The sequence below is a fragment of the Callorhinus ursinus genome, unplaced genomic scaffold, assembly GCF_003265705.2.
Source record: "Callorhinus ursinus isolate GAN/ISIS: 27379988/994484 unplaced genomic scaffold, GSC_fseal_2.0 scaffold10, whole genome shotgun sequence".
NCBI lineage: Eukaryota > Metazoa > Chordata > Mammalia > Carnivora > Otariidae > Callorhinus > Callorhinus ursinus.
The window spans coordinates 8,379,449-8,522,471 of record NW_027397072.1 but is presented as its reverse complement, the minus strand read 5'-3'; the positions used below and the strand labels follow the sequence as shown (position 1 = coordinate 8,522,471).

The window sequence follows — 143,023 nt, the reverse complement described above, 5'->3', positions numbered from 1 at the left end:
CTTTGATCTCAGTGAAGATTTGACTCCTCTTTTAAGAAGCTTACCTAATTAGGCCAGGCCCACCCAGGAGAATCGCCCTTAATTAACTCAAAGATACACTACTGCATTACTATTTACATTAGCATCACCCCACAAAGAAATAGTTAGGTATAAATCTGACAAAATTTAAACAAGTTCTGTATGAGGAAATCTACAAAACTCTGATGAACTAAATATATGGAAAGTTATCCCATGTTCATGGACAGGAAGATGCATTTTGTCAAGATGTCAGTTCTTCCCAACTTGATCTATAAACTCGGTGCAATCCCAATCATAATCCCAGCAAGCTGGTTTGTAGATATCGACAAACTCATTCTAAAGTTTATATGGAGAGACAAAAGGTTCACAATAGCCAACTCAATATTGAAGGAGAAGAACAAAATCAGAGGACTGACACCACCTGACTTTAAGACTTACTATAAAGCTACAGTAATCAAGATAGTGTGGCAGTAGAAAAAAAAATCCACAAATATATCAGTGGAATAGAGTAGACAGCCCAGCAATAGACCCACATAAGCACAGTCATCTATTCTTTGACCAAAGAGCAAAGACAATACAAAACAAAGATTAGTCTTTTCAACAAATAGTGCTGGAACAACTGGACATCCACATGTGACAAAAGGAATCTAGACTAGGCTTTACTCCCTTCACAAAAACTAACTCAAAATGGATCACAGACCTAACTGTAAAACACAAAACTATAAAACTCCTGGAAGATAATGTAATAGAAAATCTAGATGGCCTTGGGTATAGTGGTGCCTTCAAAAATATAACACCAAAGGCATGATCCAGGAAAGAAATAACCAATAAACTGGACTTAACTAAAACTAAAAACTTCTGCTTTGAGAAAGACAATGTCAAAAGAATTAGAAGATGATCCACAGACTGAGAGAAATATATTTGCAAAAAACACAGGTGATAAAGGACTGTTATCCAAAATATACCAAAAGCTCTTTAAAACTCAACCAGAAGAAAATGAATAACCTGATTTAAAAATGGGGTGAGATTCTCATTCTATAGAATGAGACTTCTATACTTTCCAATCAATTTTGCTACAAACACACAGCTGCCTTAAAAAAATAAGTTTATTACGTTTTAAGTAAGTAACGACTTTAAAACAAATCTATGTGAGTATGTATGTCCAAGTCCAGTGTCTTCACTGAGGATTAGCTGCCATGTAAGAAACCCCATCCCCAGATCAGCACAGGGGAAAGGGAACTTGAGACATAGAGACAGCCAGCACCTGTTGATACCCCACAGAATTCAGCAAAGGGCCTGCCACACATGTGGGCTCAGCCCCCGATGTTAATACACCTTCAGAGCCCCTCAGGGTCCCACCCTGGGAAGTGTTTGACAAATGCTTGTCTCTCGGTGCTCCCAGCTCCTCATCTGCTCCTGGCCAGACAATGGGAAGGGAGGGGGTGTCATGGGTCAGAGGAGGAGAGAAAGGGCATGGCGTGGAATGAGGAAAGCGGTGTAGGCTGAACCGGGAGCAGAGTGGGAGGTGGGATGGATAGAGGGAGGGAAGGTGGATAGGAATAAAGAGAGAAAATTCAGGACTGTCTTCTCATGTTTTGAAGAAAATGTCATGTCAGGCAGGACTTGATAATTACTGTCATTTGGGGGATGTTTCAGTGCAAGAGAACCAAATAATTACGATGTCATGAGCTCAGTGCCTTTCCTCCTAGTCAGTATCCAGTCATCAATATATATGGTGTCAGTGTCCTTGGGAGCCTCCTGTGCGTTAGTCACACCATGGGCTGCATAAGCCGAGCCCTGCGGGGGCAGAAGTTTCTTCCTCATATAGCTATAACAACCGAATAGGACTTCCCAGGTATACAGCCGGACCCTGGGAGATGCCAAGTTTCCAGAAAACTTGGTGCTCCAGAACCTCAGAACTGGAAGGAAACAGATCAGTTAGGTCAACTTTTCACCCACTGTATCCTTCCTAGCAGACACTCTGTCTCAACTTGAATGCCTCTAGAGATGGGGAGCTCATTCTATGAAGGGAGCAGGGAGAGGTACAACATGAAAACTCTTGAGAAGAAAAGAGGCCTTGTTCTACTTCCTGATGGCGAAGTTATTCCACACCCTGAGGCCATGAAGGTTGGATCTCTAGTCAAAAACTGAGCTTTGAGTCCCACCTCTGCCATGTACTAGCTGTGTGCCCTTAGACAGGTCACTTTGCCTCCTTGAGTCTCAGTCAGCTCTACAACATAGAGCTAATACTCACTAGACCCACATCAGATGGTTATTTTGAACAATAAAGGAAGCGCATTGTGAACTATGATGCGAAGAGTTGCTATCGTTGCAACGATTTTTTATAATATTGGCATTGAAATGAGACCTAAGTAATCAGATTTAAGCTTCTTTGCTTTCCAGGATAAGTGAGCTCTAATGTCCTTGTCTGTAAAAATATGCTAACAGTCAGATGGAAAAGGAAGCAGAAAGAGGTTGGGTATTGGGAAGATGCTCACACCCATATTTTGTTCCGGTGCGTTGTGAGTGCACTAACACAGCATTGCTCACTGTGTTCACCTCTCCGGCTTTCATTCCACTGCCCTGCAGTGTGTAGTAGCCTTGGAGTCTGGCTAGGATGACTCCCACCCCAGCTTCAAAGGGATCCTCATCACTCTGAGCCACTAACATCACCCCCTTGACATGTATATATCTCCCTTGCCCCCATGAATGTTCTAGGGAAAGGTGAGTGGCCCAGCCACAAATCTCTCACAGTGTTTCCCTGGCCATGGGGATGAGGAGTGGGCAGGATCTAAGTTGCTCCAATCAAAGCAGAACAAAAGATGTTTGTTGGATGGATGAGGCAAGAGGAGTTCCCTCTCCTTCTGGATCTGAATGTGCAAGCGTAGTTTTCCTGAAAGCTGGTGGCATTCATCTTGCAACCTTGAGAACAGCCAGCCTTCAGAGGAAGTGGACATGGTCAAAGACGGAATGGAGAGACAGACACCAATGTCCTTGTAGTGTTAAAACACCTAGATCAAACTGATCCTGAAGCTAGACTAGTCTTGATTTTTTAGTCCACAGGTTCTTTTTATTGCTTAAACCACTTTAGGTTGTAAATTTCAGCATCACCATTACCAAATTTTGTACAAGGAAATGTAATCATTACATGAGACTTAAGATCTGCAATTGGTTGAATGGAAGCTAGCAAGTAGACAGGATTTGAGGTTGATATGTTGGCATTCTTGGTTTGCACATGCAAAACAGGTGCCCAACAACAATCTGTGGTTCCCTGGGATACAGACCATATTTTACCAAGGCCCTAGCACTGGGGTAAGCTTAGAAGGGAATTGTTAGATGCTGAGGCGGCCGGTGGCTTCTTGCAGCCTTCCATGGTGCTCTTCAAGGAGACAAGCCTAGGGCTGAGGGGGACCCATCTGAAAGCAGAAAGCAAAAGAGAAAATGTAACTTTGCTAAGGGAAGACTTCTCTGCTGTTTTTAGCAAAACTAGACTGCTATCCTAAAGAAACAAAGGCCCAGGAATCTGGAGCTTTCCAGAGCTGGAGAGGTCAGATCCTCTTAAAAATTCTTCTTAACTGGGAGCAGAAACAGAGGCAGAAAGTATAGCAGAAGAGAGAATCCATTTGGGTCCTGTGCTTCTTTTTCTTGGACCCACTGGACAGGGATGGGGACGAAGGAAAGGTCATGGACACGGCCACTGGTGCGTCTTGGAGCTAGGCAGCCGTCCTAATTGTGCAGAGCTGATCTTGGAGCAGGTTTTGCTGGGTGGGATGTGATAGGAGGTGGGGAGGACTAGATGAAGTGAGCCTGAGCTGGGCGGAAAATAGAGAAAGCCCACTAGAAGGATGCAGAAGGACAAGAAAGACTTCAAAGAGTAAAATCCAGTGGCCAGGAAATAATCCTTGACCAATTTGCCTACAATCCAGCCTGGGGCTGCCAGTGGCCAAGAACACAGGTCTTGCTGATCAAGCTGAGAATTTGGGCTCGGGGTATTCACTGAGGGCTCCGAAGGCCAAAGCAGGATGGAATGCTCAGACCTGATGTGAGGGGTCAGCAGCGAGGTGCATGCTAACTGGGAGAGTAGGAGTGTGGCTGCAAGTGGGAGAAGCAAGCAAGCAGGTGGTGGCTGGCAGGTCAAGGGAAGGACAGCATGGGTGGCAGAAAGTGGGGCAGACAAGGGGTCTGAACAAAGACAACCCAGCAAGAGGACACAGTTGTCCCTTTGATGTGGACTTGGTGGGCAGGGGGGTGGCTAGAGGAATTTCTACCCATGCAAGGCCACTTCTCGCAGGCAACACGATCCTGGGGGCTGCAGTGCCCAGAACCCAAGACGTTGACCCCCAAGGGAGTGCAGTCGGGGAGAATAAGGGCAGAGTCCTTTCCCTCGGAGCCTCGCCCCATTAACTGCCCTGTCTGCCGGTCTCTCTCCCTGGCCCCCACCCAGTCAGGACCTTGACGAAAACCACTTTCAAGCAAAAAGCATACAGATCTAAAATCCACAAAAGCATTCATGCGTGTCTATAAATTACACCAAATATTTCCAGTCATGTATGCGAGGAAACGGCAGACAGAGCAGATGAAGAGAAGGCTCAAAAAAACCCTATCATACATATATATACACACACACATAAATATATATACTCCTATGGATGTGCCTACAAATAATCTGCATATTTCCACCCATGAAAAGCCTCCAGGCTTCATACAGCCATCAGACTCCCACCCCGCCCTCCCATGGAAACACGGTTTGGAGCAGCAGTGAGAAGGGACATGATTTTGGTTCAGGAAGAAAGAAAGGCTGAGACTCAGGTGGTGCTGTCCTCTGTGGAGAGGGCCCCCGTCATAGACACCACACGTCCAGAGTCAAATTCATCCTCCTTCTCTCTCCTGGGCCCCTACATCCCAGTCCCCCAGGCCAGGCAACTCTGGTTCATCCTCCACTTGCCAAAGTGATCTTTGAAAATTCAAGTCTTTGTGTGTGTGTGTGTGTGTGTGTGTGTGTTTTAATATTTTATTTATTTATTTGTGAGAGCGAGAGCGCAGAAGCAGGGGGAGTGGCGGGCAGAGGGAGAAGCAGGCTCCCTGCTAAGCAGAGCGCCTGATGTGGGACAGATCCCCAGGATCATGACCTGAGCCCAAGGCAGACAATTAACTGACTGAGCCACCCAGGCGTCCCAAAATTCAAGTCTTTGGTGGCAGCCCAACTCTGAAGCCTTCAGTGGCTCTCTGCTGCACCCTGAGTCAGGTTCAAGGCCCTCAGTATTGATCTCAAGGCCCCACTGAACCTTGGCTCCCAAACTGGGTGCAGTTCCTGGCCCCCTGGTCTTTGTTGCATATCCTTCCTGACTCCCTCTGCTAGACACCCAGCTGATTCCCCTTCAAACTGCAACCCTGAGCCCTATCTCCATGGACCTTTGTCTGATCCCCAAGACATATGGTGCCCCTTCCAGGTTCCCCACACCTCTTTGACCTGGGGCAATTGTTGATTACACATATGTCTGTCTCCTTCTCTAAACAGTGAGCTATTTGAGGACAGATGCCCTCCATTTTGTCTTTGTGTCCTCAGCACCCAGAATAGGATCTGGAGAATGTTTGAGGAGTGAAGGAAGGGATGGATGGTTGGATGGACGGACAGAGGGATGGATGGGTAGGTGGATGGATGGAGGATGGGTGGCTAGATGCCGAAGAGTCGGATTTTGAGGGACTATGCAGATAGGGCAAGTGGAAAGCACATGCAGAAGAGAATACTTCCCTGCATGGCGTGTGGAAAATGTTCCCCAGTGAAGAACAACACGAGGCTCCTCTCCACATTCTCTTGCCAGGGAATCACCAGGAGGGTAGCTTGGGAAATGAACAGGAGGGCAGTAGCCCGGGCAGGCAGAGACCTGGTTCTGAACATGACTCTCTCATTAAGCAGCCATGTCATCTCAGGCAAGTCGCCAAACCTCCCAGCAGCTAAGATTTCTCACTGGCATCGTTAGACTGGATGAACCAGCGTGGCCCTGGAACGTTGAATGTGAAGGGCTCCACACTGGCCTAGGTTATGTTTGGGTTCCCGGGTGAGAAAGAGCCGTCCTAGCCCCAGTTCCACTATTACCTGCTGTGTGACTGAGTGAATTGCCCATCCTCTCTGAGCTTCCTTTCCCTCATGTCTAGAAGGTAGATGTAACAAGCCCCCCTTGGAGCATTCTGCAGGGATGGGAGGCAATCACTCTGAAAGGACCATGTACATGTGTGGCCCTGCGGTTTACCGGTGGCCAAGGAAGGGCCCGGAGTGCTGGGTGGCCCATGGTCGCCACCTGGGGTGCTCTCTATCTGCCCCAACACTCTCCAAGGCCAAGTGTGTGCTAGCATTCTGAGCAAAGTCTGGAAGCAGGGCTGCTGTGTACCGGCTTGCATGTTGTGCCCAGAACCAAGGCTCCTGGCAGAGGAGCTGAGTGGGAGCAGAAACCCGGGGCAGGCGGGCTCCCCTGGCAAAGCCATGCTCCCTGGGCTGGCGCTGCCTCTGCCTGCGGGATGGGGTGCCATTTTCTTCACTTCCAGGCCATGTGCCTGCTGGGGTGGGTCCATCAGGGCGGTGCCTTCTCCTAATTAGCATAATGACTCTCTCTGGACTAGTGGCAGCCTCGTTCCTGAGTGCCTGAGAGGACTCTCAAAGTTCAAATTCATTGCTGCAGAGGGCCACCTAAGTCCCAGGTCCGGGACCCGAGGCCCTGCCTCCACAGCCTTCCTATTGCCCGCCCACCTACTGTTGTGCCTCCCCGGCCTGTGACAGCCCTATGCACAGGGATGCCCTGTCACCTCGGGCTGGACCTCCCTGCCGCCGACAGCACTGTGGACCGACGGTCACTTTGGACGGTATCGTGCCTGGCGGACAGCACCTCCTGCCCAGCCGGGGTCCCCGACCGAGCCTGCCTGCACCGCTATCATCACTAACTCACTCTTTCGACAAGGGCTGGCCAGGGTCATTGCCCCTTCCATGTCCAGCATGTCCCAGGACAGGGAAGAGGACCTGCGACAGCATGGTGCCCACTGGGTTCTCTGGAGGCAGCTGCCACGGGGGGCTCACTGTGCCAGTGGTCAGGTAGAGAGGGACCCCTGAGGACCCTAGAGTGAGGTGGAAGGAGAGGCCAAGCTGCCCAGCCCCATGGGGAGCCCCGGCGTGTATCGGCCGGCAGAATGGGGCAGGATGGCTGGACTCTGAAGCCCCTCCTTGATGAGTCGCTGAAAGTGGACAGTCCTGGGTAGGGGGCGCCCCGGGCTGAAGCCACTCTCTGTGGCTGCAGCGGGCCCGGGAGAGATGCAGCCACAGGTCTTGTTGGCAGGGGGCCAGAGTGGCACAGCTCCCGGTCCTCCATAGAGCTGAGGAATTGCCAGGTCCCTGATCTTTTTACAGAAGATCCACTTCACCCAGCTTTTGAGCCAAATAAGGGCAATGGCATCACGGCTCTCTCCTCTAGGGCTTTAAAACTACAGGTCCGTGCTTTGATCTCCAGGAAAGGCAAGCACGCACTTGGCAGAGAAGGTCTGTCCCATTTGACACTGGGTACAGGCGTCGGGGGGGCTTCAAAGACTGGGGGGCTTCCATTGCACCTGAGCCCTTATCGGGTGCTAAGCAGGGGGCATGGCGGGTCTGAGCCCCCACCTGGCAGCTCACATTTCCCATAACCCCTGGGATCGACTTCATACTTGCAAAATATCCACAGATTAATGACAGGGAGGTGTTAACCACCTGCAGAAGGCTTTCCAAAATAGTCAAGACATTTAGAGACTGAATCTGTCCAGATCCGTCCCTCCGGACTGGCCTAGCCTCCAGCTCTGGGCCATTTGTAGGGCTGTAGCCTGGGGTACCCACTTTGTCCAGCCTCGGCCACACCTCTCCCAGGAAGGCCACAGGCATGGCCTACACAGGGGGCTGGCCCTAGACCATACTGTCTGGACTTGTCCTCTACCCCAGTCACTGCCTGAGTCCACCGTGGCCACAGCCACACCAACCCGGTTCCTCCTACCACCTCTGGGCTCAGATGGAGCTAAGTTGTGGCATCCCCGGTGGTGGCCCTTAGAACTCAATGATATGACCCAGAACTGTGAAAGAGTTAAAAACCATGAGGGTTCATTTAACCCTGGGAGACAGGAGTGGATTGGCTGGCTGATGACTTCCTTGCCCTTTCTAGAAACCCCCCACCCGGATGGATTGTTCCGTGATGCCGTGGTTCACGTGGCTTCTTCAGAAATATCAAGTGACTTTGAAATCAGCTCCCTTTGGGGCCCTTGCTGGCCTGCTCTTGCATTGCTGCGTATTTGCCTCCCCACTTTCTTGTCTCACTTCCTTTCCCCTCACCCTTGCTTCCATGGAATTGCAATATCTCCTTTCCTCCCCAAAAAGTCTTGCCGCAGGCTCTGTTTTCTAGAGAATCTGGGCTAAAGCAGAGCTATTCCTAGACAGAGCTAAAGCTGGGTGTTCTACAATTTCGACTCCATTCGGACACGGGCAGCCTGGAGAGAGCATCCGATCCCACGGGGTAGGGGCTCCGCCCCAAAAGACAGCCAGCCACCGACCACGTCGGATGACAGCTGCAAATCTAGGGCATCACCTGTGCTTGTGACCGGCTGCCCACAGATTAGAGGTTCCCACCACCCCCTCCTTGTGTTCAGTCAATTTGCTAGAGTGGCACACAGAACGCCGAGAAACATTTTACTCGCTAGATTGCCAGATTATTATAAAAGGATATAACTCAGGAACAGCCAGGTGGAAGAGATGCACAGGGCCAAGTATGGGAAAGGGCGAGGAGCTCCCCTGCCATCTCCAGGTGTATGGCTCTTCTAGAGGTCCACATGTTCCTCGACCTGGAAGCACTCCAAACCCTCTCCTTCTGGGTTTTTATGGAGCTTCATTACATAGACACAGTGGATGAAATCATCGGCCATTGGTGATCGAACCCCATCACCAGCCCCTCTTCCCTCCCAGAGGAGTAAAAGTGCCAACGCTGTCATCACATGGTTGGTTTCCCTGGCAACAAACCCTCCTCCTTAGGTGTTTCCAAAAGTCGCTCCGTTAACATAACAAGACACCTTTATTGCTCTCATCATTTACAAAATTCTAAGGGTTTGGGGAGCTCTATGCCAAGAATGGGACAAAGACCAAAAATGTAAGTGACTCGTTCAAAGGAGGGTTTTGTAGATGTAATCAGTATAAGCTGAATTATGAATTATGCTGCACACTTACCCAGTATGACTGGTGTCCTTGTAAGGCTCGTGTCACCATTCCCACCGCACCCCTCAGTGCAGCAGGATAGGGGACTCCTCCCTGGGACAGCGCGTGCCTTCTAATACCCGTTCCTTCCCTTCTTCTGTCCAAGTGATCTAACCAGTCTGACCGGTATGCAAGTCTATAAACTGGACGTATCAGAATAGAAACTACATCGTAAGGATGTTGTGAGATACGCGGGAGATGACGAACGTGAAAATTCTCAAACACCAAAGGTGCCGGGACGCCTGGATGGCTCCGTCGGTTAAGCGTCTGACTCGTCCCTCTCTGTCTCTTAAAACAAAAAATGAAAAACAAAAAAACCGAAAAAGAACAAAAAGCCAAAGGTGCCACACAGCATTCTTCATCATGTCATCCTTCTGGCCACGTCAAGCTATCTGTGTAAGATCAACTCTGGCATTTCAAGGTTGGAACAATAACCTGGTGGTGTGTGCAACTGTGTCCCATATGACCATGACCTTCCCAGCAACTCATTGGCCACTGGGTGTTTAAATGGTTGCAGAGCTCCTGAAATAATTTGTAATCAACAGAACTTCTAAGGTTATCTTTTTGTCATTTTTTGTTGTACGAAATAACTATGGAGATAAAACGAACCATTCACAAATAACCCCTTTTGCCCACAGAAGGTTCTCTTGACTCAAGAGGAGCAAAGGAAAATGTCATGCCCAGGTTTGGCACTAATGTGTGCGGCTCTGGGTCCGTTACAGAAGCTTGTTCCATTCGGACACAGGCAGTCTGTGATAATTCCTCAGGGTCGGATGCATTTGGGAATGAGATCTTTTTTCAAAATTTAAAAAAGTGTAATGCAGCCTATATTCTATATGTTGCACGATATCACCAAGAGGTCTAGCCGTCTGGGCTGCACCCTGTAATCAAACACATCAATATTTCTGCAGAACCAGCTTCCGTGGCTCATCAGGTATCTGTCAGCCCGCATGCTGAAATCAAACATGTAAACTCAGAGACATTAGCCCAGATAAACACCACCTGCCTCTTCATTTTCTAAGACGGCTGTTTAATCCCTCCAAGTTGGAAGGAAATGTTCTTCCTAGACACTGAGCACTTCTTGAGGAATGGTTCTTGCATGGGAGTGGAATCCCCCTCCTGCCCTAGCCCCCTGCTTTGGCAGGTGTTAATTATACCCTTGATCAGAGAGAAACATCTGCATGCTTCAGCATGGAGGGAAGCAGCAATTTGCAGCTCAGCAGGCAGTGGATGGGAAATTGCTGGAGTCGTGCTGACCATGTGGGAACCATCACTGAGGTTCCCCATCTCTGTGGCTCCCACCCTCAGCAAACAGACAGGCTCCCCTTGTGTCTCTGGAGCACATAGGGGTACAGAGGGCAGCCTACAGGAGGAAGCCCCCAGAATCCCTAGCGTTCCTCCTCCTCATATGCGATTTTTTGTTCTCTTTCCACCAAAAGAGTCAGGTCTATGGAATTGTTACACTGCACAATCCTGGATTGGCCATCCCGAAAGTCTTTTCATAGGTTTGTGGCATTCTCATTTGGTGGCAGTACTAGCCCTGACTTGATGTGCGCTGTATCCCTCCCACTTGATGAGCATAATGCTTAGATTTTGCCAAAGAAATATTAATGTGTTTGAAAAAAGATCTCATTCCAAAATACATCCAACCCTGAGGAATTATCAACTTGTATTCAGGCGATATTGGAGACCTGCCTGACTCTGTCTACCCAGATTCAAGTGAACACTTACCAGACAGACAAGAGCACAACCTGAGAGTTTTCCTGATGTCCCTACACGTTGGCCATTTCTATCCACGTGTTGTTCCCTGAGGGTCAGGATAAGGTGGGCACAACAGGCCCCACCTCTCCCTTGTTGTGCCCACTTCCCCATCGGGGACTCAGTTTCCCCGTCAATTAAGTGAGGGCCTCCACTTCCTAACAGCTAGTCCTTGAGTGTTCTTGGGCTCTGAAACACCAACTGTGAATCCCTGTGTTATAGACTGAGTACACGTGTCCCCTCAAAATTTATGTTGATGTCTTAACCTCCCCTGCCTGTATTTGGAGATGGGGCCTCAAGGAAGTAATTCAGGTTAAATGGGGTCTTAAGAGTGATCAATAGGATTGGTATTGTAAGAAGAGACACCAGAGAACACCCTTTCTGTCTCCATGTGAGCACGCTTCACGAAGGCGACCGTCTATGAGCCAGGAAGAGGGTTCTCAGAGAGACAAAACCAGCAGCACCTTGATCTTGGATATCCAGCTTCCAGAACTGTGAGAACTCAATTTCTGCTGTCTAAGCTCCCCAGGATTTTGTTATGGCAGCCCAAGCAGACTAAGGCCAAGGATGGTTGCTCTAGATTCACAGATGAGAAGAATAAGTTCAGAAAGGGGACATCGAGTCTTAAAGGTTGAGTGAGAAATTTGTGAGCAGCGGGGGGAAAGGGAACACTCTTCGGCTAGAAGCCCAGGGGCAAGGAGGTATAGAGAGGCTGGCGTGCTGGGAGCACGAGGCAGTGCCCAGGGGACAGGACTCGGGGCGCCATCCTAAGGCAACCATATGCTTTGAAAAAAAATGGGGCATATGGTCTGGCATGAATCTATAAATGAGCCTCGGTCTGGGAAATCCAAGTTAGGAGGTGCAGCCTGCAGGCCAGGAGAGGGTGGCACAGTGCAAAAGCCTCAGTCCTGAGGATGTCCGTGGGCTCTACCTGGTCAGCAGTACCTGAGGTTCTTTTCACCTGAACACAGTGTTATGAAGACAACCAAAGGGGGGGGCCCGGGTGGCTCAGTCGGGCGCTGGTTGAACATCCGACTCTTGATTTCGGCTCAGGTCATGATCTCAGCAGGGAGTCTTCTTGAGATTCTCTTTCTCTCTCTCTCTCCCTCTAAAATAACTAAATCTTAAAAAAAAAAAAAAAAAAAGAAGACAACCAAAGGAATAGGGATAGTTGGGGAACACTGAACCCACAGCACAGAATGAGCAGAGCATACTAAGTCTTCAATGCAGTACCCCAAGGAGGGATCTCCTATTTACAGCTACTCTCTCTGCTGGTGACTGGGTATGCCATGTCTTTTTCCTCTTCCTTGCTACTGTTTTCCGCATTAACCACAAATCTACTTCTTAATCTCAGGAAGATCCACAAGGAACATCTCAGGGCCCTAAGCTGAAATATGCTATGAAAGAGTTCTCAGTATCTTCCTCTGGACCTATTTTCCATTTGTTGATTTTCTTGTTCCCCATGGCCCTGTCTTTTTCTGCCCTTGAATAAATGTCTGCAAGGAACCGCCCCCCCCCCCCCCCCGCCCCATACAAATGGGCATCTCTATTCTCTGGGCAGCCACTGTGAGAATCTTGATTGGGGGTTTAGAAGAAAAATGACATCTGGGCTGATTCTCCAAAAGTTCCCCCATTACAAGAAGTCCCTTAAATGAGAATTGTTGACTTTTTCCATTACCAACCACCCCCACCACCCCCCAGGCAGCTCGGCCTTAAAACCATCTGCTGACTGCCTCGCTGGGGTTGGTTCCTTAACTGTTCTGTCCTGGGGAACACCGTGCATGTGCATACATGCATGCACGCACACGCGCACATTTGCACACATACCCTAAAACTGCAGATATTCATCGGACACTGTGTGCAAGGCAGTGGGGGCCTGATAAGAGACAATACTTGCCCTCAAGCCAAGACAGTCCTCTTGGAAAGGGAGTGTGTAAATATGTGAAAAACGAATTTGCAAAGCAAGAGTTAAATAACACCAGCCCCCATGGAAGAGATAATCCCTCAGACAGATAGCTTAATCTTTAATGAAGCTATCACCCCACTAGCCCATTGGGCCCCACAACAGCTCCAAGAAACGCTCAAGGCTAAAAAGGCAAAGGCAACAGAGCAGTGAAGAAGGACGGGGGGTTAAACCAGGGGGTTCTGAGTGGTGAGAAGGCTGATTGGCCTCTGAAAGCTATCAGCAGGCCCAAATGTTTCATTCGTAGCCTTGGCAGCCGTCTGTACCAAATAAACAGCTCAACAAATAGACCTTGATTTTGAAGGTTTTTAAATGGGAGCGGTGTTGATTGACCCAGCGTCTGACTTGTGCAAAAATCAGCCGTTTGAGCTCTAGAGCACTCTGTTCCCCATCTCCTGGGGTACATGGGCTTCTTAAAGGAACTAGCCAAGCACCCAGATCTCTTTAGGCAGGACGAGGCTAAGAAGTGAGCTTCTCTGACTCAGCCGTGCCGGTCCCTGAAGGGGTTTCCGGACAATCCAAAGACAGTGGGTGCTGAGCCCTTTCTGACGCCAGCAGGCACAAGAAAGCCAATGGGGGTCAGACCCCGGCAAGAGCGGACTCAGGGCCTGGGAAGCTGTGGGGCAGGACAGCTTCTGATCCGGGAGTCTTCCACTGAAAGAGTCCTGGATCCATGAAAGCCAGTGCTCCACCCCACCGCCACCCATTTTCTTTCTTCCTCTTACCGTTGGCACATCAAAAGGGGAGAAGATTGAGCACTTAGATCTGTGGTCCAGCCTGTGGCAGTGGGGGCTCCTGGGGGGTAAAGGCTGCTAGCAGGACTCTCATAGGGAGGATAGCGATGTATCATATCGATGTGTATATTGATATTGATCCAGCCACCATCCATCCACAATGGCTCCACTGAACGTTTCCGAGCACCCCCACCATTCTCCTCGCCCTGTGCTAGGTGCTGTTGAGAAGGTGTAAATGAATCTGATGAGATGCCTGCCATCCAGGACCTCACACAAACACCCATAAGGACATAACTTACGTAACCCCCACAGTCTGCTTAAAACTGTGGTTGGGCCACTGGCTCCAAAGCACTGTGAAGTCGGACAGACCCAGGTTCAAAGCCCAGCTCTGCCACTCACCAGCTTTGTCTTTGTAAGCCTCAGATTTCTCACCAGCAAACTTCCACGTCAAGTAACTGAAACTGGAAATGATCATGTGTGTGAAATCGCTGAGCACACAGTAGCTCCTCGATAAATGCTCATTCTCATTCTCCTTCCCGTTAGATGATGACTATGAGCCTAATACAGGTCTACAGGATGGAAAGTGGAGACAGGGATATAACAAATCCTGACAGGATCAGGAAGGACCTCTTATGCCTTCCCTGAGAATTTCATTTTTCTGCCCAAAGCACTCCGCTTCCCTGCAGTGTCTTAGCCACGTATCCCCAGACGCACGGCGGGCGTCAATAAGGGTTTCATTAATGTTCTTTTGGTATTTCCCAAGCCAGTAGCAGCGTCTGCAACTTCTGGTGGCTCTATGGTTCTGTCCCTTTCTCAGCAATCTCCATGCATTTTTTAGGGTATGTGCGCACCTACTCCGAAGATCCAGCCACAGAGAGGGAAATGAGCTTCTATCATGTAGACAATCCAAGGAAGGTAGTGCTCTTTTATTAGTTTCCTCAAGGCCTGGTACTCATGGTCACCGGCAGTATCCACTTTAATCCTCTTAACAATGCTGGAAGAGGTGATGCTGTGGTTGAATGTTTTCGTCCCACCACCCCCCACCTCCGATTGATATGTTGAAGTCCTAACCTCCAGTGTTAGAAAGTAATTAAGGTTATGTTGAATCACAGATCTGTACTTCTGAAAGAAATAACGCAACATATTTTAAGAAAAAAGAAAAAGAAGAAGATAACAGGAGAGGAAGAAAAGGGGAGTATGTCAGAGGGGGAGACGAACCATGAGAGACGATGGACTCTGAAAAACAAACCGAGGGTTCTAGAGGGGAGGGGGGGAAGGGGATGGGTTATCCTGGTGATGGGTATTGAGGAGGGCACGTTCTGCATGGAGCACTGGGTGTTATGAACAAACAATGAATCATGGAACACTGCACCAAAAACTAATGATGTAATATATGGTGATTAACATAACAATAAAAAAATTAATAAAAAAATTAATAAAAAAAAAGAAAGTAATTAAGGTTAAATGAGTTCATAAGGGTGGGGTCCTGATCTGATAGAATTAGTGTTCTTATAAGACGAGACACCAAAGAGCTTGCTCTCTCTGCCCCTCAACCCCCTGCCCCCATGAGGACAGAGCGAGGAGGTGGCAGGCTGCAAGCCAGGGAGAGTGTGCTCAGCGGAAACCAACTCCGCAGCACCTTGATCTTGGACTTGGAGTCTCCGCAACTGTGAGAAAACTAACTCTGTTGTTCAAGCCCTCTCAGTCCATAGTATTTCGTTAGGGCAACCCAAGCAGACTAAGACAGAAAATAATTATTCTAGTTTTACAGGTAATAAAAACAAGTGCAGAAGGTGACATAACCTGCCCGAGACCACCCAGTCGCTACGTGGTAAAGCCAGGACTCAGGCCTGGGTGTGCTAGACCTCCCCAGGCCGGTGCTCCTTGTACATTTTCACAGCTGCCCCTTTTGATGGCCACAGACTGTGTGCAAATGTGGTTGGAATCCTGAGGATCTGATGTGTGGGGCAAATATTATCCAACAAGATCCTGAGAGCCCTAAGTCCATGGGATGTGCTATGGATCCAACTGCATCCCCCAAAGAAGGTATGTTGCCTACCAACACCTTGATCTGCTCGCCAGTCTTTTCTGTTGATGACAGTGGGGGAAAATTCAACTTTAACTTCACTTGATCACTTCTGATTTTACACTTTGACTCTTCTGGATATTTAGTCACATTCAGATTCTTCCCTTTCCCCTTCCCCTCTGTAGGAGGACATCTGTGTGTGAGGGCAGCTCAAGTCACATCTGGTGCCCAGCAAGAAGAAGGTGGACACCTGTTCTCAGGCATCATGACCTGGGACCCATGGGCTCCTCCTGCAGTCAGGCCACACACCACACAGCCTCCACATCACTGCCCACCCCCAGGCCTTCTCTGGTCTATGACCCTCACATCAGGTCTAAAAGAACTCAGTGATGCCCCCCAAGCGATGCTGAAGTCCATGCAAACTTGTGGCAAAAGACCTGAACAGACACTTCACCAAAGAAGATACACAGATGGCAAATAAACATAAGATTCTCAGCATCTTGTGTCATTAAAGAATTCTAAACTAAATAAAATAAAACCACAATGAGATACCACTACACCAATTAGAATGGCCAAAACCCAAAACACCAGCAACATCAAATGCTGGTAAGGATGCGGAGAAACAGGAATTGGTATTCATTGTGGCTGGGAATGCAAAATGACACAGTCACCTTGGAAGACAGTTTGGTAGTACAAATTAAACATATTCTTACCCTACGGTCCAGCAATTGTGCTCCTTGGTATTTACCCAAAGGAGTTGAAAACACATGTCCACATAAAACCTGCATGTGGATATTTATAGCATCTTTACTCATAATTGCCAAAAGTTGAAAGCAACCAAGATGTCCTTAAGTAGATGAGTGGATAAATAGACTGTGGTTCATCCAGACAATGGAATATTATTCAGCATTAAAAAGAAATGAGTTATCAAGCCATGAAAAGACATAGAGGGACCTTAAATATATATTGCCAAGCAAAAGAAGTCCATCTGAGAGGCTACACATTGTATCCTCCCAGCTGTATGACATTCTGGAAAAGGCAAACAACAGAGACACTGAAAAGAGCTGTGGTTGCCAGGGGTGAGGCAGGAGAGATGAACTGGCAGAAAAAAGAGGATTTTTAGGATGAAAATACTCTATATGATATAATGAGGGATATATGCTACTATACATTTGTCCAAACTCATAGGATGTACAACACCAAGAGGAAATCCTAATATAAACTATGAAACTTTAGGTAATTACAATATGTCAAGGTAGGTTCTTTCTTGGTGAAAAAAAAAAACCTATCCTGGTGAGCGGTGTTGATAATGGGGGAGGCTGAACACACGTGGGGACGGAAAGTATAAGGGAAATCTCTGTAACTTCTCTTCAATTTAGTTGTAAACCTGTAACTGCTCTTTAAAAAAAGTCTTAATGAGCTCCCCTCTACATGTTAAGTTGGGATGCTGCTCGATTCATGAATCACTTTATACAGCCAATTAGGGGACCTTCTAAAAACAGTAAAATAAAAAATAAATTAAAAATTTAAAAAGTTTTTTTTAAAGTTCGTGAAAATAAATAAATAAATCAGCAAACTAGGAATTGAAGAGATGTCTCAACCTGATAAAGGCATCTATAAAAGTCTATAGTTAACATCTTACTTAATGGTGAAAGATGGATCACATTCTCCCAAGGACTTAGAACAAGGTGAGGATGTTCACTGCTACTTATCACATTCAAGAAGACCAAGCCAATGCAATGAGGAGGAAAAATGAAGAAGAGGAGAAGGAGAAAAAAGACATACACATTGGAAAGAAAGTAAATTGCCTTTATTTAGAGATGATAAGATTGTCCATGTAGAAAACCACAAAGTCTACACCAAAAGCTACTAGCTTAGCAAGATCACAGGACACAAGATCAGTGTACAAAAGTCGACTATATTTTTATGTACCAGCAATGAGCAATCAGAAATAGGAATATATAAATATTCATCTGTAATATAAATAAATATTTTTATTTAGAATAGAATCAAAATCATGAAATATTTAGTGGTAAAGTTTTTAATATATGTAGTTTTCTATATGCTGAAAACCACAAAACACGAAGTGAAATCAGAACAGATCTAAATAAATGGAGAGATATGTCATGTTCATGGATCAGAAGACTCAATTTTATTAATATGTCAATACTCCTAAAATTGATCTATCTATAGGTCCTAGGTGATACAAATTCAAATCCCAACAGGCTCTTTTGTAGATAGCAACCAAAAATTTGTATGAAACTGCAAAGAAAAAAAATTAAAAGGGTCTGAGAATTTTTAAAAAGAAGAACAAAGTTGGAGGAGTCACACAATTTGAATTTCAAAATTTAATATAAAGCCACAGTAATCAAGACAGTGTGGTATTGGTGAAAGAAAAGCCATATAGATCAATGGAACAGAATAGAGAATCCAGAGACAGAACTGTACGTGTATGGTCCACTGATATTTCACTGAGGTAAAAAGAACACTTGTGGAGATTCATTTTCTCAACTGGTGTGAGAAAAATGGGTTATCCCTATGCAAAAAGAGAAAAAGAAGAAAGAAAAGAATCTCAACCCCTACCTCACACCATCTACAAAAATTAACTCGAAATACATCGTAGACCTAATGTAAAACCTAGAACAGTAAAACTCTACGAAAACATAAAAGGAAATCCTTCTGACCTGGGAATTAGGCAAAGGTTGTTTGTGTTTTATTTCACATAAGACACAAAAAGTATTCATCTAAACAGGAAAAAAATTGAACTTCATCAAAATTTAAAACTGCTCTTTGAAAGACACTTAAGAAAATGAAAAAAAAAATCCTAGACTGAAAAAAAATATTTTCAAAACACATATAATAAAACACAAGCCATATCCAAAATACTTCTAAAATCTCAACAAAAATTCAACAAAACAAGTCAATTTTAAAATCAGGCAAGATATTTGAACAGCCACTTACATGAAGAAGTAATACGGATGGTAAATAAGCACATGAAAAGATGTTCAATATCATTAGTCGTTATGGAAATACAAATTAAAACTACAATGAGATGCCACCACACACCTGCAAGAATGGCTGAAGTTAAATTTCTATATCTTGACAATATCAAGTACTCAGAAAGATGCAATCAGAACTCTCACATGCTGGTGGGTAGTCACTTTGTAAAACAGTTTGGCAAAGTCTTAAAAAGTTAAACATAACTCCCACCATACAATCCAGTTATTCCCCGTCTAGGTTATTTATCCAAAAGAAAGGAAAACTTGTCCATGGAAAGAGTTGTACATCATAATAACTCCAACTGGAAACAACCAACATCCTTCAATGGGTGAATGGATAAACAAATCGTGCTCGCATCCATACCACGGCCTCAGCAATAGAAAGGAAGGAACTCCTGACACATTCAACAACACGCATGAATCTTAAAAGCATTACGTGAAGAGACAGAAGTCAAACAGAAAGAGCTACTGTATGATTTCACGTGCATGGCTTTTAGAAAAAGGCAAAACTCTAAGGACAGAAGCCCAGTCTGAGGTTCCCTGGGGCTGGGGGAGGGAGGAGTGCCTGGCTTCAGAGGGGACACGGTCAACTTTGGGGATGTTGCAAACACTCTGTCCTGATTGAGATGCTATTTGCACAACTATATACATTTGGCAAATCTCACAAAACAGCACACCTCAGTTTTATGATATATCATTGACATCTCAATAAACCTGACTTAAAAGATGTCTTATTATTATTACCATATTCAGAGAATGTTTCCTATTTTTAGCAAAAGTTTGTCATTAAAAGAGAGAAAAGAAACATTTATGCTAATTTCTTCTGATTAATACATCACTAAATACATATTTTTGTATAAAAGAGCTATAAATAAAGATATATAACGCACTCACATGGTACGTTATGTACATCGCACCCGGAAAGGAACTTTTAGAATCACTGCTTCTATAATAGTCCCTGGCACAGAGTAACGACGCAGAAGGTGATAGTAGCCACAGCCCTGATGTAAGCAGGACTGGTGTAATTGCTTCCATTTTATAAATGCAAAGATGAAGTTAGAACGCGTGCCAAAGGTCACACAGCAGATCCGTGCAAACCCTGAACTTGAATCCATGTCTTTTTTACCCCAGATAAAACTGTAAATTTTCCTTCTTCTTCTCCCCAGAGGCCACAAAGCAAAAAGCATGCGTTGGGCACCATGTACGTCATCGCAAGCCCAGTTGAGAGGAAAATCAATAGGCAGGAAGAAAACTTGTTTATAGACCCTGTGGTTTATTTTGGGTGCTTTCCACAAATGAGCTCAGTAGGTGTGAAAACACCACCCACGTCTCAGCACCTGGAGCCTGAGGCCCTGAGGCGGCAGAGCCCAGGTGTGACAGGAGCGGCGACACACCAGATTGCTGCACTTCTGTGGTCCCCTTGCTCTGATGGGTTCTGAAGTGGAGACAGATGACCTGGACCCAAGTTCCCCTGCACCCCACATTTGCTGTGGTGTCCCAGCCTCAGGCCCCAGGACGGCTTGCCCCAGAGCCCCATCCTCCTCAGGGCAGGCCGGAAAGCCTTCTGTCAGTTGACACCTGGGGTGTGGTCCTGGAAAAGCTGACTCCTGTGTCCCCATCCTGTACACCTCCCCTTCCCCCCACCCCAGGGCCTCAGGGAGGAACCCCAACCCCCTTCCAGCCCCGGGGGGGGGGCGGGGTCTCCTCTGTGGTCACCTCAGCCCTTGGCTGGCTCCTCCATCTTGTCCATCCCAGGTAGCATTTCCCACAGTGAGCCGCTCTCCCCACCAGCTCTGAGGGATCATCGGGGAGCATTTTCAAAAGAATTCTGAGGAATAAAAATAAGTTCTTAGGAAATTCTGAGCTAAACAAAGTGTCATGGGGTGAGTTGTGTCCCCCCGCCAAAAGATATGTGGAAGTCCTAACCCCCAGTACCTCAGAATGTGACCTTATTTGGAAACAGGCTCACTGCAGATGTAATTAGTCAAGATGAGGTCACACTGGAGTAGGCTGGGTCCTTAATCCGATATGACTGGTGTCCTTATAAGAAGAGGAGGGAGACCCACAGAGGGGGAAGACGGCCATGTGATGACAGCCAGGAGGCAGAGACTGAGGGGCTGCAGCCTCAAGCCGAAGAACACCAAGGATCGCCAGCCACACCAGAAGCTGGAGAAGGCGAGGGAGGATTCTCCCCTGCGGGTGTCACGGGGAGCATGGCCCCGCTGACACCTTCGTTCAGGACCTCCAGCTTCCAGAACTAGGGGAGAACACATTTCGGTTTTAAACCACGTGGCTTGTGGTGGTTTGTTACGGCAGCCCCTGGAAACTCATACACAAAATTTAACATATTCTTTACTTCTCAGAGATTTTAATAAGCTAACCTGCAAGAATTCCCAAGGAAGGGGGAATAAGCCCCACTTTCTCAATTGATTTTACCACAGAATGTTTTTCCTCAAAAAAAAAAAAAAAATATTAGTGCTCCATGAAATGGTCTTTAGGAAATGGGGATTTTCAGGACTTATCTGTGGTATCTCAGGGAGATGACAGAGAATAAGGGACCAAGCAGGGTCCACAGAGCCTGGTGCCCTTCCAGGGAAGGTGCTCCCTCTCACAGGCCCGCCACCAGGTCCCACAGAGAACCCTGTTCCTCTTCAGTTTCAGAACAAATGCATGAATGAGGCCCCATGATTGGCAGTGATGTCAACTGACAGATGGCTGACCCTCCACCTTCAGGGGTTCACTGTCAAAGGGAGGCCCCACAGGACATTTGCTTGCCTCTCTCACATCTCCCACTGCTGCCTCACCCCATGCACACCCAGGGCTTTAGTTACCCCAGATTAAAATATCCATGTTCTCTCCCCCCTGGGCCTTTGCTCTTGCTATCTAGAATGATTCCCACACCCACCCTGTGTCCCCTTAGTGGATTACCACTCATTCTTTAATGTCTCTCCACCAGCATCTTATGGATGGCCCGATTACAGACCTTGTGCCTGGTCTCGAGCCAGGGTGGCCTGGCGGCAGTGGGACCCAGTTGGAGAAATGGGCCTCCACGTCCTCACACCTGGCTCAGTCTGACCTCCAGCAACTTTCTTTGTCTCTTCAAATTTGTTTTCTCACCCATAAACAATACTTATTTGCAAGAGTTTTAGGAAAATAAAGTAATGTATAAAAGGTGCCAGACATCTAATAGATATAAATATAATAGTGTTGTTAGGACTATTTTTATTATGGGATTTTTTTGGGGGGGCCTGTCGTGCCAGCTGGACTGTGAGCCCCTTTTGGTGGAGGGCAGCAGGTGTCCTTCCTCTCCAAGCTCCAGCCCCCCCTCCCCTACCCAGTGATTTCTGAAGCCAGCGTTTGCAAGCGCAATCAGGGAGCGACCCGCTAGGGCTCAGCAGGCTGCAGGGGGTGCTGTCAGCTCTTCTTCCTGGTCTCCCACCTTCCCGCACGACTTGGGTGCACCTGCCACATTAGGGCCCTGACGCTGCTCCGGCTCTGCCCCTTCCCCGCCCCCACAAGCAAGCCTGACAGCCGAGAAGCACTGGCGATTGTGAGCATGCCCACGGCTCCCCCGGGACTCCACTGACCATCCGTGCCCACCTGGGCACCCTTTCAGAGCAGGCAGCTCTTCCCACCTCCGAAAGTCCTTGTCATTTCCAGAAGCAAGCTGAAGCGATGCAGCAGAGCTCACCGGAAGGAAGTGCCTGGGGAGCAGGTGGGCCGAGAAGCCACACTAAGCAGCTCCAAGGTGTCTGGTCTGGGGGTGGCAGGGAGGGGTTCCCCCTCTGTGGGCATGTTGTGACCCTTTCCATTTTCTGGGTTTACTCATGCTGGATGTCCCGATAAACTGATAAAAGCCATATGCAAAAACATGCACTCATCAAACAAATGTCAACCACCTTCTATTTACCAAGCTCTGTGGAAAGAACGGGGACAAAATAAAAAAATTAAAACTTCCTACACTTAATTAGTTAAGGGGCACCTGGGTGGTTCAGTCAGTTAAGCATCAGCCTCTTGATCTCAGCTCAGGTCTTGATCTCAGGGTGGTGAGTTCGAGCCCCACACTGGGCTCCACCCTGGCCATGGAGCCTACTTTAAAAAAAAGAAATATATTACTTAAGGTACACGCTGAGTGTCTAGAACAAAGATTCCCCAAATACAATGGCCCAAACCATAAAGGAGTTTATTTTTCTCTTTTGCAACAGCCCACAGGAAAATTCTACTCCACAAGGTCATTCAGGGAACCAGGTTCTTTTTCTTTTTTTCCTCCTGTGGCATAACTTGTATATAATACATCTCAGAAATATTCAGAGTAGCTCGGTTACTTTTTATATATGTACACATCTGTGAAACTACCACCCAGATCAAGGTACAGAACATTCCTAGCACTCAAGGCCCTCCTGTCTTATTGCTTTGTCCTACCCTAAGGTGTTATCTTTGTGCCATAGTCTAAATTCACTCATATTGTCACCCTCACATTCCAGCCCACAGGAAAAGGGGATGGGGCGGGGGAGGGGAGCAGGCACACAATTTCCTAATTTAAAGAAATGTGATCTAGAAATGCACACATCACTTCTGTCCACACTTCATTGGCTAACTCTAAGTCATATGGTCACAGGGGCTGCAAGAGTAGCTGGGAAAAATTCTTTCCCCGGCAGCCACATCTGCCAAAACACTGATGCAGTTCTATTACCAAGAGGAAGAAGGGGAGCATGGATCCCAGGATGTCACATAGGCAGGATGAACAGCCAGACAGCCCTGGCCCACTGGAGCCTGTTTACTGAGGGGACTCATGGAGTGGCAGCAGGGGACATCAGAATCTGAGAGAGGGACAGACTCTGCCCTTGGGCTGTGAGGCTTTTTAGTTGCATGATTAGTGGTGTACAGGCTTCTCCCCTAACCTGATAAAAGGCTAGGATCCAACATCTGTATGGCATGGTGGGATTCTGGCTCCAACTCAGACCTACCATCTCAGCATCCATGGCTTGGAGAGCACCTCCTATGTATGCCGTTATCAAGCGCTGGAGTTGAAGTCCTCTCATTACCAGTTCAGGCCACCTCAGGAATCTTCTAGAACTGATTGCTTCAAGCTCTTGGGTTCACCTTGTCTCCACGGAGACAAGTGACAAGAGACCAACTCATAGGGAACTGGCCCTGGACAAATTCATCCTTACTCGTAAAGGGCACAGTCAGAAGTGAGGGTCACAATAGGCTCACACGCCACAGTGACATCCAAGTGCTAAAGCAAATTCAGTGTGCTCCAAGCTCTAATCGAAGTCCAGGAGGAGTGCTTTATGTGGAAGGCTACGGGTACGCAGAGAAAGCACTTTCACTGAGTCATCAGGAAAGAAGGAGCCTTCGGCTCAGGTCATGATCCCAGGGTCCTGGGATCGAGCCCTGCATCGGGCTCCCTGCTCCGCGGGAAGCCTGCTTCTCCCTCTCCCACCCCCCCCTGCTGGTGCTCCCTCTCTCGCTGTGTCTCTCTCTGTCAAATAAATAAAATCTTCAAAAAAAAAAAAAAGAGTGATATCTTCCATAAATGCTGTCTCCCGTATACTTGGTTTTAAAATTAAAAGGAATTCGAAATTATAAGCAAAATGGATAGCATATGTCTGCTATAAAATCTTGAAAAGCCTTAGCAATCTACGTTAGATTGGGGGTAGCAGTAAATGACATAAATCTACACAGAATCCGGCGTAGAACTGGATTACAGATAATTAGCTACCTAACCACACCCTCTGTGAGCTCACATATATATTCCTTAGGGTTTAGGTTAATCTGCTATGTCAGAGGCCCCCAAACACAGGGACTTAAAATAGGAATGTATTTGTCTTTCACATAACAGTCTGACTGTGGGCAATGGGCCAAGGCTGACAGGTGTCTCTGCTCGGTGAGGTCATTTAGGGATCCAAGTTTCTTCTGTCCTCGCTTTGCCAATCCTATGCTGTCATGGCTGTCCACACGGTAGACACTGGCTCTAGAGCCACCTCCACATCCCTGCTCCAGGAAAGACAGAGAGTCAGCAAAGACGCAACTGAGGTACTCTGACACATAATTTGGAAATGGTGTATATCAGTTCCTCCAACCCTCTTGGCCAAACTTGATCATACGGGCACAGTTAGCTGGAAGGGAGACCATGAAATGTGGTCTGTGGTGGCTGATTATGTGCTTGGCTAAAATTCAGAGGCCCCTGTTGCCAAAAGGAAGAAGGGCAGTTAGCAATCTTGCCCTAAACATCTAAACACAGGTCTTCCCATAGATAAACCAACTGAATGTCAAAAATAAATAAATAAAAATAAGGAGCTCACCAGTTCCAAGGCTTTATATTTCTTTTTTTTTTTTAAGATTTTATTTATTTATTTGACAGAGAGCGAGCATAGGCGGGGGAGCGGCAGAGGGAGCGGGAGAAGCAGGCTCCCAGCTGAGCCAGGAGGCAGACGTGGGACTCGATCCCAGCACCCTGGGATCATGAGCTGAGCCGAAGGCAGACGCTTAACTGACTGAGCCACCCAGGTGCCCCATTTATATTTATTTTAAAGAAAAAATCTCTTTGTTGCTGACTGCCAATTATTGGTAAAAAGAGTCATAGACCAATTCAGGAAGGCCTTCAATAAATTCTCCAGGCAACAGGTTATCAGATGTCTACTCCACGAAACCCCCCACCAAAATGAAGATCTACTAAAGCAGGTAGTCAAGGTGACAAACCTCTGCCCCCGTTCTAACTGCTGCCAAATCTGGGTGAGCTCTAAACCCAATCGGGCTGCCTCACGCCACCTAACCCAGCCCACGAGTTTTGCAGACTGTGCAGCCCTGCACACCTGACCCTGCACACGGGCAGGAGTCTGCCCATGTCCCCAACAAGTCCCCGGCACAGCTGGGACCGCAAGAGCCCCAGCCCTTGGCCCCAGCTATCATTTCACAGGCACACTGTCAACAGCCCCGGCATCTCCATTCCCCAGAATCTGTTTGTTATAAACGAAATTCTCTTCTCTACTGTGAGCAGAACCAGGAGTTTAAGGAGCGGCTCTGTGACTCATGGACACTCGGAGGGGCTGCCCAGAGGACACCAAAACAGGAGATGACCGAGAGGGAGTGCATAGCTGCAGGCTGAGCTGGCATTTGATGAGGTGCCAGGGACTTAGGGCAGGAATTCCAGTGCTCTCCCACCCGGAGCACCTCTCCGGGAGCGGAGGAGCCGTGGGGCCCAAGGGTGGCCCCTCCCGAAGACGTCTGCTGGGCAGTAGCAGGATGCCAGAGGCCCTGTCGGGTGGGCATGAACCCAAAACCGCAGACGGGAGCCTTCGTAATCTGGTTCATGTTGGCCTTCTCCCCAGAGACTCTAAGTTCCCTAAGAGCAGGGACCGTGCCCATCTTTCCCAGGGCTGTATCCCTAGTGCCTGGCACATAGTAAGTGCTCAGGGACTCTTCGTTGACTGGAATCCTCCCACCTCAGGCCTCACCTGGAGCCACAGTGCAAGAAGGCTTATTATCTGCCACCTGCCAAGAACCGAATCAGGTCTTTCCCCATATGGGATCCTGGTTCATTTGAAGAACCTTGAGGGTTAGGTATTATCATCCTCACTGGGAGCAAACAGAGCCCCTCCTTGTCACTCTGCTCTAGTCCCAAGATGACACACTTCCAAAATGGAGGAGCAGAAGCAGCCCCTAAAGATAGCTCCAACTCTTCCTCATTTAAAGCGCAAGACCCCGAGGGCCGGCATCTCATGACAGGGCCGAAAAGGAAGGCCCTGACCATCCCAGCTGGGGTTCCCGGTGCTTCCTTACACAGAGCCTGGGGGCTGGGACCCCCTTGTCCCACCTTACGGAAGCAGAAGTAGGCTGGGAGGGCTGAATACTTGCCCAAGTCCCTCAGCTACATGTGGCAGGGCAGGATTTGAACCCAGGTCAGCCTGACTGCTACACCCCAGCAACTTCTGTCCACTCCACACTTGAGCTTTGCTGGGGACCCACTTGTGTCCCCCAAAATTCACATGTCACAGCCCTCCCCGCACATGACGGTATTGGGATTGGGGCCTCCGAGGAGGTGATTAAGGTGAATGAGGTCATGAGGGTGGCACCCTGACATGATGGCACCAGCTCCCTCATAGGAAGAGAGGGAGAGGCCAGGCTGGGTGAGAACACAGCACGGAACACGCCATCCGAAAGCCAGGCGCCCGCACCAAAACCCGGCCACGGCGGCTCCTGAGCTCAGACTTCCATCTGGGAGAAAGTTCATCTCAGTTGCTTAGGCCACTCTGTCTATGTCTATGGTATTTTGTTACGGCCACCCGAGCAGACTAAAATAAGATTTTTCAGACGCCAAATAGTTCTTAAGGACCCCTTTCCCCATTGTTCCGTATCTTAGGGGGAAAATTGGTTTCGTTTCACCCTGGGGCCATCAGAGAGTTTGTAGAGGAACTGAGAATGGCCTGAGGGCAGGGCCTGCTGGCTTCATTTCCTCATAAAGACGTCTTGGTCAACAAAGACTCCCCCAGGAGCTTCCAGAATCCCCTAAAGCAATTCTTCCCAGCTGGAAGATCCCATCTTATAAATGCCTGGCTCTTCTCACCCACGGGGAGGGGGCAACTGCCCCTTCTCCCTAGAGGGCATCTGTTCTGCCAGGAATCCCTCATATCCACATCCACACTATGGGATCTGAGCCAGAACACTGAGGAAGGAGTGGCCACCGCCCCAATTTCCTGAGGAGGAGGCTGGGGTTCGGGGGGTCCCTGACTTGCTGATGACAGCGGTCCTTGAACTCCATCCCCGGTCTTCCAACACGAAACCCACGGTCCCCACGTCAATGCCACAGCCACCCTTTGCTAAATGTTCTCATTTGAGTACAAGGCAGAGAAGTACATTTGAATAAATTTTGTTAAGTGAATCAATTTATGGGCAAACAATTAAATGCAAGCTGACAACTAAATAATTAGAGCTCTTTGAATACCTTGCCAGCCAGAGAGAAATAACACAAAACTAAGGAAGGGGGGCGGAGGAGGGGTGGAAGAGGAGGGAATGGGAAGAGAAGTGCATTTTCCCTCTCTCCTGTTGACCTAGGCTCCTACAGACCACCACCCAAGTCCGTGGGTCTAGCTGTCACTGATGGAGGCCATGGGCCAGGCACAAGTAGGGGCTGAGTCTCAGGGACGGCTCGTGGAAGCCCCCTGGAGGGCACCTGCACTTTGTCTCATCTCCACAAAGTTGTGCCCAGCAAAGCAGCCCCTGGGAGTGGAAGGCATGGTTATGTCAGGCTCTGTCACCCTAAACAGGGGACATGATTTCCGGGTCCTCCAATGCTCTGATCACACCCTTCTTGGGACATGCCAGGTTTTGCTGGTAAACAAGTTCGAGCATTTTCAGGATGCTTCATCACTTACAAAGTGCTTCCCCGATGCTCATCTCATTTATGCCTTACAATACCCTTGAGAGGTAGGTATTATAACCAGCTCCATTTTACAGAAGAGGAAAATAAGCTTCAGAGAGGCTAATTAACTTGCCCAAGGTCAAGTAACCAGTAACAGACCAAGCCATGCTTTGAACTCAGATCTTCCTGGATCCATATCCAGTGCTCTTTACACCTTTCAAACTGCCTCCCCGTGCCACAGCTGACACCCCATTTATACACACATATGTCTAACTTGGCAGAGTACATACAAATTTGGAGCTGGGCACAAATTTGCCCGCATTCTGAGAGTGTGAGCTAAGTGTGCCCTTTGAAGGAAACTATTTGCACCTGTTTCTGAGAGGGATCTGAAACCAGGGAAGTGATGTCTGGGAATGAGCCCTATCAATCACTGAGCTCCACAAATGTGGGTCGACGCTAAGGTCAAGGTCGCTTGCTGTGTCCCCAGCAGGAAATAGGACAGGGAGCCCAAGTTCATACTGCACGAGTTCCTCGGGCTCTATCTGGACTGTGTGGCTGAGACTCCACCATCCAGGCCCTGCCACATCCTCACCATATCCAAAAGCCTCCACCTCTCCATCAACAAAAATATAACTTAAAATATGTCTGATGATTCACAGCAAAGAAGAATGGTGTCCCAGCATCTTAGCAGGTATGGGTTCTGCCAGGGCAAATCCCGATGGCTTTCAACAGCATCACACACTTCTTCAAAAGTGAAAAGTGATTCCAGCCTTCTCAATAGATGTTAAGCCAGAAATGGAGTTTCAGATCTACGTTTTGAAGTGCTTCGTAAAGCATTTCACTGGAAATAGAAATGCTTTTGCTTTTTACCAAAACTCACGAAATAGCTTGTTTCTGAGCTCTCTGAGTGATCCTATTTTTTTTCATGGATGTGGTACAAAGGGGGTAATATGTGAGATTTATATGTAATTCTCTTACAAATGTTTTCCCCCCAATATCTAATTATTCCATTCAAATCCAAGTACATTGTCTTCTAAATTTCTAGGTGGTTTAATAATAGAATTGCTTCATTAACTCTGATACATGCTTGGGAATCAAGCAAAAAAAATTAAAGGAGAGCTAGAAAAACAAGCAACTACAGATATGTGCATTCCTGAGTTCTAAACACTCGTGCTGTCTAATGCCCGCTCCTCCCAAGCCACCCACCACCCCCTTCCTTACAGAGATGCAGCCTTCCTGTCACCCTTATCTCCTGCTTTCTTCCTACTGTGAAGGAAAGGGCCACCACCCTCCTGAATAATGAAGGACCGGAGCCAGGGAGACCTTCCTCCTCCTGCCCCCAACATCCTGTTTGCAACCATGACCTGCTCAGATTCCTGCACAGGTGCATCACGCGTAGAGTACCCAAGAACTGCAGAGACCCAAGGGTGGTGGGTCCCCCTCTTTTTGCATTGAGAAAACAGGAATCCAAAGAGGAGGCATGACTTGACCAAGGTGACATCAACCAAGAGGCCAAACCAGGTCTAGGATCCATGTTTTCTAGCTCGGTGCCCACACCCCTTCCTCCCCCAGGCCACGGATGGGTCCTCCCTTTCCTCCAGGTGGCACCTGCTTGACTCCCTGGGAGCTGTCCCAGGGATGACCACTGCCTCCTCCCTGCCTCCCTCAACAACCCCCCATCCTACCACAGTCTCCACAGTAACATCTCTCTCCCAACTCCACCCCTCAGTGTCTTCCAAACAAGGTCCGGAAGCTTCCGCCTGGCATTGGAGGACATACTCACTCTACCCTTCCCACTACTTCCGACAAAAACCCCGCCAGCCCATCTGCTCTCTACCTCTGCCAGTCTCATTCCCTTCCAACTCAAACCGCCCACCAGCAACTCCCCACCCTCCGTGCGCTGTGGGAGTACAGTGCCAGGGCCCCTCTCTCAGCACCCATGGCCTTGAGCTACCTGGCAGAGCTCCGTGGGATGTACTCCCTCCGTGGGCCTGGGCACTCTGGGGATGGGGGGTGGGGAGGTGGGGAGCCATATATTAACTATTTTGGTGTAACTTTCCTTTTGGCCCCAATGCTTAGCACACACCAGACACTGAACAACCAGGTTCTCCATAAAGGTAGAATGGGTGAATGAAGTGACAGTCCTTTTTAAGAATGATCATTCTCTGCATATTAACTAAACTTCCTCCCAATTGTCACAGTGATCATTGTCTAGACTGTGAAGGATTTTCAGTGGAAAGAGTTTCCAAAATAAACCTACCTCCTAAAATGTTGAGTAAGGACAATACTTGTACATTAACTGTAAGTAGCCAAGGACCTTCTGCAGAGTCACCAAGGAGTCCCCCACAAATGGAGGTATGGATACCTCCCTACCAGGGATCGCTGAGTCAAGAGAACCCGCCCTACTCTCAGTGACATTCCCCCCCACCCCACAGCTTCTACCAGGTAAAGACTGGACTGGCGTGCGGGCGGTTATGGGACAAATGCCCAGCACCGGGGAGCTCACAGCCCACTACAACTGAGAGCTGCCTCAGGGCGGAAAGCCACACGTGCAGTCCAAGGGGAGCCAGCAAGATGTGACGAGATGGAGGGAGCCTGGCTTTGAGGAAGAGGTGGCCTCTCTGAGGTGGCCCCAAGGGCTTTCTAGCCTCCCACTTGGCCATCATCGGCAATGTCCTCCCTAGCTGCCACAAATAGGCTCTTTCACAAGCAAAGGGCCTCCAGTCCTAGAGGAGGGGCACTTCCTCCTGGGAATTTTTTTTCTTTGAGAGAAATAGCTTTCCCAGAATTACTTCCCAGGCTAGATGCACCCCACCTCCACTGGCCAAGACTGGGCCACATTTCACACTTAAATAATCACAGCAAGGGGAATAGAATTATCATCACAATGAATCAACCTTCACTCCCTAGAGCAAGGGAGCCCCAGGACGTAGAGCCCCTCACACGGGAACAAAATTGGGGTTTTGTTGACAAGGAAGAAAATGGGGGACAGTGGCAGTATCGATACTAAGGCAGAACCCCAGCCTGACGTACTCAACCTTCAGAGTGGACTTTTGGTCCAACACATCCTCTCCTGCGGTGTAACCAAATATCAGCCATGAGAGGCAATGTCAATGGCCTCAGAAAATCTGGATTTTCCATTCAGTTCTGATACTTGTGAGTCATCTGAGCCTGTTTTCTCATCTGAAAACTGGGGATTATAATCCTCCACTCAGCCACGGTAAAGATCAGATCAGGAACAGCTGTGTACGCTCCATGTAACCTTATCTATATAACCTCACTCCATGCAAAGGGGCCGCCTTGTCTTCTCAGAACCGTGCAAAACATGACTGGGATACAGGATGCAGTTCGCTGGCTGGCACCAATGGAGGCTATTTTGGGAGGAGTGGTTACTAAGAAACACGAGGCTCTGGTAACCTTGACAACCATAGGTAAGAGAACGATGGTGCACGGACTTTCTGTACTCCATTCCTATCTCCTCCCCACGAAGCTTGTATCTAGTGATTTATTTGTCAGAAGAGCGTCCTCCCAGGGCTGGGCAGAACCTGGTGCTGGTCTGCCCAAACTACTCCTAGACAAAATGGTCCAGACAGGCTCTTGAAGGACACAGATGACTCCCTCCTTCTGAGGTCACCATGGAAGGAGCAGGGTTCCCTCCTGGGAGCCCACTTTCTGCCTCCGTCTTTTTCGTGGTCCCTAGCAGCATCCCATCCTCACTCCGGCCGGCCAGAGTCCACAAGACACTGTGTGCAGGAGTCAGAGTTGTATATAGTACACCTGGTTAGCGATCACAAGCACGCAGAGCAGGTCTCCCGCGCAAGCAAGGCTCCCAAGGAGAAGGAACAATCATGCTCCCTGGAAACCCAAAGGGTTTGAACCAGGGTTTCTATTGGGTAGATGTAGAAGCTATTGGTAGATATAAATAGGTATAGAAGGATCTTTATAACCAGTGTGTAGGGTGCAAAGACCACCACTACCGCAGGTGCCCATATACCCACAACCCAGGTGAAGACCAGAGCATGGCGGCATCTTCATAGCCCAGTGCACCCTTCCCCACCCTCTCCCCACCACACCCCGGTACCGCTATCACGAATTGTGTGTCTATGTTTCCTTGCCGTGCTTCATAGTCTTACAATGTTTGCATCCCTGAAAAGGTATTAAGTTTTGCGTATTTTTGAACTTCACATAAATGAAATGATACAGACTCATTCTTCTACTCCTTTCCTTCTTCCTTTTTGCTCCACCATATATATATTCCTGATGCTCTTCCTTCTCAGTGAACATGTTGTAGCATTTGTTTGCATTGCTGTATAGCATTCCATTGTATAAACACACCAAAACCTTATTCATCCCTTCTCCCGCCAATGAACACTTTGGTTGTTTCTAGTTTGATGCCAGCAGGAACAGCAGAGCTCTGAGCATCCCTGGTAAGATTTTCACTAGAACAGACTCCTAGGAGTGCAGTGCTGCTGGGTCCCCGGGCACAGGTGCCCTCAGCTTTGCCAGGTAATGCCAAATATTTTTTCAAGTACTCGTGCCTATTTACATCCCCACCAGCAGTGAACAGATTCATGGATTCTCTTCATATCTCATTAGTGAACAAGAATTTTTAATTCTAATATTATCAAATTTCTCCATCTTTACGTTTACGACCTGTAGTCCTTCGTATCTTGTCCAAGAACTTCTTCCTTAACTTCAGGTCCTAAAGATAAATACAATATTATCTTCTTAAAGTTTTATAACTTTGACTTTTATAACCAGGTCTTTAAACTGCCTGGGATTGATCTTCGTAAATGGCATGAGGAAGGATCCTATTTAGTTTTTTTTTTTCTATGTGGTTATGTTTATCTAAGCAATATTAATGATAAGTACGTTTCCCCCACTAGCCTATACTGCTTTATTTTGTCACAAATCAAGTTTCTATATATGCCTGCTCTATTTCTGTCATTTTATTCCATTGGTTTATTTTTACGTCCCTGCCCCAGGGCCACAAAATCACTGTAACTTTTCACTAAGTACCATTATCTTTCAGGGCTAGTCCCCACCTTGTTCTTCTGGAGTATTTTAATTATACTTGGCAAATTGCTCTTCTCTCTACATTTTTGGGATCAATTTGTCAAATTCCACATACAAAAATGTTGGTGCTTAGAGTCACATAGAATTGAATGTCTGTGTTGGTTTAGAAAGAATTAATACCTATATGATTTTGGAAATTTTGTGTCCATGAACCTGACATATTTTGCCATTTATTTTTTAATGCTAAATGCTAAAAATTGTATCATTTTCTCAAACCTGGTATTACATACTTTTAAATTTATTTCTATGCATTTAATTTTATTGATGATATTATAAGGGTTGTTTATAATACTATTTTTAATCAGCTGTCTGAATATTAAAGTGCATTTGACTTTGTCCAGCCTTTCCTCTACCGACTACATCTCTGGATAACCCATGAGTTGATAAGGACATGATCATTTTTGCATCAATAGTCTAGTTTAAATGAAGGAATTGTAGAATTAGACTCACCATTGCACAATGCCTGATGGATTCATGGTTATCGTCAATGATCGTTAATACTTGTTGACATTCCCAAGAGATAAAGAACCAATTATTTCATTGCTCTTGATTAAAGAGCACACAGAATACCCTATGAAGCAGCCTCACCTGAAAAAACTCAATCTAAAACTGATCAAGATTTTAGATTGAATTAGTAATTTACAAGAAGAACAGGGAATAGAAGGACATGTTAAATGACACCTTGGACGCACAATGGGCAAAATCCACAACAAACAACCCAATTTCTTCAACAAATAAACTGCAAGGGAAAATAAAAATTTAAAAAGCATGGAGAGGAATCTATAGATTACAAGAGACAAAGAGACACGCCAATGAACCAGTGTATGATTCAAACAAACTGTATCTATGAGAATTGGAGAAATTTGAAGTCTGACTGCATATTAAGGATTCATAATATCTGTTTTTAGGTGTGAGAGTGGTATTATGATTCTGTTTTTAGAATGTCTCTATCTTTTTTTCTTTATTGGACAGAGAGAGAGAGAGAGAGAGAGTAAAAGCAGGGGGGAGTGGGAGAGGGAGAAGCAGGAATGTCTCTATCTTTTAAAGATACGTCCTGAAATACTTACAGGTAAAATTGTGTAATGTCTGGAATATGCTTAAAAAATAATCCAGGATAGAGGAGTGGGTGGGAGTGGATGAAACAGGAGTGCCCGTGAGCTGATAAATCATTTAAGCTGCTGATATGCACCTGGGCCTTTATTAGGCTATATCTCCACATCCATACATCTTAGAAATTTCCCACAGTATAAAGCCTTTTTTTTTTTAAAGACTAAAAGGAAAGGCTGTCATTCACTCATTAGATGTGATGTTCTATATATTGATATACATACTATCAAGGCTTAAAATGTTTCAAGTTTTCTTTATCCAAACTGAATTTTTTAATCTATTTTCCCTATCAATTAGTGAGAAAAGTATATTTAAATCTCCCAATTTGATGGGATTTGTCAATTTCCTCTTATAGTTCTTTTCTTAAACCAACTTTTGCTTTATGTATTTCAAGGCTGTATTACTAGGTAAATGCAAGTTTAGAATTATATCTTTCTGATAAATTGAGTCTTTTTATTATTAAGCAGACCTACTTTTTTTAAAAGATATTATTTATTTGAGAGGGAGAGACAGCATGAGAAGAGGCAGGGAGGGGGGTGAGCAGAGGGAGAGGGAAAAGCCAGACTCCTCGCTCAGCAGGGAGCCCCACAAAGGGCTCCATAACAGGACCCTGAGATCATGACCTGAGCCAAAGTCAGATGCTTAACTGACTGAGCCACCCAGGTGCCGCGTGTTTATAGCTACATCTACTTTTGATTAGTATTTGCCTCATACTTTTTCTATACTTTTACTTCTAACAATTCCGTATGCTTATGGTTTGTATGTTTTGTTTGATATTTGTGTTTACTTTTTATTACAGAATCCACACGTGCACAAGAGTAGATGGAATAGTATAATACATCTCATATACTCATTTTCCAGTCCCAGCAATGATCAATGTCCGAACTCGGGCTGCCCACACTGCCATCCATTTATCTACCCCTAAACAATCATCTACCTATTTTGAAGCAAATGCCACCCTTATGCTTTAGATGTATCTTATAAATAGCGGAAAGCTATCTTTGTTTTTCTGTCCATTCTAAATTTTATCTTTTAAATGGAATGTTAATCTATTTACATGTATTGTGATCACTGATATATTTGGATTTCTTTCTTTACCATATTTTGTCATACCATATCTTTAGCATATTTGCTTTTTATGCAAATTTTATTTTCCTTCTTCCTTGCTTTCATTTGTTTAATCTCACAAATTAGCAACTGTTATTATTCTTGTTGATGTTTCAGCATAATCAAAGGTTATTAGATTTATCTGTATGTTTACCAGCTTCATTACCCTTCCACTAGGTTGGTCCTTCTGTCTCTAGAACTTCCTTCAGTGAGGTTGTATTTGGGATAAACTCTGTTGTTTGTCTTAACATATCTTTATGTTACCCTTATTCTTGTAAAACAATTTTTTCTGCATGTAAAACTCTAGACTGTCAGTTATATTTTCCAGTACACTGAATGCACACTACCTTCTGACTTCCATTGTTGTTATAAAGAAGTTTGCTATATTGCCTTTTTACAAATAGTGCTGAAAGCAAATCATGAAACCCCCTACACCTCCCAAAACTGAGGTCAAAGCAAAGGCTTTGGAGGTCAAATAGGCAGTACAGAAAAGGTGTCCACAGCCACAAAGAGGAAGAAAGAGGCAGAGAACTTGTCTCATGTCACCCACGTTCCACATTCCCGCAGCCCAAGACACTGCAACTCTGAAAGCAACCCAAGTATCCTTAGAGGAATGCACCCAAGTCATCAACTTGACCCCTGTGCCACCATCACATTTCCCCTGACCACATTGTCAGCCATGAAGAGGAAGAAGAGCAGTGCACTGACGTTCAGGACGGATGTCAAGGCCAACAAACAGAAGATCAAATTAGCTATGAAGAAGCTCTTCAATACTGCTGTGGCCAAGACCATACCCTCATGTGGCCCACTGGAGAGAAGAAGGTACTGGAACTGTTCCCGGGGCTGTAGCTCTGGGTGTGGCCAACAAGATTTGGGGATCATCTTAACAGAGCACAGTTGGTGAGTTCTAAATAAACCATCTATAAAAGGAAGGAGGAGAAAAAGAAAGAAAAGGAGAAGAAATCTCTTAGTATAAATTGTCGTTCCTTTGACAGTAATCTGACTCTTCTCTTACTACGTTGAAAGTTCCCGGGTTTGGTGTTCTGCAGATTCAAGATGATGTGATATGACCTGTCTTTACAACACCCCATGAGGCAGACAAGACAGCTACTGTTCTGCCACTTGACCGATTTGAAAGCTAAGGCTCAGAGAGGCCAAGGATTATAAGGGAGAGAAGACTAGTTCTCAGCCGTGTAGACCCAGAAGCTCCAACTTGCTGATCACCCAGCAGCTGACACCCAAGCTCTTGAGAGGCTGATTGGGAGTATGAGAAAGGATTTCAGAGCATGAATTTGCAACTCAAAATAGAATGACCACAGGGATCAGGCAGTCAAGAGCTGTGGTCACCCAATTTTTCTAATGGGCCACTCATCGATAAATATGCATCCTCAGTAAATTTTTCTTTTATAAACTTTTTTCTTTTATAAATTTTATAAGTGGTAAATATGATTAAACTACCATATTATGTGCACCATAACAAGTAAACCAAAAATAGCATGTTAGAACAAGATGAAAAATAAATATAAATGGAAGTTCTAATAATTGTCCCCACTCCTCAGTGAATCATCTTGTGCACACCCACTTCAGAGGCTGTGAATTTGGCCCCCTGCAAACCTGTGTTACACTACAGGACGGCACTACACAAAAAGCCTAAGGAAAGGGGGTTGGATGGTGTGGGCAAACTCAGAGCCGAGGAAGGAGACGCAGCAGTGCTAGGGAGGTGGCAGCTTGGCCCACCGTCTCTTCCACAGGACAGGACTGTGGGGAGGAACCACTAGACCAGAGCTCCCTTCCTCAGGCCAGGCCTGCCTCCCCGCCACCACCTGCAGTTCTAGGCTTTTCTGCCAAGCTTCTCCTTTGGCTAGATACACATGGCTCTTCCCCACACTAACACCCAGCCTGCAGTCAGGCTGTGCCCTTCCTTCTGGGCTAAGGACACGTTCTCTCTTCTTAGGGACGTTGGCAGAAGCTGAGCTTATCCATACTCAGGTTCCACCATTTTTCATGAACAAATGCCCCTCCTTCTGTTTTGAAGGATCTGTTCATACACATTATGAGATAAACTCCATTAGGGAAGACATCCAAGTCCTCGGTGGTGTGGAGCTTGGTATAATATCCTTGACAATTTCAAAGTACACCCATTTCAATCAAGCCAACAATAATATCAAGCATCCTCCTGACAATCCTATGAGATACAAATATTTTCATTTAGGTCTGAGGAAATCAGGAACCAGGAAGGTCATGGCCTTGATCAACATCATACCTAATAAGTGACACAGCTGGGACTTGAATTTGGGTCTGTGTGGCTTCGGATCCTGAGTGTCATCTTTTTACCTGGTTGTCTTTTCCCTAGTGCCAGGGGCAACCAAGTGAAGACAGGAGCTTTAGCAGGGGTGGAGCTGCCAATGCTATTGTAGTCAATAATTATAAGCTGAAACAGCCCTGACTTCAATACCATATTTAATTTTTGTAAACACTTAACTTTTTTATTGTATATGAATAAAAAAGCCCATTACACTAACCAGATACCTAGCATTAGAAAATAAGAAATTTTTAAAACACTGAAACATCTATGGGTATATAATTATTCTCTGCCTACAGACTTTGTATTTTTAAAATAGTCACAAAAAGCAGGACTAATTAAGCTTGCATTATTACTCCATTATTAGATCACCATTGTGTTTTAACCACACGATTAACAAATTTCCCTCCTGACTGAAGCTGAAATGGCAGTCAAGATTAGTTGGATTTCAGGGTCAATCATGGGAAAATATAAAATGTAACTAGGAGTTTGGGTTAAACAAACCTAGATCCTGGCAGCAGACAGAAGCTGAAATGGGCATGCGGTCCTGGATAGTCAAAAGGGAACAGTGTGAGCTCCCTTCAAGGCAATTGGAAGGAAAGTCATGTTGAGTGGCAAATTGTCATTGCCTGATGCTTCCTCCCCTAAAATCAACCCGGAGAAATTATAGAACAAGAGAAACACAGATCAGAGGAATGAACAAGTACAATGAAATGAAAAAGATCTGGAAAAACCAAAGACTGGCTTAAGCGGTGCCCAGTGTCAAAAGCTGGCTCCCAAACATGTTTCACACAACCTGCTGAGAAAACTAAGCAGAGTTTATTGCTTCCCACAGTAAAGGGGAACATCACCTCCCAGATGTTTGGCAGTGTCTCAGAGAGGAGACGCCACTGTCAACATTTACTGAGAATTGGAAGTTTGATTTAAGGAAGTCTTTCCCCCCACCCGCCCCCGAATGGGGGAAGCTTCATCAGGATTGGGTGGGGCCATGACTGGACAGTCAGGGTTGGTGGAAACAGAAAGTAAGGATTCTGAACAATGAACTCAAATGGTCTCTTGATGCTTTCCATTGAAAAGCTGATGAGTCTTTATGGAAATTTCTATAACAATAATCAGGCTGCGCTGGAGACTCCTGGAAAAATGAAGTCATGTTAATGAAGAGAGAAGAATGGCCCAGTCATGTTAATGTAGATGGTAGGTGCAGTCCAGGCCCGAGTGGGAGTAGACTTCAGCTCTAATGGGTCAGAGTGAGACTGGCCTTGGGTGGTGGAAGACAGCAATGAGAGGGTGGGTAGGGCACTTGGAGTTCTGCTCTGGCTACCATCTTGAGCCTTAGAACAGTCACTGTTGGAGCATCAGGTTCCTGGTGTCTGCGGAACAGTCAGGGCACTGGGCACTGCATGATCCCTGCTGTGGGGAGGATTTGAGAAGAACCAGTGAGGGCAGACCACCCAACCTTCCTCATTGCCCCCAACAACTCACAGCATGGGGACCTAGCAAGTCTGGCTCTTTGCAAGATGCTGAGAGCCAGAGAAGCAGCCCTGACCAGAGTAGTTTCAGGGAGGGAGACCACAAACAGGAAGGATTCTCTGGGATCCAGGGCTCAAACACCCTGGGTCCTGTAGAGAAAGGAGTCTTCTTTTCCTTCTCCCCTCTTGGGTTCCCTGACTGGGCCTGTACGTCAGACTGACAAAAGGCAGGCTAACAAGAAGAAAAGCAACCGAAGTTTATAAGCTTGTGCATCACACATACCCAGAGATGAGTAACTCAAAGCAGGGATTAGAACTTGGGGTCTGTAGACCTAACTTCGGGGGGAAGGGACAGGGAGAAAGAAATTTCCTTTTTAGGGAAAGCACATGACTTTGGGGAAAGATAAATGGGTTCTTGGGAAAATAGATGGAGATATGACAAGTTTGTGACAATGTCTATCTGAGCATGGTCTTGACTCTGAGAGTTGATTGGAATTGCTCCCAGAAGGGGATTTATGACAGCTGAGTTCTTTGTGTGGACTGCTTTTAGGCAGATCAGGGATTTCAGGAACCCGAATGCCTTCAGCTCGAAATAATTTTTATGTCAAAGTGGCAAATTTGGGGTGGCATCTCCTGATCCCTTCTGTTCCATTCCCTTCCCCCCCCCCCGTTAGACTCTGGGATTGATTCCAGCCTGACCTTTGTTTGACATCATTATGGGGTCCTGAACTCACAGGCCAAAGTAACCAGATTCCCAAGGAAGACACCTGTTCCAAAATAAAGACAGCCAAATATTATCCACTGCTTAAAGCAGAGTTATTTGGAAGAAGAGGACTAAAATTGTAAAAGAGCATAATAATCAATAAACTTAAGATAAAGAAAGAATTGGCCAAAATTGGCAAAAATAAGAAAACATGTTTTTAAAAAGAAGAGGAAGGGCAAAGGATTTGTATAGACAGCTCTCTGAAGAAGGTGTACAAATGACCAATAGGCCCATGATGAGATGCTCAGCATCGTTAGTCATCAGAGAAATGCAAATCAAAGCCATAATGAGGCACCGCTTCACACTCATCAGGATGGCTATCAGAGGGAGGTGTGGGGGCCCAGAAAAGAGCAAGTGTGGAAAAGGATTTGGAGAAATTGGAACTCCTGTGCCTTGCTGATGGAAATGTGAAACAGTATAGCTGCTCAGCACAAGAGTATGGCGGTTCCTCAAAAAATTAATCATAGGATTACCATTTTAATCCAGCAAGTCCACTTTTGAGTACACACCCAGAAGAATGGAAAGCCAGGACCCAAACAGATACTGGGAAACCCATGTTCATAGCAGCATTATTCGTAATACCAAAAGGTGGAAGCAACCCAAGTGTCCATTGACAGATGACTGGATAAGAAAAATAGGGACTATTTCCAGACTTACAAAGGAAGGAAATTCTGGCACATGCTACAACATGGTGGCCAGAATGGGAAGGGAGATGGGGAGTTATCGTTCCAGTTTGGGATGATGAAACAGTTCTAGGGATGGATGGTGGTCATGATTGCATAATAATGTCAGTGTCCTTAAAGCCACTGAACTGTACACTTAAAAATGGTTATAACAGGGGCGCCTGGGTGGCTCAGTCGGTTAAGCATCCGACTCTTGATTTCAGCTCAGGTCATGATCTCAGGGTCGTGAGATCAAGCCCCACGTCGAGCTCCACATTGGGTTCCACGCTCAGCACAGAATACACCTGTCTGCTTGTACTTTCCCTCTGCTCCTCCCCCTGACCGGCTCTCTCTCTCAAATACATAAAATCTTTTCAGAAATGGTTGTAAGAGCAATTTTGTTATGTATATTTATATGTATGCTATGTATATGTATAAAAATTCCTCCATCCTGGGGCACCTGGGTGGCTCAGTTGGTTAAGCAACTGCCTTCAGCTCAGGTCATGATCCTGGAGTCGCGGGATCGAGTCTCGCATCAGGCTCCCTGCTTGGTGGGGGGTCTGCTTCTCCCTCTGTCCCTCCCCCCTCTCATGCTCTCTCTCTCAAATAAATAAAAATCTTTAAAAAGAAACTTCCTCCATCCTTCTATCCCCATTGAGAACAAGACCTTACTCTGCCTGTAGCCCCAGCCTCCCTAGGAAGACGCATGAGTCCCATGGAAGGTCTGCTCCAGGCCCTGGAACCATGGGGGAAGGGGCGGTTGGCGGGGAAGGGGCAGTTGGCTTGGAAGGGGCACAAGAGAACTCTGGAAAGCGATGAAATGTTAAATATCTGATTGTGGTGATGGTTACAGGAGTGTCTAAATTCTTGGAAAGGTACATTTTGGTACATTATTTGTATATAAATTATACCTCCATAAAGATATATTTTTTTACGGGGAATGGATGAAACAAACTGGCCCAGTGCTGTGAATGGTTGACATTGGTAATGAATACATGGAAATTTATTATTCTATTCCACTTACTTTCATTTGTATTTGAAAATTACCATAACAAAAAGTTTTAGAAAAATCAAAATATGCGTCATCCAACTTCCCTGACTCCACCACCCCAAAGACATGCCTCCACGGGACTAAAAAGTAAAGGCTTTGGCACTTTATTTACAAAATATGATTCATAAGCTTTAACTCGTATTATTCTCCCGAGAATCAGGGGCATCCATAAATTATCATCTCCCTCTCACGTGGGGACCCTAAGGAGCCCATGGGAAGTGACTTACTTACCAGCAGATCACACAGCTGGGGCAGCAAGGCTGGAGTCTGAGCTCGAGGTTCCTGACGGCACGCAGGTGTTTCTGCCAAAGCACCCGTGAGGTCCCAGGGCCACAGCCCCCCACTCCGTGGGACTTGTGCCTCTCACAGCTCCTTTCCAGGCTCTCCTGAAGATGTTCAAGGAGCTTCCGGCAGGGCAATTCTAACCTAGATTAGCAACTAGAGTTGGAGGTGATTGCCTGTGAGTTACCATGGTTATGTCCTACTCAGCTCCCCGTGAGCCCCAAAGAAGAAGAAGCTAATACAGTGGTAGGAAGACATCTCAGGCAGGGTCAGAAACGCTCCCTGGCTCTTTGCAGAACATGTCCATTTTCTCCAGTTTCTGAGAACAACTTTATGTAAAAATGGGTGCAAATGTGCAAAAGGAACACCATTTCCTGACTTCCTAAACCACAAGCCACGTGTGTGGAGGTGTCGCTGTTTAAGGAAGAAAACCAACAGCATGCTGGCCCTCCCTGGCCCCCACCTCATACAGTAGCTGCGAGGACTGAATGAGCCAACCCTTGTAATGTGCTTAAAACCATAGCTGGCTCACGGTGAACCTCCAGTATTTTAATTAATATTACTATTCCAAATATCTTCATGGAACCTATTAAAAGTGTTTAAATTTCTTGTTTAAAATAGAACTTACTAGCAGCTCTCTTATCTTGGTTCCAGAACTTACTCATCCAGAATACAGATAAGAACAATGCTAAGCAAAAGGTCGCAGAGCATCCCTGAGAGCTATCAGGAAGTCGCCATTAAATTTTGGTCTCTACATTTCCCTGGGAATGAGATCCATTGCTGTCGGCTGCATGACATGTGAGGCAAGTTAGTGCGCTCCTTGAAGCCTCAGCTGGTGCACATGAAGCGGTGAGCTGCACCCCAGCAGCACAACATTGTGTGTGATACACAGTGTGTCATGGGGTACAAAGATGGTTGGCCCGGATCAAGGGACTGGAGCTTGCTCAGTTTGGCAGAGATGCGCACACGCTCATAGATATAGCAGCGTCTTGGGCATCAGGAGGTACCGGCCTGAGAACCAGACAGAGCCAGCCTGGTCCCCCATCCAGAGAGCAGCTCCTGGGGGCACTGCACGCCAGGGCGCCAAGACCTTCCAGCACCAATAGGAGGCGCGCTGGGTGGGCCCAGGTGCCGGCCAGAGAAGGCTGTGTCATCCCTGGAGTCCCCTGGCAGGCTCTCATGCACTAGGAATGCAACAAGACCCCTCACCGTGGGGCTTACCTGGGCCCATTCACCATCTCTCCATTCTTAGGTGACTGCCTGGGACCAGCATCCAGGCTCCATCTCAGAGGGTCCATGTCAGAGTGTTCTGGCAAGCTCCCCTAACCACCAGACCTCTCAACCTTCCATATTCCTTGACGCCAGCCTACACCTCCTCCCCACGAAGAAATCTTGCTCTTTCACAGTAGCGCCTAGTGGTCCATAACGCCCAGAGCAATGGAAGAATTGGCTCCTCTTTCTTCCAGGACAGAGAGAGCTTAATCCCCTGCCTATGTTATAAAGCAGGGGATAATTACATCCCATCCTTCTAGTGCCTCAAAGAAAAGATTTTTTTTAAGTCGCATATTAAAACAGGCTGAACATTTATATTCTGCCATCATTTCAATTCATCACCTTATTTCCAAGTGCCTACCACAGGCCTGCTCCAGGCCCTCAGGCTGTAATAAGTGAGCTGTGTCTCCACCCTTTGGGTTCTGGTCAACCGGCCAGGTGCCAAGGAGTGTGCCCTCTGGTGAGGGAACGAGGGAGTGAGGGTGGCAGCAAGCTGTGCGAAAAGATGTCCCAAGCAGCAGCGGGGGGTCAGGATGCTACCATGACCTCGGGCCCTCATCTGAGTGTAGGCTTTGGGCTGGGCAGAGAGGGGACTGGAGAAAGACCAGGGTGTTCTACCAGCAAGACGGCAGAAGAGAGGACGTCAGCGTGGTGTGGAGCTAGCTTCAGGACCACTTCTGGGGAGCCCCGTTGGTGGGGCTGAGGGGCTGGCCTGGAAGACTTGGAAAGAGGCAGGATGCAAGGGCTGTAGCCGTCCCAGGGAACAGGCTTCCCAACAACTGAGGGGTCAGCCGGTGCTCTGTTGCAGCTTTGAGTTCCAACGCTGGCACCTGAGCCTGGGCCGGACCCAGGGTGGCCTAACCAGGAGTGGGAGAAGGCAAGGCGCCCTCCCAGGCAGCCGCCTGAGCCCCACTGACCGTGGAAGAGGGGTCTGTGATTCAGGGCACAGCACGGCTGACAGAGGACTGGTTGAACCCTCCCGTCTGCAGTGGGCAGCCCAAGGGACACTCCAGGAGTCTGCAGCCTGGACCCAGTCTCCGGCAGTCTGGGTCTGACGCACACTCACCTCAAAACTGGCCTTCCCTTTCAGTCGTCCTCTCAGAGGTCCAGCCGGAGTCCCCAGCCTGCCAAGCCTGGATGGAAATAAGATGTTTACGTGCTTGCTTGCTCGCATCTCTCCCCTGCCTCATTCCAAAAAGGATCTGAGATAACATTCCAGCATCCAAAAAAAGTGAAGAGTGGATAGATGTAAAAATCAGGACATTGGAAGACAGTTTGGCAGTTTCTTACAAACTAGACACATTCTTTTTATTACTATTGTTATTCAATTTTAAGTAGGCTCCACGCTCAATGTGAGGCTTGAACTCACAACCCTGAGATTAAGAGTAGCACTCTCCACCACTGGAGCCAGCCCAGTGCCCCCGGACATAGTCTTACTATGGGACCCAGTTGCGTTCTTTGGTATTTACCCAAATGAGTTGAAAACATGTCCACACAAAACCCGGCACACAGCTATTTACAGCAGCTTTATTCCTAATAGCCAAGGGTTGGAGGCAACCAAAACGTCCTCTGTCGGTAAATGAATGGACTGTGGTACATTCAGACAATGGAATATTATTCAGCACAAAAAGCAAATAAGCTATCAAGCCATTAACAGCTATGTGGGAAATTTAAATGCATATTACGAAAAGAAGCCAATCTGAACCGGCAACAGATTGCCTGATTCCCACTATGTGACATTCTGGAAAAGGCAAAATAATGGAGACAATATAAAGATCAGCGATTGCCAGGGGTTGGGGGAGGGAGGGATGAAGAGGCAGAGCACAGAGGATTTTTAGGGTAGTAAAGATTATCCTGTAGGATGCTATAATGTCAGAGACATGCTATTATACATTTGTTAAGAACCCATAGGATGTACACCACCAAGAGTTGACTGTAAACTATGGAGGTTGGATGATGATGATTATGTGTCAATGCAGGTTCTTCAAGTTTATCACATGTCCCCTCTGGTGGGGGATGTTGATAATGGGGGAGGGTGTGCATGTGTGGGTGCAGGGGGTATATGAAAAATCTCTGTATCATTTCTTCAACTTTGCTGTAAGCTTAAAACTGTTGTAAAAATGAAAATCTATCTTTCTTTGAAATCAGGGCAAAGGAAAATACAGGTAAAGAAGAAAGATAATGCCTGAGGGGAAGCTAATGCGTGCATACTCAGTTGTAAAATCAGGGCAGAGATCCCTAGGAGCAAAAAACAGAGAAACCTGATCAGCTAGCACGTTGACGACACCAGGTAAAATAAACCAAGTGCTCCTATATGCATCCGCATCCATAGATCTCAAGAACATGGAAGGTTGAGCAGAAAAGCAAGTTCCAAACATTGTCAACAAACTACATGTAAAATTTCTAAACACACTCCATAATACTGCATATTGCTTATGGAAGCAGCCAATATAAATTAGGAAATCACGGCATGGATGCATCCCAAACTCGTGACAGTGGTTTCCTCCAAGGAGAGATGAAGCGGAAAGGATTCAGTTTTATCTGCCTTGTTTTATTTCAGTACAGCAAGCAAACCAAAAGGTCTGAAGTAAACATGAAAACTTGTGAATATCTGTTCATTTGGGGTGTCAGGAACATGAGAGTTATATTATCCTTTGTACCTGTCCTGTTAAGTGTGCAAAAGAACAATTTCTAACTTCACAAATTACCACAATAAAAAAACATACTATATCCCAAACTGGAAAATCAAGCCGGCTGGGTCAGTTGGCTCTTACTGGGCCAAATGTCCCCGTGGGGCACTCAGAAACAGGGACCTCCATGACCAACACGCTTCACAATCTCAACAGCAAGTTCTGTTTCTTAGGGCGCCCCTCCAGACAAACCAAAGGTATAACCATAAAAATGAAGGGACAAGTGGGAAAGACCTGAGGCTTGACCCCACCCAAAGCCATTTCATATTATTTTATGTAACACTCCAGAGAGCCAGAGGGGCAGCTGTCATCCCTCTCCCGTCTCGCAGGTGGGACAGGCTCTGCAAGAACAGGGTCTACACCACCATAGAGCCCGCCAGCCTGCAGGGCTGGGTGGACTCCATCCCCTTGGTGCTCAGCCCACACCCAGGCTCGGAGGCTACATTCTGTGATCACGAGGGAAGAGAGGACTGAGGGTGACATTGCATCTCACCCTGCTTTGCCTGAAGGAAGACCTTGTCCCCTTCAAGTTGTTCTTGATTCCACAGCATCGCTAGGGCCGCCCTGGGCCGGGCGCAATGCCAGGAAACTACCTGTCTCGCTTCTGGGCCCCAGCAGCATATAATGTGCCAGGCTAGCCCACGCCTGCGTGTTTCACAGAGGCTGCTTCGAAGGTCAGAAACATCCTTCCACCCCTTCCACTAGGCTGACTCTTTCTCATATTGACAAAACACAACTCAGGTGTCACCTCCCCCAAGAAGTCTCTGCTGATTGCCCCATGCTGGGTTAGGTGCCCTTCTCCCTGGTTTCTTCTCTTTGGTTTGTTGCATTTCCTCCAAGGAACCTGTGTACTAAGTTATGGCCTGCACCCAACCATGGGACCTCAGAGGAAGAGACCAGATCTTACTCATCTCCTGAGCCTAGCCCACAGCAGCCCCTGGGTCCTTACCCACGGTAGGGAATTGCACAAAGACACACCTGAGACCAGCGTCTGCCTCCCAGCCCAGCTCCCCATCCATCTGTGGGGAGACAGGCATGAATAGAACAGGGAGCGTACATCAGGTAAGCGAAGTGCTCTCCCTGAGACATGCCAGGTGCTGGGAGGCAGCACTCGGAGCCTTGGCGATCACATGCCCACCCACATTTTCTGTGCATCCCTCAAAGCTGCTGGAAGGGAGCTATGGGTCAAATCAGCCGCCCCCATGTGGGAGGATCCACAGGGGGGAGGGAAGGAAGGCACAGCCAGTCTTGGCCTGGGAGAGCAGACAGTCCCACAGCAAATGCTGAAGTGACGTTTGATCTTAAAGGTGGCGAAGTACAGCTCACAGCTCATTTCCCCGGCTGGGACCTCACTCTTCCATTCCCCCTCAGGTTAACTCTGGATTCCAGGAGGTGACCCAGGCAAAGCACTTATCTGTTAGCGGACTAAATGCCTGTCGTGGACTACCTGGAAATTCAGAGGAAAAGACGGTAGTTTTTACCAATCTCCTGAGTACCTCTGAGGAGGAAATTGGCTGACAAACCCATGCAGACATTCTAGAACGCTGTGTTCCTGTATAAATTGGTCTTGCTTTCTAGAACACTTAGCCCTGTTGAGAACACGCTGTTGCTAGGATACAACCAATGAGTACACACGCTGACTTTCTATTATCAGTTCAAAGAATCCTAGCCTCTGTTTGAAACCGGCTCCGCTAAGGGCACTCGTCATCTCCTAACTGCTCTGTCTAATGGACACTTTTGAGTCCCTGCCTTGCCAGACCTGTTGCCTCCAGATTCGGGAGCTGATCACTTGGGCCTCCAGAACACTCCTTGTGCCCCATCCCTCCATCCATGTGCCTCTCCCCGCAGGCTGCCCCTTAAATACGGCTGAGCCCCTGGCTCCCCCACCAGGGCCTGCATAAGGTGAGGCAGGGAGGGACCCAGGCAGCAATAGTCAGGGAGGACTTACCTCTCAAGACCTACAGGTGCAGAGCCGGGGCCCAGAGGGAGGCCCTCCTGCAGCGCTGCATCCGGGCCCCTGGTTTGCTCTTCCTTCTGAGGCCCTCGGGCTGCCCCTCCCACCCTACTGGGGCTTCACCTAGAACTCCTCCCTGGCCTCGGGCCCATGCATCCAACTTCTGGACATTTCCACCTGGACACCCTCAGCTCCTCCGAAGCAACCTCCCTCCCCTGCATCCCCTAGCTACACAAGGTAGAGACTCAGCAGTCATCCCTGCACACATCTCTAGCACCTGGTTAAGAGGACTTTACCTCTTCATGTGTTTCTCCAAATCATCGCTTTCCGCCATCCCATGACTGCCTCACATGAGACCCTCATGTCTCTCTCCTGTGGTTGCAATAATCACCTGTTCACACTCCCTGCCTTCCATCGGACAACGCACCTCACCCAGTCACCAGGGACTCAACGCTTTCTCCCTGCAGTTCTATCCTCGGGTATAGGAATGGGTGCCCAGAATGAACGAACTCCCCTCCTGTGAGGGACAACTTGGCGATGTCTATCAAAATTATAAATGTACATATGCCCTCGGACTCAGTAGTTCCACTGTGGGCAATTCATTCTCCGCACACATTCCTCTGTGTGAGGATATTAATGGCAGCATGTTTATAACAGCTCAAAATCAGAAACAACCTCTGTGTCCATCCATAGGCAAAGGTTGAATGTAAAATGTTCAATCCATGGAACACTTTAAAGCCAACAAAAGATGAAAGCAGCTCTGTTTGTACTAAGACAGAATGACTTCCGTGGCTTATCGATAAAAAGCCAAGGGTAGAACAGGATCGTGTGCGACCACTGTGCTAAAGGGGAGATACGTACACATCTGCTCTTATGGTCACACTCCCTCTGGAACAAAGCACGCCGAGGCCAGGGGTTGCTTTTGACAAGAGGACTCAGGGAAAAGGGCGAGGGAGAGACTTACTCACCACAGTGTTCTTTCTTTACCGCCTGAGTTCTTTATGTTGCGCACGTTTTACCTTTGCAAATAAAATATGCCCCAGCCGTCCTGTGCTTCGCAGCCAGCGACCTCTCCAAAGTGCAGATGTGATGGCGTCACATCCTGCTTTCAACACTTCAAGGGCTCTCCACGACAGGGTGTCTGGGACAATCGTGGTTCACACTTGTTATAGAGCAATTAACACCTGTTCATTAATTTTAAGCACCTTTCCACTCTCAAACATGTCCTCAGGTGAACGATAAATTATATCCTCACTCTATCGGCGACCCCAAAGATATAGTCCACCCTCCCTAACATGGCTCATGAGCCCTCCTCATCCAGCCTGTCTTCCTAGCCCCACCCTACCCGGCCCCTCTTTAAACTGCCCAGCTCATTAAACTCCAGAAACACTGAACTACTTATAGCTCCCCTGCACACGAACGATCGGTAGCCCCCCGGCCTTTGCTCATGCTGTACCCTCTGCTGGGAATGCCCAGCATACCCACCCAGCCCCAGGCAGAGACAGTCTCATCCATCCTTCAAGACTCAGCCATGGCTGCCCGCCCCGGGCTGCCCCCAACCCCTCCGTCGCCTGGCTGCTCTGAGATGGATCCTGCACAGAGCCCAGGGCCTCAAGCGCACAATAAACCTTTTCTGTACCGTGGCCTGTGCTTGAGGTCCAGAACCCGTCCTGTTTGAAAAAGAAGACAAAAGTAATGCACTAAATTCGAGCCCGGCTCCAGGGTCAGGAGCACCTGGCATAACCTCGGGAGAAGGGGTGTGCATCCAGGGCTCCCCTGAGCACCCTCTTCCTGTAAGGTAAGGGATTGGGGCCTTGAAGTTTCCTTTTGTAGTGAAACAAAAACAAAAACAAAAATGATGATTGCTCCACCACCAAATATAGAAATGTCGGGGTTGGAGAATCCAAGGACTCCCTCTTTGTCTAGGCTAACTTCTCATCCAGGCATGTCATTCCTAGATGGAAAGTTCTTTAAAGTGGCAGGTGTTTCCCTTCTAACCCTGAGCCCTGAGGGCAAGGTTAGGCCAATAGTGATAAGAGGTGCAGACTCGCCCCAGAGGGCTGCCGGTGCCCTCTGTCTCCCAGATGCTCTCCCTGGGGGTTAGTTTCTGGGGCCCATGCAACAAAGTGCCGCAAACTGAGCGGTTTAAACAACAGATTGATTATCTCACAATTCTGGAGGCTGGATGTCTGAGATGGTGGTGTCAGCAGACTTGGCTCCTTCTGAGGGTCCCTTTTCCCAAGGACACCAGTCATATTGGATTAGGGGCCCACCTCCTCCAGTAGGACCTCATCTTCACTAATTATATCTGCAGTAAATGACCCTATTTCCAGATAAGGTCATATTCACAGACACCTAGGGGGTAGGACTTCAGCATGTGAATCTGAGGGGAAGGCAATTCAACCCATAACACCCTGCTTGTGAGTTTCTATTCTCAACCCCAAAATGTGCAGGCCCAACCTCCGGAGGCCCCCTCTGCTATCAATGAGGGGTACCTGAAGTCAGCCTCGCCTCCCTAGGGAAGCCAGGGCCAAAGAGGGACACCCTGCTCCCCTCATGAAGGAAAGTCTCCGGATTACTTATAAGACGGGGAGCTCCTGAGTCGCCTGGTGCAGACCCACCCATTCGCCGTGGGTCAGTGTGGTCAGCAACGCGCGCCTTGGAGTCCGATGGCTCCGGTATGGCATCGGCTTCACTCCCCTGCCAGCCCTGTGACCCTGGGCGTTCCTGAACATCTCGGTCCGCTCATGTCTACAATAAAAATAACCCTGCTCGGGTCACAGACTGCAGATGAGGCTTACATGAGATAATTCAGCATGGAAGTATTGGTACTTTCTTGTTGCCCCACGCCCGCCCCAGACACTCACAAACACGACTGCACCACGCACAAAGCGTGCGACTCTTGATCCCAGCATCCAGAGTTCAAGCCCCCTGCTGGGTATAGAGATTACTTAACTAAATAAACTTTAAAAAAAAAAAATGAGGAGCTCCCTCTCCAAACGCCAGATTTGTGGATGCTTCTTCTTTGATTCTGCCCTACCTCGGGGTAAACTTTAGACAAGGTAAGGTGGGAAGCCAGATTTGGTTGTTGCTGTCCCCACGGATGGCCAAACGCCCATTGTCCTTTAATGCAGAACTCTAAGAAGTTCCCTAAAATGGGAGGAGTCAGGCCCCGGGTTCAAGTGACCCATCTCCCTCCCCTGGCACCCGGGTGGGTGAATGGGATCATCTCAGGCAGGAGCAGCCTTGACGGTTTCCACGCTCGCTGCAGACATTGTCCCATGGCCCCATTTGACAGCGGAGCGAAGGTGAACCTCTGAGGTGGAGCCCGGCCAGTACTCCGCACCAGTTTCCTCCTGGGCCCAAGAGGTCGGCTTTTCATTGACGAAAACATTTTCTTGATTGCGCAGAGATGACTTTCAATGCATTTAGGAGCCCTGTTTCCTGTGCCCCCCTCCTTCCCAGCCTCCAAGGCCCCCCCGTGCCACCTCCCGCGCTCCCTGCAGCGACACCTGGAGGACATTTCGGGCATTGCTAGTAGCTTCCAGCAGCTGGAAGAGGCAAGGGGCTTCTAGAAGAAGGGGGCTGAGAAAGTGTGCTGTAAGAAATACACCCAAGAATGAGGCCAGACAGTGATATGTCAGGAAAAAAAAAAAACGGAGTCCCACCCATTCGCCGTGGGTCAGCGTGGTCAGCAACGCGCGCCTTGGAGTCCGATGGCTCCGGTATGGCATCGGCTTCACTCCCCTGCCAGCCCTGTGACCCTGGGCGTTCCTGAACATCTCGGTCCGCTCATGTCTACAATAAAAATAACCCTGCTCGGGTCACAGACTGCAGATGAGGTTTACATGAGATAATTCAGCATGGAAGTATTGGTAATTTCTTGTTGCCCCACGCCCACCCCAAACACTCACAAACATGCGCTCTCAAATTAGTTCTTTCAACAAACAAGTGCTGAATGTCCACTGTGTGCCAGACGCAAATGTCCAAAGAGAAGGGAAGAGGCACACACATCTAGAAGGTTCCAGAATATTCCCTTTCCACTGAGTCTGTTTCTCTCCAAAACACACTGCTGTGGGCAGCAGCCATGGCCCACATAGAAATAGAGCTTCCCTTTGATCCAGCTCAAGATCTCCACCTCTTTAATCTCTGCCCAGAAGTAAAGCCTGAATGGTGACCAAGTTGCCGCCTCCCTTTGAAATCAATGCAGCTGTCGGCACAGGAAAGATAAAAATTCATGGGGGAATTTTCTTCAGATCTGCACTTTGCTCACTGTATAAGCTGTTGGGATTTTGCAACAGTATTTAGAAAATTTGTAATGCCAGACTTACATCTTCTTCAGAAGTTTGGGGGTTGGGGAAGGGAGAGGAATTTATTTTAGAATTCCGTTTCCTTATGACATCAACAAATGATAAGGGAAATAGAGAGAAGCGGCAGTGAGGACCAGGAAAAGGAGAGAGTCTCTATAATGAGAGTCTGCAGCCTCTAATAACAGACTCTGGCTGCCGCTCTGGGACCCCGGGTCCCCTCAAGTTGTGCTTCAAGACACTTCGTAGCTTCTAGGCCTGGGGACCTGCTCTTAACCGTCCAACCTCGACTCCCGTATCCACTCATTTCATAAATATCACCGGCGAGGCTGCTGCATGCCAGGTGCTTTGCCTGGGGAATACACGTGGGCCTGAGCCCCCAACCCTGGGGAGTCCAATGTGTCATCAGTGCGAGAACAATGTGTCCCAATTCAAGGGACTTAAAAGGCCTGTACCAAGTATGCTGGCATTCGGGAAACTTCTGGGAAGGGGCTTCAGGAATGTTCTGAGCAGACTGTTGGCCTTGTTTACCCAGCCGAAGTCAAAAGGAATGAGTCCTCTGAGGACCACTCCCCTCATCTGTGCAGTTTCTTGCTCACCTGTAGGACTGACTGAGAACCCCAGTGGAGGAGGGGGGCGGTGCTTGCAAGCTCAGAGAAATAGCAGAGAAGGAGCCCCGAGAAGCTGCCTCCAGGCCATCCTGGTTTCAGGCATTCCAGAACGGGAGGCGGCGGTGGCAGCTGTGGCCAGCAGTAGACCCGAAGGAGGAGAGAGTAGATGGTAGTGGGGAGGGGACCCTGAATCTCAGGGCCTGCCCTCAGGTGGGAGTTAGTCTGGGCCAGATGGGGTCTGGAGGCCTCTTCTTCGGTGGTCTGACCACGGGGACGGGGCTGGGTGGGCTGCGGCCTCAGGTGTGATCAGAAGGCCATTTATCATACCTGAATCAGCACCTGGTGATGCATCCCACCCAGGCCATTGGAGAGGCCTGATGAGGATCTATCCCTGCCTTGTGTATATGCTGTCAGATAAAAACACAGAATCTACAGCTGGAAGTCGAGACACTATGCCAAAAGAGGCTTTCCATCGAGAAGGAGCTGGGTACCCTCTCTGCAGCATGACCATGCAGCGTATTCTTAGCAAGCTGAGTAGCTCTGCAGAGGTGGGAAAACCCAGTCCAGGGGCCCCCACAAGCCAAGGGGGTGCCATTTACATGGACTACAAGATAAGCAGGGCCCCTGGGAGCGGGCAAAGCTGTGGGCCTGGCCAGGGGAGGGGGCTGGGGGAAGGTTAAGTGGGCAGGGGCTGAGTGGCGACAGAGCCGATCAACGGGAAGGCTGTCTGTCCAGCTGCAAGTCTAATTCTCATCATCATCATTCTGTCGCAGTAAATTCATCTATGGCTGCAAATATCAAGCATGAAACTAAACCAAGCTGACTGTAAATACAAGGAATTTCAGAAAGAAAGACATCGGTGTGAGGGATGGTTTCTGCACGGACGTGAAGCATGGTGGCATTCCCTTCGCTTCCAGAAGGACCCCCGAGTTAAGGAGGGAAGGAGGACCCCACAACTCAGGGACAGCGAGAGGTTAGTGCCCCCGGAGGAAGGAGTCGCTACTGACTAGAAGAAATGGGGCCAAGAGCTCAGATCTGGGAGCAACAAGATATTTCCTGAAGAGCTGCTCCGAGTGGTTCACGCCCCCCCCCTCCCCGAGAAGACTACGCCAGCATACCTGCGTGCCTCTTCAACAACCAGCCAACGAAGGTAACGCTGGGTGGTGGACCTAGGTTCTAGTCTGTTCTGTGAAGGCAGACTTCCTGTGTGTCCAAGGGCACAGCCACGCCCTCTCTGGGGCCTCGTGCCTGCAGCAGGGGTGACCGACCAGAGGACCCGAAAGAGCGGTGCAGCTGAAATGTAGCCTCTGAGTTGAGGTTATATTCCGCATATTTGGACTAATCTTGGACTAATTTCTCCCTTTAGCTGAATTTAGATATCTTTTACAAAATTTCTTTTCTTCCATGGGCTAGATTTGGGATTTTAGAGTGAGCTCACGGATACTCCGAGAAAACAATCTAGAATAATCTTCAGTCTCTTGGCTCTCTGGGCCCTGCAGGAAGACGCGGATTACGACAGAACGGGGACTTAGCGCCACCTTGTGGTCCTTCTGATTACACTCTGGAGCCGTAACCACGAGCAGGCAGGAAAGAGTAAGAGGACTTTGGCCTTGGGCCGGAACTGTGTGGCCGTCTCGCAAGTTCACCAAGTTCCACCAGCTCAAACAAAATCATCTAGGCCAAAACAAACGGAGAACTGATATACATAGAGCCCTGTGGCGTTTCATTCACTTCTTACACGTCTTCGCTGGAACATTTCTCTTATTCATCCCTTTCCCCGGGTTCCTGCTAGAAGCTGGAGATGCAGCCGTGACCACGTCAGGGCCCTTGTCTTCGAGTTGCTCGTGGAGTCCTGGCAGGGACAGGGACAGGCACAGACGAACCGTGCTGCACGTTGTGGTAAGAAGTCAGCGGCACAGGACGCCGGCGGTCTGGAGGAGGCGGAGCCGTTCCTCGGCCTCCCCGGGGGCACGCGTGGGGACACTCTTAGAAGGGAAGATACACGGTCTTGGACATTAGAGGGTGAATGGGATCCAGTCAAGGGCAGGATGGCGGTCGGGCATTCTAGGCAAAGACAGCCAGAGAGCAAAGTCTTCCTGCAAGACCTGAGGCAGCCCAGCGGGGATGGCACCTGCAGGGTGGGGCAGGTGGCCGGGGGAAGGCATCTGGACTTCACAATGCAGCCACCTCAGCCACTGAAGCTTGATTTGTGCCAGGGCGGGTGGCCAGAAGGCCCAGCGTCTAATTCTCAAAGGAATCCACAGTCGGACTTTCAAGGTTGTCTTCAAATAAGAGTCAACATTCAAAGGACATACTGGCAGGATAAAAAAAAGGGGGGGGAGGGGGATATTCATGAAACTACTTTGGACCTGTGTCCTATCACCAGGTGACACCATTTGGAATATACTATATTAATTTTTTTTTAATTCTACCATTATCTTGGAACTAGCACAACTGGATAGCATTACATTTTTTACATTTAAAGCATTAATACTGGGCGCCTGGGTGGCTCAGTCAGTTAAACGTCTGCCTTCAGCTTAGGTCATGATTCCCGAGTTCGGGGATCGAGTCCCACATCGGGCTCCCTGCTCAGCTGGGAGTCTGCTTCTCCCTCTCCCTCTGCCCCTTCCCCTGCTTGTGTGCTCTCTCTCCATCTCAAATAAATAAATAAAATCTTTTAAAAAATAAAGCAGTAATACTGTGAAAAGCAAACACATACAGTGCATCATAACCTTGACATGTTGTTGGCTTTAGTATGTCAAAAAATAAACGAAGGAAGGGGCCCGGGCCTCGCTCAACCTCTGGAAAGCTCTAGAAAGTTCTGGGGATAGACGGAATGGAGGAGAACCAAAAGAAGGTGAAGCTGGAGGCTGTTGTGATAGTTGAGGCCTGAGCTGCAGAAACCCGGCTCGGTCAGGATCCGTGTGGAAAGAGAGGAGGAATATTACTGACTCTTCAAATTTGGCAGGATTTGCTGAAAAATTTGTTAATAATCCCTCATGCCTGCTAATGAGGGTAGATCCTGGTAACCACAGGATCTTTTGTTTGGAGAGCGGTAAGTCAACATCCTTGGTCTGCTGGTATTTGGCCAAATCACAGGCGGTATCAGGCACGGGAGGCCGGGCACTGAGAGCTTGCAGAAGTTCGACGGACCCAAACTGTTCAACCAGGAAGGGACAAGGGATGTGGAACGTTCCTGAGGCTGCAGGAGCCAGTGGTCCTAGGGGCCGCCAGGGATGTGTCTCCATCAGAGGGCTCTGGGTACTTGGTGGGCCCCAAGGGACCTGGGAGACAGAGCATAAGCCATGCCAAGACCATGCCAAGCCATGCCAAGTATTCTAAGATGAGCCCCGGACAAGTCATGGGAGGCAGGGCATAAAAACTGTCCGTAGCCTATAGTACAGCTCCAGCCAGAGACCAGCCACCAGGGCAGATTGGGAAAGGGGAGCCCTCATCTGTGCTCAGGAAGCTCTGCTCGCCGCCAGTCTCCTGAGACTTGCTACAAGAGTAACGTCTGCGGCGCCTAGGTGACTCAGTCAGTTAAGCGGCTGCCTTCAGTTCAGGTCATGATCCTAGAGTCCTGGGATCGAGTCCCGAGTTGGGCTCCCTGCTCAGCGGGGAGTCTGCTTCTCCCTCTGCCCCTTGCTCTATCTTGATATCTCGCGTGTGCGCGTGCGAAAGTAAATAAATAAAATCCTAAAAAAGAGGGAGAGAAGGGTCTAACAACGAAGACTCACGCCACATCTCATTTGAACAGTGGCCGTGAAGCCCTACAGCTCAAGGGGCAGGGCCCTGGCCTTGTAAAGCAGCTCTTTCTTTGGCGTTAGCTTTGCCTAGAAGCCTCATAAATTGTTTAGCTGGGTAAAGCCAGGCCAGAACATATAACCGAATGCCACTGGGTCAGCAGCTGAGCTGCCTGTTTGACTTGTTGGCATAGAGGGTGGAGACAGCGCCGGCCTATGAAATGCCTCTTTAGGAAGCCTTCCCCGAGAAGGAACACACACCCGGTTATCTGTGTTTGCTGAACGACACTAAAAAATCCTTTATTATTGCCCTCAGCTCAGGTTTTTAAACCACAGAAATACTTATGACCCTGCAGAGGGAAAAATCGCTCACATTTTCTGGCTGTTGGGTGAACATCGATTCAGATATTGCTGAATAAGGGGTGATACCCAATTGCACAGCCAGAGTGCCCCCCTCCCCGTTGGGGACCTGGCCTTCCCTGAGCCCTCTTCCTCTTCTCTCTATCCCTTCAACTTCTCAATTACATTCACTTGTCCAGCACTAATTTATTGGGGTACTTCCCTTGAAAGGGGCATTCTGTCTGGCCACAGGAGCAGTGACTATCGATTGACTAAATCTTGCCCTCTGCTTGCTTGCAGGGCAGCGGTAGAGACAGAGAGCAAGCAAGAGGATTTCAACTGAGAGGGATCGGGTGGGGGTGGGGCGTAAGGCAGATTTCTGCAGGCATGAAAAGGATGAGCAGTTCTTCAACAGCACCAAAGTGAGAAAAGAGCATTCCAATCTGTGAATCAACTTCCAACTCCTTAATAAAATAAATCCGTGAAGGCGCTTTTAACACATGGCCATAAAATTCTTTGATACTCTTCTCACGGAGAGAGGTGGTTCTCTGTCCCCTCTCCTTGAGTCTGGTTTCTATCACTGCTCAGCTAATGACAGTGTCAGTCTCTTCCTGAATTTTAGAGTGCTCACTCTTGAACACAGCTTCCAGAGCAGAAAGGAACCCCCCCCCCGCCGGCAACAAGCCCGTGTAAAGAGCCCACAGGGCAAAGTAGGTGTTTTAACCAACAACTCCAGCTGAGGTCCCAGCCAAGAGCCAGCATCAACTTCTGGACGTGAGTGAGCGAGCTTGCAGAAGCTACCCGGACTCTGGCCAGTGTCAGAAAGCCCCACGCTTGGAAATATATTCCTTTAAGAACCTTAGAAATGAATTGTAGCGGGCACTTTCAAAGGCTGCTGATAAAACTGTAAATTGACTTAGGATATCTAGGAGATAACTGGGAAATAGATATCAAGATCCCTAAAATGATCATGGGCAGGTGAATAGTTGTAATATACAGCAAATCAGTAAAACGTGATTGTAGAACTTGGGGGGTGGGTTTGTGAATGTTTACTGAAAAAAATCTTTCGCTATTTCTACATGTTTGACCTTCTTAATAATAACACATGGGGAGGTTGAAGGGCTTGTGAGTCACTAAGAGTGAAGCCTGAGGAAATAGTCAAGGATGCGATTTTTAAAAATTGATATTCCCTTGCACTGTTGGTGGGAATGCAAACTGGTGCAGCCACTGTGTAAACGAGTATGGAGGTTCCTCCAAAAGTTAAAAATAGAACTACCCTATGATCCAGTAATTGCACTATGAAGTTTTTACCCAAAAAATACAAAAAAGCACTAATGCAAAGGGATACATGCACCCCGATGTTGAGAGCAGCATTATCTACAATAGCCAAATTATGGACGCAACCCAAGTGTCCATGGACAGATGAATGGATAAAGAAGGTGTGAGAGGGCGCCTGGGTGGCTCGGTTGGTTGAGCGACTGCCTTCGGCTCAGGTCATGGTCCTGGAGTCCCAGGATCGGGTCCCGCGTCGGGCTCCCTGCTCAGCGGGGAGTCTGCTTCTCCCTCTGACCCTCCCCCCTCTCATGCTCTCTCTCTCTATCTCATTCTCTCTCTCAAATAAATAAAATCTAAAAAAAAAGAGAAGGTGTGAGATGTGTGTGTGTGTGTGTGTGTATACACATATATATATGCAATGGAATATTACTCAGCCATAAAAAAAGAATGAAATCTTACCATTTGCAACAACACGAGTAGAGCTGGAGAGTATTAAGCTAAGCAAAATACGTCAATCGGAGAAAGACAAATACCGTATGATTACACTCATACGTGGGACTGAAGAACCAAAACAAACAAGCAAAGGGAAAAAAGGAAAGAAACAAGCCAAGAAACAGACTCCTCACTGCTGAGAACAAAGAGATGCTTCCCAAAGGGGAGGTGGGGGGGTGGGGGAAAGAGGGTTGGGGATGAAGGAGGGCACTTGTTCTGATGAGCACTGGGGGATGTATGGAAGTGTTGAATTGTACTCCGGAAACTAATATAACACTGTATGCTAACTATATCGGAATAAAAATTAAAAATAACTAAATTTTTTAATAAAATAAAATAAATTGATATTCCAGGATGTCTGCAGTGGACACCAATGGCCTCTCCTCTTTGTCTGGATGCTGTCCTCCTCTCCGTCCCGGGCGGGGGGAGGGGGCGGTGCGGTGCTGGTCTCTTTAGTCATGCTTCTGCAATGCAGCTCCATCCCAAAGGCATCGGGGATGGGACTGGGCACATAACCTATACCTATCAGGATTCTGTCCCCGGGAGGTTGGGATTTGACTTATAAATCTGAGTGTATTTTCAGCTGGCCCCTTAAACGGAAAAATGTCAAAACTTAAGAGCTAGGCTGTGTCTGTTGTAGATGGAATCGTGTCCCCCAGAAAGATGCGTTGAAGTCCTAACCCCCAACTACCTCAGAACATGAACTTATTTGGGAATAGGGTCTTTGCAGGTATAATTAGCTGAGACCAAACTGGAGTACGGTCAGCCCTTCATCCAACACAACTGGAGTCCTTCGAAGAAAAGGAGATGCACAGACGTGGGGAGAAGGCCGTGTGAGTAGAGAGGCAGGCATGGGAGTGACGCACCTACGATGCAAGAGCGCCAGAAAACCACCAGAAGCCGGAAGAGGCAAGGGACGGTTCCCCTGCCGGTCCCAGAGGGAGCGCCATCCTCCAGGTCCTTGATTTCAGACCTCTGGCCCCCAGGACTGTGAGACGATGCATTTCTGCTGTCTTCTGTGTGGTAGCCCTAGCGACTACGCAGTGACCATCTTCCACCAGGAGAACCCAGCAGAAGGAAGAACAAGGCAGATGCACCAAGGGATCAAGGGTTAGCCATGGCTCCCTGCCTCCAGGCCATCCCTGAAGGCAGGCACATCCCCGCCCTCCGGCCAGTGAGGCAACTCCTGCCCTCACCCTACAGTGCCCTACTCCTTTTAAGTCAGATGTGACTTCTGGCCAGGTACTGCTACCGAGTACCACGGTCGGTGCAGCGCCACCTGTAGTAGCGAAAGTAAAAGGGAAGCCAACCAAATGGCCCGCCAAGAGGACTAGGTAAATAAGTGGTGGTACGTGCATAAGAGGGGTTAGTAAGCAGTCCATCCAAAATCACGGCATTGAAGCTTACCGACTCCTGTTATTTTCTACAAGTTTCGCCTAGAACAGAGGGCCATTGCGGATTTGACCCCTGTCACCTGCAGGGGGCGCCCTCATCTCCCTGCCCTCCAGGTCCAGGGGCACTGCGTCCCTCCTCCGCGCAGCACCTCTGGCCGTCACAGCCACCTGGTTGCAAGGACGTGGGACCCCAGCCTCTCCAGGCCCTGTGTTAGGACAGCAGTCCTGCCCAGGCGGCTCTTCTAAGACAGGTGGCCTTCCGCGACCCGTGTGCTCTCTGTCCCAATTTGCCTGATGCTCTCGGAGAAACAGAGGTGAGATCGGTACTCCCTGCTAAATACACCTGAGCACCGGCTGTTCTCCCGGGCTGCCCGATGCACTTGAGCTCCCCAGAGGGGCTCGCCACGTAGAACACGCTGTGCCTGTGGAAGCTCGCAGAAATGCGCCAGGTTGAAGATCACTCTCTTCTTTTTGCACTAAAATAAAACACATATTAGCAGCCTAATTATGTCAGGTACCTGCGGGCACCATCATTGACCTTGCAGGGCATTCAGCCAGCAGACAAGCAGAGAACAAAATAGTACATTATACTGATCCAGAAAACCGCCCCCCCCCCCCCACCCCGGAGAGCCGAGAGCCTGAAAGAACATCTTCTTCCTGTCTGTGATTATGCTGGTAACATTCACATGAAACAACATTTACAACTTTAACTATTTTTACATATACAATTCAGTGGCATTAAGTGCATTCACACTGTTGTGCAACCATAACCACCAGCCATGTCCAGAACTTTTTCATCTTTCCAAAGAAAAACTCTGTCCCCATTAAACAATTCCCTATCGCTCTGTCCCCCAGCCTCCAGAAACTTCTATTCTACTTTTTGTCTTTATGGATTGTCTACCTGGACAGGGATGGATTGTCTACCTAGATTGACTAATCTAGTTATTTCAGAGAAGTGGAAACATACAATATTTGTTCTTTTGTGTCTGAATGTATTTAATACCCATAACATACTGTATATATGTTAGCATATATGCTTCCAAGAGTCATCCATATTATAGCATGTATCAGGAATTCATTCCTTTGTAAGGCTGAATAATATTCCAATGCATGGATATACCACATTTTGTTTATGCTGCAAGGAACACTGATGTATCTGTGTAGGTCCCGGCTTCCAACTTTTTTATTTTAATTTATTTATTTATTTATTTATTTATTTATTTTGAGAGAGAGAGAGAGAGAGAGTGAGTGCAGGAGAGGGGCAGAGGGAGAGGGAGAGAGAGAGAGTCTCAAGCAGGCTCCATGCCCAGCATGGACCCTGACTCGGGGCTCGATCTCACGACCCTGAGATCATGACCTGAGCCCCAATCAAGAGTCAGACACTTCACTGACTGAGCCACCCTGGCACCCCCAGCTTTCAATCCTTTAGGGGGTATCTACTTAGGAATAGAATTGCCAGGTCATATGGTAACTCTGTTGAACAGTCTTTGGAACTGCCTAATGCTTCCACCAACAGTGCACAAGGGTTCCAGTTTCTCCCCATCCTTGCCAACTCTGGTTATTTTCCATTTTTTAAAATTGTAGCCATCCTAATGGGTGTGCAGTGAAGAATAATTTCTGAGCTGAGTTCCTCTGGAGGAATACGTAGAATAGTCAAGCAACAATATGGGGAGAAGGACACCCCCAGCAGAGCCAGCAGTGCCTACAATGTCAGGAAGGTGTGAGAGTTCTGGAATGCCAAGGACCGTGGAGGCCTGGGGAAGCCAGAGAGGAGGCCAAGGAGCCACAGAGAACCAGACGGGGTGGGCCATGGAGGCGGTTCCCCGGGCGACCAGACTCTCCTAGAGCAGGGGGTTCCCCAGGGGGGAGGCAGGGTAGCATGGCCTGGAGGCAGACAGGCCTGGGAAGGGGATCTCTACTCCTCTTCTCGCCTGTGTGTCCTCAAGGCAGGTCACTCAACCTTCCTGATTCAGGCCCACGACTGAGAACTGGGACCCGGCTGTTGTTCATCACAGGTTTGCTACCAGCTGCACTGAAAGGGTCCATGTGAACTCTCCACACAGCATCCGACCCAGGGCGGGCGTTCCCTGGTGGTAGCCATTATTGTCAAGGGGAGCTAATGACCATCCTAATAAAATAAGAACTTACACACATCTGAGGAACACGCCGAGCGCGACAAGGTGTCAGCCACCAACCAGGCAGCATGGAGGGTACAAAGAGGAAGGAGGCTAGCCTCTCTCTTCAGTGAGCGCATGATCTGTTGCAGGAGAGCCCTGAGGAAGGGCTCCTTGTTGGACTTTGGCATTGGAGAGGCTGGGTTAGAATCGGTGGTGGATTGGATATATTTTCTGCCAAATGTTCCACTCCCCACCCCCATGATGTTCTTCCACAAGAGGAAGCGACACATCGCTATTCACAACTAGTGTCCCCTTAAAAGTCACATGGTGAAGCCCTAACCTCCAGTGTGACTGAATTTGGATATAGGGCCTTTTTGGAGATAATTAAGGTTAAACAAGGTAGGTGGGGCCCTAATCCAATACAACTGGCATCCTCACAGGAGAGGGAAAGACATCAGTGATGCTCACGTAGACAAAAGCCCACGTGAGGACACACGAGAAGGTGGCCTACTACAAGTCAAAGAGAGGCCTCAGGAGAAAGCAACCCTGCCGGACCCGGGATCGTGGACTTCCAGCCTCCAGAACTGGGGGGCAATAAGTTTCTGTGGTTTAAGTAGCCCAGTCCACGGGATTTTGTTATGACAGCCCGAGCAGGCTAAGCCAGGCCCCACTAGTGGAACTCATGTGTTCTGGTTGGTTCAATACATGTGAGGGGAGGGGAGGTGTGCCACCTCCAAGCAGAAGACTCAAGAGCCTGTGTGTGGTCGTGCCAGGGGTCTTTTCCCCTCTGCCATGAAAACAGCCATGTTCCTATTGAGGCTGTCCCATTGCTTGGGTCCCTGAGTGATGCGCATGTGGCGCCGAGCAGTAGCCAGCCCATGAGAGACAGGTAGCGTGGGAGGATGAACCCTTCATTGTTGTGAGCGACGGAGGTGAGGCGGTCTGTGTTCCTGCGGGATAACCCCGTCCATCCTAACTACCACAGGTTCTAAGAGCCGAGGCTCTGCGAGCTTGGGTGAGTTTGTTCACCTCTCTGAGCCATGTCTTACATAGAGAAAAGTCATGGTAATACCTGTCTCGTAGGGTCCTTCATTCCTTCACTCACTCATTCACTAAGTGCCTTGGGGGTGTCACCACTGGATAATGGGCCCTGGAAGTTGTTTATGTCCCAACCCCTGGAACTGGGGAATATGCTACATTACATATCCAAGGGGAATCCGGTTTGCAGATGGAAGGAAGGGTCGCTGATCAAGTGACCTTAAAAGAGGGAGATTATCCTGAATTATCTGGATGGGCCCTTGTAATCACAAGGGTCCTTAAAAATGGAGGAGGGAAGCAGGAGAGAGAAAATAGAGAGATGGGACACAAAAAGGACCCAGCCAGACATAATCGGTGGCTTTGTAGATGGAGGAGGGGCCGCGAAGCAAGGAACGCAGGCAGCTCTAGGAGCTGGAAAGCCAAGGAAACAGATGCTCTCGGAGAGCCTCCAGGAAGGAGCCCAGCCCCTGCCAACCCCTGAGCGCAGCCCAGTGAGACCTGGGATGCGCTTCTAACCTACAGAACCATGAGATAATAAATTTACATCACTGAAGCCACTACGTTAGTGGTAACTTGTTAAAACGGCCAGGAGAAACTAACACCATTGCTGAGAAGGGGAAAAGCAAAGGGGCTGCAATAGAAATTCCGGGGGGCCAGGAGTGCAGTACCGATTTCTCCCTCCCTGACTGGTAAAATCCTCCACGGGTGTTAGGGGAGGCAGGGTCAGGTGATAATCTAGTTCCTTCCTCAGGGCTTTCATTTCATTCACTTCTGAGCAAATATAATGACCATGACAATATCCCCCCCAACATACTCATCCTAACCCAGCCCCATCTGCCTTTGTCTCCTCTCCTTTCTGGGTGGAAGGGGTGCTTCAGGAAGTCAGGGTAAGGGACAAGGGGAGACAAGCAGCAACCGCAGTAATCCAGGCGGGGGAGGGCGGAAATGATAGGGAAATAGAAGAAAAAGAAATTTCCAGTTTATTCATCAACGTCTCCACTCCCCACCCTGCTTTAAAAAGTCTGGGGAAGGACAGGCAAAGTTATCATATGTTATTTATTATTATTATTATTAATTATATGAAATGTGGTGGAAATCTGAGCTACTAATTCTGTTCATTGCCCGAGGGGACAAAAAGTCAAGGTCCTGGATTGTCCTGTCCACCTCCTTAAATCCTCTGGTTTATTCTTTTCTGCTTGGCGATCAAGACATTGAGGAGGAGCCTGCTGTACTTCAGAAAATATTATTGTTGCCCCTTCAGTCTTTTCCGGGAACCACGGCCTGGTGCTGGGGCTTAATTGGCTCAGCTTCCGGCCAAGGCCAATGGAACTTTCTGGAATTGTCTCAAATCTTGGTCACCCAACTCTGGAACACTCCGTTCTTATTTACCGAGCACCTAAAGAGCAATACTGAATATGCACCCAAAGTTCTAGAATTCAAGGAATCTAGTCGTGTAAAATGTTTTAATTTTTTGTTCTTAAAACCCAATGTTGCTAAAAGAAAAGTGACCTTCTGTGTTCACTGTCTCTGTGGCTTAGTGTAGCTTTTGAGACTGGTCTCAATGGCTCTGCTACTGACGGTTGCCTGAGATTCACCGCACACCGCGTGCTTTTCTACTTCTGTGCCTTTGTTCACAAGCCCGCCCTTGCCTGGAATACCCCCTCCAGCCTCCTGCCACCCCAGGAAGCCTCTTCAACAACAGACTCCCTGAAGCAGAGCAAACTGCTTGCTTTCTACGTGAGCCCATGGAACTTCCTGTATATTCCTTCACTGTAGCTTTTTACTGACCTGCCTCCTCCATTGGACTGTGAGCGTCTACGAGCCGGGAACATCTATTAATCATTGTAGTGACCCCGGAACCTAGCACCATGCCTGAAATAAATGGGCATTCGGTAAATACTCGTCAAGCAAATGAGTGAAGGACAGGATGAGTGAATGAGTGAACAGTGAACACATCTAAGCCTCTGCTTAAGAAGAGACAGAATATTCTAAATTATAGCAAAACATACTGATAAACCCATCTTCTGATGGCTGAATCTGTGTTCTCTATATTCTTCTGTTCTCCCCACGGCCTCCAGGACACACAAGGCCTTCAATGTATAGCTAGCTTGTTCTCACTTTGCTCTTCAGTCACTCAAATGCAGAAGAACCAACCAAGCACTCGAAGGAGGTTCTAGAACTGTGCTGCCCAATAGAGTAGCCACTAGCTAGATATGGTTATTGACCACTTGAAATGTGGCCAGTCTATGTGCTCTAAGTATAAAATGTACTCTGAGTTTCAAAGACTTGGCATGAAAAAAAAGCAAAATAGCTCATTAATCATTTTTATATGATTATATGTTGAAATGATAACATTGGGGATATTTTGGGTTGAACTCTGTTATTAAATTTAATCTTTTTTTTAATTTTTAATTTTAATTCCAGTATGGTTAACAGACAGTGTTATATTAGCTTCAGATGTTCTTTTTACTTTTTTCATGTGGCTACTAGAAATTTCTTTTCAAAGGTTTTATTAATTCATCAGAGAGAGAGAGCACAAGCAGAGGGAGCAGGCAGGCAGAGTGAGAAGCAGGTTCTCCACTGAGCAGGGAGCCCGCTCGGGACTTGATCCCAGGACTCTGGGATCATGACCTGAGCTGAAGGCAGACTCCTAACCAACTGAGCCACCCAGGCAACCTGGCTACTAGAAATTTTTTTTCATTTTATATGTGGCTGTGGCTGACATTGTATTTTCCTTAGGCAGTCCTGTTCTAGAACAGTGTATCTCGGTCTTTTTTTTTATCATTCCCCCTAAGGAGACTTTTTAGACTTTTTTTTTCCTAAATCCCTCTCTCCCATGAAATTTGAAAAACACAAATAGACTGTATATCTGTTTAGGTATTGTAGCCCTAGTAATATCTAAGATTTTTTTCACCAGCCTCTCCCAAGAACCAATTTTGCCCCCTTAAGGGTAATATCTCCCATGTTGAGAGCGCATGTTGTAGAAGATGGTGGCATGGTAAGATGGGAGAAGCCAGAATCCCTGAGTCACCACATGGTAAGCTGCTTTCCAGTGAGATCAAGAAACAAAGCATTATGGTATAAGCCACCCAGATTTTAGGGCCGTTTGCTTGAGAGGCCACCACTGATTGATTACCTTGATACACCAATCTTTGATTTTACAATGTTATCAGTAAACCCAGAGAGATCTTGGAGAATCAAAAATCAGGGATCCACAGGGCCCAGGTGCACGAAGGATCTGGATATCTCAAGATGCCACACAACCTCACCTCACCCTCCCACCCTCCCCTGCACCAGCCCCATTATCTGGCGTTTGCTGCCAGCTTCCTCTGCTTGGTGCCAGTTCACCCTGCTGGGCCTTCTTCACTCCCTTTAGCTTCCTGTGCCTGGATGACTTCCTCTGTTCCCCTGGCAAATCTTTCAGACTCAGCGCTAGTGCCACTTCCTCCAGGAAGCGCTACAGGCCCTCACCACTCCTGGACACCACTAAATGCTAAATGCTTTGGCCAGAATCCGAGCTGTCTTATGCATTAAGCACTACAGAGAAATAAACCAATACTAATACAAAACCAAAACGCTCAAGTCCACTCCAAACACAGGACGAGAAATGGGAGTGGAAGGATGCGGTATCTTAGCCTGCTACGCTAAGAATATTTTACTTTTGCAAGTTTTGCAAAACACATGACCTCTGATCGCATTGCTAAGGCCCCTCGCAGGGCAAGGAAGGAAACCCCGTACTGAGGAGCTCTGAAGCTGAAGCCCGACAGGCTTCCACAGAGAACCTGATCTATCAGTGAAAAGGTTTTGTAGTCAGGTGCCCTGGACTTGGGAACTTTTAAAGTAATTCAACAAAATAAATAACGTGTTCAATTATGGCACATACAGTACGTGCTTAGCAAGCGTTTAACTGAATACTCGTCCGGTAGACGAGAAAGATTAGAAAAGAAAAATTAATATGGCATTTAATAAGGTCCTAGATGTACTGAGGGCCTAAAAAAAAGTTACCCTCCCTGGAGACAAAGAGGGTTAAGGAGTGGGGAGCGGAGGAGGCAAGGGATGAGTGAAGCCTGGAAAGGGGCTCGTTAGAGGCCAGGGAGGGAAAGAGAGAATAAAGACCCTTAAAATAAGAAGAACCGAACACTGGACTCTACGGGAGGGAGAGGGCTGAACGCCAAGTTCGGGGTGGGGGGGATCTGAGCGCCACGGAGAAAGGAGAGGTTGGCCCGCCCCGCCCCCAGCAAGGCCCTCCTTCCGCCGCTCGCCCCGCCCCCAATAAAAAATCAAACCGGGAACCTCTACCCGGCCACCTCCCATTGGCTATGCGAATGAGCGAAGTCCTCCAGGACCAATGAGCCGCGGCCACGGCTTAGCGAGCGCCTTCCGGCGGGTCCCCGCCGCTCCGCCCGGCGCCTGCCTCACCGGCTGAGGGCGGGACGTGGGGCGGCGGGGGCGCGGCGCGCGGAGCTCAGGCGACGGAGGGACTACACGGTGGCCCGGGCGCTCGGCATGGCTCGCCTGGTGCTGGGTAGGCGCCGGCCTCCTCGTCTCGGGGGGCCGCCCGGGAGCTCCCGGCGGGGCGGGGCGGGCGTGCGGCCTTGGCCGGAGCTGGGGTGGGGGGGTGGGGGATGGCGGGCCCGGCCGGCGCGGGGGTGCGGGGCCCCGCCGGATTCGGGGCACGTGCGGAGGGGAGGCACGGCGGCGGGGCTCCCGCAGCCCACCCGGGGGAGCGTGGCGCGGCGGGGACGGGGAGCCTCGAGGCTGGGCGCGAACCCAGGGCGGAGGGGCGACGGCCGCGGGCCGAGCGGGGGCCAAGGCCGGGAGCTGCGAGGGAGCCGCGCGGAGTGCCTTGATTCCTGGCGGAGGTTGGGGCCGCGGGCGACCGGAGAGGGTCAGGGTCAGGGTCAGTGCTCCCTTGTTCTGGGCCCGCTGTCCTCACGCCGGCGTGCGTGCGGCACAGCCACGAGCTCGTCACCTGTTCTGTGGAATCCCCACTAATGAGAAGAACATCAAAAACCCAGCCCTGGAATCAGACCGAAGAGTTGCCTGAGATAGGGAACGGTGCCTTCCAAAAGCGCTTTAAATGTGTTTGAACTTTCAAAAACTAAATGGAACGCAGACTTCCATGAATTACGTAAATGTCTGTTTTAGAAACTACAGTCAGTGAGGTTGAGGATGGTCCCGTCTCTTTTCTGGCTCCCCTCGGTCCCACCCAGCCCGGGCGCTCTTACCGACGTTACTGGAACGCTCTGGGTCCAGACCAGAGCCCCAGCCCGCACCCGCATTTACTAGCTGTGTGAGCGGGAGCCAGTCACTTAACCACTCTGGGCTAGTACTCCCGCTCTGAGTTGTCGCCAGGATGCACGAGTCCATAGAGGTCTCAGGAGGGTAAGCGAGATATAAATATTTGCTGTACGACTGCAGAGAGTGAACATAGAGCAGGGGAAAAGATTGCAGTGTCTGTTTAGTTTGCTTCGGGTGAATTCAGACTCGGCTCTGAAAGTCTGTGATTCTGTCAATTAACTCATTATTTGAATACATGTAGTCAACCATTTTTTGGGAGCCTTCTTGGTTTCTAGAGGACTGCTTTGGGATCATGTACTCTTGCTAGCAGGTGTGGGACAGAGATGTTGCTGATGTGGATTTGTAACATCCTTAACTACTCTGGAAGAATAACGGGGAGCCACAGATGGCAAAACCATCTGCTCACATAGATTCTAGACACTCGGATGTTCCAATTTCCCATGGGTGCTCATTATCAGTGAGTGGAACTGCGATGTGAATTTCAGAAACAGGACATTATTGATGGAGATTGACCTACTTTATCATCTTAAATGGCCCCGGGTTTTTTTGTTTTCTTGAGGGTTTTCCTAGGGGGTAGTTACTGGCTCCTTTCGTTTATACATCTTTTAATCTGTTTTTCTGAGTATTTAATTTCTTTCTAGCCCTACTAGGTCATACTGCCTTTTAAGGAATTTAGGTCTCAAATCTTTATTATCAAGACATTTCCATTGCAGAGCCATTTATAAGAAAGGGGAGGCTCTTGTGAGAATTAGGCAAAATTTACAGACAAATAACTCCAACATTACTAGGAAAAGAAAAAGAAAAAAGCCCAAGTCCATGTTATTCTGATGTCATGACCATCTTTGTATGGAAAGGAAGCACATTCCTGAGGTAAAAAATCATGGTCCATCCCTTGGGCGACTCCAGCCTGCTTGTAACAGCCTGCTGTCCCTGATTGACAGGAGAAGGGAAAAAAAAACAATTCTGCCACAATCTACCTAATGACCCTCCTTGGGATTATATTAATGCAGTCTCCAGGCCTTTGGTTAAAAATTTGGATTGCATAACCATGTTCTATCTCTTTATAATGATGTGGCCTTAGGCAAGTTACCCTTTCTGTGGCTCCCATTTCCTGGTCTAAAAATGGGTATGATGATACATACCACATAGGGTTCTTAAAATGAGTTAATCTATCTTAGTTGTTTAGACAGTACCTGGTATGTAGTGTCATTTAAGCATTATTCATAGTTAATATGTCAGTTTCTGGAGAGTAGTTGGACAGATACATATATCAAAATATTAGCTATTCCCCCATCCTCCCTGTAAGATCATCTCTTAAGGAAATATTTATATTTATTTGAGGGGAAGGAAAGTATAACAATTTTTAGCATTAGTCTGTTAGTAGTGACAGATTGGAAATAAATTCTGTCAGGGGTGGATTGGCAACATGATAATGGCTATATAGGGGGTGAGGGTGCTAAGGAATCCATAATTATATAGAAAATGTCTGTAACTCATTCTGAGGGAAAAAAGGTTACAGAAAGGAATGTATATAGTAAGATCACATGCATATAAATATAATAAAGTTTTAGACCTCTGAATTGCATAGAGATATCAGTAAGAATATTCACCAAAATATTGCCCATTCTAGTGGAACTGTTGATGGGTTTTCTTTTGCATTTTCAAAAATTCCACAGTGAGCTCAATGTATTGAACAAGTATCAATTCATGTTGATTTTATAAAAAATGATAAAATTTAGAAAGTAGAACTCCATGGAGGATTTTCCAGGACCAGTCTTAAGTTCTAAGTGTGTTCTGAATTAGGACTCTGTCTTCTTGGGTTCTTAATTTACTTTATTAAATATGTCAAACTCCACTTAACCTTCCCTGCAGCAACAAAAAGATTATTGCGCAGCAAATTCCAGTAGAGATAAGAATGCAAACTTTATATCTAATTTTAAATATTCTAGTAGCCTCGTTTAAAAAGGTAAAAAGAAATAGGTGAAATTAATTTTAATATCTATTTCCCCAGTGTATATAAAATATCATTTTAGCATGTCATCAATGTCAGAAATACTAACAAGATGCTTTTCCCCCTACCAAGTCCTCGAACCTTCATGCGCTTTTTATACTGTTAGTACGTGTTGGGGCAGCCGCATGTGGTGAGAGGCTGCCACCTCGGACAGCAGCAGTCATTGGGAGAGCCCCATTCTGGATGCCTGATCGCCACCCGCATGCACCCTTTCTCACCTCTCGGGGTGGACAAGGAGGTCATACTGTCCCCGGCTCCCCCATCACTGACTCTGGTTCCCTCCCCTAACTCCAGGCATTCTGTTTCATTATTCCTCCACTTTAGCCTCTCCTGCTCCCCGTATTTTTTCCCTTCATGCTCAGATCACTCTCATCTTTAAAAAGAAACCTTCCTTCTACCCCACATTTGCTTCCCCTCTTGTGCTCTTTATAATAAGATTTGTTTTAAAGAGTTATCCGTTGTTTTCATCAACTTGTTCCCTCTTACTCTCTCCAGTCTTTTTTGCAGGTTGGCTGCTGCTTATTTTCACTACTCCACCACAACCGTCCTGGGCCCCAGGGATCGCTCATTAAATCCAGCAGTTAGTTTTCGGTCTCCTATTTGATCTCCCAAGAGCGTGTCTTACTGTTGCCCTTTCCATCTTTCCCTGGGTTTGGGTGACACCACTCTCCCACACTGAGAGCCAGAAAACTCTCTAGAAAGCAAATCTGGTCATACCCCCTGCATTATAAAATTTATGTCACCCTTAGGTCCACAGTTTGATTTTCCTAAGTTCCTACAACATTAGCCGTATCTATAATTCAGATGCCATGTTTTTTTTGTTTGTTTGTTTTTTAGTCTCCGTGCCCAGTGTGGGGCTTGAACTCACATCCCTGAGGTTGAAAGTTGCATGCTTTGCTCTGCTGACTGAGCCAGCCAGGCACCCCCTCAGATGCAGTGTTCTTGAACAATATAATGACATTGTTTATTCATGCCCGTGACCTACTGAACCATTTTATCCTGAGAACTAAAAAGACAACAGTGGTTTAATGGGAAAAACTTGGAAATAGAAGTCAGAGACCACAGATGGGCCACTGGATGTGCCTTTGTTTTCTTATTTACAAAAGAGGGCTTATTCCTGCTCTCTGGTTAGTAATGCTGTGGAAAACCAAGTGGTCTAATGTATTTGAGAGTGATCTCAAAATTGAAAGTGCTATGTAAGTAGAAGGTGGAAGATGTAGCAACAGAACAGTTAACATTGGTGTACATGCCTTCCAGAAGAAATTTACCAGTGGGTTATTCAAAGAAGCTCCATTTGGAATCTTCCAAATTCTATCTACAAGGCATATGAAAATATGACTAAGATGGCATATGCACACACTGCCTTAGAGGACGGGTCAGTTTCGCAGTTTGTTACATCAGTAGATGAAAGAAATTATATGATCATATTCATAGATGCTAAAAAGAAAGTAACAGGAATTTCTCTAATACCATAAAGTTTTATGTTGCAACCCAAAAGCCAGCAGGTGAGAAAATATTAAGGTCAAGAACAGTCCATTATTAAGTATTGTTCTAGAGGTATTAGATGCAATGTAACTGGAAAACAGAGAAGTCCTATATATATTTAAAAGGAGGAGGTGGAATTTTGATAGTACTACCAATTCAGAAAACAAAAACATTCATAAATCAGAACTTGTTTTCCTATATAATTGTTAAAAATTACATTTCAGTTCGTAGAGTAGCCAAGAAAAATGCACTTGGTCCACAGTGTGGTTAAACTGCTATTTTTTTTTAAAGATTTTATTTATTTATTTATTTATTTATTTATTTATTTATTTATTTGAGAGGGAGGGAGAGAGAGAAACAGCATGAGAGGGGAGAGGGTCAGAGGGAGAAGCAGGCTCCCCGCTGAGCCGGGAGCCTGATGCGGGACTCAATTCCAGGACTCCGGGATCATGACCTGAGCCGAAGGCAGTCGCTTAACCAACTGAGCCACCCAGGCGCCCCTAAACTGTGCTATTAATAATACGACAAGAGGGGGGCCTGGGTGGCTCAGTCGTTAAACGTCTGCCTTTGGCTCAGGTCATGGTGCCAGGGTCCTGGGATCAAGCCCTCCATCGGGCTCACTGCTCGGCGGGAAGCCTGCTTCTGCCTCTCCCACTCCCCCTGCTTGTGTTCCTGCTCTTGCTATCTCTCTGTAAATAAATAAATAAAAATCTTTTTAAAAAAAGAAAATAATACCACAGGACTCCATCCTCGCTTTATAACATGTACATGAAAATTCTTTGTAAGCTCATCCAACAGCATTGTAAGTGCCTACTGATTGCCATGAATAGTGTTAGCAGAAATGAAAGTATTTATAAAAGCAATTATTGCCCTTGACAGAGTCCCAGTTTAGTGGAGGAAACAAGTGATTTTTTTCCTTCAAAAGAAAGTAATAAAGGTAGTGTTCTAATATTGCAACTGCATAACACAAAAAATAAATGCTGTGTAGATTGCCCAGCGTCACAGGGTAGCCTGCCAACATTTCAGTGTCCTCACCCATTAAATGGCCGTAGTAGTAGTACCTCACAAGGTGATTGTAAAGAATGAAGATGTTCATGCATAAGCACAAAGCAAGAAATCTTTTCCCAGTTGCAGCTCAAGAGGTGAGAGTGTGGCCTCTGTGTCCTTGCTGTGCCCTGCACCAGGGGGAGTGAGATTCCAGGGGCTACAAGAGCAGCAAGTGGCCAGGGATTCAAAGGGCCCTGACCCGGGAGGACACTGGGCAATTGAAGAAGACTCCCGTTGCCAAGTTTGCTGCCAGAGCATGAACCCTTTTGCTCATGCTGTGCTTTGTGTCATTACTGCAGGTCTGATGAGCTGCACCTTCTTCCTGGCAGCGAATGGTCTCTATTCCTCCAGTGATGATGTGATTGAACTAACTCCATCAAATTTCAACCGAGAAGTTATTCAAAGTGCTAGCTTGTGGCTTGTAGAATTCTATGCTCCATGGTAAGTGTAAAGCCATATTGTGGGTTATTTATGGTACTTTATAAAATTAGAGAAAATATTATATGAAAGTATGATTTTATTCAGTCATCTAGTTTATCTAGTTTACTGCTTGTTTAAAAGAAGTAGAGAGGCAAGTGGGAGACTCCCCAAAGTGGTGTGAGTTAAAGGCCATAGAGATCAAGTCCACTGAAAAAGAATGGTTGGAGTAGCTGATTGCTGCAAAAAAGAAGAAAATCATTCTTAAAATTTTAAGAAGGTATATCTCAATGATGAGGTGAGTAGGATCTTGATGGAAGGGAAACTTATTTATGCTGAAAGAATATTGGGCACAGGAAAGGGAAGAACTAGTGATTGATTCCATTCTGTGTCTTGGAGAGAGTTGCTTCCAGAAGTATGTCATTAAAAACTGGTTTAATTTTAAAATTCTTCTCTTGCCTTACATGCATTGCTGGAAAAAAACAAACAAACAAACCCCCAAAACCCTTGTGGGGTAAAGATGCAATTATCATTGAAATTAATGGTGCACAATTAGAGTCAAAATACAATATTGCACTAATTGTTGATATAGTTAAGCATATAACACAAACAAAACAAAAACCCAACAAATAGAGAAGTGTAGAGACAGATGAATGGAAACTGCAAAATGTGCACAAGGCTGTTACCTCTGTAATCTAGCAGGCCAGGCCGAGGGTACCCTGAGGAGACCTGAGCCCCAGCCAGCTGTGTCCTGCAAATGACCTCAGGAAGTACTTTTAGATGTGAGCTGCACCCCCTACGCTCACGTAGGGGTAGTAAATGAAATTCTTACAGATTCTTTTACCTGAGTGGGTGCATTTTAGGATAGGCCTAATGAAAGGTTTTCCTGTATTGGTTTAATTTTTTCCTTTGCAAGACCATGAAACTGAATTTTGGAAACTCATTACCAGTCCTCATGGACTACGTCACTTAATGTTCAGTGTAGCAAATTAAGGTAAAACCCTCTACTTGTATGTTGCCACATTGTGAATACTATTCATCTGAGTGCCTTTATTATTATTTTTTTTAAAGCTTCTCTTTTTGTTAAATCCAAGTGAGCATTCTATATGGGTTAGTCCATTCGTATTAGTAAATGCACAAATAGTAATTGTGCAGATTGTTCTATTGTTGAATGCCTTTGTATGCAATTTTTACAAGTTAGACTTTTTTTTATCATTTATGGTAATTGACATTGTTTTGGGGAGCTACGATATAAAGAGAATATACCTCATTCCAAAACTAAACCGAAGAGCATCATTGAGAAGGCTGGATCCGGACCCTGTAGTTAACGGTTACTGTTCCATGGCAGTTTTGCTTCCTAATGTTCTGGAGAACAGGAGGTCTCATTAGAGCACGTGTTTTTCCCCTTTTCTTGTGTTTGGACTTGGCAGCTTGGTGAAGGCTTTGAATTCTTTCCAGAATAAAGATTTTCCTTTTCTCTGTGTAAAATAAAGCATATAGGGTTGCAGAGGGAACCTAAAATATCGAAATAACATTGTCAAAATACTAAAATAAATCTTGATGTGGTTATCTAGTACTTGTTCACTGGGACAGTAAATACCAAGATCTAGCAGCAGCCCTAACACCTAGACGCCATAATCGTGAAGTAGTGATGAGCATAAACGAGTTTGGAAGAGAAGTGTAGGAGCTGTGGTAGTGATCTAAGAGTAGCTGTGAGTTTTTGTTTGTGACAGTTGGTGTGTTGTGAATGTTCATCATTGAAGGAAAGCCTTCGTTTCCATTGCAAGTTAGCAAAATAGAGGTGTTCCTCTCCCCCCCCCCCGCCCTCAAAAGTTCCTGGAGCCCCTGGATTTTTATCCACTAACACCTTCAGGGTCTGTGGACCGCAGGTGAGGAACACTTGGGTTAGAGGTGTGCTATATTTAGATTTACGTGGCATTTTGATCTGTCTTTACTATGCTTCATGTAGAAATTGAAGGGAATATACACTCTGATAATTTCTGATTTGAGTCCTTTCATAGTATAAACCCAAATTAAAGAGGCACAAAGTCCTATAAAATTTTGACTCCTGGACTTCTAAGTAGGAGCATGTGGACAGCAAAAGATACTAGATAGAAGTATGTAGAAGCAGCATTCCGGGACATTTCCCAGAAGATCCTAACTTTTAAAATATCGGATTAAGCTTAGGCCCCTGTGGAAGGTGCTAATATATAGTGATTAAAAACATGGGACCTGGAGTCACAGACCTATCCAGCAGCTCTGTCACGGACGACTGTGTGATAGTGGAGAGGTTTCTTCTCCATCTCTGTCCCCTCATCCGTAAGGTGAAGATAACAAGGCCTGTCTTCAGTGTTGTGCCGATGAAATGAAATCCTGTACGAAGGGCCCCTCATGGTCCTGGCACATGGCATTTGCTCGTTAGGTCCTTAGAAGCCTAGTTAGGAGACTTTACTCTGTTTTTTAAAAAAACAAAAAAACAAACAAAAAAAACTAATCACCTATGGGTAAACTGGTTATGGTATCTTCATACAATGGATGTTATTCAACCATGAAAATGAACGGTATAACGTCTGCAACCTCGATAAGTGGTATAAACGTAACAGGTTTGTGTATATATAACTTTTTTTCTTTTTTTTAAAGATTTTATTTATTTGACAGAGCAAGCACAAGCAGGGGGAGCAGCAGGCAGAGGGGGAGAGAGAGGAGCAGGCTCCCCCTGAGCAGGGAGCCCGATGCGGGACTCGATCCCAAGACCCTGAGATCATGACTGAGCTGAAGGCAGACGCTAAACCAACTGAGCCACCCAGGTGCCCTGGTGGAGTATTTTTGAATTGGGGATCAAAGACATTAATTGTTGCCTTGTGTTTTCATCTCCTAAAAGGTGTGGCCACTGCCAGAGGTTGACACCAGAATGGAAGAAAGTAGCAACTGCATTAAAAGTAAGTTTCTAAGATGTCCACATTCACCTGTGAATGTATAAATAAGTGTGCAACTGGGCTTAATGTAGGATAGGAAGTTGATTTGCATATTAAGCTCAGAACGCTTGTTCTGGTGCCAGAATCATGTAGGGAGCAAAGGGATAATATACATTTAATTTTTACATTGTCTGTTTTTGTTAACTCAGTTTTCCGGATTAGTGACATAATTACTCTTCGTCATGGTAATTCTGGGAACTGCAGAGTTCCCTCTAAGGCTGACTTACAGTTCACCCATCATTCCGTGTAGTAATGATTTTCCAGGCAAGAGCCTTCATTAATTCTGTTTATTAACCTAACCCTGCCCTTTATTATCTTGTCCCTGAGTCTACAAGAATCAAATGATGGGTTTTTGTGGAGTCTGCTCCAGTTGAAAGAAAAATAGATAATACTTTTATGTTTTCACAGGATGTTGTAAAAGTTGGTGCAGTTGACGCAGATAAACATCAGTCTCTAGGAGGTCAATATGGCGTTCAGGGATTTCCTACCATTAAGATTTTTGGCTCCAACAAAAACAGACCAGAAGATTATCAGGGTAAGGACTTTTCCTAACTATTCCATTCCCCTGGTTGGAATTTTAATTTGAGCAGGTAGGTAAAAATTAGGAGGAAGGGCCCGTTTGTTTTTGTAAATAAAGTTTTTCAGAACACAGTCACACCTGTTTACATATTGTCTGTAGTTGCTCTCCCACTAAAATGGCAGCATCGAGTAGCTGCAACTGATAGAAAGGCCCGCCCAGCTGAAAATAATTGCTGTTTGGCGCTTCACAAAGAGTTCGCCAACTCTTGGTCTAGAGTGAGAAAACCCTCTCTTTCTTGCTAGTACATTTCTTAATCTGGTATATTTCCAGGTAGATTGGAGGAAGGGGCGCTGGTTCAGAGGGTGAAGGCATCTAGAGTTAGAGAAGGAACAGAAGGCCGTGTTATGTGCAGGGCTTCCCTTCTGTGTTAGGAAGCGTCGGCCAAGGCCGCAGAACGACACAATTCAAACATATTCTGCGTGTTGCTGTACTATATTTTCTTTCTAATGTCAGGTCCGAAAGGGTTCTCAGACGTTTTTCTCTCTTGACAGTTTGATAAACTATTTAAAAAAAAAAAAATATGAAATTTTCCAAAGAGACTTCATTAGAGTTTTGCCTTTAAACTCTGAAGATAGGGGCGCCTGGGTGGCTCAGTTGGTTAAGCGACTGCCTTCGGCTCAGGTCATGATCCTGGAGTCCCGGGATCGAGTCCCGCATCGGGCTCCCTGCTCACCAGGGAGTCTGCTTCTCCCTCTGACCCTCTTCCCTCTCGTGTTCTCTCTCTCATTCTCTCTCTCTCTCTCAAATAAATAAATAAAATCTTTAAAAAAAATAAATGAACTCTGAAGATAGCCTCATGGCCTGTATTATCTGCACACTTCCGAGTCAGTTAATAGCCCCCTGATTTTTTCTTGAGTATATAGTTTTTGGTTAAATTTCCAAAGGCTGTTGTCATTATTGAGTTTCAGTTACAGGGTTTATTACTTCTTAGATTAGGATTAAATTCAGCTAGAGAACCTAAAAAAAGCCCAAGATAACTGTGTTGTAAGCAAGGTAGAAAAAAGAGGCCTGGATTGCTTTCCAGTTACTTGGCTTCAGGCATTTCATATTCTACTTTGTCCACATTTTTTTTTCTCTCCATTATCATAGAAATAGTTCCTTCTATTTTTCTCAATTGGTTATTTGTATTTAGAAGTGTTCTCTGCTTTCTTAACCAAATAAGTTTCTTATTTATCTGTGTACATGTTGCATGTTCGGTAAATGTTTGTGAGTTACTCTCATTTGTAGATGGTATTAATAGGTGAGCAGGAGGATATTCTTGTTCACGCTAATAACCTAAAACTCAAGAAGGGGATTTGGTCTTCCCAGTGAAAAGTCTAGTGCAAAATGCATTGTAGGGAGAACTTGGCCCTGTGTTAAATACACGTGTGTACTGTTGGGTATGTTCAGACATCCGATAAAGCTGACAGATTTAGGAAGTGTCCTTCAGGCACACAGCTCACCGCCATCCGTCCATCTGATTGTCCTTTGTATTCCTCTAGGTGGCAGAACTGGTGAAGCCATCGTAGATGCTGCCCTCAGTGCCCTGCGCCAGCTCGTCAAGGACCGCCTTGGGGGAAAGGGTGGCGGATATAGTTCTGGAAAGCAAGTAAGGCTGTATAAAGTTCATTTTTAATGTGTGTGATGATTCTGATGCCAAAATGTGGACTACTTGTAGAGGATAGTTTGTTTTTTTAAGTCATTACTACTATTGTAGATAGTGAACTTTCAGTTAAAAAAATAATACAAGGTTAGATCAGCTGATGCCAGAGGGAGTCAGCCACCCATCCTGTTCATTTGGCCTCCTCAGAAGTCACTAGTCCCAGGGCAACTTGCCACAACTGTAGGCCAAGATCCAGGCCACAAATGGGCTTCCTCGGCCCAGTGCTAAAATGGAAGAGTTTGAGCTGTAAACAGAGAAAGAGCTCCAGGCCAGGGGAGCCGGGCTCTGGGATCCTCTGGCCTTTGTAGTTCTAAAGTGGAGAGAGAAAGAGACCAGAGGGGCTTTGGGCAAAGAGGGATAAAATTTGAATGATCTCTTGGCCTATATCTGGCAATCAGCCTGAAATCCTGGAAAATTCTATATAAATGGACAGGGAAGAAGAGAAAGAAGTTCTTGTTCCGTGGATTGGTATTTTTAGATGCTCATGTATGAGATGTGATGTTTAACCATGATGTACTTCCATTCTTGTGAAGAGGCATTAAATTCTTACAGACATAGATAAAATGGCCCTTGACTCTTAAAGAGACCAGTAAAACTAGCTTCCTTACACAGACTGAGAACTTACCCAGAGATTCCACGCTCTTGCCTTTTATTTCAAACTCCGACATTTAGTGGGCACAGTTGTCTCCCCTATCTCCATGGCTTTTGGCCCAGGCACCAGAAAGCAGTAAACAGAACTGACTGCCTCTGAGCTTTGGTACTCAAGAAAATTCACTGGGGACACCTGGCTGGCCCAGTCGGAGGAGCGTGCGACTCTTGATCTCGGGGTTGTGAGTTTGAGCCCCATGTTGGGTATAGAGAGGACTTAAATAAATAAAACTTAAAAAAAAAAATTCTTTGAAAAAAAGGATTAAATGTTCTATTTAGCTCTCTTGACTGGTAGGGATCTTATCTATGGAAGGGTAGCAACTGTGGTACGTTTAACATCCTGGGATGAATGAGCAGTTGTGCCCAGTCTGAATTAGAGTAGTGTTGCTGGGTGGTTCTGTGAGCCATGTGGGGTTTCTCTTAACAAAATAGCAGATGATATTATACTGTAGGGATTGGTAATTGATAGTAAACACTGCTTAACATGCAAAAATACTATTAAGGAGTGTCCCCAATCTGAGTAAAATAGTTTTTACTTGAAAGAAAAGCTCCAAACTTTGTTAAGATGTGGGTGAGATTGTTAAATCTATTTAGAACAGGAATAGTGTGCTTTCTGGCCGTGGGTAGTTTAATATTTAATGTCACCCGTGACAGGGTAGGAGTGAAAGTTCAAGCAAGAAGGATGTGATTGAGCTGACGGACGACAGCTTCGATAAGAATGTCCTTGATAGTGACGATGTTTGGATGGTTGAATTCTATGCTCCTTGGTGTGGACACTGCAAAAAGTAAGTGCTTTCTACCATGTTCTTCGAGTCACAGTGCTTCAGTATAGTCACCTCGTTTGTTTTGAAGAAGCTGACCCAGACCCAGGTAATCACTGAGATCTCCAGAAAAACTCTGGATTCTAAGTGATTGTTACATGTTGGCATGAGAGTCAAGAGTATCTTCTGTTGTGTTTTCAGAGATGAGCAGGGAGCCAGCATCCCGATTTGGGGAGGGCAGTCACAAAGACCCGCAAAGGGAAGGGAAAGTTGGAAGGGTGGTATCACTTGTGCCCGCCCCCCCGCCCCAACACACACACACAAAACGTGTGTCCAGATCTCACTGGACTGGGCAGAAATACACACATCAGCTTAAGTATTTATGCCGAGAGTTAAAATATACTTTTAAAGTGCAAATATTTTTCTATAGCCTTGAGCCAGAATGGGCTGCTGCAGCTACAGAGGTGAAAGAGCAAACGAAGGGAAAAGTGAAGCTTGCAGCCGTGGATGCCACAGTTAACCAGCTTCTAGCCAGCCGATATGAGGTGAGTGTGTCTGTAAGGCTCATTTCTTTGAGAAATACACCGTATTTTCAACTATTACTTCATCCAGTATTCTAAGCCTCCCTGTGTGGTAGGAGGGGAGATGTTTGGCCATTTGTAATGCAACTGAATTGCTTGATTGTTAAAACTATTAAGTCTTCAAGACTTTTTTTTTTTTTTTAATCCAATATCTCACTATTTCTGCTGTGTGCTTAATGTGAATCTTCAGCTTGCCCAGGCTTTTACAAGTTACTCATTGCTTTTGAACTTGGTCCTTTTGTTCTAGAGCAGATATGTTGTATTAAGTATAAATGCAAGGTTTGAATAAGACTTGGCTGTGCCTGGTAGGCAGATTGTTAAAACCGCCTGATTAACAGACCTTTGTGTCTCATCCCTGATCACTGATGCAGGCTGGGGATATTGTTATGTTAAATTACCTACAAGGTACTTTCAGAATGCATAAGGTTATTTTATTTCTTATTAAATGTTAATTTGATTCTGTCTTGTCTTTTTAATAGATTAGGGGATTTCCTACAATCAAGATATTTCAGAAGGGAGAGTCTCCTGTGGATTATGATGGGGGGCGGACACGATCTGACATTGTCTCCCGGGCCCTGGATTTGTTTTCTGAGAATGCCCCCCCTCCTGAGCTGCTGGAGGTAAACCGCTTCCATCGCCACAGATAAGCACTCATCCAGGCTGATGGCAGGGGCACTAATGCGGCAGTGACACTCGTTTTGTCCTTTCAGATGCGCTCTTTCCCTTTTAAAGCGTTCTCTCGTTTCGGGTGGGGAAAACCTGTCTGATAAATTGCTGCTTTTCATAACTTTTAGTACTAAAATAATTACAGTCTGAGGACAGGTGTACCAAGCTGCTTAAAAACAGAATGCACCCGGTCACGCTGCCCTCGTTCTCTAAGTAATAGCTGTTATTTGCGGAGAAGCGTGGGACAGGCATCATGCTGGTGCTTTTACGTCTGTTTCTCTCGGTTCTCACATGAATGCCTAGAGGTAAATACTGCTTTTATCTCCATTTTACATGAGGAAACGGAGGCCCAGAGAGCCTCAAGTGCTCATAAATACATAATTATGTATATATCTGTCTAGCTAAACAAGGAAGTGTCAGAGCCAGGCCACACCCACACCCTTTGTCATTTCAGAGACCGTGGGGGGGGGGGTATGTGTGGTGTGTGTGCGCGCGCTGATGCTTCGCTGGCCCCCCGGATGGAGGGAGGGAGGGGTGTGGGTGTGTGTGTGCGTGCACGCGCCGACGCCTCTCTGGCCCCCCCAAGGGAGGGCTTTGGGAGCAGTCGCAGAAGTGCCGCACAGAGCAGAGCTGTCGCTGGTGCCGCATGGCAAACAAGGCCGTCGTATTCCGGAGGAGTCGCTCAGTCTCATGAACTGCTCTGCTCTTCAGTGAATGTGACGATGCCAAGTGTGTGTTGTCAAGCTGAGTTTTGGGTTCTGTGTCAGTGGCCTTCCACCCACCCCCCGTCTTCCGGGCCCGCAGATCATCAGTGAGGACGTCGCCAAGAAGACGTGTGAGGAGCGCCAGCTCTGTGTTGTGGCCGTGCTGCCGCACATTCTGGACACCGGTACGCCGGACAGAGGCTCCCCTACTCTCCCTGCGCGGCTCTCCCTGCCCTGCGGGTCTTTCTCGCTGATGAGCGTGGCGGACGCCTTTATCTTTACCTTGAAAACACTCTCTTTAAATTAGGAGCTGCTGGCAGAAATTCTTACTTAGACGTTCTTCTGAAGTTGGCAGACAAATACAAAAAGAAAATGTGGGGGTAAGTTACGATCTCGGTATGACTTGGCTGGGAGAGCGTCATGCTCCTCAAGTTTCTGCTTCCCACTGTGTTCTCTGTAGAATGTGTCCCTGTTTCTCTTTGGCATTTTTTTAAGTTTAGGAGGTAAATAATTACCATCTCGAAGGGAAAGAATGCAGGTCTCTGATTTCTAAGACACTCATCTGTGCCACGGTGTACATTTTTCTCATAGCAGTCATTTTAAAATGGTGGTTGGGGTCCCAGCTAGCAAGCAAAACCTGAGTCACCTCACTGGACTCCGGCACAGCTTTGGAGGCCAGACAAAGAAAGAGAAGTAGAGGGGTGTTTGCTTACCCTTTTCCAAGTGAGGGCTGATACGGCAGATTTTTCAGACAAAGTATGTCTGCCTCCTGTTGAACCTTTTGCTTCTCCTCCTCAATATCTCTTGCTGTCCCGCCTCCCTCCTGCCCCTGCTGTCCCTTTTGGGACAGGTGACCCTGCACCGCCTGCCTGGGTTCAGCGCAGGGTTGTGTGCCTACAGAACAGCGCCTTCTGGCACCCGTTATTCCTCACCGTTGTAGCAGTTGAGTAAGGAAATGCAGCTGAGCGTGTTCGTCGGTATTGAATAATGACATACCAGTAAGTTTTACAAAGAAGTTATGATGCTTCTAGAGAGCTTGCATAATCCCGCAAATGATATTAGTAGGAGTTCAGGTAATAAAGACGGAAAATTTACCAGGTTTAGTGGACAGTACTTCAGGGGCTGGGAGGAAAATTTTGTAGATCGGGGGTACTTCTGGAGATATGGTTTAGGGAATATAAGAGAGGAACTGTAGTTAAGAGCACATCTAGAATACGTTGTTTTTGTAAACTTTCTTTTTATTTCTACATCCATTTCATTCCAGAAAATATTGGGAGTGTAATCTTTTTTTTAATACCCGCTATAATTAGATTTCAACTAATTTCAAAGGGATCTTTACCCTAAAAACCAGCCTGTTTCTCTAGGTGGCTGTGGACCGAAGCTGGAGCCCAGTCGGAACTTGAAAACGCCTTGGGGATTGGAGGGTTTGGGTACCCTGCCATGGCGGCCATTAATGCACGCAAGATGAAATTTGCTCTTCTAAAAGGTTCTTTCAGCGAGCAAGGCATTAATGAGTTTCTCAGGTAATTTCTTGCTTTCTTGAGTTGTTTTTGTTTTGTGGCTTAGTTCTGTGGTGGTGTGGGTTCAAAACTAGGCTTACATAGACCAAGCAGTCGATGGAATTATTTTGCATTTGGAATTCTGGAGAATTAGATGTTTGAGTTCTAAATCATCTTCCTGTAAGAGCTATGTTCTCTTTTCTGCGGAAGGATTCTGTAGAGTGATGGCCACCTTGCCATCTTGTGCCATTGGCATTGAGCTCTTCCTGATTCTCATAGAAATATCACATGGGCTAGAAGGAGCCCTTTCTCACCCATTCCCACCCTAGCACGCTTGGTGCCCCTGACCTCAGATAGTACCCCGTCGATTTCTGGCCATTAGCTCTAGAAGATTATTATGTGAAAACGAGCGTACTTCTGAAGTGACTGCAGCGATGTGCAAACAACACTAAGGGTTCCCAAACCCAGTGTTGTACAGAGCTCTCTGTCCTGCTCTTCAGCTCAGCCTAAAATTGACTTAATCACCTTCCAGCCAAATGCAAGGCATTGACACTGCACTGTTTTGGTTAATGCCTCTTCCTCATAACTGACTATCACAAAGGTGAACCTCTTCGACCCAGACCTTGTCTCCCTTCAGTACTGTAGAGCTGATAATAAGCTCTTGGTAGTTGATTAACACATATTTTGTAGGTTTTATGTATCATATACTGTATTCCTACAATGAAGTAAGCCCCAGAAAAGAAACTGTAATTAAGACAATCAGAGAAAATACGTTACTGTAGTGTAAAAAAAAAATCTGTGTAAATGGACTTGTACAGTTCAGCCCGTGTTGTTCCGGGGTCAGCTATACTTAGAAGTATGTCATCCTTTTTCAACAGCTGATTCCAGTGTCAGAAACCATAGGAAATGTATGACGGTAATAATTACATAACAAGATGGAGCCTTTGGACTCAGTTATTGGAAACAACAGGGTCTAACCTCAGCTTTGAGTTTATTCACATTTCTTTTCAACTGGTTTTCCTTTTCTGGTTTGTCGTTTGTTTAGTACAGAGGAGGTGAATAGTTCATGGAACTGTCAGGGTTGCACCCGTGTTCTACATCACATTTGATAGTTATTGTGTACTTAATTTGTATTTTAGCAAAATAAGTTTTTCTTAATTATTGGTGATAACTGGTTTTATCTGATGCCAAGACCCGAGTAATTTCACACCTGGTTGCATTGCTGTCCTCGCTTGAAAAGATGATATACTGTTCAGGAGCAAGAGGTGAGAAATGCCTCTGCAGGAACCTATAGGCACGTCGTCATATTTATTTATTTATTTGTGTGTTTTGTTTGTTTTATTTTTTTTACGTCGTCATTTTTAAAACATGGTTTCTTCATCCGGTTGTGCTTGTTTTGGTCCTTTGCGCCCCAGGGAGCTCTCATTCGGGCGGGGCTCCACAGCACCTGTAGGAGGCGGGGCCTTCCCTGCCATCAGCGCCAGAGAGCCTTGGGACGGCAAGGACGGCGTGGTGAGTCCCCGGGGCGCGCGGGGGGCCGTGTGCAGGCAGGACTTGTCACCGGGGTGCTCGTCCGGCCTCTCCGTATTCTCCCTGTCCCTGGGCAAAGATTTGTAAGCCCGGTCCTCTCCACCGGACGTCAGCCTTGGCATGCTGTCAGAAACGGGCCCTGGGTATTCTTGACAGAGACGACGAGATAAATTTCAGTAATGAGGTTTCTTTCCTGATTATCACCCCGAAACTGAACATTTAACCTGGAATTCACTTACTGTGTGTCTGCAAGACACAAAATTATAGCTTTGAAATGAGCATTTATTCTAGTACACTTCTGCCCCTTCTTCCTCAGAAGGACAAGCTAAATGGCTGTTGGTGTTAAAGGGGTGGTAATTTGTTGAATTCGTACTTCACCCAAGTTCTCAGCTTTTCCAGCTATGAAATAATAGGCAGTGTTAAAAGCAGGAGGTGGGTTAGGGAGGAACGAGCTCTGTAATCTGGGGCATCTCTAGAAATGACCGCTCTGTGGTGAGCCGGTGTGCTCTGAGCCCCTCACCCTGCCTCCCCCCCCCCCAGCCCCTGAGGGGCCTCACGTTGGCTTTGTTTTCCAGCTTCCCGTGGAAGACGACATTGACCTCAGTGACGTGGAGCTGGACGATTTGGAAAGAGATGAGCTGTGAGAGGCTTGGCACAGACTTGAGTTTTCTTTTCTTGGGAGCAAATTTCCCCAGCAGTGAAGGAACATTCTTCACGATCAGATGAGTCTACCAGTGGCCTTTTTAACCAAGAAGTAGCACTTGATTGGTCATGTGAAAACACTGCGACAGTGAACTTTGCATCTCAAGAAAACAATGAAAAATTCTATGAATTGTTGTAGCCAGTGAAATTGGGTTGTATTCTATCGGGTAATATTTGGAGAAAAACTGACGGGCTGTTGACGTATTTTTCCCTCCCTCTGACTGCTGCTTGAATGTTCTTGGAAGCTGTTTCTTACATATTAAGTTTTTTAATGTGATTCTTTCATTCGAATATTAATGGCTTTTTTCCATTAAAAAAATAAAATATTTTGGACAATGCCAATAAATGTATGAAATTAGTGTCCACATCATAAAAATCAGAATCCTGTGTTTAGCCAGTAAATTAATATAATGAAAGGATGACCCTGATGTCTTCCCTCCCTATAAACCTGTGATCCAGAGGACACCATCTGGAGGCTTGCCACAACACAGATCTCACATACGTCCTGCGAGGCCAAGTTCCAGCTGCGAGATGTGACCTGTGCAGTGAGTTCAGAGAGAGGGTGAAAAGCAATGGGCAGTCAGTTGAGAACTGCCTTTCATGCCCCCTGGATTTTGTCTTTGGGCCATCCCCAGTGACCGTTAGGAAATACGGCTGATTATACTGTTAGCTCAGGATTTAACGTGCTTCCTCCGCCCTCACGAGATGACTGTTAAGACCCGAAATACGGCAGCAGGTTACCGACTCCCAGGTGGGCCCTGTTTATGTAAAGTGCAGTTTGAATTATGTTAGAATACCAGAGACAATTCAGAGGATTGAGCATTTCTTTATTGTAACTTAAAAAAAATAAATACAACTGTACCTAACTTTTGTGAGCAATTTCTCTCAAAATCTAAATTCTGTAGGGTTCTCTGGCTAAGGGAAAGAGGTGTCCGTAGGAGTCTGCGTGACCAGGAGAGCACAGTGGTGCCATTTCATCTCCCTAGTCGAGAAGACTGAGGTCGATGTGGAAGTAGACATAAGGAAAATAGTCCTGGTTGTTGAGCTGCAGGCCAGGGATCTCCACGGATGCCTGCAAAAAGAAGACGTCGTATGGGCGCTCTAAATGCAGAAACCAGTTTGCTGCCGTCTTTATAATTTTCGAAGAGGCTCTCTAGGCTCTGACTGCGTTTTCTGCCCCGCACAGTGCACCCCCACCACACAGACACACACACACACGCGGCCTCTTCCCTGTTAGGCTTGCACATTTGTGAAACGTAGATCTTCTTAACAATCTGGCAATTTCCATTTTCGGAAAGTGCCTCCCACGTGGAGAGGCTGACGGCCGTGCAGAAACCCAGCTATTTCTGTCTGGATTCTCTACCTACATCCAGTATACTTGCAGCTGCTACTTGATCCAGATGTCTGAAGACGGAGTTCAGAACCTCCCTTAAACGTTTGGTGGATGACTTCTTATGAGGCTGGAGGAGCACCGCCTGGAAATTCACCGGTAGTCCGTACCTTCCCAGACAGACAAAACGTGCGAATGAACAAAACGTTACTTACGATGCAGATGTGGGTAAAATAACCCTGACAAGAAACAGAGAAGTTCTAGTAAGAAAAAGGCCTCGGTCAACATAGCTTAAGAAAATGAAACTCAGTTGAACGGAATGTCTAGGGTCAGAGGTTAGACGAATTGGATTTTTCTGGATAGGAACATCTCTAGTAGAACATGTTAACATTGGTCATGTGAAAACACTGCAACAGTGAACTTTGCATCTCAAGAAAACAATGAAAAATTCTATGAATTGTTGTAGCCAGTGAAATTGGGTTGCATTCTATCAGGTAATATTTTGAGGAAAACTGATGGGCTGTTGGATTTTTCCCTCCGACTGCCGCTTCAGTGTTAACAGCCATTTCTGGCCGTTAATGGCGCGGTGTCTGCTAAAATACCAAGGCCTGTTGCATCTGCAGAAGGACCTGTGAAGGAGGCTGCTTGTAACCACGTGTGTACTGCTTTCACTACAAATCAAGCCTACGACCTGCTTAGTGCTGTGCCCCTGGAGGACTCTGGGCGAGCAGAACCCCGATTTCAGAGCCCCACCAAAATAGTCTTTCCAAGAGGCAAGTGCCAGAGAAGCTGGCTGGTGCTGACAGGGATGGCAGCACGTGGGCTAGCTCACGGTTGGGGGGCGGGGGGGAGATGGCCCAGCCGATGGCTTGTCTATCCTTTGTTCCCCTTGCCATCAAAGCTCTGGTATTTCCTGGGGAAGATGGGCAGAGGGGCTGTCGCCATCTTTACCTGAACGAGCAGCTTCCCTCCGGAATCCCTACCCCACCTCCCAGTGCTTTCCACATCCTCGACTTCACCCAGACCATTCCCTCCATCTACGGGCCACAGTGCGGCGGACCTGGACACTTAAGGGCGGGCATTCCAGCTCCCGGGCCATCCCTGCCATCCCTGCCATCCCTGCCATCCCTGCTTTGTCCTCCGACTCGGTCATTCCACCGCAGTCCTTGCCCAGCTGCTCTGGGAGACGGTTTACCCTCCCTCACAAGGATCCCTGTGTTGAGAGCTCTCCTGCCTTTCCCAGCCTGGGAGCTGCTTCAGGCCAGAGACATGGGTCCGTTCTGTCCCTGATCCTGGAGAGCCACAGGCCCTCCTTCAGTGCTTCGTTAAATGCTGGCTGAATGCTCCTCACCCCCCTCATCAAGGCTCCAGGCCCTTGGCCTCTTAGCCCACTCTGGAATTCAGGGCTTTTCACATTCTTCCCAGACCCTTCCGGTCCTTTCCCTGCGAACCCCCACTCTGGATCAATTTAAAGGAACGCCTTCTCTGTTGTGCTCAGAACATGCCTTCCAGGAACGGCTGAGTCTGTTCTCATTCTCAAGGCTGCCCCCCATGGCGCTCCCTCTTGGATCGCTCAGTAGAGGACCCTCCTCCCTGATCGCTGAGGTCACCTGGTGGGGAGCCCTCACCTGCAGCCCCCATACCGAGACCACTGTAGCCACCCCACCCCCACCCCCCGGGCTGCAAGTGGCGTCAGGCTTTCTCAACTACTGCCCCCTTCCCTTTAACGTATCACCATTGTGCCCTGCCTAAAATAAACTTCCTTGGCTCCTCCCTAAGGCTCTCATTCCAAACCTGAGAGAGTATCCAGTGTCCTGTGTCACCCAATCATCCTTCGGCCATCATACTCAGGCTTGTCCCACCAATGACCTCATGGCCCATTTGCAGGGACACATAAATCCTTAGGCTTCCACTCCTTGACTCGTCAGCCACTCCCTCCTCCTGCCTCGGATTTCCTCATGGGCTTTTCTGCCTCCACCCCTCTTATGTTGGAGGTCCCCCAAGGCGCCCCTTCAGTACATTCCCTCTATACGACTCTCTCTAAATGAATGCACCCGCAGAGCCACCATTAGGACTCCCTAATGTCTGTTCCCCACTAACATCTCTCCCTGGAGCCCGACAAACCAGCTAGCTACCTGGCCAGCTCCGCTCTCATCCCAGATGACTGAAGCCCCTGGTTCCCTTCACCCTGAAGGCACTTCCTCAGCTGAGGGCGGGGTCCACTTCACTTTGGTTTTATTGAGTCCACGAACATTTAGCATCCACTCTTTGTCCAGCTCTGGGTTGAGTGGCAGAGGTAGCGAGCAAGTCGGCCACAGCCCCCACATAGGCGGGAAGAACAAATCAGCTTGGCAAGGAGGAAGACAGCACCAAGTGCCAACCGGGGGTCAAAGGAACAGGCAAGCAGGGGAACTTCGTCTGTTTGCACTGACAAACTTGCTGGTTAACCTGTTCTCTTGGACTATGATCTCTCCATACCATGGAATATGGAAAAGCCATTAAAAAGGATCAGGTAGCTCCACACACACTGGTAAGAATTGAAAGCAGATGAAAAAAGCAAGCTGCAGAACATTAAGGATAAATGGGGCAAGAAGAGTCTCGAAACCATTAACTGTGATTATCTGTGGGCGGGGGGACTGTGAGGAACTTCCTCCACAGTACGTATTTCTGAACTTTAGTTTTTTAGTTTTTTTTTTAAACAGTGTTCATATATTACAACTGTATTCAGGAAAAATACAGATACAGTAAGAAAAAGTCCTACATTCATAGTCTTGTAAAGAATTACTTCTACAGGGGCGCCTGGGTGGCTCAGTTAAGTGTCTGCCTTTGATTCGGGGCCGGATCCTAGGATGCTGGGATTGAGCCCCGTGTCAGGCTCCCTGCTCTCTCCCCCTCTGACTGCCACCTCCCCCCTGCTTGTGCCGTCCATCAAATAAATAAATAAAATCTTTTAAAAAAACAAAGAATTATCTCTACATACACTTTTAGGGGAAACAGTTTTATCCAGCTTAAGATATTAGGGACATCTATCTCTACCTCTCTCGAGCAAATGGGCATCCACACTATTGGGCCCGAGAACCACCGATTTTTGAGGCAAGCAGGTCAGTCTGGGACCCGTCGACACTACGCACAGCTGGAACCCTCCAGGGTAGCGTGAGTACACCCCGCAGCACGGGGCCACGCTCCATGCCATTCCAGGCCTCTGAGACGGGTGGGGGAGGGGGAGGAGCCACGGTGAGATCTGATCTGTGTCTGGACAAAACCACACCTGGCAGCCACCATATTGTGTTTGGACAAAACCGCACCTGGCAGCCACCAGTCTGTGTGAACAAAACCACACTGGCAGCCATGTGGAGGATGAGAGCCTGTGGCAACAGCTGGGCCAGCAAGGCGGGGGACGGAGGCGAGAGAGAGCGGAGGCAGGATGGATGGCCCGTCCAGGGCACTGTGGGGGCGCAGGGAGTCGGGGAGGCAAGCGGGGATGAGGGAGCAGAGCGTCCGAGCCCCGAGGTTTGGGGCCTGGGGTCAGGAAGGACGTGAGGCCAGGTTGGGAGGGAAGAGGAGCCAGATGTGTCTGGCGAGCGGCAGGACTTGGGAGATGCAAGAAGCACAGGCAGAGAAAGGGAAGCAGGAACGGGCCTCCAGGTGCGGGGCCGCTGTGCAGACAGGGGAAGGGGCCCGGGAGAGCACTCCGGAGGCTCGGAGGGCCAGGGGAGCACCGGAGCAGGGGTGGAAGCTTCCGGAAAAAGTGTGTCCAGCCAGCCGTGTGCGGTGCTACCAAGATCTGCCCCCAGAGCTCATGACACGGGGCATCTTCAAAACAGGAGAAAAGCAGGCTTCAAAAAATATTTCCTGTATAATTCCATTTTCGTAAAAATTTAGTAAAAAATAGGCATATCTGTAAACTAGAAAAAAAAGCAAAACACAAAGGAACAAAAACTCCTGGAGGGGTTCATGCCCACGTGTTAGCCAGCAGCGCTCTCTCCCGGTGTTAAAAAGTACAGATGATTTTTACTCACTGTTGGTGCTTATTTATAGTTTCCTAATTCTCCACAGCAAACCCCTTTCACTTTTGTTAAAAAACAAGGCAAAACTTCTGTCATTAGTTCGCTCTCTGGTTTAGGTTTTAGTGTTTGTGTTGCCTTAGGCCTCAGCGGTCAAGGACAGCGCTGGTATTTCTTCCAGGAGTCGCACAGCAGAACCCGCTGGAGAGGGCAGGACCCCTGCCCCAGGTCCGGCAGGAAGCGGATGCAGAGCACAGGACCGCAGGCCCGCCAGGCTGAGCGAAGGCTTGGGGCACTCCGGAGATCCTAAGCATGTCGCCAAGAGCCAGGAGCAGCACGGGGACAGGGCAGGAGGGCCTGGGCCCAGAGGAGGGGGCTGGACGGGGCAGGCGGCGGTCCCGGGGGGGTCCCCAGAGCTGACTGCTCCCCGCCCCCAAGCAGGGCAGCGCGGGCTGGGCACGGCCGCCACGCACCTGAGCACGGACTCCACAAACACCCTCAGCGCCTTGATGTGGATCCAGGCAATGAAGGCTTCGCTGAAGTTCACCTTGAGCCAGCGCAGCAGCGGGCCCTGCGGAGACAGGAGAGCGGGTGATGCCTGCTGGCAGCCCCGCCTGACACCAGGCCAAGGACGACACGGCTTTTGACAGAGCAAGCCTTGCGCGGAGACATGGCCTGCGGCCAGCGGAAGCAGCGAGTCGGTTGGCCCAGGCCCAGGCGAGGCCCAGGCCCACGTCCTCCAGGGCGCCTGGGGCCCGGCAAGCTCAGCGGGCCAGCCACCTGGCACATGCGCGGGGCCACCAGAGCCCAGGCTGCAGGGGGCGGGGGGGGGGGGGGCGGCTCGGCAGCCCCTGACCTCAGGGCCGTGGGCAGACAGCGGACAGGCTTCCCTCTGACACCGTGCTGCCAGGGAGCCCAACTTTGAGGAACGCATCGCCGCCCCCCCCCCCCCCGCCGTTCTAGCATCATTCCCCCAGCTGCCGCTTCCAGGGGGCTCCGCCGAGCCCACCTCACAAGGCCACAACCCCTCGGGGCCGCAGCAGCTGTCACGAATGCTGGTGTGGCCGGTCCTCGGGGGGTCCAGGAGTCCTACAGCAAGGGCTCTGAGCTCCCACCGACACCTCCAACTGCCCGCAAGGGTCAGGGGTGGGTCCAGCCAGGGCAGCCCGGGGGGAGGGGGGTGGGGGAGAGCCGAGCTGCCCGACTGCCACCACCCAGCAGGGCCTGCCCCCTTCACCAGCTGCAGCCACCCCCACGCAGGGCAGAGGCACCCTGGCCAACAAGCACCATCCACTGCCGGGGCGCGGGGGTGCAGCTCCAAAGACGCCCTCCAGGTGAGGAGGGAGGCAGGATTCTGGGCTCCTTGATTTAAGCCCTCGAAAGCCACTCTGCGTACCAGAAAACGCAAGGCGCTGTTTTCTCAGAGGATGCCTGCGCTGGCGAGGACATGCGAGCGGGGGAGCCCCAGGGCTGCAGGGTGCGGCTTACCTCTCCCTCGCCCTCACTCTCTCTCTCTCTGTCCGTCTGCCCCGCAGCGGGCCTAGCGGGGTTACCTAGCGGGGTTACCTTAACCTTGTGGTCCGGGAAGGTGGATGATCCCTTTTTAAGAGCAACACAGGAAGTTTGCTAAAGGCACAGAAATGATTTATTAATCTCTCAGCAAACAGGCATCACAACAAACAGAAATAACTCGCATCGCCGGAAAAGCGCGTGAAGGCGAGCTGGGAATGCTGGCCCGCCCTCCGGACTCACGTGCTGCCTGCACTGGAGATGGGATGGGGGGTGGTTCAGGTGTCCGGGTCCCCTAACTGCAGCGACAGGGCCGGCCGCCGACAGCGGGGTCAGCTCCCGCATCCCTCCCCCTGCCTGGCCTCGGTCCGCACCTCCCCTGCACGGGCGGACGGGACAGGGACCGTCCCCAGGAGGCAGCTGTTCGCGGAAACAGCTCTCCCCGCGGGGTGCGGCTCCACTCCGTCCGGCCACGGGAGCCCCGCGGCACCCATGGAAGCTACGTACAGAGAATGAGCCAGGCACGCTGGTAGGACCTACCACCCTTTATCCTCCTCTTCTGCAGACGGGGAGAAAGCACGGGAAAATCCCACCCTGTGCTCTCCAAGGGAGCTGACACCCCAGGACCTAGCCTGTCCCCTCGGGGAGACGAGGACCAAAGACGGTGCAGGATGCTGGTCACAGCCACCGCCCCACAAGCTAAAGGGGAAAGAGGTGCCTCAGAAGCCAGGGCAGGGCTGCCCCCGGCTGCCCCCCCGCCCGGTGGCTGCCCCCCGCTCAGTGGCACACGGCCTGAGCTTCGCAAGGAGCTAAATGGTTCCCAGTTCGTGTCTCCTCTGGAGCTTCCCCTCCACAGAGACCCTGGAAGGGCTCCCGGGGCAGCGCTGGGGTGCAGAAGCCTACACCTCGTAAGGAAGTGGCAGGTGGCAACCTGAGCCCCAGGCGGCAGCTGTCCAGCTCTTGTGTGTCACCTGGATCCTCAGGGGGTCTGTACCAGCGCCAAGGCCAGTGCCAAAGGCACGACCTGACCACCTGTCCTGCAGGCAGGGCCTCCCGCCCGGACATTTGTCAAAGCTGCCACTGTCTAGCCCCCCCATCCAGAGACACTGGGTAGGGGGCCCGGGGCCAGGACCGAAGCCAGGAGGGACGAGGCTGGAGAGAGACCACTGAGCGCTCCTGATTGATGAAGGTTTGGGGTGAGCTAAGGCCAAGGAGAAAAACCCTTTGGGTTTTACGGCTCTTGTTGCTGAACACCTTCCCTGCCTGGGTGTGCGGGGTCTGAGGCCTCAGGGCCCAGTGCCGCCTCAGCCCTTTCTGTCAGGAAGAGCCCTCAACCCAAAGCCTGGCAGACCGAGGATCAGAAGCGGGTGTGTCCACTTGGCATGCACACACTCACGTCCACACACACACACACACACACAGTTTATGCTTGGGGGCAGGGTTAAACCCCCCCCCCCACAGGCACTATTACATGATGAGCTCCTGTCTCGTCCTCAGAGGGGATGGGCCCGTCCACTGGGGCTTTGAGAACCCCGTTTTGTGGAACCCCATGCTGCTGCTCACTTCTGAGGGGGGGAGGCTTGTCTGCAGTCCCTGACCAGAGAGGTCGAGCCGGACGTGCCCATTCCACCAGCTTGCTCTTCACCTAAGCACATACTTACAGCTTCATGTTTACACACCGGCTTTCCTCCAAAAGGCCTGAAGTACATTCTATTCATTCTTCCCTTCCTCTCTACGCTAGAGTCTGAACTGGAAGTTTCTGAGAACCCTTCCCAGTGGGGATGGGGGGCAGAGGGGCCCTGAAGACATTCCACCAGGGGGGCCCCTGGAGCCACCTGGCTTAGGCTTCTCCGTAGCAGGAAGGGGCCCATCCCGCAGAGCAGAGTGGCTCTCCCAGGGCTACGCTGTTCACATGCCCAAACTCAAAGCCTGGTTTGCTCCCTTGTGAGCTCAGCTGCCCGCGCACGCGGGAGGTTTCTGAGTGGCTGTTGTCAGAAATCTCAAGGATAAGCACCCACACTTTGCGAAAAGCATGGGGGAATAAAGACAGGTGCTGATGACAGAAGCTGTCCCATCGCGCCTGGGGAACCACACTGCTGAGGCCAGCAAGGTGACCGAGGGGACAGGCCTGCCCACGCTCGGCACAGGGACCCCTGGCTGCCCTGCCCCAGTCCTCTCTTCCTGGGGGAAATGCTCCCTGACCTCCCAGAGCCTCAGTTTCTCAGCGGCACAGTGGGGCTTGGAGTCCCCTCCTGGAGGGGCGCTGCCAGGACTCGGGAGCTCTCCTGGGGAAGGTGCACCTGGGTGCCCCTCTCCCTTGCCCAGCCCCACTCTGGCAGCCCCAGGGGAACACACGTCCCCGGGCCACATGGCCCCCAAGGGACGGGGGTGCTCTTGCATGAAGCCCGCCCGCCTGTGTTGTCTACTCACATACTGTTGCTTCTTATCAGACAGCAACCTGCTCATCTCTTCCCTTTCCCTTTTAATTTCTTTCTCATCATAGTAAAATTCACGGACAGTAAACCTTAAAACAAGCAAATGAGAGGCTTTCACCAGGAAGCTTCCAGACGGAGCAGAGACCAACCTCCAGCGGAGACAGCCCAAACCCGGAGGAGCCTACCAAGGCCAGCCCTTACTTGTTCTCTCTGGCTTTGGTTTTGAAATCCTCGATCACTTTTCGAAACAGGGTCACCGTGAAGAGGCCGCCCTCGTTGTCCTCGGCAATCAGTCTGGTGGAGAGAAGCATCTGTTCACTGGGAGCCTCACCACACCCGAGGTCAGAGCTGGGCCAGAGAGGCCTGTTCCGTCTCCCTGGGGAGGTGGGTCCCCGCAGAGGGGGAGCTCCGTCCCCATCAGCCCAGTGGCCCGTGGGCAGCCCCCCCCCCCGCCGCCACCAGCACCCGAGAGCAGGGAACCAGGCGCCCCTTATGACTTCCTGACTCCGGGCTGGGTGCTCTCTACCACCTGCTATTGCTCCTTCCACTCCCCCTCCAGGCTGAGGCCTCGGGGGCCTCTGGGTGACCTAAACGCAGGCCCTCAAGGTGCAGAGACCCCCCAGTTTGGCTCCAGCTTGAGAGATGCCCGAGCGATCGAGCTACTCCCGTCTGTCACCTGTGTGTGTGTGTGTGTAGGGGGCGGGGGTGCCCGGGCTCTGATGCGCTGCGCTCAGAACAGAGCAGGGCCGACTCCAGTCGGTGAAAACCATCCCACCATGCCCACCTCACGTTCACTGTCCCCATGCTCCAATCAGCCAGCCTCCGAGGCACGCCGCAGCACAGGGCCTCAGGGGGCGCTGTCCCAACACAGGGGTCACGGGAGCCAGTGGTCCGCGTCTTTGAGTCAGCCTTTTTGGCCAGAAGACCTAAAGCAGGCCCTTCGCCAAGCCCGGGCAGGTCTCACGGGCATGCTGGTCCCCTTTCCTGTCACTCAGAGCCCCTCCCCCCGGCCCCAATCAACTGAGGTGGCCTCTGTGGAGGGGTCCCCCAGCACGTGGCCACAGAAAGCCAGTGTGGCAGAGCACTGGTGGCCTCTGCCAGGCTGTCGGGCTTGGAGGACCTGCCCCTCTGCCCATCTGTCTGCCTTCCCCCTCTCTCGGCAGACGCCCCTGGCTTCTTCCTCTGGCCTCCCCTCGTGACCCCAGGCTATGGCTGTCCAGTTCCCTGCACCCCTCAGTGTAGCTCCTGATTGCCATCTCCTATGAGCTGTGACCCTGGGAGAGCCTCCCCGGCCGGAGGGGGGCCTCGGAGCCGAGCGCGCCGTGGGCAAGGCTGCCCTCACCCTACGCGCTGTGTGCCGAGAAGGAGGCGACCGGCGAAGCTGGCCCAGACTCACCGCCCAATCTTTTTAAATTACAAACTATTCCAGACATACCCTCTATACCTTCTCTATACGAGAAGGTATAGAGAATAACAAATACTATGCATTGGCCGCCCCACTTAAGACCTAAAGCCATTCGCACGCCGCAGAAGCCCCGTGCCCGTCCCTGGCTGCGTGTCGCTCCCTGCCCTGATCCCCCAAACAGCCCCTCGACTCTCAACGTGCGCCTGCACAAGCCCAGATCACGTAGGGTTTAGTTCGGTCCATTTCTCGACCTCAGGTAAATGGCTTCACGCCGGGTGTACTTTTCAGCCGTTGGCTATTCTTGCTCCACACCGAACCATGAGACCCACCCCTGCCGCAGTGTGTAGCCCCGACGTGCTGGTGTCCCCGCGTGCAAGGTCCTCGTGGTTTGACTATATTCCTGTATCTCTTTTCCTGCCACTTTCCCAGCCCTCCCTGGCCACTCCTGCTCTGACCCCAGTAGGCCAGATGCTGAGACTGACTCTGCTCCCCACCCTGCCCCCCAGCTGCCCCCCCAGCTGCTCATGCTCTGTGGCCATCAGAGATCAGAGTCAGGCCCCTGCTTGACCCTCAGGGAAGCATCGACCTGAGCTGAGAAAGCAGAGCAGAGCGTGGTGAGGGGGATCTCTGCAGGCATGCAGCCAGAGGGGGCTTCCTGGAAGAGGGGGAAGCGAAGCAGCAGTCTAAAAGATAGAGGGAGTCTGGCACACGGCTGGGGGTGTGGCTGCAAAGGAACTCCAGGCTGAGGGACTCTGGTGAGCGCTAAGTGGGGAGGGCTGAGGGTCCCTGCGTCCTCAGAGCATGTTTGGTGCCTGGGTGCCAAGCTGGGGTCTTACTTAGTCGACCGAGGGACCACCATGTCCGAGAGGGATTCGTAGGTTTTTTGCCATTGTGCGTAGCTTGGTCTGCAAGAATACAGAATCATTCAGTGATTTCGGAAGAATGGCTGGGGGGTGTTCCGAGTGTTTAGGACACCGTACACCCCTTTTCCCGAGGGACTGAGATGAGCAGGACTGGGCCAGAGAGCCCCAAACACCCCAAGGCCCTGCCATGGGCACTGGACACCGCCTCCCTCCCCAGCCCGGTCCTGGACCCAGCCTCCCCACAAGGGCCCCGCACGCCCCAGAGGGCCCACGTGAAGGGTTCAGCCAGAGATGTGTGTTGGGGCTTTCTAGCCCTGACCCTGCGTGGCCTTGGAGAAGCCAACTGAGTTCTCTGCCTCTGGACAAGGGATTAACAGCCATACCCCCGGTTTGCTGTGAGCGAAACGAGCTCCCTGTCCAAGGCTGGTGGCACACGGCAGCTGCTCAAGAAATGGCAGCTTCTGTCACTGCTTTGCCCCACAGACACTGTCATCCTGCTCCTGTTCCTGCCCCCGGGCTCCAGGCCATGGAGGGCCCCCCTCTCTCTCTGCTGGGCAGGGCCACTTTCCTCCCATGATCACCAACAAAGGCTGAGCCCCCCCCCCCACAACCCGCTTTCCCGGGCCACTTACTTGGGGACGATGACCAGAAGCGTGATGAGATACTCGGAACCCAACACGAAGTCTTCTTTGCTCACGATATCACTCAACGTCCGAGTGAAGAGGTTTCCCCTGAATCCGTGTGGGACAGAGGGATCAGCCAAAAGGCAGAGGGAGGCCTCGGGGGCCTGGGCATTTGGGACGCGTGGAGCCCCGCACACCCACCACACACAGGCCCTGGGTCAGGAGGACAGGCAGGAAACACGACGGCTTGTATGTCCCCCCAGAGTGGCGGATCCCTGGGCCGAGTGTGCCCCCGACCCCCCAGTTCTGGGTGGCCGGAGCTGCTGTGGCTAGCAGGGCCGGAGGGCCCCTCACTAGTCCCCCGAGGGGCACCGGAATCCAACACCGCCGTCACCTGCGCTGCCCCTGGGACTGCTGGGGGGGACTGCGGGTGGCAGGCAGCTTGAGTTACTCAAGTGTCAACACTCGAGCTGTCCTGAGCGGAGACGGGCCCAGAGAGAGCTCCGTTTCACTTTTCACACCTCCCAGGTCCAGCCGCCAGGGGACATGCACCTGCAATCGCTTGCTTCATGCCCAGTGGAACCCGGTCTCCAGAGAGGTCATGGTATTTTTAGCACATGGTTCAAGGCTATTGTAGCAGCAAACGGGCCAAGGGATAGCTCGGAGACCGTCTGTAGCCTGGGCACCCTGGCCACGGTATCAGCTAATGTATTTGCCCATGACACTCCTGGCGAATGGCTCTCAAGCACTCCCAAGGCCAAGGCCTTAGGCAACACGCCACCTCCAGCCTCATCTCTCCCACCTGTGCCTTCACTGCCAACTCCCTTAGGACCCTCTCCAAAGGCACAGAGCCTGTGCCCCCTACCTCGTTACCGTTCCGCTGTCAGGTCTGCTCTGTCTGGTTTATGCCTGAACTCCTAGCACAAAGCAGATTTTCCATAGATACTTGTTGAGCGAGTCATTGTGAGCTCCCCGAGTGCAGAAATTACACTGTCTTCTGCTTTGTTACCTTTAGGGCCTGCCATAAAGCCTGAGAGTGTAGGAGGTGCTTAATACACGTTTATCGGAAGAAGAATAACAGGCGAAGGAGGCAGGAACGGCTTCACCACCCCACCCCCACCCCCTCTTCACTCAGGGGAGTGATCAATTGATCAGCACTGCGGTGAATCAGCCCCTGAGCTTCATCAGCTGACTGACGAGGCCGGACCAGATGTCTGCTCAAGCCCCAAACGATTCTCGAGGAGTCCACAAGTCGGTGATGCGACAAGTCGATGGCCCAGCAGGTAAATGGTTAATGCCACAACAGATCTAAGCCAAGGTCACCATTTAGGGCGCTCTCTGCCATCGGCGCCCTGCCCTTTGCCCATCTCATTCCTTCGTAGAGCCAAGGATGCAGCGGAACTCAGGTGATGCCCATTTAGTTCTGATGCCAAGTCACGCCACCAATAACGACTATTTCTAGTTGAAGTGCATCTTTCCTTTTTTGGTTTTTGTTTTTTTGTTTTTTAAAAGATTTTATTTATTTATGTGACAGAGAGAGACACAGCGAGAGAGGGAACACAAGCAGAGGGAGTCGGAGAGGGAGAAGCAGGCTTGCCTGCGGAGCAGGGAGCCCGACGCGGGGCTCGATCCCAGGACCCTGGGATCATGACCTGAGCCGAAGGCAGACGCTTCACGACTGAGCCACCCAGGCGCCCCTCCCTTTTTGGTTTTAAATTCTATGTACTACATGCTTCTTTCACAAGAAAAGAAGGCTGGCCCAGGGACCACCTGAAGGGAGAGGGGGAAAAGGGAGGGAGGGTGAGCTACTCGGAGGGACAGCTGATTCTGAAGGCCCCTGGGCACTGCCCTTCCTTGGAGGATCTTCAGACAACTGCCAACAGAATCAGAGCCAGAATCTGGGGAGACTGGGAGGATCCTCCATGCCAACTCAGTCCTACTCAGGGGCAGCTTCCAGACTCCCTGGCGGGAGCTCAACTGCCCTCTCCTGACATGCCTCCCACAACAAGGCACTCACTACCTTACAAGGCAGTTGTTGCCATCATGACACTGGGTTTCTGCTTTCCTCCAGACACCTCCCACCATCTTGGTGACTGGTGGCTGGTGGGCCACACGGTCTGCTCCCTGGCTCTCACGTGGAGGTCCTTCAGTTGACTGAAGAAGGCACCAGAGTCCCTGCGGTTGCTCTGCTCTGGGTTGCAGCACCCACTGCCCCTGGGGGCCCTCACAAAGGGCCGGGCTCTACCAGTCAGGTCGTCCCCTGACTATGCAGAGAGGGTCCTCTGTAAAGCTCCCTGGGGGAAAGGTCTTGGGACCCACCCCAGGTGTTCTCAGTAACCTGGGGAGGTTGGGAGAGAGAGGGAGGGAAGGGGATGAGGGGCAGCATGGTATCCCTCTCTGGGTCCAGGCAGGGAGGTGCCATCACCCCTGCTTGGGCCTTTCCACCCGGTCATATGCACCAAGGCCTCCCCTCCCAGCATGCAGCTCCCAAAGAGGCAGGAGTGCCTCGGCATCTGCCTGGTTGGCTGGCTGGCTCTCTGTCTCTCTCTCAACCCAGGCCCAGACCTGGTTCACCCAGTGATCTGAAAGGCACACTCCTGCCCCAGCCCGGCCCCTGCCCTAGCCCAGCCCCTGCCCCAGCCCGGCTCCGGCAGTGCAGAAACTCGGTTACTCACATGGATTTCTTCTCCAGGTTCTCCAGGTTTGTCTTCAGAGTGTTGTAGGCGGCTGTTCGGGATTTCAGGTCAGTCTCGATCTGTGCCAGTTGCTATTTGGAAAAGCAAAAAGAGGTGGCCAAACTTTTCAAAATGGCCCTAAACTGTTCATGGCACACTTCGGAATAAGTAATAATCAAAGCTGCCCACCGGTCAGGAATGCCCAGTTTTCTCCCGCTGCTCTCGCACACATGCCAGTGGGTGGCCCTACAGTACCCTGCAGGGAGCAGGGGAGAGCTTCACAGCCCCACTTTGCAGATACCGCGCGGCCCGAGACAGGCACGGCTGTTTCAGGATCACTCAGTGAGAGAATCTTCTGGTCGCAAGCCCTTCTCACACTGCCAGGCCAGCCCAGCTGACCCCATCCTGGCTTCTAGGGGGGACCACTGCGGCGCGACCCCGCCAGTGCCCGGTCCCAGGCTCAGCTGGGCCCCACAGCCCCTTCCCACAGGAAGGGGTAGGTAGGCAGGGGGGTTCCTTTCGGCTTGGACGCAGGTCATGGGTCTGGCACGAAGAAGATCCCCTGTTCTCGAGTTTCAGGGAGGGCGTCCCAGACCCCTGCCTGCAGCGGGCCCAGGCAGACATGTCGTGGAAAGCGGGGAAACAGGACAAGCCCGGGTCCACGGCCTAGCTCTGTGGCTGCCTGGCCTAAGTGGCCCCATCTGTGTGGCCAGGACGGTCATGTCCTCCCCAAGGGCTCGAAACAGAGAAAGGCAAATGCCCGCCACGGCCTACCTCACCGGAAGCCCTCAAAACACAGCCCCTGCCCCCCAGGGCTCACACTTGGGCAGTGAAGCCCATCAGTACAGAACTGGTGCAACAAAGGGGGGTACCCCACGGTACGGGACACAGCGTGGCCTTCCAGATGATCGCGCGAGCCTCCCGCGCGCAGCGGGGCGCAGGGCCGACCCCCGCAGCTCCTGAGGGGCCGCACCCCTCCTCCCAAACCCAGAGCCCCACGTCCGGGGCCAGCTCCCTGGTGGCGCGCAGTCGCCCCTGTGGGACCCCCCACTCCACGCCAACGAACACTGCTGACACGGATACCCCAGCATCAGCACACGCAACACGGAGGCAGCCTGAGGGACCGGACGATCCCGACCTGAAATACACAGATTTCGTTCGTATAGAGACGGGAGGATCCACTTTCAACAGTTAACACGTCGGTCACCTTTAGCGGGGGGAGGAAAGGGAGGGGTCTTGTCACGGGAAGCCTTTCATGTTTTTATCCTCCTATCTTGATATGTCTGATTTTTAAAATAAGATTTATATATATATATATATATTTTTTACAATTTTTTAAAATCTTTTCCTTTGAAAAGATGACAGATTTCATGGGAAATTACAGAAAGAGGACACAGGGGGACACCCCACCGGCTCAGTCGGTGGGGCATGCGGCTCTTGATCTCGGGGTCGTGGGTTCAAGACCCACGTTTGGTGTAGAGATTACTTCAAAAAATGAAAAAGTAAAATATTTTAAAAAATAGGACACAGAGACCGCATGTACCCATCTTACATAACAATAGTACGCGATCATAACCAAGAAACCAACTCAAGTACAATCCACAGTCTTGATTTTTAAAATTAACATTATACACACACACACATATATAATTATTTTTTAAAGGAAAAAATCAAACAAAAAAATCCTCCATCTTCCTTCCTTTTCTGGTTTCACCACAAGCCAATGAAAACTTGCAGAGGGGTGTTTGGAAACCAGTGGATGGCGAGAGGAACCAGGGCTCTGGAACCAGTTCGCACTCAGCCTGCCTGTGAGCCGGTGTCAGGTCTGGCCCTCTCTGAGCTCAGGCCCACGGAATTACGGAGAGCTCCCAGAATCTGCAGAGCAGGCTGTTCAGCAAGGCGAGGCCCACCTGCCCCAGCCGGAGCTCCTCCAGGGGGCCGGGTCCCCCCCACCCACCCGTGTCTGTGACCCCCGGGGAGGGTGGCCGACAGAGGCAGTGCTGAGGACGTGCGTTCAGCCGGGCTCTGAGGTGTGGGGCTTGCTGGCAGAAGCCCCGAGAGCCTCCCGGACCCACCCGCAGAACCCAGAGATGTTTCCGGTGGTGGAAACACCAGCCGCCAGCGCCCCGAGGGGGTCAGCGTGGAACCCCCACCCTCGGCTGCTCGTGTGCGTGCTGAAGAATAAACCCTGCACCGTGTCACACCCGTGAGGTCTGGGGGCTTTTTTGAACCTGCAGCATGACCAGGCCTCTGGAGACTGACACCGAGGTGGGTTGGGTCCCTGACCAGGTGACAGGTCATGCTGCCACAATGCAGGGCTGGGAGGGGGCGAAACCCTCCCCACCCTTGAGCCTCTTCTTTAAGGGACGTGGGTGGGCTCAGTTCCCAGGGGTCGGGAGGGTCTGGGGGCCTGGCCCTGACCACGTCAGCACAAGGCTCCTCCCAGGCTGGGAGACCTGCTTGGACATCCGGCAAGTGCTACTCAGTGCCCAGCAACACAGCGAGTTTTGTGTCCCCAAGGCTCTCCCTGTGAAGGACCTCCCATTGGAGGAACAGACCTGAACCAGGGCTGAGGGCATCACACATGGGGTCCTGGTGCAGGACAACCTCTGGGGGCCAATACTCAGAGCCTCAAAGAGCTGGTTCCCTGCAGTGGAGCTGGCCCCGGGCTTCCTTGGGAAGCCTTGTCTCTCTCTCTCTCTCTCTCTCTCTCTCTCAAACACACACACACACAGCCCAAGACCGGCATTCCCATCCCAGGTCCCGGAGCAAGCCACTTAACCTCTCAGCCAGCTTCCTCATCTGAGGTCAGAGGAAAGGGGTCCTCCTCACAGGGGTGACACGGAAGGAGAGCCCTGCGTGGTTCTGGGCACACGGGAAGTGCTGTCAACACCACTGCTCTCCTCCCCCTCCCTGCTTTCCTGCCGAAGTCACTCTCTGGGTGCCTGGACTAGACAGAAGCCAAGTTCTGTCCTCTACAACTGCTCTGCGCTCCCCTCTCGGTTGACCCCCCCCCCAACGTGTCCCGGGGTCCTCATCGCTAGCCAGCATCCCTGGGGCAGCCCCGCCAGTGAGCACAGTCCCAAGTGGACTCAGAGCATGGCCTGACCGCCTGCCTGGCTCAGCCTGGCCTCAGCAATGCAGGGTGCGCCTCTACGTTGGTGGCAGAGGCGCACAGAACCTCCTGGAAGCCACACCTGTTACAGGTGCGCTGGGCAGCCCCTCCTCAGAGGGCTTTCCAGAATCACTGCCCAATTGTCCCAGGCGGGGCTGGGACCTCTGTGGCGTAAGCGGTGCCCGAGCCGCCGCACCCAGATTCCGGAGCCTTCTGGCCCCACCCGAGTTCCCAGAGACACGGGCCGGGCACCAGCCTGCTGTGGGGAGCGCACAGGGCTGCACTCGGATGGGTCCCAGTGGCCCATCTCCTGCACCTGACCCGCCCAGACACACCTGGGTGGCTCTGTGGTCTGAGGAGACAACAGGAAAGCTTTGTTCCTGGCCTGGCTGAGTCTCTGTCCCAGCCACCCGGGCCAGGAGGAGACATGGCCCACGAGGGGCTCAGTGTATGGCAGAGGGAGGGGGACAGGCAGTCACCAACCATCAGAGCTCACCCTCAGTGAGACACACGGGAGTCAACAAGGCCACGAGACACCCAAGGTCCCCAGAGACTTGAGCTACAGTGCTTTTATTTACAAAGTGAAAGCTGGAGGCCATCACTTACCAAGATGGTAGAATTGTGGGGTACAGCACTTACTGGCCTGTTTTTGTTTTTGTTTTTTTTTAAGATTTAGTCATTTATTTTTAGAGGGGGTTGCAGAGAGAAAGAAAGAGAGTCCCAAGCAGACTCTCCACTGAGCGCAGAGCCTGATGTGGGGCTCCATCCCACAACCCGAGATCATGACATGAACCAAAACCAAGAGTCGGAGGCTCAACCGACCGTGCCACAAGGTGCCCCTTACCGGCCTCACTATTGTCACAGGCTCCTCAAAGCAGGGGCAGGACCCCTGGTGATGCCTTCCAGAAACACCTCCCAGGAGTTAGGGCTCCTAAGCCGGACTCTCCACGGAAGCAGATAGTTCTTGTCAAGTAGACAATCACTCTGGGATGTGGTGGTGGGGGGGGCGGGTATGAGGCTCTTGTTAGTAGGTCAGGATGGGGCTGAGCGGCTCCCTCAGCACCTTGCAAAAAGTAGCGAGCTGGACGGAACCCACGGAAGGGGCACCAGGGTCTGGGCCAGGCATGTCAGGGGAGGGGCCTGTGGATGCCGCCGCTGGGCGGCCAACAGGGCCAGAAGAGGTATGGAGGGAGGGCAGATGCCCGCCTTGAAACCCCAAAGTCTCTGGCCTTGCCCAGGGCATGGAAGGCCACACCTCAGAAAGGCACCGGGCCTGGTCAGGGCTGGCAGGAAGCAGATGGGAAGGGGACTCCACCCAGGGTCACTCGAGGACCCCACCCGGCCTCCTGACTCTGGCCTCCCAGAAGGTCCCTCTTGGCACCACCGCCAGGGCCCCAAGGCCATGTAGATCTCCCTCAGGTGGTCAGATCGCCCTGGTCACCGAAGTTTAACCGTCCCCCGAGAGAAGGCCCTCCTCACCTTCGCTAGCGTGTCCACCACGCTCACCAGCGGCTGCTTCGCGGGGTATTTCGCCATGTCCCATTCAAAGTGGGTCACAAAGGATGGTAAGTCAACTAGAAGAAACATTTCAACAAGTGAGTGGGACTCTCCCCAACTCGTGAGACCAAGGTTGCCAAACCCCGAGCCAAGCATCCCCGCTGAAACCAAGGAAGCAATCAGAGAAAAGGGAGGAGAGAGTCAGGGCCCTGGGAGAGCACACACGCCCCCCCGGGAGTGGGGTACTGAGCCAGCTGGCTGGCCTTCGGTCAGGACTGTCAGCAGCACCCGAAGCCCCTCTGAGAAACCCGCCACCAGCCACAGGGCCAGGGTGACCAGAGCACACCCGTGCCCCAAACGCTCTCAGACGGCTGCCCCCCGAGATCTGCCTTTGGGAGATCCTACTTTCCCACGAGGTAGAAGCAAAATCGGGAGATAGTCTGAGGGCCAGGTTAATACCTCGCCTTTTCTGGTTGTGTTGGCCACACTCCCCTGTTGGGCTATTGTTCCGTTTTGAGGTACCTCAAAAGACACGCCAGAGAGCCTCAGGCAAACCCCCGAAGACCACAGAGCCAGTTATGGGTGCCACCTGCTCACAAGAAGGGCCGTTTTTCCACCTTCCTCACCCAAGCACTGGATAGAGGCCATTACAATGCACGTGGTTTGTTTTAAGGAAGGCATTTTAGGGGCGCCTGCGTGGCTCAGTTGGCTGAGCAATCTCCTACTGATTTCGGTGTGGGTCATGATCTTGGGGTCCTGGGAATGGGTCCCCATCGGGCTCTGTGCTCAGAGGGGAGTCTGCTTGAGATTATCCCTCTGCCCCTTGTGCTCTCTCTCTCTCTCAAATAAATACATCTTTTAAGGAGGAGGCGGCCGAGGAGGAGGAGGAGGCGGCGGCGGCGGCGGCGGCAGCAAACCTTGGCAAAAGACTAGAGTCTATGACTGTGGTTTCCACTGCCTGGTGAGGAGATGCATTTTTCAGCGTATGTCCTTTACGTGAGTCTATAGTGAGTAGACCAAATCAGGGTTTTCTCAACGAATTTCCCTTTTCCCCTTACTTTCTCCAAAAGCAAACCTAAACCCAGCACCCTTGGGATGTTTCTGGTTCCCTCATCAGCTGCGGGCAGAGGATGGAGCTCTGGAGTTGAGGTCCGACAAGCCACACAAGGGAACCTGGGCCGATCCAGGAACGGTAACTAGTAACTCCGCTCAAGTGCCCACTCTTCAGATCAGCTCGGTGCACATTTACAGAGTGCCCCCTGGAGCCAACTGCTGCTTATACCTGCCCCTCACTCCCTGTACTAAGTTGGGTCAGTGTATGCGATGCTGGGGTGGCCCCCAGAAACCCTTGAACCCGAGCAAGACCAGCCTGCCCCCACTGGATTCTCACACCACGACATGTGCACGCCTGCCCTTCCCAGCATGTCCTTGTGCAGATAAAGGGCACGGGGGGGGGGGGGGGGGTTGCTGACTCAACGGTCAGGCACCTCCACTGAGCACCAGCTTGCTACCGTGAGGGGGAAAAGAGACCACACCCCCTGGATTTCAAGGTGCTCAGTCTCCTAGGGAGACAACCAGGCAAACCTCACACCACGGTGAATGGCAACAGGAGCGTGGCCGGGTACGAAGGGTGGGAGAGCCGGCGCCTGACTCCCAGGGAGGGCAAGGAGGGTTTCATGCAGGGGCTGCAAGCGACAGGCGTTTGCCACACGGCCGCAGGGGGAGGGCGCTGTGTGTGAGCTGCCTGGAGGACATCCTGCGTGGGGGCCCAGGAATCTCTGGGACAACCCAATGGAACAGGAGGGCCAGGGCAGGGTCACGGAAGGCCGTGTCCGCACTTTCTCCTGGGGTGATAAGGACGCTAGAGGCACCTATGGAACACCCCCCCCATTATCTGCCAGTAATTGGCCACACATCACCCCAACTCCAATAGCAAGGCTGGAGAGGTCACCGAGCAGGTTAGGACACCAAGCCTCCGGGGGCTATGTAGCCAGCCAAGGACGTTCATGCACTGAGACTTCTCTGGGGCCAGTGGGGGCTTTGCAGGGGAGAAGCCGGCAGGGGGAGTGTGCGAGAGTAGGAGCGGCTCAGAGGGGCCTAAGCTCTGGAAGCAGAAGAGGGAGGGCAGGCTCACTAGGCCAACTGCCCACGAAGGAGGCCCAGAGCACACCTGGATTTGCAGGTCGGTGAGAGGGTAGCGGGAGGGGACACTCACTCAGCTGGGCAGCCGCGAGGGCGGCAGAGCGGGACGGGGCGGAGGGGAGAGGAGATGAGCTCAGCTCCGGGCAAGCTGGAGCCCGACACGAGGGTAGATGAGTCCCCAGGACGCAGATGGAAGTGAAATGGGGCTCGGTGGAGGGAAGCGGCCTGCTGGCAGAGGGGCATGCACAGAAGTGGGAAGGCCTTCCAACCATTCGGGTAGGTGACCGAACAACCATTGTTCACCTTGGCCAGGACCCGAGAATTAGCGCATTTAACTTACCTTTCAACCCTATTAAGTATCATCATCATCTCCACTTTAGAGGTGGGACCAGCATGTGCCAGTCACCACACTAATGTCCACCATAGGAGCTGACGGTGACCGTGGAGCAACGGAGCACCGTGCTCCTTCCAGGGCCCCCCACGGCCGGGCACAGCTACCCTGCAGCGTGCACGGTGGCCCATCTCCGCACAAGAACCACGTGCTGATACGTCCGGCTCACTCGCCCTTAGAAGGTGTCCCTCAGGTTCCAGTGGGGCTGGAATTGACAAGAGGCGCCAAGGGGAGGGAGCCGATCCGCCAGGATGAGCGCCCTTGTAAGGAGACACACCAGGGAGCTCGCTCACTCGCTCTCCCCCCTCCCCATGTGCTCCTCCAGGGCCAGGCCCTTACGAGGACTGAGGACTCGAGGACTCAGGACTCGAGGACTCGAGGACTCGGTGAAGGAACCAGCCTGCAGGCACCTTGACCTTGGACTTCCAGCCTCCAGAACTGTGGGAGATCAATGTCAGTTGTGACAGCCCCCTAGGCTGGTGTTTTGTTATGGCACCTCGAGCTCATACAGATTTGGGTATAAGTTGGGTATTAATACGGATTTTTGTATTGCCACCCCCTGCAGGGGAAGCCTTTGTACAAAAACGTACAGACCAGAGAGGAGCAGAACAAATGTCTGGATAATGGGGGGTGGGGGTGGGGGTGCAGCCCGAGGCAGAACCGGAAGGTGAAGAAGGACTCCTCCTGTGGCAACTGATTCCACTCAGGGAGCCCCCCCACCCAGGGGGCCAGGCTGGAGCCAGCACCAGCACCCCCGCCGGCCCCAAGCAGGAGATGCTGGGCAGGAGATGCACTGGGATCTGTGCCCCTCCTCCTCCCCGCTCTGCCACTTCCGGCACCCTGTGGGCACACCACCCCCAAGCCAAGCCGCCTCCCACCCCCTACTCTCTCTCTCTCTCTCTCTCTCTGCTGCTTTTGTCCTTCAACATCAGGACAAGGGCCACCTCCCGAACGCCTGCCGACCGTCCATCCCACTGCTGCCTTGGACGCTGCCTGATCCCGATTCTCTCTGTGCTCTCAGGCTCCCCGAGGGCAGGTGGCTGTTTCTGTGTCCCCAGAGCCTGTCACAGAGCAAGCGTCCCATGTAAGAATCTCCCTCATGACTCCGGTGACTGTACTAACTTGCACGACGTGGGTGGCTTAGAAGAGACACTGCACACCGAGACTCGTCCCCACGCATTGTCACAGAGGCTAAGGCCCTTGTGGCATTCAGATCAGAGAAGATGAGCTGGCTGGCCCTTTCCTCTAGAGGGGCTCCTCTAATTCCTGCCAGACTCTGCCCATCTCCTTGGGGGGCCCCTCAGGCCCCTCTGACATCACAGCACGTGCGGGACCGCGGGGCTGTCCCCCTGGCCAGGAGCTCTTGGACAGCAAGCACTTCTGCGTGCCTGGCACCCAGCACAGAAGCCCCTTGAGATCTCCGGTGTGCGACTGTGACCCCCTCCTCCCGTGCCTCCCCTGGCACGTCAGGAGCACCAGCTCCAGACCCTGACCCTCCACCCTGTCGGCGCCCCTCACCTTCGGTGACAACATGGCCTGAGGACGGTCCCCCGTCTTAGAAAGCAGCAAGCCGTCCCTTGGGCCTTGGGCCTTGCCGTGCTCCCAGCCCTGCAGCCTCTCTCTGCCTACCTGGGAAAGAACAGGCCTCCCCTCCCCGCCCCCGGCTGAAGTCAGAGAAGCCTGGCCTCCAAGGGGGCAATCCTGGGCTTGGACCGATGGCCCGTGAGGTCAGACCACGACCCAGGCAGGCTCACTCAGAATCAAAACATGCAATCGATAGGCGGCGGCTCTTGAGCAACAGTGACCTCATCTGAGAACCACAGCAAGGCCTTCCTGGCAGGGAGCGGGATGAGGGACCCGTGCCCATCTCCCGGTCAGCCAGACGACTCTCCAGGTGCTTAGGACTTCAGTGCCCGTTCTAGGGCCTGCTCCAGACAGCGGGGTGTTTGCCCAGCACCAACGCATCTACAGCCTTCCTTCCAGACTCAAAACTCAGCTGGGGGCAAAGAACAAGCCGAAACAAAAGATGCCTAGGAAAGGCCGAGAGCCTGTAAAGGATGAAGTCCACTGACGGGGGAGAAAACCGGGACCCAGAGAGGTGACCGGCCAAGGTCCAGGACCGGGTCTGGCTGCTCCAAGGGCTTGCGGCTGTGGCTGGCTTCCCTGTGGCATTGCCCTGGTCCCCCAGTGGATTAAACCCTGCCTACTGGGGGCAGCCCTGAGCCCTCCAGTTAATTCTGTCAATCACTAGTTCACCAGTTCCGTGGGTGCTCTGCAGAAGAATAAGAAAAAGATTTCCCAATCGAAATCGTATCAGGAAAGCCTGAGCCAAAGTCAGTCTGACCAGGTCTCTGGACTGCAGTACTTCTCAGAGCCTTTATTATGCTAACACACACTGTGAATGTCAAGAGTCATGGGCCACAAGCCCTTGACTTCTGTTTGCACAGGGCAAGCCTTGGAAGCTCTCGTCTCGTCCTGGAACTCACGGGGACCCACCCGATTCTCAGGGGGCCTGGAGATAATGAAGCATATTACATAAACGAAGCTGACTTTCCTCCTCCTGAGATGAGAGGCAGCAGGGGCATCATCTGCACTGGGGATGGAGATGATGAGTGGTAACATCTAGTTTTAAGTAACGTGAATTTTGAGTAGAAGCAAGCATCTTGATCGCTATTTTACCGTGAGCTCAAATCCTCGTGCCTTGAAGACCAGGTCTTTATGTAGAAAAGTAGCTCTCTACCTTAAGTCAGCTCCTTAGTCTAGGACCCTACAAGTTACCTGCTGGAAAGTAAGATCAGTTGATCAGTTTAACAAAAATAATTTTTTATTAGCACCAGCAAGAGACTTCAATGTCACCAATAGATTTCATTTGGAAAGGTATTTTTGCTAAGTTCCAATCTGTAAAGATCTGTGTTCCTCCTGAAAGGATTTGCTGGCCTTAATTGTTTGTCCTAAAAGTATTTGCTATTTGAGCAGGCTGGAGCAAACCCAAAACAAATGGTTCCTTTTAGCCAGGAATGGCCTACTGAGGGATAAGGACGCTTCCCACCCCCACCCCCCCCAGCCCCCACCCCCCGCAAGGCTCACGAGAGAAGAGCCCTTGTGTGAGTGGACCCCAGCAGGGCCACACAAAGCTAAGCCTGACATATAAGCTGCCAGGGTCCACAAAACAGCCAGACTCAGGAGAGTGGGCACTGAGGACAGACATCAAAGCCAAGGAGCAGACCACAAGCCAAAAGATACAGAAAGTCCACCTTGAACTCCAGAGCCAGAGGATCACCCCATTCCTGGAAGCATGCAGTGCTGGGGGGTGGGGGCGAAGCAGGGCAGACACGAGAAAGAGAGAAAAGGAATAAAGGTGATGACAGGTCATGTGGCTATCGTGACCCAGGTGCCAGGCTGTTACTAGAGAAATCCACCATGACCCGATCACCACCACACCCCGAGGACCAGACTGAGAGTCCACCTTCCCAGGGACATGCAGGCGTCACACCAAGCACACTCACGGCAAACGTATAACCTACTCTTTAAATATTTCATTTTTTCCTTCAAACCTGCAATGTAATAAGGGGGAGTTATTGTATTGCATGAACACATGAAGCCAGGTTCAGATCTGGGAGCACCAGCATTTCCATTCGTCAATTTAAACAAGCAAATAAAAAAGCCTTATCGTTCCCAAGAGGGAGAAACTATGAATCGATACGTAAACAAATGAGCCATGGTAGATACAGAATTTACACTCCCATTTTCAGCGTTCGGACATAGAGTCACACGTTCCGTTGACTTCTGCGGAGTTCAAATGCCTAATTCTAAAGTCTCCAAAGTCGCCAAGCTTGTGTCTTGCACATTTGCAGCGCGCTCAGATTGTACGTGTACACAATTAATGGGCCCGAATGTCTCTGGAATCTGGGGTCTCTCCTCCCACAGCGCAGGAGAAGACAGAAATTCCAAATGCGAACACACGACCCAGAGCATGTTCAGTCTAACTCTCTGTGTATTTACTGGGCACAACTTAAAGACTTTAAGTTTTGAGGCTTTTCCCGGCCCCTGAAGGCATTTTCCAGCCTCACCTGGGCAGAGGGAGAAATGGGTTGGGCTGGGTGGGGGTGGGGACGGGGGTGGGGGATGGGGGGAATTGTCCATGCAGGATAGAACAGAAGCTGATAGAGAAGGCAGGCAGATGAAACAACCCTGAGACCCTACTGACCCCATTCTCCCTGCAGGTTTCTACAGGGTAAAAAACGCCAGATGTTCTAGAAATGCCACAGCCAGGACCATCCACAGGCCAAGGGGCAAGTGTCCTGCTGAGCTCAAAACGGGGTGTACAGCTCTGCCCAACATGTCCATCTAGATGCTCCACGGGGCTGGGTCCCTGCACCCTCGACAGGGCGAGCGATGGGCTAGAACCGGCTGAGAGGGGCCTGGGTAAGAACACGCCAGTGACCTACCTCCGTTGGCCAGGAGGTTCTCTGGAACCTTCCCCTTGGCGTCTTCCATGACTTCTACCACGCTCTGGGCCATCTTCTTTATGAGGCTTTGGGGAAAGAACACAAGGCTGTTAGACTGGGAATGTGCCCTCGGAACCCTCTTGACACGTCGCCCCCCGGGGGGTGGGGGTGGGGGAAGCGATGGGCACCACCCTCGGGGGGACTCTTTGGCAATATGTAGGCAGAAACTTCCTATGTGCAGAGCCCTTGAACCAGTATTTCCACTTCTGAGAAACTATCTTAAGGAAATAGGGTGAACAGGAAAACCTTTCTGAATAAAAAGATGTTCTTCGCAGCACTGTTGCTGAAAGTAACACACAGGAAACCATGGGAAGGCTCAACAATAGGGGATTGTTGGAAGCAAATGGGAGGTCTGACTGAGGGACTGTTGCGCACGCACTGGAAAGGTCTACAGAGAATTCCTAATACCGTGGAACAAGGCGCATATTATCACGTTACGTGGAAAAGAACCAAGATACAGATTTATACGGACAGCACACGGCTGGACCTACGTGGAAATGTTCTTCCCACCTTGTGTATTTTCAATGATAATCCATAATGATAATTCAGTACTGAATTAATGCGAAATGTAATTCAGTATGCTTTTATCGTTAGAAAATCAGAACCTGTAAGTCTCCACCGAAGGCTTCAGAAAGTACAAGAAACGATGAGCCGGCAAAATATACTGAGCTGTCAAATCACTATGTCGTACACCTGAAACTAATGTGACATTTGAAGATCCGAAAAAGAATAAAACAAAAGCGTCCCCCCTCCCAAAAAACCCAAAAACAAAAGTATGAGAAAAGAAAGGGAAGGGCAGGATTTCAAGGCAGAAGGACTCAAATTCACATGGCTCTACCAGTTACCAAATGTATCACTTTTTATTTTGTTTTTAAATTTTAACTGGGCTCCACACCCAACCTGGGACTTCAACTCACCACCCTAACTAAGATCAAGAGTGGCATGTTCTACCAACAGAGCCAAACAGGCGCCCCCTGCAGCTTTTTTTCCTTTTCTTCTTTTCTTTTTTTAGGATTTTATTTATTTGTCAGAGAGAGAGAGAGAGAGAGCGCGCGCGTAAGCAGAGGGAGGGGCAGGCTCCCCGCGGAGCAGGGAGCCCAACGCGGGACTCGATCCCAAGACCCCGGGATCATGACCTGAGCCCAAGGCAGACGCTTAACCAACTGAGCCACCCAGGCGCCCCACCTTTTTCCTTTTTTTTTTTCAAAATAATCTCTACACCCAAGGTGGGGCTCACAACTGACAACCCCGAGATCAAGAGTCGCACGCTTTTCCCACTGAGCCAGCCAGGCGCCCCCCGAATGTGTGATTTTGGACAAATTTGTCCAACCTCTCTGTGCCTCTGTTCTCTTCTCTGTAAAAGACGCAGATTATACCCATTTTGCAGGATTATTATAAATATTAATATAACTAAGCAGACTCCGAGGGTCTAGCAGCAGAGTGTCTGCTCCTGGGGGCTGAGCCCTGAGAAGTCCCTTGGAAAACATGCCAAACTAGGACCAAAGTCAGAAAGCGCTCAAGATCCACAGCTTTGCCTCAGGCCACCTCTCCACCTGCCCCCACCCCCAGGAGGGAGGCAGCCTCTGCAGGGAGCCTGGATCAGTCACCGAATTGCAGATGGGAGGAACGGCCTTCTGCTGTTGCAGGGACCAGCCAGGCCGGCTACTCAGAGCATGAGGCCAGGGGCCTAGGGGCCAACACAGGAAACTGAGGCCGAAGGGCACCGAAAGGTCCCAGATTTGAGGGAGAGGGAGAGAGGGAGAGAGGGAGGGGGAGGGGGGGAGAGAGGAAGGAACTTGTTTTCCCACCAGAGTAATATGTATTCATGGTTAAAATCTGAAAAATTGCCAAAAAATAAAACCATACTCCTCTGCCCAAGAGAAAACACACACTTTGCATTCTGGAATATTTCCAAAGCCTTAACATGTCCACAGCTTATGTGAGCTGAGATTTTCTTTTGATTAACACCTACCACTTCAGTGGAGTCTACCAGGTACCAAATCTCTGTAACCATTACCTCATTTAACCCTCACAAACCTTCTTGAAGGCGCGTATTATCATGAGGCCCAGAGAAGTAAGTTGACCCCATTCGCCCACCCGGTCCATCTGAGGACTCCGAGGCTCTCAGCCACTCAGCCACGCTGCTGTCCACCGTCACTGAGACCCAACCTGGACTTAAATCTCTACAAATGTGTTGGCATTTCCTAGAACACTAGCTTTGTACTGTACTAATTGTAACGAATTATAATTACCCTACTCACTAGTTACCCAACTAATCTCATTCTGTTTCCTCAGCTGTCAAATGGGGACGGTACTGCTCACCTCACAAGGTCATCTGTGGAGCTCGATGCAAAGCCTGCGCTGTTCCGGGCGCACGGAGTTCGTGGCAAGCATCACATGTGCTCCAGGCAGCCTGGTGGACCGCAGCCGGGTCTCGCCTCTGGCTCATGGAGAGATTCGGCAGGAGACTGGGGAGGGTGGGAACCGTGAGTCTGGTTCCCTCTCAGTTCCCGGAACCTCTCTCCGCTCTTCCCCTCCAGCCTTGGGGGTGTGACAATGCCTCTCCATCTGCCTGGGTTTGTACACCATCCCTTGTGGGTCATCTACAGCCCACACGCGACTGTTCACCCCTTTATCAACAGACTCCTCAAATTCTGCGTGTCTTCTGTTAGCTGTTAAGACCCTGACTCGCTAAATTCATTTATTCACGTGTTCACTCATTCATTCAGCAAATTCCATATGTTAAGCAACTGGGTGCCCAGCACTGTTCATGGCGCTGTGAACTAAACAAAATCCCTGCTCTCAGGAAGCTTCTATTCTCATGCTGTCAACAATTCCTCTTTATCATTGCTCTGGTGGTGCATCAAGTCGCCACCTCCATATCCTCTGTGGCACTGTGAGTAATTGCTTACCTAAAGGTAGTAGTAACTCTCACCCCTACCCCAATGCCCGACGCACGGCTCAAGAAATGTTTGTTGAGCGAATAAGTAAATTCTGACACTCCCCGGCACCTAAATGCCACCACATGCTTGCTTCCTCAGTCAACTGCAAAAGAGAACTCACTCCTCGTTTTGTTAACGACTTCTTGCTGCTCCCGATTCTAGACCGTATGGCGCTTTTCACTGTAAGAAGATGGCCGCACGCGTGCCCTCAGGCGTGTTCACCACCTCGGAACATCTCAGAATAACATGGTCTGATGAAGTTTAACTGCTGGGAAGCTCCCTTACTGCACAGAACAAAAGGGGCCCGGACTTAGTTGTGATGACTAATGACAGTCTTCAGCCAACTGTGACCTTACTGAATCAGAGTATTTTTCTCATCAGAAGGAACCTAAGAGACTACGTGACGTTTTACTTTTCTGACTCCATGGTTCACGGTCAACACATTTCCGTGAACAGAGCTTCCCAGTTCCTGGGATCTATCGCATGGTATTTTGCTGAGTGCCTGTATCGTAAATATTTCCCTACTCGTGACACATGGGTTGTTTCCCCCGTGATAGGATGTTGCAACGATACCCGTATTTTGCCCACTTGTGTAGGCAGAATGAGCTGTTAAAGAGTAACCAGTGGAATAAAAGGTATAAACATTGATAATTTTAACAAACAGGCCAAGCAACTCTCCAAATACACAGAGCCGGCATACACCCCCACCGATATTGGGCAAGAGCGCCTGCTTCCCTAAACCGTCGCCAACATCAGGTGTCATGAATGTTTCATCTCTGCCGATCTGATAGCTGAAGAATTATATTGCATTGTTGCTCTGATTTGCATCTCTTTGATCATCACGGAGGCTGGACATCATTTCATAGGTTTGCTAACACTATAAATGGTCTGTTTTCTTCTTCTGTGAATAGCATGTTCATGCCCTCCTTTGCTGGTTTTTCTGCTGGTTTTGTTCCTTTTTTTTTTTTAAAGATTTTATTTATTTATTCATGAGAGACAGAGGAGGAGAGAGAGAGAGGGAGAGGGAGAAGCAGAGGGAGAAGCAGGCTCCCAAGGAGCAGGGAGCCCGATGCGGGACTCGATCCCAGGACCCTGGGATCATGACCTGAGCCGAAGGCAGACGCTTAACCATCTGAGCCACCCAGGCGCCCTGGTTTTGTTCCTTTTTAAAAAAAAAAAAATACTGACTTGTAAGGGCTCTTAAGTACCTCAGGAACTCAACTCTTGAGACAGTGCTTTGAGCTGGGTAACATCCCCATCTGAAAGGTGAAAACATGAAGACTTACATCGCCGAAAGTCACCATGTGCAGGGTGACACATGTCAAAGCAGAAATAGATCCCAAATCTACACGACTCCAAAGTCCTTGCTCTTCAATGCTAGTTTAAATTACACTCAGCACTTTCCTCTAAAGCACTCGATGAAGATGTATACTAATCCATAAGGGAGGATGTGCAAATCGTATCTTTAATTTAAAAAGCAATGCAAACACCGTGTAGTCTTTTTTTTTTTTTTTAAAGATTTCATTTATTTAACAGAGACAGCGAGAGAGGGAACACAAGTAGGGGCAGAGGGACAGGGAGAAGCAGGTCCCCCGCGGAGCACGGAGCCTGATGCGGGGCTTGATCCCAGGACCCTGGAATCATGACCCAAGCCGAAGGCAGATGCCCAATGACTGAGCCAATCTTGACTGGGGTCTTGGGTACATCAGTGTCTGTCTCGTTGATGTAACTAGAGGAATTCTGGAGTTACGGAAGGCTTGCAAATTCCAGGGGGAAGGCTTGAACCATAAATTGTGGTTAATTTGGGCCAATTTCGGCTCTTAGCACAGCAGCAGCAACCCTTTCCAAACCCTCAGCCACATGGGAGGCCCCTGTGTGTTCCTGGAGCAACTTGCACACAATCTGTAGGAGCCAGGGTGGGCGTAAAAGACCCTGTTCTCGAGATACTGGGGATCTGTGTTCTGATGGCTGCTTTTGATCACAGCGGTACAAAGAGCGGGGTGGTCATTGTAGTTACCCCTCCCCGCCTACTCCCACAAACTCCTCTCCCTTCAGCTACACAGACTTCCAAGGGACTTAAAGAGCCTGTGTCTTTCTCTCCCCTTCATTTTTCTTTTTCCCATTTTGGGAGCCAGACACGAAGATTAACATTCAAAAACAACTGTGCATATGGGGAACATCAGAAAGTGAGTGTTCAAATCCAGATTGAAGAAAAGTGAATAGAGCCTAAGGGACCTGTGGAACACAGCAAATGCACCAATATATGCATTCTGGGAGTCCCAAAAGAAGAAAAGAGAGAAAGGAGCAGGAGAATATTTGAAAAAAATAAGAACAAAGCCAAAGCACTCACACTTCCTGATTTCAAAACTTACTATAAATCTACAGCAATGAACATAGTGTGGTACTGGCATAAAGACAGACATAGAGACCAATGGAACAGAATAGAGATCCCAGAAATAAACCCTTATATATATCATCGAGTGATTTTTGACAAAAGTGCTAACACCATTCAATAGGGAAAGAACAGCTGTTTCAACACATGGTGCTGGAAAAGCTGGATATCCACACATAAAAGAATGAAGCTGGACCCCCACCTCACACCATATATAAAAATTAACTCAAAATACATCAAAGACCTAAATGAAAGACCTAAAACTATAAAACTATAGAATAAAACATAGGGTCAAAGCTTCGTGATACTGGATTGGGCAACGGTTTCTTGGATATGACACCAAAAACACCGGCAAGGAAAAAAAGAAACTGGACTTGATGAAAATTTAAAATTTTGTGCATCAAAAATATCAGCAGAATACAAAGGCATCACACAGAATGGGAGAAAACGTTTGTTATATATCTGATAAGGGAGTAATATCCAGCATATATAGAGAATTCCTAAAACTCAATCACATAAAAACAAAACTCCACTCAAAAATGGGCATAGGACTTAAATAGGTATTTCTCCAAAGAAAATAAAAGGCCAACAAGCACCTGACGAAATGCTCAAAATCGCTAATTGGCACTAATGGGGGGGACATAGGTAAAATGCTTGGAAGGGGAGCAACAAATTGCTCATGAACATTTAGGATAAAAGCTCAAACTCATTCACTGTGAATTATTTTTCACTTATCAGATTGGCATATTACAAAGCTTTATGATTTCAGCCCTGGCAAGTACCCTGGAAAACCGGAACACCAATGCCCTCTTGATACGAGGTATCTACTGGTACAGCCTACTCACCAGAGTTATTTTCAGAGCAACTATCAGAAGTTTTTAACACTTAATATATTTCTGCCCAGGAATTTCACCTCTGGGAATTGATTCTTCTGATAATCTTTGCTCCTGTGCACAAAACCCTCTATGCAAAGATGTGTGCTACGGCCTGGTCTGTGACTGTAAAGACGGGAAGCCATCTCTGTGGTACCAACCAGGGACCCAGGTGGTGATAATGGAGCACCAAGAAGTCTCCCAAGAAGAACGAGGAAGGTCTCTTATGGATGGCCATGAAAAGCTGTACCTCTTGGAGTAAAGGGGGGGAAAGAAAATCATAAGTAGTACCTGTGGTTATGGTCACCTTTTTGTAAAAACAAAACAAAAAGACATAAAAAAAAAAAAACACTTGTATTGTGCATGGAAAAATCTAGAAAGACTGGCATTATATTGTTGAAATGGTTTTCTTTGGGGAATAGATTTGCAGAGGGGGGGATCTGGATTTTAAAATTATCAGCATGCATTAATAATAAAAAAAAGAAGAATGGCGTTGCAAATAAAACAGAGCAATAAAGTATATAAAGTACTAAGTCAAGAGCATGCCGCCTGCGCTCAGCTGGTTGAGATTTCTTTCAAATTAATCTTGCTAATCAAATGGGGAGCCAAGGGGAGTAAGTGAGAAAGATGGAGGCACCATCCAGGTGTGAGGCAGGGCAGGTAGGGTTCTGATAGGGGGGCAGGCCTTCAGGAGCTGGGCAGGCCGAATCCAGATGCTAGGAACCTGGCGGGTGAGGTGTCAGGGAAGGGGGGCTGCCTGTGGCCAGGTGTGCAATGAAAATGCTCTGTTCAGGGGCACCTGGGTGGCTCAGTCGGTTAAGCGACTGCCTTCGGCTCAGGTCATGATCCCGGAGTCCCGGGATCGAGTCCCACATCGGGCTCCCTGCTCGGCGGGGAGTCTGCTTCTCCCTCTGACCCTCTTCCTTCCCTCTCGTGCTCTCTATCTCTCGTTCTCTCTCTCAAATAAATAAATAAAATCTTTAAAAAAAAGAAAATGCTCTGTTCTTTCTTTCTGAGAACACCATGGGGCACCTCTCAGCGCTGCTGATTTTCGGACCCTGGGCTCCAAGGGGGCCATTCCCCGGGGCCCTTGGGACACAGGATGGCTCAAGAGCTGAGAGCCCAGTGGGACAGGGACCCCTGAGATCTGTCTACCTCCTGTCCTCCTGCAATCCCACGCTCTTCTGACCATCTGTCGTGCAGGGGCCCAGGCCCACCCCAGATGGATGATGCGTACACAGTAGAGGGCTGAGCTTCACTCACGGGCTGATCTTCACTCACGGGAATGCCCCTGTCCCAGGGCCCCCGGGCACAGAGGACATTCTTCCTGAAGGGTGGCCCCACTGGAACCATGCACAGCAAAGCTTCGTGTTTCCTCCCTCCCGAGCACCCCTGTGGACCCAGCACCCCACCTTGGCACGAGGACTGTCCCCCACCTGCCCCATGCCCTTGCCTTGTGGGAAGAAGGGCTGTCTCGCACACCCAGTTCTCCATGAAGGGAGCGTGGCTGTCAGTTTCCCAGGCCCTGAGTGCATCCACGGGAAGGGAAACATAGGGCTCCCCCTTCCCTAGGTTTTTTGGATAATTCAGGTGAAAGCAGACTGATGTTGGTCTGGTTTTCAGAAATGACTCCATGCTGGGGAGGAGAGGGCCCACAGGCTGCAGGGAGGGGCAGAGGAAGTTTCCACAGGGTTTGGAAGCAGGAGTAACAATAGCTTTTACCTAGTGAGCTGACCTCGGGCCCCGAGCATTTTGTGTACATATATACGTATGTATCTATAAACCAATGACAAACGAGGCAAGGCCACAGTGAGCTCAGGAAGCTGAGGTTCAGAGACACCAAGACCCTTGCCCGAGATCCCTTTGCTGGTGACCCTGACATTAACTAGTACCGTCCCCATGCCCCGCCCCTGGCACAAGCCTCCCTCCACCACACCAACCACTCTCAGCACTCCAGCAGCCAATGTGTCCCTCTCTGGATAACCAAAACCCCAAGCACACCCCACAGATGGAGGGGCTCTGATCGGCCCAGCCTTCCCCTGTAGCCACACAGGAACCCAGAGAAGTGAGGCCCAGAAGCTTCCACCCCGCTGGTGACTCACTGAGCCCCTGGGCACCTCACCCTGCTCCTTTGTCTCCACTTCCTCCTCGGCCCAAGGACAAAGAAATCAACATGCCTTGCAGCAGTCATCAGGAACATGTGACTGGACTGTGATCCTGTGACTTTGTTTTAGTAAAAATAAAGGTGCAGCGAGGCCTCCGAGACAGTTCCCCTCTCTGGACGGCTCTGGAGGGCTCTGGTCACAGAGGTACCATGCTCTGAATTCTGGCCTTGTCCCTAAATGGCTGGGGACAAGGAAGGCCCCTGGTTCTTAAGTGTTATTGACATGCTCTGGGGTCCTGCAGTCTTCTAGGGGTCATGCGGCAGTCCTCTGGGCACCTGGAGCAGAAGGGCGACTGGAATTTGAGTTCTGAAGCATTTTCTAGGAAAGTCAATCCCCCAAGCAGCCTGGGCACCACGCCCAAATGCAGGGGCCCCATTCACACCCAGTTGGGCCCAGGGCACACAATGCGAAGAGTGCCCCCAGAGTTGTGCGACCTGCAACCCACCCCAGAGGATGAATGGACAAAGGCCAGAGCAGGCAAATCACAGAAACAGAACGAAAAATGGCTGGTGAGCCCCTGAAAATATGCTTCCTCTTGCTGGTTAGCCAGGAAATACACATTTAAACAACCACCCATCATTTGCATTTAGCCAGGTAAACCAGCAGAAGTTTTCAAAGGCGCTACATGGACAAGGGTATGATGAAACAGCACTGCCTCACCACCTCGCCGTAAACAACTTAGCAGTATGTACAAACAGCTTGAAATACGCCTATATCCTTCGAACCAGTCATTCCACTTTCAGAAATTCCACCGTAGGACATAGCCAAAAATGAAGCTAAAGCTTTATGTGAAGGTATTAATCAGGGTAGTACTCTAAGAGAATGAAGTATTTTATTACCACGAGAAATAAAATGAAAGAAGCCCTCCCACCATTAAAAGTCCTTGACATGATGGGCGCCTGGGTGGCTCAGCTGGTTAAGCGTCTGCCTTCGGCTCAGATCATGATCCCGGGGTCCTGGGATCGAGCCCCGCATCGGGCTCCCTGCTCAACGGGAAGCCTGCTTCTCCCTCGCCCACTCCCCCTGCTTGTGTTCCTGCTCTCGCTGTGTCTCTGTCAAATAAATAAGTAAAATCTTTTTAAACAAACAAACAAACAAGTCCTTGACATGAGAGTCATGCCTGGGAAGGGTGACTAGAATATAAGCCACTTACCCAGAATCGTCTCGTGGGGCATGGAGGGAGACCCAGGAGAGGTGGGGACCTACTCGAGGGCACACAGCCCTTAGGTAGCAGACTGGAGCAAAAACAAGACCTCAATTTTAGAGTAATAACTGAATTTAATAACTAGTTTTTTTAAAACCTCTCATTGAAATCCGTTATCTGCACCAAGAGAATTTTTTTTTTTTTAAGTAAGAAGACAGCTGGGGCACCTGAGCGGCTCAGTGGGTTAAGCGTCTGCCTTCGGCTCAGGTCTCCTGCGATCGAGCCCCCTGTCAGGCTCCCTGCAGAATGGGGATTCTGTTTCTCCCTCTGCCTCAGCTTCTCCCCCCGGCTTGTGCTCTGTCGTTCACTCTCTCTTCTATCTCAAATTGCAAAAAAAAAAAGAAAAAGAAAAAGAAAGCAATAGACTGTTGAGGCAAACATTTCCCCAATGTTGCAGAGGTGCTGGGGCTTCTGTGGAGCCTTGCCAGCCAACCCTACAGGACTCGTCCCATAGTCGATCACCTTCTAGGGCCTCGTCAACACACATTTCAGGGCCAATCTGCAGGGAAGGCGTTTCCTCTCTTGGTTTCCCTGAAAATATCCAGGCTTTCTATTTCCCTGAAATGCCCCCAATGGGCAAATCCATAGAGTGAGTGGCCAATGACCAGCGGTTGGTGGAGTAGAGAGGTAGGGGTGGGGGAGGTAGTGGAGGAGGGAGTGGGTGGTGACTGACAGGCATGGGGGGTTCCTTCTGAGATATGACCACGTTCTGGAATCAGACGGTGGTGATGGTTGCATTACTTTGTAAATATAATGGAGACCAATGAATAGTACACATCAAAGAGGTAACTATTACAGTGTGTGAGTTGTATCTTAGTTTTTAAAAACAAGCCCCCACCGGGGCGGCCTGGGTGGCTCAGTTGGTTAAGTGACTACCTTTGGCTCAGGTCATGATCCTGGAGTCCCGGGATCGAGTCCCGCATCGGGCTCCCTGCTCAGCCGGGAGTCTGCTTCTCCCTCGGAACTTCTTTTCTCTCGTGCTCTCTCTCTCTCATTCTCTCTCTCTCTCAAATAAATAAATAAAATCTTTAAAAAAACTAAAATAAAATAAAAAAAATAAAAACAAGTCCCCACCTTTCTCTTGGCTTTGAAGGTGAAGACCCAGCCTGGAGGAGAATGTCAAGGACGGACTTGGCCCTTTACACTGGATGTCATCACTTCTCCACAGTTCCTTGCCTCTGCGCCCTTCTTTTCCATCACCGGTGGATGTTCAAAGTTACTACAATCTGTCCGAGCCCTGCCCTGGGTCACTGTCCTAGGCAGGCCACACCATCTTTCTCCATGTTCCCTTCGAAAGCCTCCTCTCTGCTGGCCTTGCCTCTCCTAATCTGGCCCCCTCCTATCCATGCCGCCCATGGCAACCCGACAAATCTCTAGAACTACATGGTTTAGCATGCCATTGTGTTTTAACTATGTCAGCGGTCTCCCGAGAAGTTCAAATATTGACGCTCAAGCTCCTTGGCACAGTTTCCAAGTACATCTGCCTGTCCGGCCTCCTCCTCCTCGACCCACCCACCCCTGCCCTCCCCGCACCAGCCTTCTGGAGGCACCTGGGCTATCCTGAGCCACCTGGATGCTACTCACCATTTATAACAGCCCAAGCGCCCCTCCTTGTGGCAAGTCACCCCTAACAAACACAACACAGTGTCGGGTAACACCCCCGCCCAATACATGTTGCTTCTTGCACTCAATAAAAAACATACTGTGTCCATTACGTCCCAGGTGGTGTTACGGGGAGATAGCGGTGAACAAAACCACCACAGGAGCTGCCCTTGTGGGGCTTACTAGAAACTTCCCTCCAGCACATCACTTATGATGCTGTCAAAAGGGTTGGTTTCCTTATCTGGGTACTCCCATCAAAACAAACAGGTCTCTGAGAAATTATTAATTGTACCACCACTAGCTCCAGCAAAAATACAGTGGTTCTTGGAAAATACACAGATGCCCAGCAAATGCTGCCTGGATGGACGCGTGCCTACGACGGGAAGGAGGTGTTAGATCGGCGCTCCTCAGAGCCAGCATGGTCCGAGGCCATCTTTGTTTTGTTCATGCATCACACAGGATTGAAACGATCTCTTCACTCATCTACCCCATCTCCCAGCATGTGAACTTTCCAAAAGAATGGCCATTTCCTTAAAAACAACAACAACAACTCGGTATTCCCTATGTCTACAAAATACTAAGTACTCAGTGCAATTGAAACAGCCAAGTTTAGCCCATGATAAGGGGGCCAGGTCCTGGGACCACATGGGACCCCATGCTTTAGAAGGTCCCAATGTGGCCTTCCTCCAAGCCACGTCCATCCCACGGGGTCAGGAAGCAATTCAAAGATTTGAGGGTCAAAAGGGATGTGTGTACCCACACTTTGTGTGTCCAGGACCCTAACTGCCTCAATGGGTAGGTATTTACCTAAGAGAAATTAAAACGTATGTCAATACAAAGATTGTACACATGAATGTTCATAACACCTTTCTTTTTAATAGGCCAAAACCAGGGTGCCTGGCTGGCACAGTTGGTTGAGCGTCTGACTCTTGATTTTGGCTCGAGTGATGTTCTCAGGCTTGTGAGATGGAGCCCCGCAACAGGTTCCACGTTCAGCGGGGAGTCTGCTTGAGATTCTCTCTCTCTCTCTCCCTCTCCCTCTGCCCCTTCCCCCCATCACACACTTGCGCGTGCTCTCTCTCTCTCTCTCTCTCTCTCAAATAAACACACAAACAAATATCCCAAACTGGAAGGCATCTAAATGACCCCCAACAGATGAATGGATAAATAAATTGGGGCTCACCCCTGAAACAGAATACTACTCAGCAGTAAATAATGACTGTTAATAGACACACAACATGGGTAAACCTCAAATAATGATGTGGAATGGAAAACTCAGACCAAAAAAAGGGTATATACTGTATCATTCTAACTGTATAAATGTTCTACAAGATGCAGTCTTATAGTGACAGAAAGCCTATCAGTGTTGGAGGAGCTGTGAGAAAGAAATTGATTACAAAGGGGCACAAAGAACCTTTTGGCAGGGAAGGGATATGTTCATTACCTTGACTGTGATGATGCTTTCACTGATGTGTCTATTTCAAAACTCATCAAATTGGACACTTTGAAAACCTGCTATCTATTGCTTGTCATTTAAGTCTAAAGAGAGCCATTAATGGAAAAAAAAAAAAGCTACTATACCCAGGTAGCATTTCTGAGCTGTCAAGTTCATAAAAACCCAGTATTTGACAACACATTTTAAGAGAAAGGTTTAGGGAAATGCAGACTCTTCTTCATTGCGGGTGGAAATGCAAAATGGTCAATGCAGAGAAATCTGGCAACATCCATCAAAATTACAAAAGCATATGACCCTCGGACTCAGCAGTTTGCTCCTGAGAATTCACCAAGCAGATACACCTGCACACCCTTCCCTGCGAAGTATAGGTGCCAAGATTATATACTGCAGCACTGTTGGTAACAGCTCCCTTCCTCATAAACATAAATAAGCCAGTGTCCATCTCTGGGGCTGCTTAATATTAAACTATGATGCCTCCCCCATGTGGAATGCTAGGTAGCTCAGAAAGAGAGACAGCTCCTTATGAACCAACAGGAGAAATCTCCCAGGATATACTGCTAAGTGAGAAATAAGCAAGATACATAACAGCATGTATGGATTACTATTTCGTATTTAAAAAGGGGAAAGAAAAAAATATATACTGAAATTTTCTTGTGTTTGCATTAGGAAGCACCGAAAATGTATCCAAGCAATTCATAACGCTGGTTTTCTTGAGCAGGGGCCGGGGAAGGGGTCAAACCAGGGACGGGAGGGGGTGGGGGGACAGTATTAAGGGAGATTTCTCATTGTTTTTTATCTTGGATGTATGTAAATAAAAATTTTTTTATTATAAACTTTTTAATATACATTTAGAGTCCCTGGCCTGGAGATCAACTTCCTTGAAGCACGTCAAGATTAAATGGGGTCAGAACTCGTAAAGAGCTCACTGAACAGTAGCAGCCTTCCTCGCCATCTCCAGCCTGCCTGCCTCAGAATCACCCTGAGCCCCCAAAACTGCAGGTTCCGAGGGCGCCTGGGTAGCTCAGTTGGTTAAGCGTCCGACTCTTGATTTCAGCTCAAGGTCATGACTTCAGGGTCTTGAGATGGAGCCCTGCGTGCGTCAGGCTCCATGCTCAGCAGAGTCTGCTTAAGTTTCTCCCTCCCTCTGCCCCCACCTCTGTGCTCTCACTCTCGAATAAATAAATAAATAAAATCTTTAGAAAATTAAAATAAAATAAAGTGCAGGTTCTGGGACCCCACCCTGGATGCGCCCAATCAGAATCCCTGGGGGGTGGTGCCCAAGGACCTGTATTTTCTTTTTTTTTTTTAAGTTCCCAGGGGATCATACAGGCTGAAAGAGGAGGTCCGTGACCTTCTGATGGGGCAGATGAGGGACATGTATTCAGTCCGTGTTTACTCAGCTCCCACTATGAGTCAGGCGCTGTTCCAGAACCTGCTTTCTTGGGGCTTATATTCTATAGGAAACAAGCAAAGACAAACAAGAAAAGTATTAAATAGTGGCATATGGAATGCAAGTATCAAAACAGGGTGGTGACCTGGCAGGACTAGGCAGACAGCTAGGCTGGAGAAGGGCGCTCTGAAGGAGGTGACATTTAACCTGAGATGGGGATAACAAGAAGGAAGCCGCCCTGCAAGGGTGGGGGGGGGGCCTTCTGGGTCAAGGGAAGTTTGAGCGTGACCCAGAGCACGATGGAGCGAGGGTGGTGGTGGGGGTGGTGCATGAAGGAGCATCTGAGGGCCCGACTCGTCAGGGCTCTGGAAGCCAGGCTCCAGAGCATGGATTCTATATGGAAGGCACTGGAAAAGCCACAGAAAGGTTTCAAGCACCAAAGTCATGTGACGGGGTGTTTTGAAAAAGACGACTCAGGCTACCACGGGGAGAGTGGCTCAGTGGGAAGCAGGGCTTGGCGGGGGAGGAGTTTGTTGCAGGAATACAGGGACGGGGACGGGGGCGGGGGGGGCGGGGGGGAGGTGCCTGGTGTGAAGATGTGGCTCTGGACATGCCGAGACGTGGATGGCTACGGGCCAAGTTTGGAAGGTGGTGCCCACAGGGCTCCATCCTTACTGGAGTCCCAAGTGGACCATGGGCCTGGAAGGAACACCAGATGCCTGAGCAGCAGGTGCGTGGGCCCACGAGCCTTCAACTGAGGTGGGAGGGGCCCCAGAGAGGAGACCCTATATACGTACTCTGTCTGCTGAGAATGATACTCACTTAGGACATGAAGCCAATTCCAAAAAAGGACCATTTAAAGCTGCCCCTTAAGCTCTTGAGAACAAGAAAAGGCTAAGTGGCTTCCATCTAGTTGAGGTGTGAAGAGCCAACAGAGGGCCGAGCAAACCAACGTGGTTGGGCTGAGGTCTGGACGAGGGTGGAGCCATGGGTCCCAGGAGTTGGTCAAGATCTAAGATGTAAATAAGTGCCTTATACTAAATTTAGCCTCTAGAGGATTATTTTGTGGATTTCACAAAGTGGCCTCCAGCTGCCCCTGACCCCAGGCCTGCTGCATATAAAGCAGCCGACCGACATTCCTTCCCTGCTGGCCCGACTTCTGGTTCGGTGAGAGCTGCTGGGAGAGCTGGGTGGTGGGGGGAGGGGGACTGTCAGGGCCTGAGTCACCTCAGGCAAAGCAGAGCGTCACAGCAGGGCCTGAAGGAAGGGATGCAGGCAGGCAGGCAGGGGGCAAGTGAACTGCCCTGGCTGAGGCCTGGGACAGAAGCAGGTAGACCAGGTTAAGACCGGACACGCTCATCGGCTACATGACTTTGCACAAGCAGCTTCGCTCGGGGAACTTCAATATTCTCATTTATAATGGGTGGATATTCACCCGGTTCCAAGGACGGTGGCAAAGATTTCGTGAGGAAATAAGAGAAATGAGAAGCACCTAATACCGCGCCTGGCACACAACAAGGGCTCGGTGAAAGGCAGCCGCCAGAACAGGGTGGAGTGCAACTCCACACAGAAAACAGGACTGAGGCACACACACCATCAAGTGACAAGCCCTGGTGGAGTGACAACTGTCATGGCCTTCGTGCCTCCAGCACGAGCGGAAAACTGCAACACGTATGAAAGCGTGGATAGAGCAGATATGAAAATCCTTGCTAACTGTTGTTCCTATAAATACGTATCAGCTCTAGACAATGAGAACAAGAGAATGCACCATCCTAGGCACCCATGGGACCCTCAGGAAAAGCAGCAATAGGGGAGGTCCCAAGAAATGCAGGTGTTCAAGCCCCACCTCAGACCTACCGAATCAGAAATTCTGGACGTGGAGTCCTGTAATCTAAATTTTGTATGGGGGAGAGAGGCGCAGAGAGAATCCTAAGCAGGCTCAATGCCCAGCGAGGAGCCCAATGCGGGGCTCGATCCCACGACCCTGAGATTATGACCCCAGCTGAAATCAAGAGTCGGACATTGACTGAGCCACCCAGGTGCCCCTCCAGTAATCTATTTCTTAACAAATCTTCCAGATGATTCTGAGGCACACTGCAGTTTAAGAGCCACTGATTTAAGTGGTCTGGCAGTGGCATGCCAGGTGTAACTGCGGAGCTTGTAAGAAATGCAGAGTCCCAGGCTCAGCCCAGACCCACTGAGTCGGAATCTGCATTTTATCAAGATCCCCAGGGCGTTCATCTGTGTGTGTGAGCAGCTCTGTCTAGAGCTCTAGCCCAACCCTGTCTACGAGAAATGTAATTGAGCCACACATCATTTAAAAATTTCTATAGGCAAGCATGGGTGGTTCAGTCATTAGCATCTGCCTTCGGCTCAGGTCACGATCCCAGGGTCCTGGGATAAAGCCCCCCATCGGGCTCCCTGCTCCGCGGGAAGCCTGCTTCTCCCTCTCCCACCCCCCCTGCTGGTGCTCCCTCTCTCGCTGTGTCTCTCTCTGTCAAATAAATAAATAAATAAAATCTTTATAAATAAATAAAAATTTCTAGTAGCCACATTAAAAACAGTAACAGTGAAATTAATTTTAATGTATTTTATGTAATCCAATATCCAAAATATTATTGTTTCAACAGGTATTAGGATTTTGGGGGGTACTGTGTCTTTGAAATGTGATGCTTCATACTTTACACATCTCATTTAATTAGCTACCCCTCAAGTGCTCAAAAGTCCCCTGTGGCTAATGGATGCCTTGTGAACAATATGGAAAAGAGTAAAATTTCCAAATTCTTTTTACGAAGCCATCATCATTTTTACACTGATACGTCTTTCTAATTTTGCGCTGTCACACGACAGACCCATTTAATATTGTGGTTAAAAATGAGGACTCTAGAGCCAGACTCTCTCTAACCCTAACCCTAACCCTAACCCCTAACCCCTAACCCCTAACCCTAATCCTAATCCTAACCTAACTCTGGACTCTGGAGTCAGACTCTCTGGCCTCTCACCTTAGCTTCAATAAGGAATTCAGTTAAGTTTGTGGGTCATGAAATTAAGACATGAAAATCCCTATTTATAAACAGTAAACATTTCAAGAAAAGATCTCATTTCTAATAGCAACTACATAAAAAATAAAATTTGGGGGAGAAGAGTCAATGAGATACTGTGCAGGACCTTTGCTGAATGAAACATGAAAGCTCTCTTCCAGAGGAACAAGAAAAAGAAGTCAACTGAAAGATGCACTGTGCTCATGGAAATACTCCAAATGGTAAGGATGTTAATCCCCCCTAATTTCAGTGTAATCTCAAATGAATTATCAACAGGATCTTTGCACCAACCATGTGAAAGGTTCTGTCCTACATGCTTGGGATTTATCTAAATTAAAACAAACAAACAAACAAACCTGTGCTTAGTAGATAACCTCCTAGTAAGGTCTTTCAAGGTTTGTAAATATTAGGGCTGGAGCATGAATGTATGTGTATTTTTTGTTTTGTTTTATCAAGGAAGAATTATACAAAACCCTCATAAGGATTGCCTATGGGGAGAACACCTGAGGTAAACTGCAACTTTCTTTTTTTACCTTTGTATACCATTTAAATTTTTAAATGTTTACAAATACTTTGTAAAATGTCAATGTTAATTATCTGAGCAATGAATAAGACATGAGTTAAGACATTTTAAAATGTGTGTATTTAAAAAAAATCATAATGATGACTGGTGAAATCTGGATCAAGGCTCTATCCTTCCTCTGCTGCCGTGAGCCATTCCAGCTCTTTCTAGGCGCATCTCTCTGGGCACGTTTGGTTCCTCATATGGAACACCAAGGCGTTAGATTCGCTCTCTAAGGGTCTGTGCAGTTCTAATATTTCTCGATTCTTTCTCCCACTCATGCATTCAGCTGGTTTTGGAGGGCCTACAATGTTACAGGTGCAAGGGATCTAAGTGTGCCAATGACTAGCCTCAGGGACCTTAGAGTCTAGCTGGAAGGCTGGTATTTAAGCAAATGATCCCACAAGAAAATGCACGCGTGCATTGCAGTAAGCACCATGGAGGAGGGGGCGTACCCGGACAGGGGAGATCAGCAGGTCTGAAGGCAGGAGGTGGGGCGGCGGGGGAAGAGTCTGGGCGAGCTGAGCAGCATGACAGGTGTTAATGGGGGTTTACAGGGAGGCGGAGGTTGGAAACAGTCATTAAGAGGAGAACAGCGAACACCTACAGAAGGGCTGCCAAGCAGCTTTGAGGAGTCTAGAAAGGCACACAGCATTAAGGGGCATTCAACTGATTATTTGTCTAATGAACTGAAGAAATGTCATGCAGCTAGGGTAATTTTTTAAATTATATTTTTTAAAATATATTTAAATATATATTTTAAATATATATTTATAAATTATATTAAATTTAAATTATATTTAAATTAAATTATATTATATTTATATTTTTAAATATATATTCCAAAATATATATTTTGGAAGCCCTTAGAAGAACTCATTCCCTAAGATCTGCATCATTAAGCAGACATTGGCACTCAGATATATAATCTGTGATCCACATCTTTGAGCTAACCCTCAGTCAACTTCGTGGAACCCCAGGGGTAAAGAAAAGCCACCAACTATTCCACAAGCCAGGTACAGTATTCAGGGGCAAGTGACAGTCACCAGTGTGCCCCAGGAACCCATGGGGTATATCTGAGTGCTGAAGCACCTGTGAAATGTAATACTTCGACTAGCATCGCAAAAGAAGCAAAGACCCTGGGAAGAACTCAAACAGTGATAATAATGGTGGGGGGGGGCAACAAAATCATTTGGTTTCTCAAATGTTCACGAATTACAGGGTAAATACAGAGTAAATTAACAAAGGCAGCATGGGGAATAAAGAAAGAAAAAAAAAAGGCAGTAACCAAAACCTGCCTTCCAGCTACATGGAAAAACACTCTAATGCCCCAAGTAAATAAATAATAAAAGGATATGGAAACAATACACCTTGAAAACTCTCGCCCCTCCTCTGTTCTCCTGGCCAGAAGCAGTGCTGACAGGTTTGCGCTGCCTGGGCTACATAGCCGGCTAGCATTTATTTATCTAAAAACACCCGAGTCCCCAGTCCCCTTTAACGAATCAGGCAGGGCATTTCAATGACCTGAAGCCCGTGGGTTAGCGTATCCCATTGTTTTACTCCAAGTTCCAGCATGAACTCCTAAGACAATGTACCCTGGCTCCTGGACTAGATAAATGCTAGAAATAAGGGGTGCTCAGATCACACGATTTTCCTCCCTCCCATCCCCCACCGTAGGAAGGCTCTTGAGATTATATACCCACAAGGAAAAATAAAACAATGCATAGCCATTCTCACCACGCCTAGCCCTGGTTTTTGAAAACACCTCAATTCCTATCGGTTCTATCTGTTTCACAATGATATAGCCTTAACCTTGCCTGCTCACACATTTTCATGTTATTTCTTAAACACATGCTATGCCACCTGCCCAAGCGAACTGTGCAACCACCAGGGACGGAAGAGAACATGAACAAAAACAAGGCAAAAAGAAAAAAAAAGGAAAAAGGAAGGTGGAAGTAATTATCCAGGATCACAGAATTTTAGAGCTAGAGGCGGCTTTGGGGAATAAAAAACAGGCTCCAGGACCTGCACTAGGGCAGACAATTGGTACCAAAGAAGGACCTAGAAGGGTCTAGAAAAGTCTAGGAAGGTAAAACGCTGACTAGCTGTCATTTCTGCAGTAGGCCTGGAAACACTTTCTCAAGGCTATATTGCTGCTCCTCACTGCACGGCCTCATGCTGTGGTGTGTCAAGGCTGCTGAGAAAATCGAAAGCCATCTCCGGCCTAGGGCAGTGGGCTGGCCTCCATCGTGGCTGTCAGACCCAACTCCCCGTGGAGCAGAACTGCCAAAGAAAGGAGTTGATATTTAGGGATCAAGCCAGTTTTGCTCGGAGGTTGATTTTTCATAACACGTGTCCTAGGATTTGATAATACTTGATGTAACACGATTTTACTCCCCTTCATTCTACCGTGAAAGCAACAGAGGGGTTCACTATTATCCCATTTTACAGATAAGAAAGCCGAAGGTTAGTTTTGTTTTTCTTTCTTTTTTTTTTTTTAAAGATTTTATTTATTTATTTGAGAGAGAGAATGAGATAGAGCATGAGAGGGGAGAGGGTCAGAGGGAGAAGCAGACTCCCCGCTGAGCGGGGAGCCCGATGCGGGACTCGATCCTGGGACTCCAGGATCATGACCTGAGCCGAAGGCAGTCGCCCGACCAACTGAGCCACCCAGGCGCCCTAGTTTTGTTTTTCAAAGACGGTGTGCTGCCAACGACTTGGCGACCAGGACTGCCCTTCTGTGGCTAGAGCAACATCCCACGGGTAGCAAGTACCACTAACAAAGCAGCAACAGAACCCAGAAAACCCTAATTTCTAGCTCATGGCACCAATCTGCAGATGAAGAATCGTCGAAGTGCGATCACGAGGACGCCTATAAAAATGCTTTAAAAAGGCAGTGACACATCGTATCACCGTAGCACTGGAAAGAAAAAACAGCAACGTCCACAAACCCTGAGAATCTGAAACCCTCTATGGAGGCGGCAAAGATCAAGCAGTCGGCCCTGGGTCTGTCTGTGTCCTGGTCATGACCTGGCCTGCCTGGACTGTTTTGCTCATTTACTCCCTCCGCATTCTGTTTCAGTCAAATGAGGACACTGGTTAAACAAGACATTTTCAGTTGCACCCAAACGGGGGGTTATTATTTTAAAACACCCAGATAAATTATGGCAAATCCCTGTGGTATAACATTATAGTAGAACAGTCAATGGTGAGATCCAAAGTATAAAAGATGAAGAGAGGGGCGCCTGGGTGGCTCAGTCAACCAAGAGCGTCTGACTCTTGCTTTCAGCTCAGGTCATGATCTCAGGGTCATGAGATGGAGCCCCGAGTTGGGCTCCGCACGGGGCATAGAGCTAGCTTCAGATTCTCTCTCCGCCTCTCTCCGCCATAAAAAAAATACATTACGGGACTCCACCTCCAGAATTTCTGGTTCGGTCTGAGGTGGGGCCTGAACATTTGCCTTTTCATGTGTGAAGTGAGTGCTGTTTCTATCTTTGGGTGTTTGAAGATTTCTCGGGACCTCCTCTACTGCTGCTTTTCCTGAGTGCTGCGCATGGAGGCTGCTTGGGATTCTCTCTCCCCTCTCCCTCTGCCCCTACTCCGCTCACGCTCTTGCTCTCTCTCAGATAAATAAATAATCTTTAAAAAAAGATATGAAGAGAAAAGCAAGTTATAAAATATGTATAACATGGGGCGCCTGGGTGGCTCAGTCATGAAGCGCCTGCCTTCAGCTCAGGTCATGATCCCGGGGTCCTGGGATCGAGCCCCGCATCGGGCTCCCTGCTCGGCGGGAGGTCTGCTTCTCCCTCTCCCAGTCCCCCTGCTTGTGTTCCCTCTCTCGCTGTGTCACTCTCTGTCAAATAAATAAGTAAAATCTTTAAAAATAATAATAAAATATGTATAACATGATGTCACCATTATCCATATATGCATGCATGAGTATGTGTAGACAAAAAACTGGATGTATCTACTGCAAATACAACATAATATCCCAGTGGCATTCTCTGAGTGGTGTAATTACTGGTGATTTGTATTTTCTTTTTCATGCTTTTCTAAGGTCCATCTGTATTTTCCAGTGATTATGTACCAGATTTGTAACAATTAAAAAAATAAATGACTTTAAGACTTTAAACTGTCCTCATACACACACTTTTGGTGGGAATGTGAATAGGAATAATTCCTTGGAGAGGTGATGTGGGCATATCTGTACAAGTTTACACTGAATACTCTTTGACCCAGCATTTCAACGTGTAATGATCCCACTCTCACAACTGCACAAAGAAGTAGAAGAAAGGACCATCATTGCAGCTTGTTTGTAATAGCAAAAGACTAGAAAACTTAAATGTCCATCAACAGGGAAATACTAGTACATCAGGGCACCTCTATTCAAGCAAATACAGCCCAGTAGAGAAGCTCAGTGATGGACTGACACCAAACTATCTCTAAGATACATGAATAGGTGAAAAAAATGAAGGTGCAGGATATATGCTATCATTTGTGTAAACCTACTTTTCAAAATATATTCATACTCCATGATACATGTACCGGCTGTCTCCAGAAGGTGCCCCCAAAATGGTAATAATGTTGCCACAAGAGAGGGAAGGTGAGGGAACAGGAAAGCGGAAACCAGACGAGAGGGAAACTTCTTGTCATTGATAGCCTTCTGTCTGCACTTCGAATCTTTTACAAACACAAAACCAAACAAAGAACCTTAAAATGTAAAAGCCTGGGGGGAAATGGCATCAATTATTTTTCTAAAAGTTTCAGTACCTTATGCCAGAGTCCTCTTCATTTTGAAGGCAGCCCCCTAAAAAACGCTGCCTCCAGCGGGGGGGAAAAAACAAACAAACAAACTACTTGAGGGACGGCATGTGCTGCTGCGGACCCGGTGCCCTCATGTGACTTCTAGGACCAGGTTTGGACACACACGGGTTCAGCCAAAGCAAGAGCACTGTGTCCTTTGACAACAATGTCCAATTCTCACTTGTATGCAGTAAATAAGAAATAGTTTACCTTTCAGCAAAGGTATCGAGTTTCCCCAGCTCATCGGAGAGGCCAACAAGGGAATCCAAGGTCCCCACCTAGAAAGATCATGAAGAAGTTAGAGGCTCACGCTTTATGGCAGAGAAGCGTAGGTCACTTTCAGCAGCAGTGCAAGGAGTTCTCTAACCTCCATCTCTCCTTAGTTATTCTTGGTCAATGGCCAAACTGGAAAATGGAAAGAGCTGTTGAGAGAGTGGATTGGGGATATTTTCTAAGTTATTATTATTATCATCATCATTATTTTTGCCAGCAGGATAAACTGTCCTATTTCTGCCATAGGAAGGAGTGACCACCGCGTCATTGTGAGATCCCAGCTCATTTTCTTCTTAGAATGGCGGTCTGCCAGTCATGTGAGTAATCCCCATAGCTGAGGAGATGTACCAGAAAGCAAGTCAAAGAAGCTGCCATTTCTGGGGCACCTGGGTGGCTCAGTCAGTCAAACATCTGCCTTTGGCTCAGGTCATGATTCTAGGGTCCCAGGATGAGCCCCACACTGGGCTCCCTGCTCAACAAGGAGCCAAGGAGCCTGCTTCTCCCTCTGCCTATGTCCCTCCCTCCCCCTCTACTCCATCCCCTCCTCTCCCCTCCAAATAAAATCATTAAAAAAAAAAATTGCTGTTTCTAAAGCCTTTCTCCCCCAAGATGTCCAACAATCCGTCTCTGTTCTCCTTTGCTATTACTAACAACAATCTTGCAGGCTCAGAGGGTCAGCGCTCCCTCCCACCTCATCATTCACGCGAGTCCTCTTCTTTTCAGATTACTTGTACCGATCCGCTTCTTAATGTGACAAGTATGACAGAGTCTAAAACTGTATTTAAAGAGCTAGTCCCCAGAACCAGAAGGAAAGGCTTTGTTTTCGCGTCACCAACCACCAATCAGACATTAAAAAGTAATCAGCATTAACACTGTGTGTCAACTATACTCTCATAAAAGAATACTTTTTAACATCTTATTTTTTTTTAAAGATTTTATTTTATTTATTTATTTGAGAGAGAGAGAGAGAATGAGAGACAGAGAGCACGAGAGGGAAGAGAGTCAGAGGGAGAAGCAGAACCCCTGGCCCGATGCGGGACTCGATCCCGGGACTCCAGGATCATGACCCGAGCCGAAGGCAGTCGCTCAACCAACTGAGCCACCCAGGCGCCCCAAGAATACTTTTTAAAAAAATACTTTAAGAAAGGTAATTAGGGGGGCGCCTGGGTGGCTCAGTTAAGTGTCTGCCTTCGGCTCAGGTCATGATCCCAGGGTCCTGGGGATAGAGCCCCGCATCGGGCTCCCTGCTCGGCAGGAGGCCTGCTTCTCCCTCTCCCACTCCCCCTGCTTGTGATCCCTCTCTCGCTGTGTCTCTGTCAAATAAGTAAGTAAAACCTTAAAAAAGAAAGAAAAGGTAATTAGGAAATGATGAGGCCCGGTTATCTCTAATACGTGAAGTTGCTTCTTTTCAAGTAACTTGTTGTTAAGCATCTTTTGGCGAGGGACCTGTCTCTTCTGTTTGCTCCCTCCCATCTAACAAGCTGCCTTACACAGAGCGGTGAGTCCACACTGATTCCCTAACCCTCACAGCGGGGGTCACCAGACAAACAGGGGCAGGTATGAAACAGGCAGCAACATATGGGTTCAGAAACCAGTGCTGCCGTAACTTACCGGATCTGCAGCCCTGGTCTCCTTTCTCCGCCCTTCCTGATCTATCACATGGGATTGGTAAAGATTCGAGATTATGCGTTTGAAGGGCCTGGCCCCCCAACGTACCGCTCAATGAGCACTAGCAAACAGAGTAGCATCACTATGGTGCTGATGGCGCAGCTCTTAGGGCACAGGGGCGGACTGAGGTTTGAAAGATTATATGGCAGTTTGCTACAAGAGGGGCCTCTGGGCAGTTGGGTGGGGCCATCCCTCTAGCACCCACAATGCATCTGCACAGGTGTCATCGAAAAATGCCTCAAGCTTCTTCCTTTTAGGAACTTGCAATCTTAGGAAGCACCGCAAAAATTCGACTATTCTGAAGCAAAAAGACTGTACACACCTTGCTCCTCTTTCACATTTGTTTCATTTTAACTTTGTTCTCCCCTGCGAGAGCCCTTAGACTCCTATCTCTTTCCTGTCATATCTCTTTCTGCCATCCGCCCACTTATCATTAAATTTCCTTCCTGCCTCCCCACCAGTACCAGAGGGATCTGGAATTTCCCACCCTGCTCCAGGTAAAGAGTATTACCGACGCTGAAGCTCTCCAAACCTGCACATTTAAACTGTATTGTTGGTTGCCTTAGATGTCAAAGACAAAACACGAGGGATCCTACAACTCACAAGGGCACAGGTGTGTAAAATGCTCTTCCCACTTTTTGAGGACACTGCTACCCACCACACCCATCTCTCCCTGTTCATCCTGCCCTGTGTCTGTAAGTCCAGAGGAACCACAACTAACTGGGCTATGGCGTCAAGTCCCATCCAGACCACTGACTTGCCCTGCGCATCCTCACCCCCAGGCTGATCCTCAGCACTGCTGTCTTTGCCCTGTTATTTTCTCCATGGCTTCCCGGAACACACCCACCCACCGCAACCCATCACCTCCTTCATTCTCTCCAGCATTTTACCTTGAAGTCAGGAATCGAGAATTTGGTGTTGTAAGACAGGTTGGACTTGGAGGTTACGGTGTTCATCCTCTCCAGAGCTTGTAAGTTCTCCTGATCACCAGGGGCAGAAATTAACCAAAACTCCGACATGCTTCCCACCTTCTTTTATCCAGTTACTGACCAGAACCACAGCAACATACACAAACAGAAAAAGGAGGAGACAAGTGTCAAGTATCTCTACTCCTTCACCACTCCCTTCCCTCAGAATTAATCCTCTCCAGGATGTGTTGCTTTTACCGTTTTCCATTCTTTGCCCCTTTGACCTTCCAATTCAGATTCTCTAGCTCCAAGGACACCATATGCACAAAGCAACGTGCTGTTTCTTATCTCAACTCTGAAAGCCCTCAGGGCTCCACAAAGACTCCCAAGCCATCCATACGGTGGTTCTGACCGGTTTTAAGGGTTGGGGGAGACGGTTGGGGAGAACCAGATTGCTGTCCCTTTGACTTCCCCCCTCTCCTGACACCACAATGCAAATGGGGGAGGGGAGCACAGCAAGCCCGGCATGGGGCCCTCTGAAATAGTTTCTTCCTTTCCACGTTGTACTGTCCGGGATGCAGGATGGGGTGAAGGCAGGAATGAGACAAGGAAGCAATTTCACAACCGGCCCTCGGACAAACCCCCGATCTTAACTGACCAACCTTGAGAATAGTGCTAGCCTTAAAAACAGACTTCAGAAGAACGCCTCTTTTTTCCAAATAAGAAGAAAAAAAGGTAGTGGGATGACTACTGAAGTCCTTTTTCCATAAGACCAGGTGTCCACTCTGCAGAGGTGGGTAACGTGCTGGGCCTGGCAGTGTCTGTCCAGCGTCTGCAGCTTCCAAAGGCGATTAGTTCTGCTCATTCAAACGTGCACACACCCACACCTCTCTCCCCCTCCGCCCGTTCCTCCCTTCCCTGCGCCTCGCAAAGCGCCTCCGACGGCTAAGGGGGAAAACAGGGTGACAGCCAGAGGCCCGTCCTGGAAGCTTTGCTTTTTGACGACTCCCTTAGTCCCTCCCAATCCCGCGCACTACCAACGCAGTTCCTCTCGGTCTCGACTGCTGATGGCCTGGGGACAAACTGGCCCCACGCGCAGAAGCTGGGGAGATACCACTTGCCCGGCCCCGGGAGGGCGCCGCGGGGGCGCCGGGTCCCTGGTTCCCAAGAGGAAAGCGCGGCCCGGGACGGCGCGCGTGGGCCGAGGCGAAGCTGGGACCGGGGCGCGCGGCGTGGCTTGCGCTGGCTGGCCCCCGGCTCGCGCCTCTCCCGCCGCCGCCCCGCGTCCCCGACCCCGCGGCGCGTGCTTACCGGGAGCCGGCGGCCGCGCGGGCGGGCGGGCGGGCGGCGGGCGAGCGCAGAAGCGGAGCGCACGGCCGGCTCCCGGGAGGCAGCGGCTTCTGCCCGGCGCCCCGCCCCGGCCTTTTATTCCGAGCGGGAAGGCGGCCCCCGCCCGCCCCTCGGTCATTTGCATACCGGGCCGCCCGCCTCCCGCCGTGGCTGGCCCCGGGGTCCGTGTCCGGGCTGCGGCCGCCGCGCGTCCGGGCGCCGCGCGGGCACTGGGTCCACCCGCGGGGTGGGTGCCGGCGGGATTCTGGGGAGCATCGGGCGGGGGGACGGGGTGTCTCCAGCCCACAACGTGGCGGGGCACACCGGACGTGGACGACCGAGAGGAGCGGGCGAGGCGAGGTACTCCGGACCGGGACGCCCGCCCCCCGCGGCCGCCGCCTCGCTCTCCACCCCCACCCTGCGGTGACCCGGCGCGGGGGCTCGGGAATCATCGGGCGAAAGGACTGATCTGTGGGAAGAAGCGCAACAGGTCCACCTATGTTTTCAGAACTCACCCGGGCAGAGGACCAAGCAAGCCTTCCTGTCCTCGTGGGCGTGCGCTTGCCCGGGTTGCCGAGGAAACTCTCCAGGGTCCCACGCGCCCACCTCACCTTACCCCCCTTCAAAACTGCCCTGGCTATAGGAGGGATTTAAAATGTAGTGTCTCACTACCGCGATGCGGGTTCATGATCCCTGCTGTTTGAAAAAAAAAAGAGAGGGAAACCCAGAAATTAACCTGGGAATGTGAAAAGACAAAAACTCTTGAGAATTCATTTTCTCCGGAGTAAGAGGAGGAAACGTGAGTGTATCCTTCCCTGTGGACAATGTTTTCAGTGGTTTCTGGGAAAGATAAAAATCTCAGAATTATCTTGGGTGGGGGGGTATTGAGGAATTCCTTGAGAAATGAGCTCCCCCTTATTAGATGAAACTAGTCAGACTATCAACCTAATTGCTGGGAATGCTTTCGGAATTTGGAAAGAAAGGTAAGGGAGAACTCCAGATGCTGGGATGAGAAGGCTCAGATGCAGCACAGAATGGTGGCTTGTAAAGGTCACAACATGTCACACTGCAATCCTATTGTGGGTTCGGAATTAGCAGTTTGGAACTCCCAGCACCTGCATGGTGCATCATCGTTATTGGGACACTTATGGGCATTAGTCAGTCCTTGCAACATCTTCCTGAGGGAGGACACCTGAAACCAAGGGATGAGGAAACTCGGTGTGCACAGGGAGGTAAAAATGGTAATTCCAGCAAAGGAGTGGCCTGGTTGGACCTTGAACCCAGGGTCTTCAATCTTGTACCTGACCCAGTAATGTCAGGTACTTTCTTTCCAGCTAGGCCAAACGGAATCATAGAGCTGGGCGCAAACGCATTTACAAACAAGGGTAGTAGGGATGTTCCAGAAGTTACATGAATTGCTGGGTGTTATGTCGCTGGTTAATGGCAGAGCCATGAGGGGGACTTAGGCCTGGGATCCAAGGGTCCCTTGCCCTGTTCCCAGCCAGCCCGTGGGAGAATGTGTGCTTTCTGTTTCAGTCAATGTTTTTCTTCAATAATCCAAACCATCGCCCTGGTTTCTCAGACGTTGGGCAACCCATTTAGAAGTATCCCCGACTTTGCTGATGGCACCATTCCTTCTATAAATATGGCTTCCTCTAACAAGCTTGTTTCATGAAATAAGAGTTGGACACAAAATAACATCTGGACATCCGATTAAGAAGTTATTGAGGACCTACCGTGTTCCTTGTCTTACTTAGAATCTTCCTACTCAAAATCTAAAATCTTTCTGATTATCGTACATCTTGGGCTTCTTGTTACAGACTGGAATTTGTAATCGCTTGGCTTGTTTCAACTAACTTTTTTCTGCTTATAAAGGTAATTCTGTGCTGCTTTATAGAGGATTTGGAAAACGGAATTTTTTCCAACAGTCTGAAAATAACCATGTTAACATCTCTCTGTTACTTTTTAATGCGTATTCATATATACAGACTTAGACTTTGGGGCAGGATTGAGATTAGATATTATTCATAAGGTTTGGCATCCTTCTGTTGACTCTTTTTTAAAGATCAAAAAATTATCAAGCCTATCTTATCAGTGAAGGATAATCCAATGTCATCAGCAATTTACCCAGCTCAGAACTGGAGTCAGATATATTTGATTTCAAAGTCAAATAAAGAGATCTTGTTGGACAACTTACATCTTAAAAGGAAAAAAAAAAAAAACAGAGAGAGGGAGGGAGGGAGAGAGAGGATGAAAACAGCACTGTCTTGCCCCAAGGTTCTTTCGATTTGCGGTTTTCAAAGGCAACATCTGTACTCATCAGTTTTGAATGGACTTGTGTTATTCTGTCAAGTTTCCCTATAATCAATCAACCTTTAACACAGAGAAATAAGGAGAAATTCACCAAAAGTCTTGGAGCCTCGTCCCTTGGTTTAGCTGGAGAATACAAAACAGCATTCCCACCCTATAAGGAAAGTGGTTCCTTTTCATATATCAGCCCCGAAGCCGCATTTAACAGCCCGTGTTCAGTTCCTCCAACTGTCCGCACACTCCCAAAGTCTCTGAAATCTCCACCTAAGTGACTGCAAGTTTATGCGCCTTGACCCCTGCTTCGAAAATACCCGTAGGTTATGGAAAGTGCTTCAGAGACACACCCCGAAAGAACCCAGGTTATAAAGAACACGATCTCTTCCTGGGAATAAAAGCGAGGGAGGAAATGCTATCAACCTGGAATCATCTCCAGGTTATTATGAATTTGGCTTTGGCTACATAGTCCAGAAATGTCACCGCAGTTGGCACGGGTTATGGATTGAGCCAGCTGAAGTCTGTGCAAGATGGAACAGTCCCGTCAAGTTTGGGAACCAGAAGGACCAGGCTGGCCTACTTGGTCTCCTCTTCTCCAGCCTCTCCCAGATGGTGCCCTTTGGATCTCTTTGTTGCTTCGTGGCGAGAACCCTCAGAGGATGCTCCTTACAATTAACGCAGACACGTAATTCCATCTGCAGGTGGCTCAGGTGGATTTTTCTAGGCTTTTCCAAGAAGAACCCAGGGAAGTTTCTCAATAAGGACAGCTCTCTGGTGGAGATAAATATAAGTGGAGTTGTCTGCTGAGTCAGTAGGGTGTTGGAGAAACAGAGTAGGCTTTGGTATCGGGCAATTGGATGAGCTACTTAGCCTTGCTAAGCGGTGGGTTTCCCCTCTGAAAACGGGGACAATTATGCACATCTTTCAGGCTTGTCCTGTAGGTGAGAGGGAATAGCATTGGAGGCACCAAAGATGGTGCTTGGAAGCTGTGGTGTGCTCGTGAATGTTCCTTTTACTTCCTGCTCCCTCTCTTTTCTTAGATGCTCTGTGGGGGTTGCACACCTTAACCGTGGCCCTTATAATAATGCCTCAGTGATGCCCAGCCTCTTTCTCCATGGGCCCAAAGTATTTTGATCTGCGTCTTCCCATTCAGCCAATATACCCTTGTGATTTAAGGACAGCCGTCATGATGTCTTTCACTCTTTGGCTGGGCGAACCAAAGGCCGTGAATTCTCATGATTTATTTGCTCAAGTGTACAGAGTTAAGGAAAATGCTCATTTAAGGAGCGATTGTTGTTTTTTTCAGTACGTGCAAGGCAGTGGGGGGAACGAAAAATAAATCAATTTTCAATCTAGTGATAGAGAAAAGCAAGTGTGGTGAACAGAATTTTAAGAAGTCCTAACTCACCAAGCTATGAATACAAACCCCAGAGCAGGATGTGAGACATGCATAAAAATGAGATGTAAGCGTTCAAGAATGCCATGATCCTTGTTTCACAGATGAAGAAACAGGACCAAGGAGATTAAGTGATCTGATTGGGAGCACAGTTAATGGTAGACCTGGAACTTGAACTTCATTCTTCTACTTCTGAGTGCATATTGCTCAACCAGATCTAAGCTTCCCTCCACTGCCCTGTCCAAAGAACGAGTTACTAGCACTCCATCCATGAGTCCCTTCCTGGCTCTTCCATTCATTAGCTGAGTGAACTTGGACAAGTGACTTGACTTTGGTAGGCGATAGAACAGGGTGTAAAACGTATCTGTCTTCTAAGGTTTTTCCAGGGATTCCATGATATGGCACAATGACCAGCCCGTATTAAGTACTTGGTCAAGGGGTGCTATGAGTATTAGCTCCCTTAAATAGCTCCCTCTGCTTCTTTTCCTTCCTTTGCTTCTCCTT

General features: G+C 49.1%; 2 protein-coding genes across 10 annotated transcripts; one reads left to right on the top strand and one right to left on the bottom strand.

The window, feature by feature from the left end:
* Window positions 1-67,558: 67,558 nt before the first annotated feature.
* PDIA6 (protein disulfide isomerase family A member 6) lies at window positions 67,559-86,581 on the top strand. The gene is made up of 13 exons (XM_025867738.2): window positions 67,559-67,691; window positions 73,310-73,451; window positions 76,309-76,366; window positions 76,811-76,937; window positions 78,464-78,570; window positions 79,927-80,057; window positions 80,464-80,578; window positions 81,094-81,234; window positions 82,085-82,169; window positions 82,292-82,364; window positions 83,349-83,507; window positions 84,899-84,995; window positions 85,589-86,581. The coding sequence occupies exons 1-13, from the start codon at window positions 67,673-67,675 to the stop codon at window positions 85,655-85,657; spliced, it is 1,323 nt and encodes a 440-aa protein (XP_025723523.1). The 5' UTR covers window positions 67,559-67,672; the 3' UTR covers window positions 85,658-86,581.
* A 67-nt stretch (window positions 86,582-86,648) lies between these two features.
* On the bottom strand, window positions 86,649-138,908 carry ATP6V1C2 (ATPase H+ transporting V1 subunit C2). Of its 9 annotated transcripts, none has more exons than XM_073896997.1 (15): window positions 138,802-138,908; window positions 137,473-137,627; window positions 134,852-134,919; window positions 112,153-112,238; window positions 111,229-111,258; window positions 105,154-105,248; window positions 100,560-100,651; window positions 97,894-97,992; window positions 97,235-97,303; window positions 95,195-95,287; window positions 94,989-95,082; window positions 92,538-92,675; window positions 91,523-91,620; window positions 87,083-87,215; window positions 86,649-86,787 (listed from the first exon to the last, which is right to left on the bottom strand). In XM_073896997.1, the coding sequence occupies exons 2-15, from the start codon at window positions 137,599-137,601 to the stop codon at window positions 86,698-86,700; spliced, it is 1,314 nt and encodes a 437-aa protein (XP_073753098.1). In that variant the 5' UTR covers window positions 137,602-137,627; window positions 138,802-138,908; the 3' UTR covers window positions 86,649-86,697. The 9 variants fall into 9 exon arrangements, 8 of the variants coding, with proteins under 8 accessions (XP_073753098.1, XP_073753102.1, XP_073753103.1 ...); XM_073897001.1 differs by lacking the exon at window positions 138,802-138,908 and adding an exon at window positions 135,009-135,063 and having other exon boundaries at window positions 137,473-137,600; XM_073897002.1 differs by lacking the exon at window positions 92,538-92,675.
* Window positions 138,909-143,023: the final 4,115 nt, after the last annotated feature.

What these genes read in the sequence shown, in the direction of transcription:
- PDIA6 (XM_025867738.2), top strand. An exon ending in TGGTGTGGACACTGCAAAAA is followed by an intron (nt 80,058 to 80,463) that starts GTAAGTGCTTTC and finishes ATTTTTCTATAG; the next exon opens with CCTTGAGCCAGAATGGGCTG. An exon ending in TACAAAAAGAAAATGTGGGG is followed by an intron (nt 82,365 to 83,348) that starts GTAAGTTACGAT and finishes CTGTTTCTCTAG; the next exon opens with GTGGCTGTGGACCGAAGCTG.
- ATP6V1C2 (XM_073896997.1), bottom strand. Translation starts at nt 137,601, where the DNA reads ATGTCGGAGTTTTGGTTAATTTCTGCCCCTGGTGATCAGGAGAACTTA. An exon ending in TGGTGGACACGCTAGCGAAG is followed by an intron (nt 100,652 to 105,153) that starts GTGAGGAGGGCC and finishes TTTTCCAAATAG; the next exon opens with CAACTGGCACAGATCGAGAC. An exon ending in CAGCTGCAAGTATACTGGAT is followed by an intron (nt 86,788 to 87,082) that starts GTAGGTAGAGAA and finishes TTCTTTTTGCAG; the next exon opens with GCATCCGTGGAGATCCCTGG.